This window comes from Periplaneta americana, chromosome 12 (assembly GCF_040183065.1).
Source record: "Periplaneta americana isolate PAMFEO1 chromosome 12, P.americana_PAMFEO1_priV1, whole genome shotgun sequence".
In the NCBI taxonomy this organism is placed as follows: domain Eukaryota; kingdom Metazoa; phylum Arthropoda; class Insecta; order Blattodea; family Blattidae; genus Periplaneta; species Periplaneta americana.
This window is the reverse complement of record NC_091128.1, coordinates 60,806-200,346: the sequence shown is the minus strand read 5'-3', so window position 1 is coordinate 200,346 and position 139,541 is coordinate 60,806. Positions and strand designations below refer to the sequence as shown.

At 35.7% G+C, this 139,541-nt stretch overlaps 4 protein-coding genes across 15 annotated transcripts; 2 read left to right on the top strand and 2 right to left on the bottom strand.

The window, feature by feature from the left end:
* Positions 1–25,226: 25,226 nt before the first annotated feature.
* LOC138710100 (clathrin light chain-like) lies at positions 25,227–55,484 on the top strand. Of its 11 annotated transcripts, none has more exons than XM_069840727.1 (8): positions 25,227–25,361; positions 25,452–25,589; positions 28,643–28,759; positions 45,745–45,786; positions 45,890–45,925; positions 50,201–50,302; positions 53,667–53,778; positions 55,169–55,484. In XM_069840727.1, exons 2-8 carry the CDS (start codon positions 25,454–25,456, stop codon positions 55,347–55,349), a joined length of 726 nt encoding a protein of 241 aa, XP_069696828.1. In that variant the 5' UTR covers positions 25,227–25,361; positions 25,452–25,453; the 3' UTR covers positions 55,350–55,484. The 11 variants fall into 11 exon arrangements, with proteins under 11 accessions (XP_069696828.1, XP_069696827.1, XP_069696826.1 ...); XM_069840726.1 differs by having other exon boundaries at positions 45,742–45,786; XM_069840725.1 differs by having other exon boundaries at positions 28,610–28,759.
* On the bottom strand, positions 55,405–63,755 carry LOC138710099 (protein AMN1 homolog). Its single transcript, XM_069840722.1, has 5 exons — positions 63,553–63,755; positions 59,284–59,561; positions 57,059–57,273; positions 56,419–56,584; positions 55,405–55,588 (listed from the first exon to the last, which is right to left on the bottom strand). Exons 1-5 carry the CDS (start codon positions 63,591–63,593, stop codon positions 55,515–55,517), a joined length of 774 nt encoding a protein of 257 aa, XP_069696823.1. The 5' UTR covers positions 63,594–63,755; the 3' UTR covers positions 55,405–55,514.
* Positions 63,756–64,737: 982 nt separating this feature from the next.
* On the top strand, positions 64,738–75,513 carry LOC138710098 (mitochondrial import inner membrane translocase subunit Tim8-like). Its single transcript, XM_069840721.1, has 2 exons — positions 64,738–65,005; positions 75,220–75,513. The coding sequence occupies exons 1-2, from the start codon at positions 64,901–64,903 to the stop codon at positions 75,385–75,387; spliced, it is 273 nt and encodes a 90-aa protein (XP_069696822.1). The 5' UTR covers positions 64,738–64,900; the 3' UTR covers positions 75,388–75,513.
* A 5,460-nt stretch (positions 75,514–80,973) lies between these two features.
* Positions 80,974–127,647, bottom strand: LOC138710097 (LIRP-like). 2 transcript variants are annotated; one of them, XM_069840719.1, is made up of 3 exons: positions 127,447–127,647; positions 89,907–90,099; positions 80,974–84,977 (listed from the first exon to the last, which is right to left on the bottom strand). In XM_069840719.1, the coding sequence occupies exons 1-3, from the start codon at positions 127,621–127,623 to the stop codon at positions 84,775–84,777; spliced, it is 573 nt and encodes a 190-aa protein (XP_069696820.1). In that variant the 5' UTR covers positions 127,624–127,647; the 3' UTR covers positions 80,974–84,774. The 2 variants fall into 2 exon arrangements, with proteins under 2 accessions (XP_069696820.1, XP_069696821.1); XM_069840720.1 differs by having other exon boundaries at positions 127,456–127,647.
* Between the last annotated feature and the right edge of the window lie 11,894 nt (positions 127,648–139,541).

The following is a 139,541-nucleotide window of genomic DNA, read 5'->3' as shown; positions in this document are numbered from 1 at the left end:
CTATATATTCTATATGTTATAATTTAATTTACCTTTGGGCTGAGACATAGGTGGGAGGATAATATAAAAATGGATTTGAGGGAGGTGGGATGTGATGGTAGAGACTGGATTAATCTTTCGGGACCGATGTCATGCTTATGTGAGAGCAGCAATGAACCTCTGGGTGGGTTCCTTAAAAGCCATTTGTAAGTTGTAAGTATAACATTTAATTCAAAATATTGTCATTTTTATTCTCTCTCTCTCTGTCTCCTTCATTTCTTTTCACTCTTTCTGTTTTCTCTCTTTGTTTCTATTTGTAATTCTTGTATTTTGTTTATAACATAACACATGTTGTTGTTTTCTAATGCCAGGCATTTGACAATAAAGTCATTTGACCTCTTGCACTCCAATATTTTTCAAAGATATTATCATGACCAGCCACTGAAGCACAGATTTTGAGGTGTTCCGAATCCATTTCCTGGTTTGAGTTGCACAATGGGCAGTTAGGGGACTGATATATTCCAATTCTATGCAGATGTTTGGCCAAACAATCATGGCCTGTTGCCAATCTAAATGCAGCTACAGACGATTTTCGTGGTAAATCGGGAATTAACTGTGGATTATGATGCAGAGAGTTCCATTTTTTCTCTTGAGATTGTGTTATCAAATTTTGTTTGTTGAAGTCTAAGTATATAGATTTAATAAATCTCTTCACAGAGTAATACGTAGATTTAGTAACAGGTCTGTAAGTAGCAGTGCTGCCCTTCTTTGCTAATGCATCCACATTCTCGTTTCCCAGGATTCCACAATGGGATGGTATCCATTGGAATTATGTGACTACTGTAATTGGAGCTTCTATTCTGTTGTAGTCACATCTGTCCTTGCGTATTCTGCTGAAATTATGGTTGTATAGGCATGGATATTGTTCTACTAGTTGAACGAAGGCAGTGTTCAGCCATCTCAAGCGACTGGTTGCGGCCAGATAGCAAGGAGACTGACATGTCGAGTCTCGCACGACTTGTCGCCAGCAGGTGGCGTCGTGATCTCATATTTGTCGCACTAGTGGGAGAACTTCATTTAAAACCATGTGCAGCGACTTAAAAGCGACATAGCGTAGTGGTATCGTTGTAGTAGCGTAGCACTGGTGGGAGACCGGCCTAAAACTCTAGACCACTGTACCATCCCAAACAATACCCACGGCCATATGGAGCTACTAGCATTATGGATGTAAATTCATGTAATGAAGATGGAGAGCTCGCTGATATTTGATCCAGGCTTCTGGTGTGGAAAACTGGCACTCTAGTCATTCAGCTGCCTGCATGTGGGTATGATGTTCAGTAGTTGTTGAATATTTGCTACATTACTGTCTGCGTGTTTGATTTCTGTTTCAAAAACGTTCAAATACTGTGACATTCTAAATTCTTCCCTTTAAGGGCATTATATCTTCCATTTTTGTAAACTGGAACGTATCAATATTAAATTCATATTTCAATTCAGAACTGCTGTAAGATGTGTTTGTTGTATGACTTCAGTAAATGCTAAAGTAAATGAAATAGAACGACTACTGTAGAGACGAGAGCCACGCTCTCGATGTGAATCTCGAAGCATGACACGCTTGAAGAGCCGTGAGCTTTTACGTAGGTGGGCGAGCTGTGAGCTGCTGGAGGTGGTAGCAGTGTCTCATTGTCTATTCATGCTTCCTATTGATAGCAACTGTTCTGTGAATTTTTCTTGTGCAATGAAGTTGTTGGCAGCAGTGTATTGTGTGCATGATGGACCGTTGGTGTCTCAAGAAGCTGCAGGTTATCTCTTGGCATTTTCATAACGTGAAATGAAATCGGTGCACGGAGGACTATGCACAAACAAAGCATAGATTCTTTACTGAAAATGAATGTGATGTTAGATTGTAAAGACTACATATTGTGGAAGTAACACGTGATCAGGTCTTGACACAGGGAAAGTAGGGCCAAATAAGAAGCACATTATTATTAAATTTGACATAATTTGGAATTGTTTGTATCTCTGGCACCTGAATGTTGATTTCTGGGCGGCAAGCTCGACTTTCCCCTGTCGTGACACGAGACGGTCCTTCATCAGTGTGTGAGGTGTTTTGTACTATGACTCCGAGGAGAGCACTCATTCGTAATGATTTTTTTATATAAATATTTCTATATAAATGTGTATATTGGTGCCTTGTACAAATGAAGTTAAAATTTCTAAGGCAAAGATGAGTTTTTGTAAGATATATTATAATGAATATTTTTATATGTTCGTCAAAGAGTTAAAACAAATGTTCTGGAAACAAGGAAAATATATGTTGAAAGAAAGATAAAAAACAGCAGGTATTTAAATGTTGACACAAATTTAGAGAATAGTTTAGTATATCTATGTGAAGATGTGTTTTATATCGTCACGTAACATGTTGTAGGATATATAGAATCACATTAGCTGAGTCCTGTACATCTGTTGGGTTCTGGATCTGAAAATACTGTGAAATTCACTTACCGCTTTTTTCTACAAAACATCAGTTATAATGATGATATCAGAATGTGACACACATGTGCAGTATTTATGATAACCTCAAAAAGAACTTTCTAATGTCGAATGTACTTCATTTCAACTTCTCTGTTCATTTTTTTGTCATGCAAAAAGTACCTATTGTGTCATAATGATTTAATCGTTGTCTTGGAGTATAATTTACGACTTTGTCTCCTGTCTGTACTTTACAGCAACTTAGTGTGCATTGGAGTAGTTTACTGTCCTTCAAACACAAAATTATAGTATTCACTTGTATTTCTTTGTGAGAAATTTAGCTTTATGATCTGAAAAAAATAAAGACTGCTGTGATTGTAATCGCCATTTATATAAAATGTATTCAATTTAAATTTGGTTAATTTCATTAGATAATTAAGTTTTGACTGATTGGAGAGTTGGTTGGCATTTAGACGAATTTTAAATTTACTTTAGGTTGATTTCTGTTGAGTACATTTGTGTTAGTTTATTATATTCAAAATCAATTTTATACAGGTAGTGCCCAGAACAGTCTGCTAAAATATATCTTGAATGTCTTTTACAAATCCTTTTTCTCAGTATTAAGTTCGTAATTGCGTCATCATTTGACTGATTTTGGGCAGTGACTGTAGTTAAAATCACTTCGAATAAAATATTGAATAATAAATTTTAAACTAAAACATGTAGGACTTTAGAAAACATAAGTGAATCGTGAATTCTGGGAAGATCATAATTTCAAAATTATTTTTTAAGAAGCAAGAAAACGTTCCCTCCCCTACAAGTAACATAAATTGCAGGAAACAAAGTGTTTTCTATGAGAGATGGCTTTGATATCATCTACTAATGAACATTACAAGAGAACATTTTATGTTTCGAGTATTGCATTAATTGAGGTGTTCCCTGGAATAGCAACTTAAGATATGTTACGTCATTTTTTTCATTTCTACCATATATTGAATCCTTAATAACACTTCTCCCTCCTGGCAAAATATTATTAATACTATTTTCCTCCACCAAATACAGCACTCTCTGGAAACATTTGAATATCATTCTGCACAATGCTGTTATATGAGAAGATTATCTTTTTCTTTTCTCCTCTAATGGCGAGTATTTCACTTTTCGTCATTCACTCAGATCTAAAATGTTTCATGATATGTATCTCAATTTCAAAATTTGTAGTTAAGTTCTTGTTCCAGAGAGCACCTCAGTTCTGGTTGCTCATCTTCTACAACTGTTGGTTTTCTTGGCTCGGTGCTACCGCACTGTCTTCCATGGATATGTTGTTTTTCTCGAGGTACTTTAGTTTCTCTCTTTCACTCCACCTTTCCCTCACTTCATCTATCACCTTCAGTACTTACAAAAGGCGGAGATGTGGAAATACTGATGCTGATATAAAGACTTGGGGCTTATCAGGTAGATACTCGTCTGGGCAGGATGGCTCACTTGTTAACATCGGATTCACGCAGGCCACCTATCGGACTAGGACAGTCTTTGCATATACAGGGCATCGATCTGTTCTGGTTCCAGCCCTCAAAATGTCAACACAGTCTCCATTTATAGAAAGACATTACATAGGTGCTGTATTACGGTATTGACCCAAATCTAGTACGATGTTTTCAGCTTAGTGAAAAATCTACTCATATTATAACTGCACCTAACTCTAGAGGAAGTCTATTTTGTAGGATGCGCAGACTGTACCAGCTGATTCATGAGGCCCAAATATAGTAGCTAATGCAAACAGTTAAAATATTAATATTATAGATTATAATAAATGTTATTTCTTTTAATTATCAGGTCAGAAATATGTCATTTGATAAACTACATAGTTTTAAGAAGCTGCCTTCTTAGCTCATTTGGCAGAGCACTGGCAAATGATGGCTGCGGACCAGGGTTCAAATCCCAGTGATGGCAGAGTCGTGTGTTGTGGATAAAGCCAAGGTCCCTGAGGGTTTTTCTCGGAGTTCTCCTGTCTGCATTCATAATTCTACCGACACTCTTCATTATCTACCAAAGCAGTGCAGCTGGTGCACAGTTGTTTTATGGCTTTCATGGGGATTATGTCTTTATTTAAAAAACAGGACATATGACCCTGTTTTAATTAGTTTTTAACATATTGTGAAAATGTTTTGTGGCTTTCATGGGGATTATGTCTTTATTTAAAAAACAGGACATATGACCCTGTTTTAATTAGTTTTTAATATATCGTGAAAATGCTTTATGGCTTTCATGGGGATTATGTCTTTATTAAAAAACAGGACATATGACCCTGTTTTAATTAGTTTTTAACATATCGTGAAAATGTTTTGTGGCTTTCATGGGGAATATGTCTTTATTTAAAAAACAGGACATATGACCCTGTTTTAATTAGTTTTTAATATATCGTGAAAATGTTTTGTGGCTTTCATGGGGATTATGTCTTTATTAAAAATAGGACATATGACTCTGTTTTAATTAGTTTTTAATATATCGTGAAAATGCTTTATGGCTTTCATGGGGATTATGTCTTTATTAAAAAACAGGACATATGACCCTGTTTTAATTAGTTTTTAACATATCGTGAAAATGTTTTGTGGCTTTCATGGGGATTATGTCTTTATTTTAAAAACAGGACATATGACCCTGTTTAAATTAGTTTTTAATATATCGTGAAAATGCTTTATGGCTTTCATGGGGATTATGTCTTTATTAAAAAAAACAGGACATATGACCCTGTTTTAACTAGTTTCTAATATGTCGTGAAAATGCTTTATGGCTTTCATGGGGATTATGTCTTTATTAAAAAACAGGACATATGACCCTGTTTTAATTAGTTTTTAATATATCGTGAAAATGCTTTATGGCTTTCATGGGGATTATGTCTTTATTTAAAAAACAGGACATATGACCCTGTTTTAACTAGTTTCTAATATATCGTGAAAATGCTTAATGGCTTTCATGGGGATTATGTCTTTATTAAAAAACAGGACATATGACCCTGTTTTAATTAGTTTTTAATATATCGTGAAAATGCTTTGTGGCTTTCATGGGGATTATATCTTCATTACAAACGGTAAATATGAACCTGTTTTAATAAAATTAGTTTTTAATATATCGTGAAAATGCTTTGTGGCTTTCATGGGGATTATGTCTTTATTACAAACGGTAAATATGAACCTGTTTTAATAAAATTAGTTTTTAATATATCGTGAAAATGTTTTATGGCTTTCATGGGGATTATGTCTTTATTTAAAAAACAGGACATATGACCCTGTTTTGATTAGTTTTTACTATATCGTAAAATGCTTTGTGGCCTTTATGGGGATTATGTCTTTATTAAAAATGGTAAATATGACCCTGTTTTAATTAGTTTTTAAATTATCTTGTTATTAATGTATAGTGTCTACCCTTATCACGAAATCAACAGATCAAGGTATTAAATCGTCTGCTTTATGGGAGAAAATGCGACGAAATTAGGACAAAATGTCGTGTTTTTGCAAATTAGAGTACAGTATATTAGTATTATTATTATTATTAATATATTTAAGAAATAAATGACTGAATACATAATTAACGTATCATAAAAGAAGAGTACCGGTGAACCTTAGATATGAAATAAATAAAAGTGGGTAGTCATTAGGATTCGAACCATTACCAGTAGCCTACTACCTTGAAACCTTTTAACTTCAAGTCTAGCATCTTCGATATGAGCTATCACAACATCTGTGGCAGGTATCTCATTGAGTGAACAATACCTTGAAAGAAGATTGGAGCAACGCATTACTCTGAGAGGTTAGATCCATTTTCCCACAGAAATGTTCACATGTAAACCCAAGTATAAGACAGTGGCAAGATTTTCTGTCTTAACCTGTACGTAGTAAGATGTAGGATACTTTCCATTTTCAAAACAGGTATAGTTCATTCAAGGATCATTGGACAAGTTCCATCACATTTCAAAATCGTTTTGCTTTGTTCTCATGATCACGTAAGTCAGGAACTGAAGTGTCAGTTTTAGTTTAAGATTCTTTCATACATATAAGAAACGAGTGTACAATTTCCATACGCAAATTGCTCAGTAAAAAATCAGCCTTTTGTAAGAATGACTCTAGTTGTGGACTTTCCTAAATGCCAGTTGTTGCAGGAAGATGAGTGGACACAGAGAGACGTCTTTGAATGTGTCATTGCAGGCCTATGAATTCGCTCCCTGCTTACCATGACTTTCAGGTCTGTATTGTCTTCCAAATTCTCTTTGCACAGTTCATAGAGCTCCATTTCTCATAATTGTAGCGCATGTAAGTAGGTATTCAATCTGTTTGATGTAGCAGCTCCAGATCCGAGTAGATGTACTCTGACTCAGCTCTTGTTGAAGAAGCAGCATTTCATGTCTTACCTATGGCAATCTTCGAGATTTAAATAAAATAAAAGTACACTGACATGAGAGTTCGGTGATATAGTGAGATGCTTCATGTTCTGGTGTGAATGCAAGTTTATTTTTCCTTTCTCCCCTTGTACTCAGGCAATCTCTTTTTTTTTTAATACAGTATTGTATAAATATTGGTTCGATGCTTTTCTTTGTGAACCGTTTATCAACTTTTTTTTTATACTGAAGCTATGTATATGTGTGATTTTACAGGACATTGTTGGTCTCTGTTGTATCCGTTGTAGAATAGGCATTGTGTGAACTCAGTGTCGTGTGGCAGTGAGATTGTGTGTGGTGTCAAGGGAGTAGCAGTACGAGGTATTATAATAAATTTGCATCAGCTTATAATTTGCTTTCGAAATACAATCTGTGATTTATTAACTGAGCTTGAATTTACTATGTTCTGCAGTTTTTCCCACGTCACATTACCAGGCTGGAAGACCACGTGAATGTTTTACATGAATTTTATACATACATCTCTTTTAGTGCGTGAAAATGCTTTGTGGTTTGTTTACGCATAAAGACATCATGATAGTAATTATTTCGAGTTCTGCAGTCAATAACATTAGAATATTCTTATATTGGCTATGTAATAGAATAAAATACTGCCTTTTGATACGTTCATAAACACACTCAAATAACGAACTGTATGTATAATCGTTTAATTCAGTGGCGTATGCTGAACCTGGAGTTTGGGTGTTCTGTTAAAAATATATAGTTGGTCTATCTCGCACAATTACTATAGGCCTAAGTGAAATATCGGGTCAACATTAACTGCCATTTTAATATATAATTTAGTATTATTTATAAATAATAACTATGGGGCGGATGTTGATGACCTAAAAATCTACTTAAAATGATCATTAAAATGCCCTTAAACTAAAGGAAAAATTGCATAAAATTAAAAGAAAATGACGTTTAAATATTATTCAAAGTACTCGCACCACAACTTCTTAAAAATTAATCACCTTGTTTCAATGACTGCCCTGCAAATGCCGGAGAAAGGAGGCAGCTACAAATAACGTTATTCAAAATTGCATTATTTACGATCAAACAATAACCATGGCCAGCCAAATAACCTGTTTGAAGTTCCACAACCCGCTAACTATTCCACATTTTCATATTGTGAAATAGAAAAAGTCTAGTGTATTCGCTTTTTGTTTTATATTGTTGCACTAAATTCGGAAGTGGCGGGGTAGGTCTATCCTTATTCACTATATATAATTTCTCTCCTAGTGGGCGAGAAGAGAATGGCTTTTGCAAAAGATATTTTACAGTGTACATTTGCAAGTGCTATTATCATTAAATAAGTAATTTAAATTGTTCACCTGCGCTGGCACACAGCTATGAACCCTAGTAAAACCTAAACACAGTAAATTCACGTAACCACACACGTCAAACACAATATTTTGTAACGCTACAGTTGACAAGTTGTGCTGCCTGTATACAGGACGACCTGCGAGCTTGAGAGAAGCGAGTATCCCCACCATGCCACCGTGCGCGCGCAGAGAATTGTAGCAGTAACTCTTAGCAGGGGATGTTCTTTTGTACGGACAGGACAACCAGACCAGAACTCATCCCCCTTCGTCAGGCAGAGCGTAGCCTACGTTATGAAACGAAAGCCGTTCTGGGGATGGTGTGCACATTCAACCAGCAGGCATTTAAAATATTTAAATGGTAATGAATTAAAATTAGTCTTGAACTATATACGTCAACTTCCAATGGGATTACCACGCATTTAAATTGTGATAAATTAAAATTATTGTTGCATTATATAAAACAACTTAAAATAAAAAATGAGATTACCGAATTTACAGGGTGTCCAGCGCACACCTTGAACTCCCGCAATATACGCCCCTGGTTTAATTAGCAGGAATAATAAAGCTAATTCATACATTATTCCATCCAGTTTAAGCATTGGAAACGTTTTCTTCAGTGACACATTGTCTTCAATGACTTGTGAGTGTATTTAACAATAGAAGGGATAACTGAAGGCCGCAAGTCCTTGTTGAGGAATTAACCTATCTCATGATTCGTGCTTCACTTTTTAAAGCTCGTCTGAATTTCTTGAAATCTTTCAATGCTTTGACTCCAGCATGTGTAAAAAAAATTAATTAATTGCAGATTTAGTCCTACAGGGGTTGATGAAGATCCTTTTTGTTCAAAACTTTGCATTAACCTTTACAGCATTGTATCCAGGATCCATATAAGATGGAGCATGAGTTGTTGAATAAATCTCTTGCTCTTCTTTAATACATTTTCAGAAATTCTCTTTCTTTTTAATTTCTCGTTCATTTCCACGTCATCATGAATTCCTTGATGGTATCTTAAATCTCTCTTACAAAATTTCCTTTCTATATTACATAGCATCTGTTCAGCTTACCACGTAATTATTTAAATTTTCAAGAACATGACAAAGAAAATGTTCCCCATCAGACAATTTTGAAGGTGGTACATAAATAAACAAATAATTTATATAATTTCAGATTATACCAAATTGCGCGCAGTGTAAATGAAATTTCTGTCCTTATTGTCACCTGTTAGGCATTTCTGATATGTTTCAAGCCTTCTTTTTCTTGGCTGGTAGACCAAAGACAGCAGTGCAAATTAAATAAGGCAGGCGAAGGTATGGAATTAGAGCTTCATGCTGTCATGACCTCGATGCTGTAGCAACCTTTTATCCCTTGAAAGACTTTGATGCCAGGATCATTCTGGAAGTTCAGGCAGTGACAAAGATCCTGCCACCACCCAGGACTGAACCTGAGATCTTCCAGTTGCTTTTCAAATTGTTATAAGGGAAGGTAGTATTTATTTCTTTAACCTGGTAGAGATAAGGCCATCAGGCCTTGTCTTTCCCTCTACCAGAAGTAGTATGTGTGCAAAATTCTGCAATCTTTACTGCTAAAAATATGACTCCATTCTTTGAAATGCATGTTCCATTCAGAACAGCTTCATTGGCATCATTATTAAAAGAGCAAAAAGCTTTCTTCTTAATTAATTGCACCAAGAAAATATACAACACTGTAAGTGTATGACATTATACTTACAAATATGTTATTTAACATAAGAGCTTATATACCAAGTACACATTTTAAAAAATTCTTTGTGATTCTATTAAATGCAATATACAAAGTATGTCTGTCATTTCCCATAAATGAAAACTAAAAGTGATCAAGAATTTTCATATTAAGATCCACAGTTCATATCCCTCTGACACTGAATGAACCAGAGGACCAAACAGACGAACCTAAATGCTAATGAAACAACATTAATCACTTTGTCATAGCATTTTTCCTGACCACAATCACTGTCTTGCAAGTTTCTCATATATTTGAAACAAAAGAAAATATTCTCATCATTTGACTCATTTTTGCTGAATTACTTTTTGTATGGAAGACATTTGTTATGGAAAATTTCATACCATACCATGGGTCATAAATTTGAAAAATATTAAGGCAGCAAGTTAGGTGAAGCATTTGAACAATAAAGTCAGTTAAAAAGTGTGTGTAATTATAATGTACACGCTGGTCCTCCTGAAGCCCGTGTATAGCCAGTTCAAACTCCAGGAGTCTGTGCAACCCCTTGGCATTTAGGAGTTTCTGATTTATCCCAATGATGAACACTATACAGGATGTCTTGAAAAACAAAAGTACAGTAATGGGTGCGGTGTGTCCATCATTATTTTTCATTTACTTTTTCAATACAGGTGCAGCAATAGCTGAACAGCTAAAGCATCTGTTTGCCACACTGGTAACCTGGGTTCGAATCCCAGCAGGTCCAGGTGAAATTTGTGGTGTTTGTTGGTAGGTTTTTATGGAGTACTCCCGTTTCCCCTACTGACATGACAGCTAAAATAATTAACAAGGAGAGGACGCGCTCTGTATATCACCGAATGGAATAAGATTGTGTGAGATGAAAGTACAAGACGCACTGTTTAAAGTCATACCTGGTATGGGTGGCCAATGACCCCTCGTTTTGGAAATATTGGCTATTGTTTGTGACGTACTTCCATTAGGTGCCTAATAGGGAAGCATTATACTGTGTAACAGCGTAGCCCATATGGTTGGATGCTGAGTTGTTATCCAGACAACCTGAGTTCGAATCTTAACTGGTCCTATATTTTTTTTCTTTTAATAATAATTAATATTGTGATCACAGTTATCTATTTACATACCTATACCATATTTCTCAATGTATTGAATGCTTCATCATGTTTTAAACAAATTATAATTAACTAACATTGTATTGTAAAGGATAAACAATGAAATATTGCTCACATAGGAAGGTATGTTGTGTCATGGTGTCTGCTCTATTTCTGTAGCAGCTGTTCCATTTCATTTTGTACCCGATTCATTATGATGTCATATAAACACACAAAACATACATATTTCCTGCACCATGCACAGCAAATGAAAGAAGGTTGTCCACAGTCACACACATTTTTCCGCACTTCTACTGCGAAACAGATATCCTTCACATTCACAAACACTTCTCGTTCGTTTATTAATTTTGATGCATACCACGCATATTTCAACATGGCTTTGAATATAGGAGCTGACAACTGAAAGTGAATTATAATAATAATAATAATAACATCAAGCTTTAAAAAATGAGAAGGCATTAGGATTCGAACTCAGGTTGCCTGGATGACAACTCAGCATCCAACCATATGAGCTACGCCCTTACACAGTTCAATGCTTCCCTATTAGGAAGTACGTCACAAACAATAGCCAATATTTCCAAAACGAGGGGTCATTGGCCACCCATACCAGGTATGACTTTAAACAGTGTGTCTTGTACGTTCATGTCACAAAATCTGATTTAATTCGGTGATATACAGAGCGTGTCCTCTCCTTGTAAGAGTTTTGGCATGTTACCCATTAGAAGGGGAAGCTTTGGTAAATGACATGTCAAGTAACTGCCATTAGTAAAATAAAATAAAAATTGAGCACAATAATGCACAGGCTATTCACTCATTACAATTCATGAATGAAGTACAGTAATAGGGTACCTTAGTCAAACACATCTATAACAATAGTTCACTAAGAAATCGACAATAATAAAGATGCATTGCGTGTGGCAACACAGAAATACTGTATGAATTCTTGGTGTACACGTGATTATATCATGCTGAAATAGCACTCGAACCTTAATGATACTACCAATGTTATAGAATAAAAAGTAGCCATATAATCCCTAACTCTTATCATTGGGAATAAAATGCTTCCTGTGCCCACGACTATATGGACACCTCTCTCTTCTTGCAGGTCATTAGCAGAAATTTTGTAGGTATGTAAAGTTTTTTGTGTATATTTTGTTTCTGTTTGAGTAAATTATTGCTTTGGATATGTACCTTAAGGTATAAAACAAAAAGTGTTTCAGTTGCCACGAGTACATACAAAAAAATATTTACTATTCCACTTTCATGGAGATTCTTTTGATAATAACCAGTGTTTCTTGAAATGGAAGTTCTATTATGAATCCTTGTTTTTTTTTTTATAAATGTTTCAGTTTTTGTATATCTGCTTACTTTCTATGAAGGTCCAACTTATAAACCAAATATATGTGTTGGCTTACTTCGTATTTTAAAATAAAATTTAATTGACTCAATTTTACTTGTATCTTATGACAAGTAAGAAACGAAGCTGTGTTGGAAAGGGTGGATGAAGAAAGAATGATGCTGAAACTGATCAGAAAGAGGAAAAGGAATTGGCTGGATCACTGGTTGAGAAGAAACTGCCTTCTGAAGGATGCACTGGAAGGAATGGTGAACGGGAGAAGAGTTCAGGGCAAAAGAAGATATCAGATGATAGACGACATTAAGATAGATGGATCATATGAAGAGACAAAGAGGAAGGCAGAAAATAGGAGAGACTGGAGAAAGCTGGGTTTGCAGTGAAAGACCTGCCCTTGGGCAAAACATTATGAATGAATGAATTATGACAAGTGAGACAAATAAAAAATAATCGTCTGCATTTTAGATAGCAACAGTGAAAGTAATTATACACTGTTTTCAGTCACACATTTCTGCTAATTGCAAGTTCGTCTTTCTGAGTTCGGGCCTTCGAAAATTATATTAAGACATGGCCGCCTTTCGGACTTCCAGGCAGTATCATTAGAATGAATGCTGCTAAAGAGAATTGACCGGAACTTAATTTTAAATTATTTTATACTAAGGACTTCTGAATATTGTTATGCTGTGGAATTGTGTCATGGGAACTACTGGCAGCTTTTCACTTGTTACAGTGGGGTTACGCAGTTTTCACTGTCATTGTCTTGCCATGAGATGTAAATATGTTTAAAGGTTGTTATTAAGAGAACAACTGAGAAATAATTTGTTTCTGTTGTGTCTAAACCAAGTAAGAGGACGTGTGCTTACTGTTCATATATCCTTACACTTGAATGTTCGATTTTCTTACTTCTTTCCTACCTTTCCAAACTCTGTCAGAGAATTTATAATATATTGAAGTTAAAACTTAATTAGACTGTCTGCGTAGTCTGGTGATCAACATGCTGGCAATCCCAGGCTTGGCTCTCGGGGAATTTTCCTTGAAGAAGAAAAGTTCCCTGGTTGTCTAGAGTCTGGAAATTTGTATGAATGTGAGTGTGCCTGGTTATTAATTAACCAGTCTTCAAGATATAAAATACAATACCGTATATCAGGACTATCGCTGTACACTTTTTGAACATCATATTATTGACATGTAACGCCATCAGTTAGCACTAAGAGATGCTAGAAAGTTAACAATGAAGTAAAAAAAAGTTGATTTTGTCGTTTGTTTTGTTTACTGTAGAAACTGTGATGGCACTGGCACACAGGCACTGCATTTGTTTGTCTCTAGCATAGTACAGATGAATAATTTTACGAATTGAAGTCTTTCCTTCAGATTACTTGATTTCAAAAGCAACAGAATTCATAATTAATTCGACAATGATCTGCATCAATTCAGGATGAAATTATGTTATATATGGGCAATAGCTGCCCTCCTTTGCTTTTGTGTGTGTGTTTTTTTTTTTCACTGTTATTTGCATATCACATTTCCAGCATCCCTGATGCCAAAACGAGGTTCAGGACATGCTCTTTGTTAGTGTTTGTACAACATTTTCTTCGAAACTATTGCCAATTTATCTGGAAGTGACGCACATGACATATAATCATTTTTAGTAAAAAAATAATGTCTTTATTTGAAATCAAAAACACAAAATACCGTAGTGAATTGAAAGTCGATTCTAATGACTTTTTTTTTTAATCTTGTTTCTTGCAAAAGCTAAAGACATACAGTACATGAGATGAGCTAGATCTCTGTATTTCGGAGAAATTAATTATTATATGCAATGTTATTTCCACTTATTTGTGAACGCATTTGTTATGTGTGAGTGAATCAAAACAAAATCTAATACAGTGAGTGTAAAAAGTATTTGAACATTTGACAGTTTCTGCAAAAAGTTATATAACTGACTTATCTTAAATTTAATGATAAGAAATACATAATTCAAATATAGCTTTAACTATTTATACGATTGAAAACCAATACCTGAAGCATTGCGAATATCAGGGGTGAACATGAGAGAAAAATATACTAAACTCACACTCTTGGCTTTCTGAGCTCTTTATGGCTTGGCAGCAACTTAGGGGGTAAGGGTAAATAATTTCACACTCATAAAGCCTTTTCTGCTACTTCTTGAGCAATGGCATGACTCACTGTAATTTTTATTGCACCTTGTAAGGTCCATATTTTTGTATTCCCTGCAATGTGCTTAGGATCAGCATTGTCTTGTGAGGATTTTCTGCTCTAACGTTTTAAAATCCCTTTTCAGAACGAAAAGTTACTGTGTTCAGATATGTTGGAATTGAAAACATTAACTAAGCTTCTCTCAGCACGTAACACGAAACTAATATCAAATTATCCTTGTACTAATTGAATAGCATTACAGCTTGTTCTGTCAAACTGAACATGGTAACAGATTTCAGTTATATTATTTTGTAGTTGGAAAGGAATAATTGATCAAACAAAATTGTTTTGTTTTTTTAGTAACTGGTACCTGTTATTCTCAAAATGTGTACAATGAAGAGCATAAAAATTATCTGTGTAGAAACAATCCCTGAAGTACATTACTTAAATTTTATAATTGTTTATGATGTTAAAATACTTGACGTCATTGATTTAAAAAGTGTTCATTTTCTCTAAACAGTACAGTACAGATAGCATTCATAATGTTTAAGAAAAAAGTTTCCCCTTACAAGGAGTTTTCTAGTTCTTCTTAAATCTGAGAGTGAAAGAAAGGAAAAGTCATATGAGTTAATTTACAACAATGGAACTGCTTGCTTCTGTGCAAGTTGCCGTAAGACACAGCCTACTGGATCTATCTTTGCAGACAATAATAATTGATATAGGCTAATTTTACACAATTATTATTACTGTTTATGTTCATCAATATGGTGGTGCACTATAGCAACAAAATCTCCAATGATTCCCTCAATAAAGGAGTTTAAATTACTATTAGTAATGCCAAATTCATTGAAAAAATGTTTGACCTCTCTAGATGATTCGCCAGAAGATCACAAATAGTGAAATTTCTGACTGTATCTCTGTATGTTTCTTTCAAAAGGGAATAAGTACAGCTTTCATAAATCGCTTTCTCTTCACAGTCAACATTTTTAGCTTGATCTTGATCATTTATTATATTGTACAAATTACTTTGTACTTCAGAATGATTTATGGTGGAGTGGAAAAGAAGGCCTGATGGCCTTAACTTCATCCTAATAAATAATTCTAATTGGTCTCATAATTATTAATTCAACTACTCCATAAATGTGTTCTGTATGTATTCAAAGTACTATACGACTTACTTTCAGTTGTGATTTCTATATATAAATTTATTTCCTAAAAGAACCAACATAATTAAGAAAATGATGAGACATAAATTACCAGATCTTTCTATAAATAGAGGGACTAATGTACATGTATATCTTTTTATTAACAAGTGATCATAGGCATTCATTTGTCTCTTAGTTGCTAAAATGGCTCACGTAATATGAAATACAGCACCAACTCGTGCATTGAATAATATTATGCCCACTTCAATCTCGTAGATATAGCATCACTCTGTAGCAGTCTACGTGTGCTAGCAGTGTGATCACACTTTCTGCTTCTATTCACCATGATTGTAGCACAATCTAGTATATACAGAGTCCACACCTGTGGAGTAACGGTCAGCGCGTCTGGCTGTGAAACCAGGTGGCCCGGGTTCGAATCCCGGTCGGGGCAAGTTACCTGGTTGAGGTTTTTTCCGGGGTTTTCCCTCAACCCATTACGAGCAAATGCTGGGTAACTTTCGGTGCTGGACCCCGGACTCATTTCACCGGCATTATCACCTTCATATCATTCAGACGCTAAATAACCTAGATGTTGATACAGCGTCGTAAAATAACCCAATAAAATAAAAAAAAAAGTATATACAGTCACGAAGCTCAATACGTAGTAAATATGCAAACATAGGTAGTTGCTCACCACTAGGATCGCTAATATCGCCTCATTACAGGCAATGCAAAATAGTACCATCACAGTCTATTGTTTCTAGCACCCTCAAAACTCAAGCTTCGTGACTGTATATAGTAGACTGTGATTGTAGTGTGTGGCTGGAGTGACCATTGTCTGTTATTTCCTCCAAACTGCACAGCAGACATTGAATATTTACCAGTACGCATTATTATTATCATTATTATTATCATCATTATTATTATTATTATCATTATTATTATTATTATTATTATTATTATTATTATTATTATTACAGACGTGGACAAATTATTAGCAAAACTGACGATTTTTATGGTATAATTTTACAAAATTTGGCTTTTCGATTTTGACCGCAGTTGACATTTTTATTATTATAGCACTCAGAATTATGTAAAAATGTCAACTGCAGTCAAAATCGAAAAGTCAAATGTTGTAAAATTATACTATAAAAATCGTCAGTTTTGCTAATAATTTGTCCACGTCTGTACTACTACTGCTATTATTATTATTATTATTATTATTATTATTATTATTATTATTATTATTAGACATACAAATATTTACATATGAAAGTTAATTAAAAATAGACATAAAATGCGAATTTTAAATTTTTGTTTTGAAAATAAGTTTGCATCTTTCAGGTTGTATTAGGCAGTCTGTCTGAAATATCTTACAATTAATTGTCTTACTTTTTCTAGTACAGAACGAAATTACGATAGGCAAGAAAAATAAACTATCCAAAAGTTAATAACAAATAACTTGACTTAATTCATGTTGTTCCCGCTGCAACATGGGAAATCTGTTACCCCAACTTCATCAGCTGCATTTCTTTTCACGTCTTACAGCCTCTCATTCAGACTCCTTGTAGATTCTAGTCCAATTCTGTCTTCTGTATAGATCCTTCTCGTTTTCTCATTGTGTGACCAGTCTATTTCCATTTCCTCTTTCAATCTCAACCACAACTGGCATCTGGTTTATAATTTTCCAGAGATCTTCGTTTGATATAACTCACTACTTACAACGCGTCATAAGCATGGTTTATGAAAGTTTGCAATGAATTACTGTTAATTTTTGTAATTCTCCAGGCTTCGCATGCATAATGAAGAAGTGATTTGACATTGGTATTAAAAATGTTTGTTCTTTCATAATACCATATTGTATACAATTGCTTTTTAATTCTGTACTTCACATCATCTTCAGACCCACTACTTCTAGTAGCTACACTTCCGAAGTAACAGATGAAGGGTTCTACTTGTTCTATGTCTTCTTCTGCTAAAACCAATTTTTCATTTATTCTTGCATTTACTGTCATTTCTTTTGTTTTCTTTGCATTTGTATTGAGCCCTGCAATCTTTGCTCCTTCCTGGCTTCCCCCGAACTTTCCTTTCATATCACTTAATTTATTGTTGATGACGAGAGACAAATATCGTCAGCAAATTTTAAATCTTACAGCCTGTCCCTTATTTTCTACTATAATTCTCTCTTAATGAAATATATATTTTATAAAATAACATGTTACGAGTGTTATAAATGACACTGAATTGGCTAATATGGTAGTCACATTTCTATTGTTTTTGAAGAAGTCTAGTCCTGATATGACAGTTGCCAGGCAAATCCAAGGCGCACTACAAAGCTGCTTGAACCAATATCTGACAGAGGGTCTTCATAAATTACTTTTTATGAATATAACTATAAATTGCAAATAAATTGTTCCTAATGAGTCATATAAAACAAGTGTCAAATTTCATTTTTGGGCACACATATATATATATATATATATATATATATATATATATATACATACGTACACACATATATACACACACACACACACATATACATGCTTCAAATGCTCAATCCAATCCATTTTATACATTGAATGTTTGTAATGGGAGTTCAGTTTCGTCATATCATTTGAAATCTGACCAATAAAATTGCATCCTGCTGTTCTTCACGTAAATTTCATCTCAGGAGGTTTCATTCTGGATATGTGACAGTCCACCTTTCACTATCTTTCACACAGGAAGAGCTAGTGTGTTGTATAACTTTGTTCTAGTATCCTTTCGCACTCTACACTATGTTGGGTTTGAAGATATCCATTTTTTGAAAACTTTGGAATTTTACTGTCAATATCTTTTTTTTTTTTTCATTTTCATGCAAAACTAAACTTCCTACATAACTGAATTAATTTACATACTCGATAATTTTGTTGTTAATTAGGCCTAATATTTTGCTTTACTGTTGGTTTTTACTTTGAAACCCCAACACATTAGATTTCTGTGTTGCAATTTTATTGTTAAACCATATGTTTTTGTTTTATTTAGTTTGTCACGTTCAGAAATGTTCTTTGTTATCAGAAACTTATTCTAAGTCTAAAAGATATTGGTTCTTCTTTGAATGACATTCCTTTCTCTTTAATGAGAACTTTCTTGAATTTCTTTAACAGGGTCCTAAATATGTTTTGATTTAATACAGTGATAAAATAGATATAAAATTAATTAATTTGTTGTTGTTGTTTTCTAATGCCAGTCATTTGACCTCTTGCACGCCAATATTTTTCAAAGATATTGTCATGGTTAGCCACTGACGCACAGATTTTGAGATGTTCTAAATCCATTTCTTGATTTGAGTTGCACAGTGGACAGTTAGGAGACTGATATTTTCCAATTCTATGCAGATGCTTGGCCAAACATTTTATTTAATTAGTAAGTTGAATAAAGAATTCTGTCAGTTTTATGAAATGAACTTAGAAGTGTTAAGGAAAATATTGCTGTGTGAATCGTAGGAATTCTCATGGCAAGACGTATTATTAGCATTAACGCTAGTGAAACAAGTAATACAAAATTACTCATATTAAATTGTCACTAACAAATTCTATAAAGTGATTCTAAGAGTGACATGATAAGAGTACCACATACAGTTATCTTATCTCAAATGGAACATTAAGTTATTTAGTATTAGTCCCTTTTTTCATCTCACCTGTTGACTTCCAGTATCAGTGCCTCTGCTGTTTCTTGTTCAATACAGTCCAGAGAAGGAATACAAGGGATGGGACGTGGAATAGTCTCATCTGCCATTGTTTCTTTTGCAACATATTACAGTGGAACCCCACTGTAACAGTATTATCATCATTATTATTATTATTATTTATTATAGTTCTGTGGGTTTGGTGTCTGGTATGATTACACCAGTGATATAAATTGGATCAAATTCATCTTCCTTCAAGCTTAGTATTATAACTGGAGATGCAGATATAACATAGTCTAAAATCGTGAGCAAAAAATTACCTGCAAAGCTTCATTTAAAAACATGGAGCATTTGGATTCATCTTTGTAAACTAGTGCAATCAATAAAAATGTCTGTCTTGTTAAATGTGTGATGTGTAAAATAGAATAAATTAAATATAAGTATTTACTGAGTAATTATATTTACAACACAAAAAAATCCATAGCATCATGTAATTATGTCAGCTGTGACAATCCCACAAAAATAACAAAAACCAAAAACAAATATAAAAGAATTTGTAGCTTTTTTTAAAAAGTTCCATCATTTCCGTGTTTCAAAAAAAAATAAATAAATACAACAACTTTGAGAACAGCTATCTGTGACATGTATATTATATTTCATGCAAGAACTCCAAAGTTATGGAAAGTAAATGAATTTAATTATCATGAGATGAAACTGGTATAACCTTCATTTTGTGAAATTTGTATCAAATAAAAAAATATATATCAAAATGTATATACTTTTATTTCCGCATTGTAAATTGTAAATTTTGAGCATCAAATATACCACCTCTCCCTTTTTTTCCCCTTCCCATTCCTTTCCTCTTTTTCGTCCGAGTCTTGTATTAAGGGTGCAGGCTACTTAGTTCACTTACAAGAAGTTAATAGTTCTCCATCACTCAATGGAACAGTTTCCCAAATATGTGTTGCTCACCGAATTTGGTAGATTGCGAAACATGTTTTAAATATTTCACAATAAAGAAGCATAGAAAAATGGAAAAAATTGAAGGTGCATAATATATAGGTGTCACCTTCTGAAGCAGGAGGGGCAACTTGTGTCACCTAGGACTGCTTCTTCTTCGAGAAGTTCCCAGAATTGTCTGTGATCGTATTTAAGTAGGGCCAGCTAGTGACTGATACTGCAGATCCAGAACATTTTCAAGGGAAGGGTCAAAAAAATAATTAAAACAATAACTTTCATACCCAGATCATATTAGGCTATAAGAAAACAACTTTATGTAGGTTAAAGTAACACTCTAGCTAAAAATTAATTAAAGTTATAAATCTAAATTACTTCCCTCTGCTTATAAAGATTTCAAATTGAATTGCAAATGGAGGGGGTCTAGATCCTATTGCCGGCCCTTTAAGATAGCAAATATGCTCTACCATCAACCACTCATCATCACACTACCATAGTTAGAATATCCACCCTTTCACCACTATATTCTAAAGGTCGAGGGAGCTTATTTTATAGCCATCATATAGCCAACTGTCTAGTCTCTTAAATTAAGATAACTCATCCTACCAATGGTGTTCTGTGATTTTCCTAAGGTGCTGGGACAAATGTTGAAATAAGTCCTAAAAGATACAGGTCACAGTCCTACATGATTCCCCCCATCATATATTTTAATATTTTCCAAATTTATGCATTCACAAATTCAATTCGCTAGGGGGGTGCGAAAGGGTTCGCAAGCACCCCATAAAAAATCGGAGCACCCCTTTCCGCACCCCAAAGGGCAATTTATTAACAAAATACTAGGCATAAATTATTTTGAAGAAGAAAAACAAACAAACAATTTCTTGGATGTGAGAAAACAACTACGTCCCACAGTGTATCGTAATGGATGTGATGAGCAATAATAATAATAATAATAATATTAATATTAATATTAATAAACAGATGTATAGTATGTGCGCAAGTGCATGAAATAACATTTTGGATTTTTTTATGTACCACATTTTTACAGCTCGCACCCCATCCGCACCCCCCTTGCTCTGATCCTGGTGACGTCACTGCACAAATTGGTGCTTGGCTTTTGCTTTTCTTCAGGGACTTCAGGATGAGTTAAATCGACCTTCACTCACTGACAAGGGAACTATCCTAAGTCATGGTGCTTGAATTTAATGAAAATGCATATTTAAGCTACTTTTCGTTCGTTAATAAACGTGGTGATAGTCATTCGTTTCGCTTTTTTCCTCGTTTACGAAATATATTGACTTGAAAATCGTTGCTACTTATGCCACTTCTTGCACACACTCGGATCCTCATAGTTCCGTGACACCACATCACAGCTCTCGCAGTAATACTCGAGTCAATTTTTTTTTCTCTTAACTCACATTAATAAAATAACAGTGCAATCCATGGCTTCTTTCACTCATCCGTACATCATCCAAATCCATAGCTATGCAGCTGGAAGTCTAGGAACATAATCGTGCATATTCTTTCAATAACCGAAAGGGGAATTTGGACTTAAGAGATAGAAAAAGATGAGCCATTTAATATCATGTAATCAGTTCCGGTACTTACTTACTTACTTACAAATGGTTTTTAAGGAACCTGTAGGTTCATTGCCACCCTCACATAATAGTAGTGTAGTATTTATTAGCTGTCATAGCAAAAGCTAATGACATTGTCAAATTACACGTGTGAAATTATCGTGCAAAAACGAAAATTATTCTATTACAACATTAAACATAAAACAAAATGATCACAAATACTCCTTAGAGTTTACAATTGAGAGTCAAGATTATCAAAAATAGGCTAATATGTAGATGAAAATTGTAACATACTGATCACAAATATTATTTGATTTGCTCCGTTTATATACAATAAAACAAGAATTAACTTAACAATTTATGAGAATTTCCTAATATATTACAAAATAATAATACAATTCAGAGAAAGAAACCTAAAAAATATCTACAGCTTGATTTTCTGATTCAAAATATTCTTGTACAGAATAGAATGGGTTTCTAAGAAGCCACGTTTTCACTTTGACTTTGAATATGTCAAGTGGCACTTCCTGTGCTTCCTGTGGTAACATGTTAAACCATAAGCCCGCCATCGGTCCCTATCCTGAGCAAGATTAATCCAGTCTCTATCATCATATCCCACCTCCCTCAAATCCATTTTAATATTATCCTCCCATCTACGTCTCGGCCTCCCCAAAGGTCTTTTTCCCTCCAGCCTCCCAACTAACACTCTATATGCATTTCTGGATTCGCCCATACGTGCCACATGCCCTGCCCATCTCAAATGCCTGTTCCTATTTATGTCAGGTGAAGAAAAGAGATTTTTTTTTTTCTCCCAAATGTTAAGAAAGACACACTATTACTTCTGGATTCCTGGAATGGTCAATAGATGACACTACATGTACTGATGAAGTAAACAATACTTTTCATAGCACGACAATTAAAAAACAAATTATTCCTCCAAGAACTACAAGATTTGTGCAACCCCTGGATGTGTATTTTTTAGGCAATATAAAATTGTAATTCGAAGGCTAGAAGAGTGTAGCCAATTTCAGACACAAAATTATCTGTGATAACATTCCAAACACATTGCGAAGTGGGGCTTCATAATGACATTCCATCTGTTGTGTATCAACAGTTTCATTCACCTGTCCTCAAAGACATGCTAATATACGCGTGGCAGAAGTGTGGATATGTGACGGGGAAACATGTGAGGATGTTTGATAATGTTCTTACAACAATGTTGCTTGTTGGAAACAGTGTGTGTGTGACAAACCAGCCTGACTTATATAAAATGTTTGTACTGTTCAATGGTCTTTGTCCACACTATCATATTTAAGATGAGACAAAGTTAAAAAATGTGAGAGCTGTGATATGGTGTCGCAGAACTACGAGGATTCAAGTGTGAGCAAGAAGCAGTTTAAGTAGCATCGAGTTTCAAGTCATATTTCATAAACGAGGAAAAACCAAAACAAATGACTATCACCACATTTCTTAACGAACGAAAATTAGCTTAAATATGCATTTTCATTAAATTCAAGCACCATGATTTGGACTTGTCAGTGTGAGGACTTGCTTTCTTTGACCAGTGTGGATTGCAATACCTCTCTCTACATCTTAAGCTATGGTTCCGATATGTCGATGATCGCCGTAGCAGAACCATAGCTTTAGGGTACGTACAGTCTTAGAAAAAAGTTTTGTCGCATAGATACTTTGTAAGTCCCAGAAAGGAGGCATTGCGCATTTTCAGATATATAACGAAACAAAACTAATTTTATTACCTGAACTAGTCATTCTCTTGTGAACCAGGTTGCTCGTTCTCTGATCATGCGCACTGCCTCTTTTCTGGGATATAGGAATATCTATGGGACAAAATGTTTTTCTAAAACTGTACAGTAAGGTCTGAAAGTCTTGTCACTCTCCGCCCTTGTTTGTGTGTTGATGTGCATCCATTTTGAATATGCCATAGCAGATGTGTGACAATGGTTTATACTTCATGTTCCAGCTTGTTTAGTGATCCAGAACATCAGTATGGGCACCTGAATGTCTCCCTAACAGTTTGCTTCAAATCTTCAATTAAATTGTCTTGTATCGATGTTTCGAGACATACCGGTACTGCTTAATTATTCCCCACAGGGATACAGTATGATCTAGGTGCCCATACTCATGTTCTGGATCACTAAACAAGCTGGAACGTAAAGTATCAACCATTGTCACACATCTGCTATGAAATGTTCAAAACTGAAGCACATTAATACACAAACAAGGGGTGGGGGAAGGTGACAAGACTTTCGGATCTTCCTGTACACTGACCCAACTTCACTAATCGATAGTGTTCGATAATTTGTTCATGTAAGTGTCGCTTCTTTTTTTTTTTCATTGGGGAATTTAATTGAAGCGAATTTTATTATGGCAGGCAGAGTAATTATCTCATGCCCCCATGTTATATTGCTATCTATGCACTTCATTAGAACCAGATACCCAGCTTCGAAGCCGTTAGCCCTGTGAACTTACAATATATTTATTTTCCCCTATTATCATATTATAGTATTATCTAAGAAATTAGTCCACATCCACATCTGTGGAGTAACGGTCAGCGCGTCTGGCCGCGAAACCAGGTGGTCCGGGTTCGAATCCCGGTCGGGGCAAGTTACCTGGTTGAGGTTTTTTCCAAGGTTTTCCCTTAACCCAATACGAGCAAATGCTGAGTAACTTTCGATGCTGGACCCCGGATTCATTTCACCGGCCTTATCACCTTCATATCATTCAGACGCTAAATAACCTAGATGTTGATACAGGGTCGTAAAATAACCCAAGAAAATAAAATAAATCTAAGATATTAGCATTTTCTTTATGATAGTAGAAGAGAAAAGAGTGGGGGAAGGAAAGTGGTCCGTGGCCCATTTCTTTTAGGGCTCATCCCGACATTTGTCTTATTACTCAAGGGAAACAAAACAACATAAAAACTTTGAACAGGATGAGTTGTCATGCTAAGCCAATTGCCTTCAGTGGAAGGCGAAAGTAAATAGATGGCGAAGATAACAAACAGTGTCGCCAATAGTACATAAATATACCCGCATTATAAAATTTAAAATTTCTTCCCCCACTAGGAAAAAGCACTAGATTCAGCGGGAAACCACTGATACTGTCAATTATGAGAATAATTTATACTTAATCTACATCAATATTTTTCCAAATATTATTTTATCCGTCTAAAATCATAGGTCAAATATCTTTGAACATTGGTGCACACCACAATGCTCCTCTCGTGACGTCATACACAAGGGAAGACGCGTTCTGAGCACGCCTCATCACTGGTTGGTCCGTTCGTGGTCTGTCCATAGTTATTTGTAATCCTGGCATGACCAATGTTATTTCCGATTCCGTTGCTTTTACAGTGTCATAAGCACGGTGAGCGCTAAGCGGTATTCAACTTCCGTCAGTTTGTCAATCGAGGCACTTGGATCGTCTAAGAAAGTAAGTTGTCAAATATGTGAAGTAGTTTGACACAATTATGATCATTGTGTTATTTGAAGTATTACAGACATAGATATTATCGTCTTTCAGGAATGGATGGGTTTGGTGATAATTTTGAGCAGCCAGAAGTTGACCCAGCAGCAGAATTTTTAGCTCGTGAGCAGGATCAACTTGCTGGCTTGGAGGATGAATTGAACCCGGTTGCTACTGCACCTCCACCAACTGAAGGTAGTTTTAATTATAATACGGCAAATTCCTAGTTTAGTTTGGATAATTATTATAGGCTACATGTTACGAAAGAATATTTCCGGTATATCATATTTTCGTAACATTGAGATACGTATGGCATTATCTCTATTCGCAAAAATATGCTGAAATTAATCCTAATTTGAGGTTCATGTACACCAATGATTAAGGTGATTAGCAAGGGCCCGTCGGACTTTTACAAGATATGTGGCAAGGTTAATGGGTTATTTGAGGGAATGTCAAAGTCAGGGGCGTATTTTGCGGACTATCGGGGCTACCGGCGGTAGCCCAAGGAAATTACAAAAGAAAATGTTTATAATATAACATAATGTAATAATTTTGTATTATTAGTTTTACCACAGTAATTAAAATTAAAGTAATTGTTTGATATATTTTGTGTAATAATAGGGTCAGCGGTAGCCCAAACCCTTTAACCAGTATACGCCACTGGTCAAAGTGACATGAGGCAGAGGATCTTAAACCATTAGTCATCTTTTCACATGTTCCTCGTCCTCACGTCATTAGACATCCCCCTCAATTAACCCACTGACCTTGTCACATACTTTGTAAAAGACCGGCAGTCCATTGCTAATTACCAAGATTAATCAACAGAAAGGTGTGGGTACAACATGAGCCTTGAACTTGAAAACAAAAATGTTAACTTAAAAATGGTACTTCGTTGATAAATCGTACTGACTGATAATAACACTGGCGCACATTATAAAATTAGCCTACCGTGAATTATTTGCAGTTTGTCAATTGTTCAACACAGGCCTACGGTAGATTTGAGAACTTTCTTTACAAAGAATGTCTTTATAATTGGTTTGAAGTCATTGTTCTTCAGGATGTCGGACATGCCAACTCTGCTACAAATCGTAATTTTTCTCCTTCTACCCAATTAGCAGGAGATTTGAATGTTGAGGTGGGTGATTGGAAAATTAGCGTTAAATTCTGGACTGTGCATAAATTAGCTTGGAGCCCCCGGGCAACCAAGAATGCAGTAATGTTGAGAAAACCAGAATTTATTCTCCTAAATTTTCGTTGTATGTATTCAAAATTTTACTTTGGGAATACTTTGTTGGATAAGATTTAAGATTTTCATGATGGCAGTGTGTATAAAAATAAATTTTTGTCAATATTCCGGAATCGCTGTACTTAAGGTTTTATTCCCAGGTCCTATTGCTAGAAACCAAAAAGGTTCGCCTACTCTTTTGGGTCTATTGAATCTTTCAAGTCCTGTGTGACATTTACTATGAGGTTGGAACCTGTAATATTGCAGAAATTAAATTTACATACATAATTGTAAACTCAGGTATTTCATCATGTTGAACTTTAATGTGCTTATTATTTTCAGGAATTCACTAGTTACCCTAATCTGTTTTTGTTAATAATTATCCTTCTTGTTTTCAAAATGACTAAAATAGATACAGTAAAACCCCAATAAGCTGCTGTTCAAGGGACCGCGTGTAAACCAAGTAATAACTGGTATCTCGTATTAGGCGGGTATACTAATTTTGACTTACATACAGTATCTATAAGCATTTTTCTTCATTGAGATACATGATTCATGAAAGGTAATACAGTATTACTCCATTACTTATGTAATTACTGTACTATTATGTCAAAGACATTTACAATATGTACTGTACTTACCGGTAATTCTTTTGAAAAAAGTAATTTATAGTTTTTTGCCGTGTGCGTGTTCTGCCAGTCCTCATGTTCACCACACTTCACTCTCCTGCACTTAATCCTTCTGACGTCGCAGCTGCAGTGATTGAGTCGCGATTTTTTTATTATCGTCATTAATGTCGATGATGGGATTCCTAATGAATCAGACAGTTGTTTCTGATTAAGAGTACTCTTTTCATAGTACTTTCGCAAGATTTCCAAAGCATGTTTTGTTTAACACTCATTGTAATGACACTCACAGACACTTCAATACACTAAGGACAACAAACTGACCGGCAAAAACTTCCAGAATTTTATTACGGCCGACTGAGGAACGCTGTTTGAGAGAGAGGGTTAGGAAAAGGGTGGGGTATTGCAATTGTATGTAAACTTTAAACGTGCAGGTAAAGAGTTGAATAAGAGAGCGTAACAAGAGAGTGGGGTATTGTACAGCATGAAGGATCAAATGTGCAGTAAAGGGTCGAATACTTTTCAGGTTAATGGCACCAGTGAGTTCAATGGCCAAAATGTTTCATTGCTGTTACAGTACATTGCTGAAAATTACATCGAAAATATTCCACAAAAATAGCGTATTATGCGGGACTGGACTGCAACAAACGGGTATTTTTTATAAAGGCATTATGTATGAAAAATGTGCAGGGACCGGACAAAAAAAAGCGTATTACACGGGGATAACGTAATAAGCGGGCGCGTCTTATCGAGGTTTTACTGTAGTTGAAGCAGGACTGTTACATGGACTAAAGAAACAAAAAAACAAGAACTCTGTTATATCAGTAAAAAACGTAAAATCATACATGTGTGCGGAAGGGAATGTTGGTGTATGCTGCTGATATTTCGTACATTATGTGTGTATGTACCCAGTGCTTTTTTCTGGAGGAAAAGGTGGTAAAACTCTATGTAGAATAGCCTATATTATAGCAGAGGGTAGATGATTACTGTTCAGACATGGGAATTTTGTTGTTTTTAACTCCTTTTCATTCAATTTTAAGACTTTTCAAGGCCTAAGCGGAATTAAAAGAAAAATTTTGTTAAAAATATTAACATGCTTCTTAGTTCCATGATGAAAAATACAGCAAAAAAAGTGCTGGACCAGAAAAAAAAAGCACTGTGTATACCTATATTCAGTTGTTTTGATCTGATTATGTATTGCGTGTTTTCTACTGATTAATATTTTAAATAATTGCTGTCCATCAGATGGTCTTGTCACTGTCTTCATTGTAGCTTTCACTTTTTTATGTCGGAGTGAGAATGGTTGTTGTCTAGTTGTATGTGATGGCATGTTGTACTTACTTGCTCGTTGTGTGTGATGCAAGATGGCAAAGCAGTGATTTCTGCTCTGCCTGTAGATGGCTCATTCATTCCACAAGGATCGGCCCTTCCGCAAGTAGATCATACTGGCAGCTTTGAGATGATTGATAACTTTGGCCAGCAAGATGGGTTCGAATCTGTGGGAATAGGTTCTGGTAAGTGCAACTACCGTCTTCTTTCTTTGTTCTACTTTTCTGGAAATGTGAATTAATAGCACTTGTATTGAAAGTAATTTTATTGTTATTGATACTGTGTTTTAAGGTAGTAAACAGTCTGTGTGCACAAAGTATTAAGTTTTCACTCTTGCTCTCTTCATGTTTTTTGTGTCATCAACCAACACGAAGCGATGTAACATGAGATATCTTGATGTTTATCCCAACAGATCTAATTTTTAATATTATTTCCAATATTGGCTGTGGAAAGTGGTAAGATATGTCAGTGAAAATGTAAAATATTTATTTTGGGATTCAATGTCCCTTCCTCTAAAAAAATACCAAAATGAAATTTGGGTAAGGAATGACAACAGAGAATGAGAAATGCGAAAGGATTGGAAGTTTTTCATTCTTGGGATTATAAACTAAGTTTCGATATTCTGGGAGAATTGAGGGTAATTGCCTAGTACCCGGTACTCATTACATAGGTCGTTTTTTTGTTTACACAGTGGTTCCTTTCTGAAAAGAAAAACTATAAAAATATATTCTTTTGTCGGAAGTGAACTACAACCTAAACTAACCTAACTTAAGAACACATTATTATAGATGACGATAAAAATATTTTGTTTTGTCGGAAATGAACTACAACCTAAACTAACCTAACCTTACTTAAGAACACATTATTATAGATGACGATAAAAATATTTTCTTTTGTCGGAAATGAACTACAACCTAAACTAACCTAACCTAAGAACACATTATTATAGATGACGATAAAAATATTTTCTTTTGTCGGAAATGAACTACAACCTAACCTAACCTAACCTAAGAACACATTATTATAGATGACGATAAAAATATTTTCTTTTGTCGGAAATGAACTACAACCTAAACTAACCTAACCTTACCTGAGAACACATTGTTATAGATGACGATAAAAATATTTTCTTTTGTCGGAAATGAACTACAACCTAAACTAACCTAACCTAAGAACACATTATTATAGATGACGATAAAAATATTTTCTTTTGTCGGAAATGAACTACAACCTAACCTAACCTAACCTAAGAACACATTATTATAGATGACGATAAAAATATTTTCTTTTGTCGGAAATGAACTACAACCTAAACTAACCTAACCTTACCTGAGAACACATTGTTATAGATGACGATAAAAATATTTTCTTTTGTCGGAAATGAACTACAACCTAAACTAACCTAACCTTACCTGAGAACACATTGTTATAGATGACGATAAAAATATTTTCTTTTGTCGGAAATGAACTACAACCTAAACTAACCTAACCTTACCTGAGAACACATTATTATAGATGACGATAAAAATATTTTCTTTTGTCGGAAATGAACTACAACCTAAACTAACCTAACCTAACCTAAGAACACATTATTGTAGATAACGATAAAAATATTTTCTTTTGTCGGAAATGAACTACAATCTAAACTAACCTAACCTAACCTAAGCTAAGAACACATTCAAAAATATATTACAAACTGACTAGAATCACATCTAGTAACAAACTATTAAAATTCTTTTCAGAAAGGAGCCACTGTGTAAACATAAAAAGGACCTATGTAACGAGTACCGGGTACTAGGAAACTACCGAATTGAGAAAGCAATCAGTTGTACTCGTAGAATTTATTTAAAAATACAAAGATGTAGGGAGCTGGAGAATGATGTTTTACCACACACACTAATAGTAAAGCACAAGCTGAGAATAATGACGATAGGAAGTTCTAAACCTGAGTATCACTGACCTGAATTGCTGCACTTTTCCCCATAGGCAAGTGAGAGAATAGTATTGCAGAAGTGTGGTTGTTTCTTCCCATTCGAGCCATTGTATTAGTCACTGCTAGATGGTTGACTCTTGTATAAAATTTGGAAGATAATAAAAAGCTTAAGTAATGAAATAAATTGTTTCCTGTATCTAACCAGCAGTTTAGAAAAATATTTTTATTTTTCAGTGAATGTTCTTGATGATGACTTAGTATGTGACCAATATGTTCGCCAGTTTTTGTTTAAAATATATTAACCTGAAACAATTCACCAAATGAAATGCACCCATAACAGAAATAAATTATTAAATGTATTAGCCACAAACCATGTTCCACAACAACTTATAGCAAACATATATAATATCTATAAAACAAATCTACTGTAATTGCAGTAAGGTGTGACAAATTATCACATTGGACAGAAATTCATACAGGAGTAAGGCAAGGCTGCGGCCTTTCATCGTTGCTATTTATTATATATATATATGAATCAAATAATTAGAGACTGGAAACAATTGCCTCATGGATATATACAACTCAACAGACATTTACAACTAGATTCATTACTTTTTGCAGACGATTTAGTTCTGGTGGCATCCTCAGAAGATGAATTACGATGTTCAATTTTTAATTTTAACAAAATTGGAATTAAATATGATATGAAAATCAATAAAGAAAACTAAAATTATGGCCTTCTGCGGAAAATACCCTGTGCCTAGCAAAATATGTTTAGATTCAAAAATATTAGAAAGGATAAATTCTTTTACATATCTTGGATACACATTATCTTTTTTTGATGAAGTAGACATTTCACAGAAAATTTCTAAATACACCAAAACAATTGGAATAATTAACAACATTATGAAACCTTCCCTAGTACAAAGGCATACTCGAATTCGCCTTTACTAGACCTTGGCGAGGCATGGACATTGGGGAAGAAAGACGAAAGCAGAATAACGGCCAATGAAATGAAATTTATGAGATATACAGCGGGATATACGAAATGGGATCACAAATGCAATGAAGATGTAATGGAAGAATTGCAACTAGAACCTGTAATTAATCATGTAAAACATTATCAGAACAACTGGATAAATCATCTGCATCGCATGCATAGAGATAGAATCCCAAAAGTCATGCTCCACTATCGTCCAAACGGGAAGAGATCTCTCGGTCGTCCAAAGAAGCGCTGGATTTAAAATTCAACTGTGAGATCGTAACAGGCCATTTGGCATAATACTTGAAGGGAAGAAGAAGAAGAAATGCACCCATTTCATTTATCCCCATTGAAGATGGATAATGTAAAGCAGCAGTTGTCAGCACAGAGCACGTTCGGGCTAGCGTCTCTTACCCGCGGATAAGAGACTGCACTATGGTGCACCGTAGCTGCTGGCTCTATCCCTTTCTGCCTGCTGCACAGTGGTGCATTTGATGTTGCTCCGGATACCCTTTACCCATTTCAGCGAGTGCTGACGACCACTGGTGTAAAGGATGTGGACTCTTATCTCAGTAACACGTCTAAATTAGGAATTTCAACCCAATTAGTGCCTTGTAATGTAAATATAAATTACAACAGCTGCAGTAGTAGTGAGAACTTCTCCTCTCAATTCAATCCATTGAAGTATCAGAACTCACTGTCTCTTTGTGAAACATTGCACAGGCTACATACAAAAATTCTTGGTTTTCACTTCTTGTCACTAGTTTTTAAGGCATGAATTTATTGATATTGTGCTAGACACCACCAAGTACGATCAATTATAGCCACTGCCCTTAAAGATGCTGATTACAACACCTTTGAAGAAGTACATGGTCTCTCCATCACTGGCAGTACACAGTACATAGATATAATAGCTTTCAAGGAATCTACAAGATCTGGATTCATAATTGATCCCACTGTGCGTTTCGAAACGAATGAGGAACAGCCAGCAGAAGTGGATAAGGAAAAAAGAATATCTACAATCCTACCATTCCATATTACCTCCAAAAGTACCAGCTAAAAGAGCTTGAAGTAATCGGACTTCTGGTTGGAGGAAGAGGTACCGCTACTCTCTTCATGAAAGATGTGTTTAAGAGGCTTGGAATACCTACATCTATTATTCCGGTTGTAACCTTAGCTGCATTGAAAGGATCAATTGCTGTCCTGAAGCATCACCTATATTCGAAATGAAACCAAGTTCATTAGCATTCTTTACTTTTTTGTAACACTTGCCTCTCTAAAACTAGGTATATTTCCACTAATCACAAAATGTATTTGCAGCTATGTACTTGTAGGAGTTTCATTGTCAAAACAAAATTAATGGTTCACTGAACTTGTAAACATTTATATGGTTAAGTACCCTTTGTCCCTTGTGGCAGCTCACGAATACTGAGAAGATTTCTAAATTTCTCTATTACATTTTCTCAGACTGTTTCTCCAGGAAAGTATTGTACAGTTTGTTCAGCAGGAACACGTGCATCAGACATGCACATTGTTTTACTGAATAGTAGAATAGCAAGCACACAGTTATACTTTTATTTTGGAATGGGTGCTAACCTGGTTATTGTTATCAGGAGTTGTTCAAAGTGATGTCTGTCTGCATTGATAGACTTCGGACATTTTTTTATTAATTTTTTATTCACACCCTAAAAATCCCCCCCCCCCCAAAAATATGTTATAGAGGAATAACCCCCACACTAGAGAGAATATAAGAAGAGAAATAGTAAGCATTACAGAAATAGAACTTTTGCATTGAATAACAATTGAACAGTGAATTTGCAAAACGACGTAAGTCCCTAGAAGTAGTTTCGAGAAAATTAAAGAAAACTGCTTTTAGCCTCCCTGAATCATATATTGTTACAATATAATTTTTTGTATGTAAGAGAAATAGTTTTATTATAAAAATTCATACTTTCTTATTCTTCAGGTCGTAAAAAGTTTAATTATCATCAGGACTTAAGTTATTCTGCAAATTAACTTCAATCCTGCATCATAATTATTAGGTTACTGACACATAAACATGTTTAACTAAATGTATTTATACCAAAATCATAAAATAACCTTATTGCAGTTATTGAACAACATTATTTTGAACAATTTGTCAATCACAAGAACACAGACAACTCTTAGGAGTGTTATAACGGGACCACAGCTTAGTTTCATCTTCCAATTCTTTGTTGTCTCCCATGCTATAATGTTTTCGTAAAATATATGCACATCTTCTTCATCACGAATGTACTTAAGCATTTTACGAATATCTTGAATTTTGGTTTCATTGATCGGGAATAAACCACTGTGTTGGAAAGTGTGGAGAAAGAATGATGCTGGAAATGATCAAGAAGTAGAAAGGGAATTGGTTGTGTCACTGGCTGAATAGAACTGCCTACTGAAGGATGCACTGGAAGGAATGGTAAACGTGAGAAGTTCGGAAAGAATTACCAATGATAACAGACAAAAAACAGTTTGTCAACTGAGTGTATGATTAAACTTACATATTACATCAGTTTCTTCAGAACTTGATAGGAAAAACAACTTAAGTCCAGGACTAAAGTCGTTTTACCCCTTAACCAAATATTCTGCTGCTAATAAAAACTATACAAAAGTCGTGGATTAAAGTCATTCTGCTACTAAACGATGCCCCTTGCACACAGTAACATAATTCATGCTCTCAACTCAAAACTCCCAAAATGTGGACTTAAGTCGTTTTGCAAATTCACCATTCAATTTCATCAAAATATGAATGTGTGGATGCAGACAGATACCACTTTGTATTACAGAGATAATTGTGTGCATGCTGTTCCTAATCAAAGTTGTAGGTGGGAGGTTGCTGATAAGGACAGTCAGGCTGGTAGCCCAGCTGAGTGCTACACATTCTCATTGACATTGCTTGTTTTCAATTAAACATTCGATAAGCCCTCCCTGTTGTGCAGTTCGAATCTTTTGCTGTGTCCATCTCCAGATAATTACGGATATTTTACTCCCTTCCATTTCTCTTTTTGAATAGGCCTACATAGTAGAACATATTTAATAACATACATTAAGGGGAAAGGATGGTATTTTTTTAAACTTTTGTCCTATTTGGTGTAAAATATTAATTTTTTTTATGCAGAGAGTTCATAGCTGTGGAAACTCAACCAAATAAAAATATTTTGAAAAAAATTATTTGGGGGCCCAAATTTGAAAAAAAATATACCCAATGCAGGATTGTACTAAAACTGATATATCTAACCGTTTTTAAAGATAGATTCAAATAGTTTTTTGCAATGTATTTGGAAAAGCATGTTCTACAAACTGTCTGTAACAGAATTTTGATATTAGTCTCTAAGTTTGTAAAATAAACAATTAAAATTTAATAACAATTTCCTTATTTCCTTTCTTGCAAACAAACGGACGTATTTTTAAAATGAAATCAATTAACAAAATTCTAAAGAATGTGCGTTCTAAATTTCATGCATATATCTTTAATAGTTCAGACACTATGTCCATTTTTGTCTGGCAATGTAGCAAAAAAAAAAAATGAAGTTACTGGAATCTGATAAAAGCGGACGTGTGATTTAAAAATCCATAGTGCAGGAAGTTTAAAAATGACGTCTCAACATCCGATAAGGGCACAAATACCCACAAAATATTACGCAATGCATTCCACACATATCAAAGGGTATTTTAAAGAAAAAAAAATTTTTTGAAAATTTAATTTACCGGAAACAACAATAAAAGTGGGCGAGTGATTTAAAAATCCATAATGCAGGAAGTTTAAAAATGGCGACTCAACATCCGTAAGGGCACAAATACCCACAAAATGTTATGGTATGCATTCCACACATATCACAGAGTATTTCAAAGATTTTTTTTTTTTTTAATTTACTCATTTTTCACCAAAAAATACCATCCTCTCCCCTTAAGATATTCTTTAGATGTCATGAAGGTGGATAGGGGGTTTGGAGGTAGAAGTCCATCCTTTGGTGACCTCAGCATTAGGATGATGTGGTATGATCAGTATCATGCTCTGACTGCAGTTTGATCCCTGGGAAAGATCCGGTGCTCAACTTGACAGGAGGCTGAGTGGACCCTAGGAAGTTTGGCAATGAGAAAAATCCAGCCACCATCTGGGATTGAATCAGAGATCTTTTAGTCCATAGGCAGTTGCTCTGTGACCACCTAGCAGCAAACCTGACTTTTCTTAATTTACTCATCATGTTCTTGTTCAGTTATTATATAGAACGTGTTTTGAAAATTCGGTGTCAAGTTGGAGCCTGTAGTTACAGGGTGCTCATTGAATAAGAGTGTTTGTGTTCTACTATAGGAATACAGCAATAATATACTGTAGATTTTGTATCAAAAAATTATGTTCAGTCAAAAACCTATTGTCTTCATAATTAAATGCTTTGAACAGATGCACATTAAACTGAAAACTTATTTTTAAGTGCATTAAGGTACATATAATTGGCAGGGAAAGAAAGTGCAAATACTATCGAAGATGAACATTTCATATATTCTTATTGTTTTAAGGACTGCTCTTAATAACTGTATTATCCATTCACTGTTTGAAACTACAACCTCCAGGCGTCATGAAGGATGGAGATAACACTACAAATAGTTATCTTGATTTTAACTTTAAAAAAAAAAAGGCATTTTCATTATTGAAAGCTAAATAAATCATTTTCTTCTTGTGTATTCTTAAATATATGTAGATGGTGACGCAGTATAGAGCAGTAAATGACACTGTCTGCAATCTTGGTCCTCTTTAGTCCAAATCCGAAGAGTGCAGAGAGAGAGTATCACAGCTGCCACCATTAAACCATTTATTTTGGTGTCTTGAGGACTGTACTTATTTTTTAGTATGGTGTTGTAGCCATATAATGGTACATTTCTCGAATCTAGCAGTAGGCTCGATTATATATTTCACATAGTTTGCTGGGATGACAATAATATGGATTCTTCTCAAGCTGTCATCAGTTGACAAACAGTGAAGTAGTTGCATCGAAGTTTGTCAGCAATCAAAGAGCAAATCCTGTGATGGCAGGAGATGTGCAGTATTTCTCTGAAAGGACAGGAATCTAGGACGCCTGTCCTCAGTCCTGGCTGGTAGATATGAGCTGTCATTTAAGAACTTCTGATTCACTGTAAATTAGACCTTCATGATGTCTCATCCAGTTATTCTCATTTAAGATCACTGCAAAGTCCTTCCTACATAGGAGTTAACCCAAGCCATGAATTACAAACATTTCTACGACAAAAGCATGATGACTTTCTAAGGACTGAAGGAAATATGGAAAATGTGTGGCATAAATTTAAGTGTATAATTTTCGAGGCATTAGTAAAATGTGTACCTTCTAAAATAATTAAGAAAAATCCGGACCCAGAATATTACACTAATTATATTCGCTACTTAAAGAAAAAGACAAGGCGCGCATTTAGCAAACGTAAATGGAGCCATGAGCATTGGGAAAAATATGTTGAATTAATTAAGAAACTTGAGTGTGAAAAAAGGTTAGCTCAGGAAAATTTTCTAAAAACTATTTTAAAAGAAGATGAAAGTAACAATTGGAGACAGTTTTATAATTATGTACGCAGGAGAAAAGGGAAAAATGAAGGAGTAGTGCTTTTACGAAATCAGAACGGAGAAAGTATAACTGATGACAAAGAAAAGGCCGACTTATTAAATTCCTATTTCATTTCGGTTTTCAATAATAATAATAATAATAATAATAATAATAATCCCGCTGATAGGAGTGGTTGTGTCACAGACCGTGAATGTGAACCAAATTCGACTTTCAAAATAACTTCCAAAGGGGTTAGAGAGAGAATAACGAAATTAAAAAATCGGAAGTCTCGAGGACCAGATAGTATTGCTACAGAGATTCTTAAATTAGGTTCCGAGGCCATAATTCCATACTTAATGCGTATATTTCATGTTTCCATAAACAATGCAGCTATTCCATGTGACTGGAAATCAGCTATAGTGGTACCCATACATAAAGGTGGAAATAAATTAGATGTCGGAAACTACAGACCGATTAGCCTTACATCTGTCGTATGTAAAGTCATGGAGCATTTGATATCGGATTATATTCGTCATGTTCTAAATGCGAAAGACTGGTTTTACAACCGCCAGCATGGTTTTAGGGAAGACTTCTCATGTGATAGTCAAATTACGTCGCTGGTTCAGGATCTAGCTGAAGAGGTAGATAGAGGCGGAAGAATCGATGCAGTTGTGATTGACTTTTCGAAAGCATTTGATTTGGTGCCACATGACATATTAATAGATAAGTTAAGTAGGCTAGGAATAGATAAAAGAGTGGTGCTATGGATCCAAGAATTCTTAAAAGGTAGAACCCAGAGAGTTAGAGTAGGTCATGAAATATCGCAAATTGGAAATATAAGTTCAGGGGTGCCACAGGGCAGCGTTCTGGGTCCATTACTCTTTATAATATACGTAAATGACCTATGCCAGGATATTACATCAAATGTGAGGCTATTTGCAGACGACTGCATTATCTATAGAAAGATTAGAAATAATTCAGATGTAGATGCTATTCAAACAGACTTGAATAACATTTACAACTGGGCGTTAAAGCATAGGATGAAAATAAATGGTTCTAAAAGTAAATCTATAACATTTTGTAAAACCCGAGAGGAAACTAGTCTTAATTACGAATTCAGTGGTGTTGTAATTCCGCAAGAACAATGTTGTAGATACCTAGGAGTGTATTTAAACTCCAAACTTTCTTGGGGAGAGCATGTTGATAATGTTACGGGCAAAGCATGGAGGGCACTTCACTTTATTATGAGAATCTTGAGAAAGGCTAGCCCCAAATCGAGGGAAATAGCATATCTAACATTAGTGCGACCGTTAATGGAATACGGAACTACATGTTGGGATCCCTATAGAATATATCAGATAAATTCCTTAGAAAGAATCCAGTATAGGGCAGCTAAATTTGTTAAAGGTAAAAGAGAAGATGGGAACGATACGATAAAAGAACTTAAATGGGAAACTTTGGAAAACAGACGTAGGAAAACTAGAATAACATCATTGTATAGAGCACATCTAGGTCAGAAAGCATGGGTAGACATAACGGCTCGGTTAGAAAAGCCAACGTACTATGGTAGGAACGATCATGATTTTAAAATCAAATGTAGGAAACAGAAAACGGATGTAGGTAAATTCTCATTTTTAAATAGAACTATAAATGATTGGAATGACCTACCTGCAGCGGTCTTTGAGGGCTGTCCTTCCTTAAGGAGATTCAAGAATAATTTAAAGAGTTGTGTATAAAGTGAAAATTAAAATTAAGGTGACATTCAACATTTAATTTTTTAAGGTGGCATGTATTTATCTAGCCTGACGAGTTTACTTCCTTGGTTTGAATTGTAAATTATTTAAAAATAGCGTGTAAGAGGGCCTTAGACTAGAAATGTTTAGTTTAAATGTAGTTCTGTTTATAAGTATGCATAAGAATGCAATTATTTGACTTATTTGAACTGTTGCATCAGTGAAGCGAGGTGAGTCAGTGAAGTTATGGTTTTACAGTGCAGTGAACAGTTCCGATCAGTGATAATTTATAGTGTAAATGAAATGTGTTCTATAGTGTCAGTGAAATGTGTTACAGAGTGTCAGTGAAATGTGTGCTAAAGTGTCAGTGAAATGCGTCATAGTGCCACTACAGGGAATGAGATGAGAGTAAAGTGAAAGACTATTAAAACTTACGTAGGACCTATACATAATTATGTAGGTTGTGTTGTAAAATTAGGTGTTTTATTTTATGTTTTATTATTATTGTGTTAAATTGTATTGTGTATTCTTATTGTATTGGGTATAAAATTGTATATGTGTTGTAAATTTTATTATGTATTGTAAATTTTATTGTGTATTGCTTATCATTTTAACTGTGTATTGTTAATATTGTATATACCACTGCCACCGGGTGCTTGCCCACTTGCAGTGTAAATAAATACATACATACATACATACATCCGCTTCGTTCTTTCTTAATATTGTTCATCAAGAATTGTATAGTCCAGTTCTAGGATCTTTGATTTCTTCATTGGCATCTGTTAATTGTAGAGCTTTGACCCATGCAGCTAAATTTCTAGAACCCAAGCTATAAGGATTGACTGACTGCAGGTACAGTGAAACCTCTCATTTACGGACATCAAAGGGACATAACTATCTGTCCGCATCTGGGAGGTGTCCTTTATTGGGAGGGAGGCTCCCCAATCTAACAGTAAATACATAATATGCATTATGTATCCCTTCACGCTTTAAATGAAATGTATTACTGTAGTTTAATTCTAAACACAGTATACTGTACTACAGTAAATTCTTTGCAACTTTGAACTACAGTAGATAAGACCGAAGAAGGAAAATACAGTACTGTGCCATGCAGTTTTATTCTAGGTCTACAGCTATGCAGTACTGTAATTTACAGTTTTCGACTTAACCTTTACGTTCAGGTGCCATGTCTTTCGAAACAGGACAACTGATTGAAGTGAAGAGAATAATCCTACTAACCCTATCATGTGTCGAATACAATTTCACGATCGCGGAAACCTTGGACCCATCAGACAGGTTAAATTTTATGACTTTGTTTATCCACCCACTTCCAGCTAACAAGGGGTAGCCGGCTGGGCTAGTAGTAGCCTACGAGACCCTTATTGCCTTCTTTCATGTTAAGGAATTTCTGTACAGTTCTCAAAACTAAATTTTTCATTTTTGTAACACATCAGGTCTTAAAATCCAAGTTCTGTCCGCAGACAGGAGGTAAAGCAAGCTTTTGGACTGTGAAACAGCTGTCCGTGTCTGTGTCCGTAAACGAAAGTTAAATTTATCATTATTTGTATATTATTTCAGTTGGGACATAAAAATCTGTCCGTATATGAGAAGTGTCCATAAGAAGAGGTTTCACTGTATTTGTGTTGCAAATAGGCTTCCCATCTGGCTTTGAAAAGTCCAGGTTCCTATTGTCTGGAGTGTCGATAGGTAACTGTTATTTTCTTTTAAGACATTTTTAATAATTTTGTCACTATGAATTAGAAATGCATTGGGAATTTTGGATAGGTCAGCTATTTGAATGGTATTCAATGATGCACAGATGAAAGAATTCAGAACTAATAAATTTTGTTCCTACTTAAGTAAAAGGAAGATACTAATCTTAACTTTTTGTACAGGTTCTGAATTTTGCTGTCTACATAAAAATTTAACGTGTTTTAAACTTTTAAGCGATATACCAAGATATTTGAATGAATGCCCTCCCTTCATTGTCTCAATCATGCAATCCTCATCAAGGTTTTTTTTTTTTTTTCTGAATTTGTCTTCCTTGATACAAAGTCGCACATATTTACTCAGATTGAATTCCAAGCTTACCAGTCCTACTGTATTTGTCGTTGTATCCATCAAAATAGCCCTTTACAATTAGAGTATATGTTATACAACGAAGGTACAGCCATGCAAATTCCCTTTATCCCCTTTGAAGATCTTTCCGAAGTGAAATTACAGGCTTTTGAAAGATCACTAAACTACTCATTATTATTATTATTATTATTATTATTATTATTATTATTATTATTATTATTATTATTATTTCATTACCAGCCTCATGGCCTGGTGGTCAGAGCTAGCTACTACAGTTCATGAAATTCTTGGTTCGATTCTCGGTTAGAGCAGAGGAATTTTTCCTCAAAGGGAATTGCTACTGTCTTCGTCCTTTTCTGGTGCCACATAATCTTACTCAGTCATCGTACCACATCAGAGTAATGTAATTCCACCTTGCAGGTGCCCCAACCTTAGAAGTGAGTTACATGTAAGCCACTACCAGGAGAGAAGACCAGAAATGTCTAAAGACAACCTAGTGGCATTAGTAAAAAAAGTATCCCCCCCCCCCCCCGTGAAGGAAAAATGTTTCAATTTTTGGATGCGTCTTATGCACTGGCAGAGTATTTCTTGAAACTGCTGAATTGCTGTATGTGTAAGTTGTAGAGCTGCTTCTTTAGCCTTGCCTGTGCAGAGTCCCATGGAGTGTTCAGTAATATCTGTGAAGTGTTTCTTCAGTCAAATCATCTAATATAAGACTTGTTGCTAGATTGTCTCTTGGACTGTTTCAGTTTTACCCTCAGGTGTTTGTTTGAGTGGCATTGCCAAATTGTATATTTATAATTCTCACAGTTCAGAAGGCATTCTTCTTCCTGACTGAAGAGTTCTCGTCAAATGGCTACCGAAGGCCTTCCTTGTGTCTAGGAATACTACAGTGACATCCTTATTTGCCTAGATTTTAATATGGACCCAAATATGTTGTTGTTTGTTGTTTTCTAATGTCAGGCGTTTGACAATAAAGTCATTTGACCTCTTGCACTCCAATATTTTTCAAAGATATTATCATGGTCAGCCACTGAAGCACAGATTTTGAGGTGTTCAGAATCCATTTCTTGGTTTGATTGCACAATGGGCAGTTAGGAAACTGATATATTCCAATTCTATGTGGGTGTTTGGCCAAACAATCATGGCCTGTTGCCAATCTAAATGCAGCTACAGACGATTTTCGTGGTAAATCGGGAATTAACTGTGGATTATAATGCAGAGAGTTCCATTTTTTCCCTTGAGATTGTGTTATCAAACTTTGTTTGTTGAAGTCTAAGTATGTAAATTTAATAAATCTTTTCACAGAGTAATATCACAGTCTAGTATATACAGTCACGAAGCTCAATACGTAGTAAATATGCATACATTAGGTAGTTGCTCACCACTAGGATCGCTAATATCGCCTCATTACAGGCAATGCAAAATAATACCGGCACAGTCTATTGTTCCTAGCACCCTCAAAACTCAAGCTTCGTGACTGTATATAGTAGACTGTGGTAATATGTAGATTTTAATATGGACCCAAATATTAACATATTTATTAATGTGTCTGACATGTTAATGAAACTTGCTGGTATTTGTTGGTCCACGTACACATGAAGATGGGAATCCAATACACGTTCAGTGACCCTTGTGTACATGCATATATTTAATTTGATACAGTTGGTAGCAAGTGGAAATTCACATGTCAGTAGCAAATGGTGTCACTGTATTTATGTTACAAAAATACACTTATGGGATTGAAAGCAACTGATTTTCACGTACGTTATTACTTTTCATGCCTTGGAAGTTTATAATCTCCCTGCCCATGGTCCACAGAACTGTCAGTCAGATATTCAGATTTAAGAATTTTTAGACTAGCCCACATATTGGATTCAAGGTATCGAACTTCTAGTATTAGGTCTTTAAATAGTGTTACATGCATACAGACCATATTTGTTGTTTAGTCAGCTGTCTGAAGACAGGGTGGAACCTCATATGGCATTACTATGAGACAACTAAGCCAGTTCCTTTCCCCCTCCATTGTATACATCGCTGACTACTGCTAGGAGCTGACGAGAAGAAGAGCTGAAGGAATGTGTGACGTAATACTAGAGTCATAACATTTCTATCGCATGCATCTTAGTACTACGTATCCTGAAAATACTAGTCGCGTTTCTAATTTAACATTTTAATGCGAAAGAATTTTTTTTTTAACCGTTAACAATACATTAAGTTATGAGTTATTCTCAAAGCATTTAAGTACTTACATTTAATTTTCTTACGTTACTTTATTCAAGAATTCGACAATTTAAGAATAATTTAATCTAAAAAAATTGTGTGCATTAATGTAATAATAGTATATAATCAATAAATTTATATTGTACGAGTTTCATACCTTATTGTTTGTACAACAGAATTATAAAAGAATATTAATAAAATGAAATAAAATAAATATTAATGAATTAATGTCGACTTTATAATAGATGCAAACAATGAATACATAATCTGTGAAAACAAAAGAGCGAAGTGTTATTAAACTAATATTATATTGTAACGATTTTCAGCAACAATAAATGCTAGGGTACTTATAATTCTGGTATACAAAAAAAAAAAATAAGTATTTAATTTAACTCAAGTGATAAGATGAAAGTTGAGCTCCTTATTCGCTGTCCGATAGTGGACGGGCAAGCTCGGTGTCGTCACTTTCTTCATCTGATTGTGAGTCACTCAAATCACTAGTATCACTTTCGGCGATGTTGCTCCCTGAATCGCCGTATTGTCCTCAGATACACACAACGCCAATCAATAATATGTGGACGTTCAACTAATATTTTCCTCGCATTGTAACATTTTTTCCATTTATAACCCATATTTTTCAAAACCCTTCTCAAAGAATGTACCCCTCCCCCCATGGAAACTTTATTTTTTCTTTCAATGCAGAGAACAGTTTTGGACATGTGGGCACCTGTTTTCTCACTGAATAAAATTCACTAATATCTGGAATTACCCTCTTATCAAAATCGTCCAAATGAACATTTCTTTCCTCTTGGCGATTTCTGTGTTTCCCTGGAGTAGAAAGGGAAGTCTCACCAGCATCAGCAGCTTCTCTACGAATTCCTGTTATTGAACTGACTGAAATACCAGTGTAATGAGATATTCGTAAATTTGCTTGTTTCACTGTGGCTAAGTTTCCCATGCCGTGCTTCCTCATCACAACCAACTATAACCCTTAAAAAAATATCTCGGGCCTCACTGTGTATTGTTTTTCCTTTTTTCCTCTGTGGTTCCATTATAAAATACTGTATATCTATGCAAAATTACCTATATGCCTACTAATATTACCATTAACTTAGTTATTTTGACGAATAAAACACGATGTTTATAAACACTGTAATGAAAATGAAACAATATTAGTAATTGCAACGCATGGATTCATAACACGACTGTGCAAGAGCTAGAGCGCAAGTTTTGTGAATGATTAGTACAGTTCAATGCTTAATACCACGTGCAGCGGGGATTAACAGCGATAACCGCGTCCCTCTCCTCATGCCCCGCTCTTCTTCTCGTCAGCTCCTAGCAGTAGCTATATGTTACACTAGTCAGACTTCAGATGCATACAAACAATAAGTTATTTCTCTGACACACACCCCCAAACTAAATTCAGCTTGTTTTGCTATTAGATCTATGCAAAAGATAGTAAATATCAGTACCTTAAAAACAATATACTTTGCATACTTCCACTCGGTAATGAGTTTTGGAATAATATTCTGGGGAAATTCCACAGATAGTAACAATATATTTCTATTACAAAAAAGAGTAATTAGAATAATAGTAGGTGCCAAATCTAGGGAATCGTGTAGGACTATTTTAAAAAAACTACAAATAATGCTCATGGCTTGTCAGTATATCTTTTCATTAATAATCTTCCTCGTATGTAATCGTGAAAACTTTGTAACTAATTCAACAGTTCATAGCATAAATACACGTCAAAAAAATGACTTTCATACTCCATCGGCAAGTCTATCGTGCTATCAAAAAGGAGTGCGTTATATGGCAGTAAACATTTTTAATAGCCTCCCTATCGATATAAAAAATTAAACTCAAAACATAAAATTATTTAGGGCCAAATTAAAGAAGTACCTAATTTCTCACGCCTTCTATTCTGTAGGTGAATTTATGACATTCAATAACACTTCATGAAATTGATACTAAAACTAGTAGACTATATTGTAAATCTCGTCTGTATATATTTCATCTAGACTGTGACTATAAATTAAGATTTTATAATAGTATTAAGTTTTTTGACTTGTTTCATATTCTAGCTGTAAGCATGTATGAATACCATGGAATGTTAATAAATACAGTACAATTGTCAGGTGCGATAATAGATGTACATATCGGCCAGAACTTCAGAGATAAAATCATATTTTTAGGAAGGTATTACACATATACCTATATGGAAGAACACCTTCTGAAATTGATCTTTTCAAAAACAAACCCAAAATGAGATCACTGAACTCTTCAGAAGACACAAAACTTTGACTTGTGCATCCAGATATGTTCTGCTCTTAAAGATGTGTATCATTGTGGCTTGTAATGGATTGATGTGAATTATCGTTCTTAAGATTTGCCAGTTGTCTTAATAATAATGAAGTTCAGCTGTTGTAACTTTACTCCTTTTTTTGTATGTTGAAAGTTACCAAAGCATATTTTAATGAGTTCTGCTTAAAATGTGCATGTTGTCAGGTGTTGGTAACAGTAAGCAAGCTTCTTTTGCAATTAAATAAAAACGAAGCCTATGTTAAATGTAAGTTTTTGAAGTCTCGCATGCAATGTTACATATTTGTTTGCTTATTGTTGCATTTTTATCCAGAAGGAGGCACCCCTGAAGATAGGGGAGTGACAGAATCTGAAAGTGGTAAGTCTTTATGCTTGCAGTTGTTATGTGTAATTGTTTTGTGTTGTGAGAAACATTTCATACTTTACTATAAAACTCAAATGACATCAAATTGTTTGTGCAGCTGTATCTGAGGAGGATACAACAGAAGCCCAGCCAAGTAAGTCAAGTGCTGTTGCTTGTATTTAATTCATTGTTATTTTGTACAGTGTGTTTCCGAACTCCACTGACAAACTTTAAGTGGATTTTCAGAAGATCAATTAACTGTAATACGCTTTGCAGATGATGTTAGGATTGGTAAAGACAAAAATTCCGCTTTGACACTCCTTAATCACGCAATTCAACAATTCCATGAAATCGGACTAGATATTAATATCAACAAAGTGTGAAGGCATATCTATGAAAAAGGGTCAACTGTCAGAAGAAAACTTTCACATATTGACTAAACTAAGATCAAATTTAGAACTGCTTATTTCTTCACCACATTTACAAGTGAAGTGGTCCTCCAGACACTCTGGGGGTTGTGTGTGAATGAAGTAGCCACCAAAACGTTAAAAAATGGTGTTCATTTAAATCGGCTACAACTTGTCATTTAACCACAAACCATGATAATATCTTTGAAAAATATTGGAGTGCAAGAGGTCAAATGACTTTATCAAATGCCTGGCATTAGAAAACAACAAGTGAAACAAAAATATAACATCACTAAAACCTCAGTCTGTCTAAGTCTAGTTTCAGACTGACATTTCTAGCAGATGCAGACATTATGATAAGGTATGTGCTGAGATAAATATAGCAACTGCGTAACAATCAAGGGATTAGGTTTATTTTGTTCAGCATGGGAAATATACTTATAACATATAAATGCATGTAAAATATTACTTTAATCCAATAATTTCTTTCTACATGCTAAAAGACAATTATCTCAAGAAATTACATCTAGTCTAACAAAAAAATTAATATTAAATTATGAGCCAGAAACAACATAAAGAGAAGGGCATTCTCTTATACCATATACCCTGGCCAATAAGTGGATCTGGAATCACAAGGGTCTTTTGTAATGAGTGGAGGGAAGTGATCCAGATGACTGCGAACATATCAGCTGTTCGGTAACCTGTGTCGATGTTGCTGTAGGGCCTGTCCACATGGTGAATTCACAGCATCATACAGTAATATCTATAATAGCAACTGCCTTAAGGAACAAAGGTTATTCTGTTTACGAAGAATTGCATAGAATGGTATATCCAGTGAGGGCAGTAATGGAAGAATCTACATAATTGAAGATAGATTACATCATAGATTCTATGGTGAGATTCGAATCACGTGAACATTAACCAGAAGAAGTACACGAGGAAAAAGGACTATATGTGAACAGACAATTATGTTTTATAAGGACAAAATATGATCTAGAATCCATCGTCATTACAGTTTTTAGTTGACTTCTGTAAATCTTTTGGCCTGTATAAAAATATTTTAAGGGCCGAATTCATAGTCGACACTTATCGTAAGGAAGCACTTAAGCAGTTGCTTATAATCATTTCCAATTCATAAATCCCACTGAAGTGAACACTTATTCAAATAAGGCAGCTTATTAGCTTACTCAAGAGTTTCCTCATATGCATTGTAATCAGCTGATTCAGTATACAGTGGATGATGATTATGATTTTATTGAATTTATTGAGTTCTGTAATCAGAATGAAAATGTGTTTCGGAAAAACAGAAGATATATCAGAGATATGGAAAGCCCTTTAGAGATGTATAATGATCAACAATTTAAGAGGAGATACCGTTTCTACAAGAACACTTTTGGATATTCTGGTGTCTCTCATTTCAATTCACAATACAACAGTGAGGCTTACCGATTTCGCCACTGCTGAAAGTACTGGTTGCTTTGAGATTTTATGCTACAGCAGCATTTCAGGTAGATTTGAGTGGCATTTTTTTCCGAAAAGTATTCACGTCCCAACAAAGTGTTATTTGCATTTTTGTTTGTATTCTACCCAAGGAATAAGCTGTTAAAATTTGCATAATTATATCATTTCCACTTTGTTTAGCATAAAAATAACTGAAAAATAAATTAAAATGATTTACTTACACGAATATTTCTGGAGTTTGCATTAAACTCAACTGTAATTTTGTTCCATGTCAATTTCTTCTTTTGGAGAGAACAATTATCATTTTTTTTTTTATTTTCGACGATATCTTCTTATTTCATAACTAGTTCTCTTAGCTCACTTCTTTCTTTTCTGTAAAATTCTTTCTGGACATCTTGTATAATTTTTAGCTCTATAATATTTACTTCTGTATTTGTGTATGACAATAATGCTGATTTAACAATTTGAAGGTGCTGGAAAACAATTTTATTGAATGTAGGAAAGCGCTCATGTTTGGCCATGTTGCCATATTTCTTTCGATGTCAAGGAAATGCTCAGGGCATATGAATGAGTAGCGTCTCTGCAATACGATCTGAAATAAGTGCTAAGGAAATGCTCATTACTTAAGTGTTTCCTCATTTTATAAGTGACGACTATGAATTCGACCCTAAGAGATGTCACAATTGCAACTTTCAAAAGATCTGTAGCTATTTTCAGGCATTGTACATATCAGCCGTGACTTTAATTCACTTCTTCTTGATGTTTGTTCATATATTATGTGTTTCAATTTGTTATCTTTCACTTTATCAGCATAAATATGTTTTATTGAGTCTTTTCTGGATCATATCGTTGGCTTAAACCTGCTAACTACCAAAAAGGAAATTTTACAAGGGAAGCAAAATACTACGCTTAAATTAATTCTGAAACTTTAGTACCAATCCAAAGTACAGGTGGTATTTCTACATGAACTTTGGATTTCGTCCTAAGTTTCAGAATTAATTTAAGCTCACAAGCAAACATTCTGATGGGGGCACCATGTTAATAATGTCAAAAGAAGTGCTTATATAAATTTTGGCCAGTCAACCGCAATTACGAGGCCGTCCAGAAAGTGATTTTCTCTGGGGCCGTTTATAGAAAAAAATACAGTTACATAGAAAGATTTATTGAAACAGATGCAGGAATTGTTGCGCTATTTGTCAACATACTCCCCACTGGAACTGAGACATTTGTCATATCATGGGATCGACAGAGAGGCGCAGACGGCTGTCAAATGCTGGTTCTGATCCCAGGCGGCTGACTTCTACGACACAAGGATAGAAAAATTGATCCCATGATGACGTAGCTGGGGAGGAAGAGATAAGCTTGCAAAAGGAAAGGCAAAGTGTCCTATGCTACTGCCTACAAAATATCCTGTGGTAGGGAGATAAAGAGAAGGCCTGATGGCCTTAACTTCGCCAGAATAAATAAATAGATATTATTATAAAGAAAGAAAAATATGAGGACATTACGAAGTTTGTACTTCCTGTGTACCAAGCGTTTTATAATGATCTTAAATCAAATGTTATTGCTGAAAACAGTGATGTAAATGTTGAAGATATAGATTATATTATTATGTTATTACTGCAAAAATATGTATTACAGTATAGTATGAAATTTCATTTTGATTTTAGTGTCATTTAATTTTATTCTAGCGTCATTTAATTATATTTATTTAATATCTTTAATTGATTGAAACACAGTAATTATAATATGCAGAGTAGTATACATTTGCAGGAATAAAGTTTGTGATATATATTAAAATAATCCTAAATATGCAAATCAAGCTTTCAGGTATAACTCCGTGTAAAGTTGATTTCAATAATTTCGAGGGAAAAATTGTTCTGGGGCCGTTCGTTAACAGAAAACCACAATTTAAGTCACACAGAGTTAGTGTGCACTCAATGTTGGTTGCTAGATGGTTGTCAGCCCACATTGAGGTCTGTGGACATAGAGGGAAAAATTGGATCTGTTTCTAGTAGAGTTCCCGGGTAGCTCAGTTGGTAGAGCGTTGGTACGTTTAACCAAAGGTCCCGGGTTCGATACCCGCCCTGGAACAATTTTTCCTCGAAATTATTCAATCCTAAATATATTTTAGGCAATATTAAATTTAATAAACTCTATTTGTGTCCAAACATACCCAGTTGGATGGGTTATATTTCACTGAGCCCCTCAGTTGTGAAACTCATTCACTCCTGGTTACAGTTATTATTAAAATAAAAGAAATTGGACAATTTACTGTACCAAATTTGATTGAAAATGTTCGTTATGTACGAGAAAATAAGATTCATACAGTAGAATTAAAGTAACGGACTCCAAATATGTTATTATCTAAAGCAGTCTAAATTTTACTGTATTTGTAATTTATCGGATATTATATACATATGCTGTAGAAATGTATCTCATTAAATCAATACAGTTTCTTTGAACTTGCCTTTCTGGGATAACTAACTTTTCTGAGATCCAGCACATTAGATTTAAGTCTTCCTTTCATGTCTGGTTACGTATGTTGTACTTCGTTGTAGAGTTGTTTGCATCATCTGCTCCAACAAGGCCTGTCACTAGAGAGGAACCCGAAAAGATTAAGAAATGGCGAGAGGAACAGAAGAAGCGACTAGAAGAGAAAGGTAAGGAACACACAGATTCATACCCCCATTCATTTATGTTAAGCTTAACTATGTACGTATATAAATACAAAATATTTTTGCCACATCTCTTTGTTTATGATACTTATGATCGAATCCCCTTCTTCAAAATTTTTCCTTCACATTACTCAATAACTTTCTCTAAATTATCGTCATTAATTTTCTTCGGTGATCTCTTATTTTTGTGGTCACTGGCTTTGCCATCCTATCTCTCCAGTCAATCTTGTTTTTTTTTTAATTAGGTTATTTTACGACGCTGTATCAACATCTAGGTTATTTAGCATCTGAATGATATGAAGGTGATAATGCCGGTGAAATGAGTCCGGAGTCCAGCACCGAAAGTTACCCAGCATTTGCTCGTATTGGGTTGAGGGAAAACCCCGGAAAAAACCTCAACCAAGTAACTTGCCCCGACTGGGATTCGAACCCGGGCCACCTGGTTTCGCGGCCAGACGCACTCACCGTCAATCTTGTTTGCTGGCTGGCCAACTCCCTGTGCTCTTACATGTGCTTCCAATGTAAATGAAAATGTAATATTGTAAACATCATAGTAAGTAATTCATATTAACTAGTGATGGGCGAAGTTGTTCTTTTCCCGGAACAGTTCCGACTGTTCCGGTTCCGAAAAAATACTATGTTCCAAATAACAGTTCCGAAATAACAGTCACCAGTGGTGATGAGTCGGAGTCGTTGAGTCGTTCAAACGAACGGTACAGTACCCTCCCTCTTCACCATGCAGCTCACACTGGAGCACTCATAGGCATGACATAGTACACATTCTTATCTATAGATGGCACTGCAATGCACATTCGAATCGATTTTGGAAAATTGCTGTGCATGCGGACAGAACTCAAAAGCTTAATGTTAGTAATTACACAGCTGTTGACTACAAGGACAGAATACAACACTTTGTTTTCGTACATAAAGTTATAAAGACATGGTAGCCAAGTAAAAAAAAATAACATAACATTTAAAACATATGGTATGTAATTTCTGTTCTATTACATAATAAAAAAAAACAAATCATTAATTTTTAATTTTACTTTTCTTAATGCACAGTTATAATAATAATAATAATAATAATAATAATAATAATAATAATAATAATAACAATAATAATAATAATAATAATAATAAATATTACAATTTCATAAATAAAAAAGATATATATTGGCAGTACTGAAACCTGGAAACCCCGCAGTGGGTTAGTAAAATGTTGGAATCGCATCTTTACCAAAGTGTAATTTAAACTTCGCATTAAACCTCGCTCTCCAAATCAGTACTTATATGGGTAGTTTCCAACAAATAATGCTACAACATTTTTGTCGTTCTTTGATAACAGAGAAGATAGCACAAAAACTTGTGCTTGTCAGACTTAACCTCAACAAACGACATACAGACATTGTAACTAAACCACTCATTACCATTTACGACTTTAACCTTTGTATAGAATCAGCTGATCAATTAATTAATAATAGTATGCGTACTTTATGACTTTGTAGAATGTTTATAAAACAGAATTAGTCAACTAATGGTGAAATAAACCATAAAGCGGGAATCAATATTACAGATTATTGAATACTTACTATAACATTACAGATGATTGGCCAGTCTTACAAATGTTGATATTAAAGTTCGCGCCACCGCAAGGATTTCAATGTCCATGCGCCCCCCTCCAACCACGTGAGAGTTTCAAGTACAGTGTAACTGCAGCTGTCGTTGGTTCATCGGAACAAGCTCCGACGTTCCGACTGTTATCTCGGAGTCGGAACATACCTTGTGCAACGCGGTACTGCGAGCCCGCAACAGCTGGGCAAGTGAGCAGCTCGGAGTCGGAACACTGTTGTTTCGGAACAGGAGGTTCCGACCTACTGTTCATTTTTGCAACAGTTCCGAGGGAGTCGGAACATACCTTGTGCCACGCGGTACTGCGAGGCCGCAACAGTTGGCAAGTGAGCAGCTCGGAGTCGGAACACTGTTATTTCGGAACAGGAGGTTCCGACCTACTGTTCATTTTTGCAACAGTTCCGAGACCGGAACAGTTCCAAAATAACTGTTGTGTTATTTTTTACCCATCTCTAATATTAACATTTGCAGTAGTACATCAAAATTGTGAATAGCTCTGCACATGTTTGCTGGAATATACATTCATATTATCAATAAACTACAAGGTCATAGGACTGACGGCTTCAGAGCTGGTTACCTGGGTCTAATGATTCCAAATTAACATGGAGGCAAGGAGATAATACTTAACTGACCATCACACTTCATCTCCTAGTTCCTTCGTATTCTGTATTAGAGTACTTATGTTTACATTTATTTGTGGTTTATTTCTCACTTGAAAGGTTGGTACCTGTGACCCTCATAAATTATTGTAATTGAGGACCATTTTTGCAAAACTTGCAAAATTGAGATTTTGATGGATTCGTTAACATAAGGCAGGCCTCTACGTGATGTTCAAAGCGTCTTAGTAAAATTGGGTTATTTCTCTTCATTGTAGTCTGTCAAAGTGTGATCGTTTTTTCAAAACTTGCTTATATAGTGTTTTGTCTCTCCTATAAAATTTAGTTTTTTCAGTTAGCAAGTTTTGCAAAAACGGTCCTCAATTGAACTGGTATGTCTCCATGTTTCTTTTTATAAACGTGTCTTATTCATAACCTCCTGAGTGCTAAGACATTTGTTGTTTTATTTTCAAAGTTCAATATAATTCTGCACTTCAAAAAAAAAAAAAAAGTCACTGACATGAGGAACAATGCTGCAAGTTAGTTAGGGTACAAATGCAGGTATATTATACTATACTTCGGGGGTCTGCATATACTTCTTATAGTAACTTTTCACGCCCTTTTCTTTGTTTCCCTTCTTTAAAATTTAATATCTATGTTTACATATGTATAATAATTTTTTGAGGATATATTGAGTCCGTAAGGGCTACCCTCAATGGGGGGCAGTTTAGTATTATTATTATAGTATACTTCGGGTCTCTGCACATACTTTTTATAATATAGGACTCAGAGGATAATTCTTCCTCCCTGATGGAAGGAGACTGGTGTGAGGTTCCTTTCATTCTCTTGCCTACACCATCTGCTTTGTTTTCAGAGATGTTTAATGCTGAAATTGTAACATCCATGGAATTACATAATGTTTTATTCCAAATTTTTTGCTCTTCTAATGTCATAAAATTAGCTACCATGGTAGTCTAGTGGCTTAGCTTATCTCGTCGCGGGTGTAGCGTAGACCAGCCTCCTGTTGCACGACTGTTATCAGTAAGTTGGTCTATACAACTGGCTTCGTATGGCTGAATGAGGAACAATCGAGTCATGAACTATCTGGTCTTCATCGGTTTCAGATGCAAATGAGGAGAAAAGGAAAGATGAGCTGCGTGAAGGAGCCAAGAAGGAGCTGGACGAATGGTACCGTCATCATGAAGAACAGATTGCCAAAACAAAAACTGCGAACAGGTATGACTTGTTATATTTTCACACCTTAAAATTTGTTGTAAAATTTGGAAAATGAACTATTGAATTTTGTTTCCTTCTTTCTTGCGACCGCAGAGAAGCTGCAAAGTGAGTATGATTGACAGCATTGCATTATGGGTTTTAGGTTTTTTAATTGTAAATGAACAATAAGGTGGTATAGATATTTTTTTTCTCTCCAAGTTTATGGATAAATAAATTTCAACAAGAAGCATGGAAAAAATAGTACCTTTTTAAAATTCTGTTATAATTTGTAACTTGTGTACAGTATATTGCTTTACTAATCAGTAGACTTGGAATTTCTATGTATTTACATATTCTGTTCCTTGCCATTTAGATGCTAGGAAAATATAACTGTCCACAAAACACTATATTAGGGTTATTACAACCGACTTCCATTTTACATATTTGTAGGTGTTTTAGATATTGTTTGTGATGTTACATAAAATTACATTATTTTAGCATTTTCGTATTCACATGTATATAAATTCCCTATGTTAAAATTCGGAACTTCAGCTCGGGCTATTGTAGCTTGCCACAATAGGTGGATTAAGATGAGTGACAGCTATTCTAAAGATCATTGCAAGTAAAGAAACCTCTAAAATGGGTTTTAGGAAAGGTTCCAGTAAGTTGCTGAACAAATGTAACTTTTCGTTCTGCAAAGAAATTTTACAAAGTTACATTTGTTCGAATCAAATTTCTGCACACCTAAAGGAGAAAACTAAAATTGTTTCAATAATTTATTTTCATGATACAGTGTTCTCTTAAATTGACTGTGAATATTGAGAAGTAAATGAATAGCTTTCCCAAAACACGCTCTGAAATGTTTAATATAAAACAATTTTTATCTTGAAGAGGGAGCAAAAACGCAAATTTTTATTGGACTTTTTTTTTTTTTTTATATTCCTGAGTTTATATGCATAGAAGCTAATGAAGGTTTATAGTTCATATCTTGCTTCATTAGGGTAAATTATTTTTCATCAACTACACAATAATTTGAACTTCATGGAAGTTGTGGTGGGAAACTTCTTTATCATATAATACCAACTCAGATGCTCTTACAAAGCAAGCCAGTCTTGTGCAGGAATACAAAGATATTGAAGCAATATTATGGATTTGTTTAGTCAACTGTTCGAAGACAGGTCTGAACCTCACAAGTGATAACAACAAGACACTACTTGTGAGGCAACTAGCCCATGTTATATCTGAACCTATGCAGCACACTAATATGATCTGTAGTCCAATAGGAATACCTACAGCGAAATAGGCCATTCCCATTGGTAACTATGAGTAGGTATGCAGTCCTTGTTAACATCACCTCATTTGTATGGGACATTTATATTTTCATGAATTTCCTTATGTTTTCTTATGTCAGAAATGCTGAGAAACAGTTCGTGGCAGAGGCTGATGAAATCGAACCCGGAACTGAATGGGAACGGATTGCAAAGCTGTGCGACTTCAACCCCAAGTCCAGCAAGACTAGCAAGGACGTGTCCAGGATGCGGTCCATCATCCTGCAGCTGAAGCAGACGCCACCTGCAGCCAAGCGTGCTTGAATGTGCATTCCTAGTATGTTAATGCGGATTTATATTAAGTAAATGCTTTGTGAGATTGTTATATTACTGTATGTAGAGCCTTTATTTACAAAAGTATTATGTAATACAAAGAAGTGGATAAATAATTGAATCGTACACCACCAACAATTTTGTTTTCCAATTTGTTCAGTAGATGCTCCAAGACAGATGTTTCACTTTCGACTTGGCCAATAGAGTTTCCAATGCAATTCTGCTTGCATCTGTGAACATACATTGGATATAAAACAACTGGGGGGGGGGGGAAAAAAAAGAAACATGATGTAACACTAATACTGTCAACTGTCTGCAGACTGAACCCCTGACCTTTTACTGTCAGGGCAGCGAATTCCATCTTAGAGATCCTCTCACTTCAGCTTCATCACAATAGAATAATCTCCTTGCCAAACTTAGTCAGAGTAGAGAGTGCAGCTAATGTTCAGGACTTTAATGGCTCTAGCATTTCTTGCACTGCTCTGTTCCCTCAGAGGTATATTGCAGTAATGTGATGATGTAATTGTAACATGTGAAGTTCAGCCCATAGAACAAATCTTAGAAGGAAAGGCAGCATCTGAAGAAGGGGAGGAGGAAGGAAGGAATGGTGAATCATCAACAATGCAACGATATACCTCACGAGATTTGATGTGGTATACAGAGAGTTCCTATGCAGTGTTCTGTTGGCTTAATGGCGGTAGTGAGGAGTGCCTGTCTGTATGCCAATAGGTTTTGTTAGGTCGAGTGGGACCGGTCTGCATAGGAACTCTGTACAGGTTTATCAGGAAGCAAAAATACAACATAGCTTAATGGACATGTGGATGAAGTAAATTAGATTGTAAGTATTATTTACCAAGCTTGAGTAAATATAATCCCTCCCTCCTCTTTTTACTTAGTTAGTAAATCAGTATTTTACTAAGTTAAAATGTTTATATTTCTATATCGTGTTAATATACTGAATGTGTGTAACATCAAAACCTATGTAATGTTATATTTCCTTGGTGATTCATTCATTTTAAGTAGACGTAAAATCCAGGTTTCTTGTATTTGAAACAGTTACCTGAGACAGGACATCCATCAAAGATGAGGATCTTCAAGTTGTTGCAGTGGAGAACAATGGCCTCTATCGCGAAGTCTGTCACATGCAAGCAGTTCTCGAGATGCAGCTCTTCCAGGGACTTCCCACAGTCTCCCTGCACTAGGGCCAGGATACCCTCGTCACTTGCCTGTTGATGTTTGAAAAGAAAGTGGAATTACCATTCCCAACACATCCATCTTAATCAGCTGTGTATGTAAAATTTCTTTTCTGTCACGTGTTATCCACTCTGATAACATGGTAAACTGCAGTGACAGCCTACATTGCATTGGGAGGCCTATTCATCACATCCCTCATGAAGCCAAATGCCTGCAATTGGTTGACAAAAGCATCCAAGACAAATGTACAGTACTGAACATAAAATGTCATTCTCTACTTAATGTGCAGTTGGTAGCCATGATGGAATGAGAATTGCAGAGGTACTGAAATGTTTGAAAAAGCCCAATGTGCACACCAACCACAAAATCTCAGAGAACTATCAAGAATAGAACTGTTCTCTTTGAATCGATGCTGTGGTCTTAGCAATGGCTGGGGTTTTATCTTTAGACTATTTCTGGTTTCACCAACATTTAAACCATTTATCATCAAAGAGGTTTCTGTTTACCTGAGAGTGCGATATATTTAGCGAACAAAGGTTCTTGAGATTGCTTAGCATCTTGAGGGATTCGTCAGTAAGTGCCACACACCCACCGACATCGAGCTCCGTGAGGGCAGGGCAGCTGCTGGCGATGGAAGCCGTTACTTGGTCTGTCACAGCTGTGCAGCGACGCAGGTACAGGTTTGATAGGTAGGGAATTGCGGGGAAGAGATCCAGGAGGGCTGCAAATGAACAGAAACAGAAACAAGCACTGGTTTAACAATATTCTTTTAAGCCATAGAGCCTAGTCAACATTAATTTTAATTCTGCTCACGGATTCTCTATACCTATCACTACCTGAGAAAGTTGCAAGTAAATTTACACACGAAGATAACAATACTTCCACAGCAATGGAATTCCGAACAGTATCAGCATGTGCACACACAGTGTGTTTAAAAACGGAGGAAAAAACTTCAGGAACAGATTCCTAATAAGTTGAAAGAAAAAGTACAAAATACAAGTACGGAAATGCATAATTTTTTAATTGACAGGTTGTCCAGCAAGATCTCAAGAGCTAATCAATAGGCTATTTGTTGTAATTACATCTGACACTAATGCACAAATGTGTTAAAATATATAACTAACAAGGAGAGGACACGCTCTGTATATCACCGAATGGAATAAGATTGTGTGACATGAAAGTACAAGACGTACTGTTTAAAGTCATACTTGGTATGGGTGGCCAATGACTCCTCGTTTTGAAAATATTGGCTATTGTTTGTGACGACATACTTCCGTTAGGTGCTTAATAGGGAAGCATTAGACTATGTAAAAGCGTAGCCCATATGGTTGGATGCTGAGTTGTTATTCAGACAACCTAAGTTCGAATCTTAACTGGTCCTATATATTTTTTTCTTTTAATAATGATAAATATTGTGATCACAGTTATCTATTTACATATATCATATTTCTCAATGTATTGAATGCTTCATCATGTTTCAAACAAATTATAATTAACATTGTATTGTAAATGATAAACAAAGAAATATTGCTCATGTAGGCAGGTAAGATGTGTCACTGGTGTCTGCTCTATTTCTGTAGCAGCTATTCCACTTCATTTTGTACCCGATTCATTATGATAAATGTTATAAAAACACACAAAACATACCTATTTCCTGCACCATGCACAGCAAATGAAAGAAGGTTGTCCACAGTCACACACATTTTTCCGCACTTCTGCTGCGAAACAGACATCCTTCACATTCACAAACACTTCTCGTTCGTTTATTAATTTTGATGCATACCACGCATATTTCAACATGGCTTTGAATATAGGAGCTGACAACTGAAAGTGAATAAAAAAAAGAAATAATAATAATAGGCCTATCAAGCTTCAAAAAATGAGAAGGCATTAGGATTCGAACTCAGGTTGCCTGGATGACAACTCAGCATCCAACCATATGAGCTACACCGTTACACACTCTAATGTTTTTCTATTAGACACCTAACGGAAGTATGTCACAAACAATAGCCAATATTTCCAAAACGAGGGGTCATTGGCCACTCATACCAGGTATGACTTTAAACAGTACGTCTTGTACTTTCATGTCACAAAATCTTATTTAATTCGGTGATATACAGAGCGTGTCCTCTCCTTGAAAGTGTATAGGTCATGATGTTAAACTCAATTTAACTCCACCTACAGCCAGGATGAACTCTACAACACATTCTCTTTGACTGTTCGGTTAAGCTACCAGATATAAATATAAGATGGCTACTATGTGTAAAAGAATGGCAACGGACACTGTGCTATGGCTCTACTCTTGATGCATGTAGTAAGAAGTAAGTAACTCCCACAAATAAGCACATTGGAGTTTTTCAGTTGTTCACTGACTTTATGTTATTAAGTGTTGAGGCGGTGTCTCAAATGACGAACTAGCAGCCATGCATTTCATTTATGGCAATGTTTTAGAAGGCTGTCATTTGTACTGAGAATGATACACAAGACACAGAAACATTTAAGCAGTATAAGAGGTGAACGTTACTCATGTGACCAGCATGCTGTGCACGAGCAACAGCAGTGCCACCAGTGTAGCCAGTCAGCAGAACTGCACTCGGGCCTGGGTTCCATTCCTGTTTGGGTTTTTTCGAAGAAGAAAAATTACGACTTCTCGCCTGCGTTAAAATTCAACTATGCTTAGTCATCTTCAAGGGATACTAGCCTACCTACTCCGCAGCACGAATTGTATTACCTGCAGAAGTAATGTCTCTTGTTTGGTTTCGTCCTGGGTTCAGATCCAGCTTCTCTAAATATCTGCACTTATGTATTAAACGTATTGAGTCGTCACTGACATTGCACTCGCTCAGATCCAGTATCTTCACGTTCTTATGCAGTAAACACTCCAGAACATCGCTGCTCACACTGCCTCGCTTGCAGGCAACTGCAAGAAGTCTGCTTTTGAGGTTTGGAGGAAGCATTTCTAGTGTGTCAATATTATGCTCCAAGCACTGCACAGCTTCATCTACACACCTATGAAATGAAGCAGTCAGTCGTAACAAGGATTAGTGAATATTGAGTAAAACTTCGATGGTAATTCTGCATGATGCATCAATCAGGCTGCTATCTTCTCACAATAAAGGTTCCGGGCACCATTAGCATCTGTTGTTGCTTGGTTGATGCATTGTATAGAATTACCATATCGACTTCAGAGAGGCCTAAATAATTATGACTATCAGCAAACTGCTAAAGGCCCCCCCCCCTCCTTTGACCAATAATACAACCTAAAGCGCTTTAATCTGCAGTCATGATTATATATCAGAAGTCGAAGATTATTTTGGCATATCACAAATAGGAGATTACTTGTTGTATTATGGGGAAGGAAACAATAATCACCAATTAGGAACAGGATTCTTTGTACATAAAAGAATAAAATCAGCAGTAAAAAAGGTCGAATTTATCAGTGACAGGTTATCATATTTAGTACTTAAGGGTAGATGGTGCGACATCATAGTTATAAATGCTCACGCCCCTACAGAAGAGAAAGACGACTATATAAAGGATAGCTTCTATGACGAATTGGAACATACTTTTGATCAGTTCCCTAGGTATCACATGAAAATTTTATTGGGGGATTTCAACGCTAAAGTAGGACGGGAGGATATTTTTAGACCAACTATTGGAAAAGAGAGCCTACACGCAATTAGTAGTGACAATGGAGTTAGATTAGTCAACTTTGCCACATCGAAAAATTTAATTGTCAAAAGTACAACATTCCCCCATAAGGATATACATAAATATACTTGGACTTCTCCAGATGGATTGACACACAACCAAATAGATCACATCTTGATAGATAAACGGAGACATACTAGTATAGTAGATATTCGAACTTTCAGGGGTGCAGACTGTAATTCTGACCATTATTTGGTGATTGGAGAATTAAGAGAAAGATTATCAGTAGCCAAGCGAGTAGAGCAACAAGTTAATATTACTAAATTCAATATTTTGAAATTAAAGGACGAGGAAGCTAAGCAAAATTATCAGGTCGAAATTTCGAATAGGTTTGCCACTTTAGAAAGTTCCGACGAAGTTGAGAAAGAATTAGATGTTAATAGCGTGTGGGAAAATATCAGAGATAGTATCAAAATTGCAGCTGAGCAGAGCATAGGTTATTATGAAACTAAGAAAAAGAAACCGTGGTTTGATGAAGATTGTTGCATGGCAGTAGAAAGAAGGAAACAGGCAAAATTGAAATTCTTACAGGATCCAGTTGAGGAGAAGAGAGATAATTATTTCAATGAAAGACGGGAAGCAAGTCGTACACTTAGGAATAAAAAGAGAGGTTACTTGAAGGAAAAACTGAATGAGGTAGAAACAAATAGTAAGAATAAAAACATTCGAGATTTATATAAGGGTATAAAGGAATTTAAGAACGGATATCAGTCAAGGGTAAACGTGATCAAGGATGAGAATGGTGACTTGCTTGCAGACTCTCCATCAATCCTAAACAGATGGAAAAACTATTTTGCGCAACTACTAAATGTTCATAGGCCAAATAGAAATGATCGGGACGATATTGAAATACAAACTGCTGAGCCATTTATACCCGAACCCACGCTTTCAGAAGTCGAAATTGCGATAGAAAATCTGAAAAAGTACAAGTCTCCAGGTATCGATCAAATTCCAGCAGAATTAATACAAGAGGGTGGAAGTGCATTATATAGCGAAATTTATAAACTTGTACTTGCTATTTGGGAAAAGGAAATTGTACCAGAACAATGGAAGGAGTCCATAATTGTACCTATTTTTAAAAAGGGGGACAAAACCAACTGTGGTAACTTTCGAGGAATATCACTTTTGTTGACGTCGTACAAAATTTTGTCCAATATTCTTCTGAGGAGATTAACTCCGTACGTAGATGAAATTATTGGGGATCATCAGTGCGGTTTTCGGCGTAATAGATCGACTATTGATCAGATTTTTTGTATTCGGCAGATAATGGAGAAAAAATGGGAGTATAAGGGTACAGTACATCAGTTATTCATAGATTTCAAAAAGGCATATGACTCGGTTAAGAGGGAAGTATTATATGATATTCTTATTGAATTTGGTATTCCCAAGAAACTAGTTCGATTAATTAAAATGTGTCTCAGTGAAACATACAGCAGAGTCCGTATAGGTCAGTTTCTATCTGATGCTTTTCCAATTCACTGCGGGCTAAAGCAGGGAGATGCACTATCACCTTTACTTTTTAACTTCGCTTTAGAATATGCCATTAGGAAAGTTCAGGATAACAGGCAGGGTTTGGAATTGAACGGGCTACATCAGCTTCTTGTCTATGCAGATGACGTGAATATGTTAGGAGAAAATACACAAACGGTTAGGGAAAACACGGAAATTTTACTTGAAGCAAGTAAAGCGATCGGTTTGGAAGTAAATCCCGAAAAGACAAAGTATATGATTATGTCTCGTGACGGGAATATTGTACGAAATGGAAATATAAATATTGGAGATTTATCCTTCGAAGAGGTGGAAAAATTCAAATATCTTGGAGCAACAGTAACAAATATAAATGACACTCGGGAGGAAATTAAACGCAGAATAAATATGGGAAATGCGTGTTATTATTCGGTTGAGAAGCTCTTATCATCCAGTCTGCTGTCCAAAAATCTGAAAGTTAGAATTTATAAAACAGTTATATTACCGGTTCTTCTATATGGCTGTGAAACTTGGACTCTCACTCTGAGAGAGGAACATAGGTTAAGGGTGTTTGAGAATAAGGTGCTTAGGAAAATATTTGGGGCTAAGCGGGATGAAGTTACAGGAGAATGGAGAAAGTTACACAACACAGAACTGCACGCATTGTATTCTTCACCTGACATAATTAGGAACTTGAAATCCAGACGTTTGAGATGGGCAGGGCATGTAGCACGTATGGGCGAATCCAGAAATGCATATAGAGTGTTAGTTGGGAGACCGGAGGGAAAAAGACCTTTAGGGAGGCCGAGACGTAGATGGGAGGATAATATTAAAATGGATTTGAGGGAGGTGGGGTATGATGATAGAGACTGGCTTAATCTTGCACAGGATAGGGACCAATGGCGGGCTTATGTGAGGGCGGCAATGAACCTTCGGGTTCCTTAAAAGCCATTTGTAAGTAAGTAAGTAAGTCGAAGATTATTTGAAATTGTAAATGAAATTTCATTGGATTATTGCCTGTGAAAATGATTCGTCAGATATATAAGAAACGAAGGTATTTGGGGGCAGGTTGGGTGAATTTACACCTTTCGTTGTGTTTACCTTATGTCTCTTAGATGCTACAATTTTGAGGTTATTTTCAATTATTTAAGTTTTTTCTGTCGTGTGCTGTGCGCAGCAGGACCGAAGATTCGACGAAATTTCGACTAAATGTTGAAACAAAATTACAATGATAAATTTCAGAACACGAATTCCTTCCTTTTCCTCTTACTCCAAAATTCCAACCTTGTGCACACAAAATAAATGAGTGACACTGAAAAGTGCCTTTTAGTAAGCATGATGATGCGCAATCCACGAACGTAGGCAAAACTGCCCTTTTTAGTATTTTAAGATAATTGTTGTCATTCATTCATTTATTTTCTTCCATAGAAAACATGAGCAATGAAGCTTTAAGATGTGGAACAAGTCAAAATTTTACAATTACAATTTTCTACAATTTTACAATTTTGTGCAATTTTTTACAATATTTTGGCAAGATGTAGTGAGATGAGGTGAGGTCCGAGGATTCGCCAAAAGATTACCCGGCATTTGCATTTGTCAGTGAGGTTGATCATACAGTATATGTATACATGGTACCTAATTCTTGATTCATTAAACAAGCTGTAATTTTAACGTGTTCAAAGGTTAGGGCCTGGGTAATATCTGTATCTCTCACTCAAACCATGCAGCTATTCCCTTAATAAATGAAAGTACATTATAACTGGTAAAAGTTTTGAATGAACGAAAAACATAATAGGCCTACAGATCATGTTCTGAAACTTACAAGGACAGCAAACTTCGCACTCTACCCAAGTTCGACATCATTCTTAAAATGTGAAAAGACACACTTGTTCTTCTTCAAATTTGGTTCAACCTCTAGCGTAGAATCCCTATATGTATTTATTATTTGTAAAAGCCGAGACATTTGGAGTCGGAAAACTTTGCCTGAACCAGTAACCTGAACATAAAGTTTTTTTTATTTATTTTCTTTTTTGACATTATAGACGGTGCAGTGTCGCCAACCGGATTTTTAAAAATCCGCTAAGATACATAGTGCAGAAACCGCTAAATTACTATATTGTCAATGTAAACTAGATTTACTTTACTGCTGTTGCTGTTTAAAAAAAAAAAAAACCCTGCTAAATCCCTATATCAGCAATACAAATTTCATAAATTTTACCCAATACTATTTTAGATAACGCTAATAAAATTATTAAAAGCACCCTTAAAGAAATGTTGCACCTACCAACTGACACACCCGATTCTAGGGCATGTTTTTTCAAACATCTCAATGGATGGCAGAAGTATACATATTCCTGCCTGGGACTCGCGTTACGGAATTCGCGCTGGTTCGAGTCCACATGGGGGAAGAAATTTTCTTATGAAATTTCGGCCAGTGTATGGGACCGATGCCCACTCAGGATCGTGATGCACTTGAGGAGCTACGATAGGTAGCGAAATCCGGTTACGCAAACCAGCTATAACGGCTGGGGGGGGGGGGGACTCGTGCTAACCACACGATACCTCCATTCTGGTTGGATGATCGTCCACCTCTGCTTCGGCATGTGACCGTGAGGCCAGCAGCCGGCTGGTCGGTCTTGGCCCCTCGTGGGCTGTAGCGCGACGGATTATTATTATTTACAAGGTAAAGATTGTGTACCAAGTTATGACAAAGTGTTTAAAAAAGAAATCAACTGTACTATCAGAACCATCTATGGTACTGTTCGTACCAAGTGGCAACACTGAGTCATTTGCGTTTCCAACAGTGTCGCCAATTGGTAGAAAAAAATTTATCTCTATCACCTCCAGAATTTTTCCCAAAATTAGGATTTGTTTTAAAAATTCAGCTGATGTCCATCAGTGAATTTGTAAAATACACATAATTCAATGCACATTGTGCAGTGGGCACAATTCACTTCTATTATTATTAAAAATTCTCTATACTTATTTTACAAAAAGGATTGAATAATATTGGCTACTCTGTCTACTAGTCTTCGAAAAATCGAAAATTGCCGTAATTGCTTGTGGGTCTAGTTATATTTGTACTAAATTTGGAAATAAGTTGTGTTGTATGACTATAGTGTGTATGCTTTGCCCCATTTTAAATTTAAAGTGTTAGGAATAAGATAAAAATGTCATATTCTAGTGATGACAGTTCCTCGGGAGCTAAAGATGGTGATCATGAATTGCAGGATTTTTTAATGCTCGAAAAACAGAAAGCACAACTTAATGCACAGGTATGTACAAAGATATAGGTAGAAAAGTAAATCTATAGAAGAACTATAATGGAATGGAATTTAGGAAGGGAGGCACTATGGCCCAGGGCTGCGACCTGTATAATCTCTTGCGCTAATCCTCAATCTAGGCGCATTCCCAAACCCACACTCCACTAGGGTTCACTTCGTACCAAGGTTTCGAGCAAGCAACCCCTCGTCCCTAGGCTAGCCCCTTTCGTGAGTTGCCAACCGGCGATCGGGGAATGCTATGGAATGACGAAATTATGTAGATATGGGAAAAATGGGAGAACCCGGAGAAAAACCCCAACTGGGATCCGCGATCTTGTCCACCACAAGTGTCCACACCTGTGGAGTAGTGGTCAGCGCGTGTGGCCGCGAAACCAGGTGGTCCGGGTTCGAATCCTGTTCGGGGCAAGTTACCTGGTTGAGGTTTTTCCAGGGTTTTCCCTCAACCCAATACGAGCAAATGCTGGGTAACTTTCGGTGCTGGACCCTGGACTCATTTCACCGGCATTATCACCATTTCATTCAGACGCTAAATAACCTGAGATGTTGATACAGCGTCGTAAAATAACCCAATAAAGTGAAAAAATGAAATCCACCACAAGTGCACTATGGATTTTGAAAAATCCCAGCCCTGACCGGGACTCGAACCAGGGACGTGTGCGTGACAGACCGGAGATCTAACCGCTCAGCCATCACAGGGGCCACAGAAGAACCAGAACAAAGGAGAGAGAATTTCTTCGATGTCTCCCCGCACCACACACGGGATTGACATCTAATTTGTGTTTCGTTTGAGGTGAAATGATGAGACAGCTAAGTGATACGATGCCGAGTTATGTGACAAGGTTAGTGGGTTAGTTGAGGGGATATGTGTGACATGAGGCCGATGAATCTGAAAAGTTTTTAATGATTGAAGTACCGGTACGTTTTCTCTCCCTGTGTAGTGTGGGGAAATATCGTAGTTTCACCATTTGTTTTAAGTTTTGTACTACGAATAATATAGAGCACTTAGCACGTGATTTCACTTTCTTGCATTCAATGGTTTGGTTATTTAAAAACAGCGAGTTTGCAGGCCTAGCTAATTGGGAACCACTGGTAAAGATTTGGCGAAGCAACCGCACAGTTAGTTCGGAAGTGACAATCCGTCATTACACCACTTGGCTTTTCTATACAGGTACTGAAACTTCCAACTTGAATTTTTCTAAGTTCTCCGGTGCGGGGATCTGTGACAGATTAGGTTAGATTAGCTTAGACTAGTTTAGGTTTTTGGTATGCCGTTCATATACGAATCTGTGACAGGTTAGGTTACGTTAGTTTAGGCTCTTTGTATGCCTTGCATGTACTGAGTGAAGTGAAATATGCGTTTCTCGTTGTATTTTGAAGTATTATAGCTGCATCTTTATTTCACGTGTTCAATAAACACTTTTAGGTTAACTTATATACACCGATCAATTCTTTCCAATTTTTACCCTTTTTTTTAATATGTTTTCAAGTCAACTGACGTTCTATACGAATTCTTCACATTCCAAACTACCTTCCCTAAGAAAATTAGACCATTTTTCCAGTTTTTTTTTTTTTGCCAAAAACCTCCAGTGTCGCGTGCTATAGAAAACCCCACTACTTTGTTACAGACCAGGATAAAGCTTCAATATATATGCGCCACTAGAAAACATTCCTAAAATATCTTTAAAATCGCTAAGATTTATAGTGCGAAGTAGTGGAAATTGGATGTAGTCACTAGAAAAGCTGTATGTCCACCCAAACTGTCCCAAATACTTACTCTAATTATACACGAAATTCATTGTATGTGAATGAAGAATACCGCCATATTTCCTTAATGTGACGTAATGTGAGGAAGGGAATGATGGGATTTTCAGTGTCACCAGTGTGCACTGTGGAGAGTGGCATGCGGGGATGTGATATGAACCCAACCTCTCCCATAATACTGATCTATATTTTATTTGAAATGTTGCCGCCCCTGCTCTGCTGCGTTGGGAGTCGTGTGAATGAAGCGAGAAGCATGCCTTGACCTCCAACATGGCGAATCGTTCGAACTACTACTCATAATTTTTACATTTTGCTTCTGAATTGCTTTTTGTGCAATATTAATGTACAGTAGTTGGTAAAGCCTAGGTCAAGATTTCGATTCTTCAAAGTCTGGATCAACTCAGTTCCTACAATGCATCGCACATCAATCTGGGATTCAAAATTAAGTTTGTGTTGGATATTTTATTCAGAAGGCCAATTAAAACGCATTTTTCATTGTTTTCTTTTCTTGAATCTTCTTTTGCTGCCTTAACATGTATTACTGATGTTTCATAGATCGTCCATACAGCTGGAACAGACCTGAAGCTAGATGCAATCCATTCAACTTTCAATAGATCTTCCTCCAGAAAATTTGCAGAAATCTGTAATTCCCTGCTGTTTTTGGGGAAAGCATGGTTTGAAACATATTACAACTTATCAATAAAAGCTTTAAACATATTAGCTCATGAAATTGACTTCACTGCATTGGAAACTGAAAGTTCGAGTCTGTGATTAGCACATTTCCAAATAATAATTGACGAGCATTTCTCCTTACCATCAATGCTGCACCATTACACATTAAACTTATAATTTGTTAAAAATAAGAATCAAAGCAGTCAATTATGGAATCAAACACACTCATTCAACTCGACCAGATCTAAAACTAAATTAATTGGAGCATCTTTATCTTTTCACCGAATGCAATTAGACTGGATTTCTTACTTAAAGCAGGAGATTCATCAGTGGTGGCTCATGCAAGAAATCAGTTCAGAGCTGCACTGTTTTTTAAATAACCAACGCAAGAGGTAAAAAGGAAGAAAACAAGTATAGCTACAGAAAATTGGCTATTATAATATGATGTTAACTCATTGTAGAAAAATGAAATGCATGCATACATTGCTACTTTCTGCTACAGAATTTATCATTCACTCAAGTTGAATCTTCTGAGTTGGAAGCCATACTCTTTTAAATCGATAGCATCGCTAGTACACTAAGCCAATGCTCGTATTATGAAGAAAGGTCTTTATTCTCTTAAGTGATTAAAAGTCTTCTTTCCTCCATCTGTAGGTTTTTATGTTAAGTTTAGACCTTGAGTATGCCTGCTCAACTGTTTTATTTCTACTTTTTCTAGCAGAACAAGGCCTTCACAGTGTTTGCAACAAGCAGAAAAGTTGAAACAAGTGCATAAACTTGACACTTCTTATCTCGCAACTCAATCTCTTATAGAAGAGCTACAAAGTTCTTAGCTGTTGTAGTGGCAAGTTACAGACATGAAGTCATGGTTTCTTTGTGCATCATCATTTCATCATCAGATGCATCATCATCTTGTGATTAATAATAATAATAATAATAATAATAATTCCTAATGGTTTCGATTGTTCTGCTGTGTCATTTACACACAGTATAATTGTTCAAAATTTGGCAAACATAGAAAAATGTTGTGAATTATTACATTAAATTGCTGCCCATACACATAAGTGCTGTTCTTCTACCAACACACTGTTAGATTTCAAACTGAACTCTCCCAATTGAATAACAAGCACATCCTTCAGGTCAATTGAAGGAATCTCCTGTTCTTTAAATCTGCTTTTTTGCTCGACCATACTATAATACGCTCGTTACATGTGACGTAACTGTATCTTAATAACATATGTTAAAGTACTGCTATTCATTATGTTATGTTCTTGTAACTATTGATTTACAACTAAGCCTATGCTTAATATCATATGCGCAACATCTTGCAAGCTTTCTGTTGTGTGATGTTTCTAAAGTACGTACATGAATTAAGAAATGGGTATAGAATTAGTTTCAGACTTTTTATTGATGCTCTAATTCAGTTCCAAATTTAAGTTGATGTTGGCCATGTTCAATGGCTTCCCTTTGGGAGGTTACTGTTTTCTCTGTTATGATTGTTTCATAGTTTCATTAGTAGGGAGCGGATTTTTGTGTGCTAAAAAATTTAAATATATTTATTTTTTGTGCTAAAAAGTACGAAAATATTTGCTAAAAATAAAAAATAAATTTTTTAAATATGACAAAAATACCTTACTTAGCTTTAAAAAAAAGTGTTATTAGGTAGCTAGTCACCAACCACAGTTGAGTGCTTGTAATTGGCCGAGAACTGCAGTGAACAACAAAGGTCATCTCCAAATTCTCCCATCACAAATGCATGCTGATTATCTCTGAACGACTTACACTGTGAAAACGATCTTTCCACATCACAGGACGTCAGATGTGCATATTTAAAGAGAGGAATGTCACAAACACATACCCGTCAATTTCATCTACAGGCACACCCTCCAATACTTGAGCAACTTTACACATTTTTTATATCCACTGTTTTTCCCAAACACATTCTGGAATTTGTCCCTTAGTACTTGTACTTCTGAACCTGGTAGCGAGTCTAGTTTAATTTTCACGGCACGCAACTCCTTGTTTCAGACAACAGGTTTTTGGATGTTTCGAGTTTTTTTATGGTGTCACTCAAAAAGCTTAGTTTTGCTAATACGAAAGCCAAATCATTTTTTAAACAACTATCTTTCAGTATATCTTGAAGGATATCGATTGACGAAGCCCTATAACAGGGAATCACAACAAGATGTATTGCCTTACTTGATAGACATGAGAGAGAGGCGAGAGATTTATTTAAATTAAATAACGTTCATACCCAAGCTCTTATCTGTTGTGTTTCATAAACAAAGCATGAAATGAAATCATCTTCAGCAAGAATAAACATTGCTAATTATGTGTTGCAAGATCTCTCCTCCTTGTCCATGTTAATTTATTCTCTAATAATAACACTGATATGCTGCCTAGCAGTTCTCAGAACTTGAGGCGATACTATTACAAAAATGGATCACGAATACACCACACAGCGCTTAGAAACACGAAGAAATCAAGAATTCTTAAAAAAGATAACTTACGTCTGAGTGATATAATTGATTTAGTTTTAAAATATTTAAAAGGTCTTGTAAAAAAATTATTTAAGTAAAAAAACTCCAAGATTTATATGTTTATAATAAATTTCCTGAAAATATGTGTTTACATATTTTTTTGGTGAAAATATGTGTTTTTATGTGAAATAAAATTCGGGTTTTAAACTTTAAACTTCATGTTCGGAATTTTTAACTTAGTTAGTTGTGTTTTATCACACGCAAAAAGAATATTTAATTACATAGGAATCCGCTCCTTGTTCATTAGTTAAGCTACTTCTTCAGTGGAGCTTATTTGGGTGTAACTTGCTAGACATGACACTCCTATGTGTCCACTTGGTTTCAGGGAGTCTTTCAATTATTGTAAAATGCTTTATTGTCGCAACTTCAGGTTTACGCCTATGGAATTAGTTTATTTTACTTTATGCGTGGTTTCAAGTGAAGTAGTTATTACTTCTTCTGTAACAGTTCTCGGTGCTTGATTTTGTATCTTCTCTAATATTCCTCAGTTGTAAGGAGATATGATGAGAACTTCTTCACTGCACTACATTAAAGGTTTCACGTAGGCTACATATTGTAGTTGATAGAGTTTTTATTGAACAGCTCCATTTTGTTTTAGAGAGCCTCTTGAGAATGTTAATACTTACTTACGTACTGGCTTTTTAAGGAACCCAGAGGTTCATTGCCGCCCTCACATAAGCCCGCCATTGGTCCCTATCCTGAGCAAGATTAATCCATTCTCTATCGTCATATCCCACCTCCCTCAAATCCATTTTAATATTGTCTTCCCATCTACGTCTCAGCCTCCCTAAAGGTTTTTTTCCCTCCTGCCTCCCAACTAACACTATATGCATTTCTGGATTCGCCCATACGTGCTACATGCCCTGCCCATCTCAAACGTCTGGATTTAATGTTCCTAATTATGTCAGGTGAAGAATATAATGTGTGCAGCTCTGCGTTGTGTAACTTTCTCCATTCTCCTGTAACTTCATCCCTTTTAGCCCCAAATATTTTCCTAAGCACCTTATTCTCAAACACCCTTAACCTATGTTCCTCTCTCAAAGTGAGAGTCCAATTTTCACAACCATAAAGAACAACCGGTAATATAACTGTTTTATAAATTCTAAGTTTCAGATTTTTTGACAGCAGACTGGACGATAAAATCTTCTCAACCGAATAATAACAGGCATTTCCCATATTTATTCTGTGTTTAATTTCCTCCCGAGTATAATTTATATTTGTTATTGTTGCTCCAAGATATTTGAACTTGTCCACCTCTTCAAAAGATAAATTTCCAATTTTTACATTTCCATTTCGTACAATATTCTCGTCACGAGACATAATCATATACTTTGTCTTTTCGGGATTTAATTCCAAACCTATCTCTTTACTTGCTTCCAGTAAAGAGAATATTAATATGATTAGTTACTTTTGTGCACTCCATTCCTGTATGTTTATTACATTGACAGTTTATTTTTGAAAATCACATCTAAATATTTTGAATCGTCTGTCTTCTTCAACCAAGTACTGTTATAGTCAGGAGTGTAGTCGTAAATAATATAGTGCGAAAAGTTTTGTTGTTGTTATTTATTAGTAATGACACTGCCGTTTACTAGGCCTACTAATCTATACTTATAAAATACAAAGTTGAGTAAAAAACAAGTAAGAGAATTGTACCATATGTGTGTACTTAATGTTCAACCAGATTGATTCAACATCATTTGGTTTCTGGCATTCCAGTACAAAGTCTCCATACAAGATTTAAAATTTAAAAGTTTTTTACAAACATTTAAATTTTCCCAATTCATAATAGTATTTTCCTCATTACAAACGACGCACTGAGGTGATGGTAAAATACCCAGTTTATATAAATACTCCGCCAGACAGTCGTGTCCTGTGGCAATCCTTATGGCAGCTACAGTCTCTTTACAGGGGTGATCAGGAAGTATCTCCGACTTGTCAACAAGTCCAGCCCATTTCTTGCCATCACTCTTTATTTGAAGATCTGAGAGAAACTCATTCTTAAATGAGTGGTTAACTAATCATTTCAAGTTATGATACGAAAGTTGGAAGGTCGTTCATAACAATATTTCAGTCCCCGTGTAAGATAATTGTTACAGTATTTTAAAAAAGTAAAAATAAAGAAGCAGAGCTCTCCCAGGTTGCAGAAGAAAGTACCGGGGTGGCATCCTTGCCTGCCCTGACACAACTACACCCTGGATTATAGTAAAGATTCATGTCCCTTTTCCATCCTTCATCAAAGAGTTGGAAGTTAGCTTTTTTTTTGTCTGTTTTATAGTTATTAGCTAAATAGATAAGAAAAGGGACATGGATCTTTACTATAATGGTAATTGGTTGAAGAAGACTGTATAGGTACATCTGTAGTCAGATTAGTGTAATATGTAGCTACTGTTCTCCAACCAGGAGATAAACTGTGAAAGGAATGTGCTTACTATTGCGTCATCTATTGGAGCAAAGTAGATAGATAATATTATCGTTATAACGCCAGTTTAAAAACCATGCGCTCTCCTGCATTTGTTATTTCCTGTATGGAGAGATTAAAAGACCAGGAGATTAACAGTGATCTAATTTTGTAACTAGGGTAGTATCAATATGTGTGCATCAATGTTATTGTTTGTGCTGTGAGAGCTAGCCAATAGAGTTACGAGTACCCACGTGTGTGACCTTATGACATCTTATGACATCAACATTCATTCACAGCATCACCCCGCTTCGTCTCATCCGGCAGAGACTTTCTCGTGGTTGGAGCACAATAGCTGACGATGTATGCAATGGAGGTGGGAAGGAACCCTCATCTCTTGGCTTAGTTGCTTCATAAGTGATGCCTTGTTGTATCACTTGTGAGGTTCAGACCTGCCTTTGGACAGTTGACTAACAACAAAATATTATCTATATTCCAGTTGTGCAGTTTAGTGTTTTTTTTTTTGCGTAGGATCTTTGAGTCTGCTATACAGTAGAACCTCGATTATCCTCCACCCTATTAACCAATTGGTGGATTATCCATCTGTCTTTCTCTCGCTTTTTTTTTTTTTTTTTTTTTTTTTTTTTTTTTTTTTTTTTGCAGAAATGTATGAAGTACTGTACATTGTATTAGCACTTTATTTTTTCTTGAGAGTGTGTCTTTTCCCTTACACAGTATGGTCTACTGTTCGAATTGTCGTACTGTGTAACTTCTGTATAAAAGTCTTCAAAAAGAAATGTTATTGTGCTAAGTATCGGGAAAAAAAGTGTAAATAATTGAGTGGTTTGGGGAAAGAGAAACTGCAACAGAATAGCCTACGAGACTGGAGTGTATAAAGTATGTAAATCTACAACACGAGACCTCTACTATTCCTATCTTCCCACAGACTGCCATTACAAGGAATTTCCTTGCCCCTTAAAAACCCGTCTTTGACAACGAGACTTAAATTAGTGAACTTGTGATCCACTACCCAGCGTGTTAAATACAAGACCATGGAGAAAATTACCAAAGTATTCACAAAATTTACGAAGATTTTTTTTATGGTACGGATTATCTGATTTTTTTCGATTAACCATTCAGTTCAACTCCTTCATTGCCATGGATAATAGAGACTCTACTGCATTTTGTTTCGGTTCAGCAAGGTCATCTGCAAAGAGAGCTGTTTTCAGTTTTGGTGTTTCTAAAGATTTATGTAAATAAATAGGCGAAATTAATAATATAGATTAGGCGTCTCAAGGCCAACGCATAAAAGTTGTTATAGAGAGCAAGTGTAGATAGCGTAGTCAGCTGAAGAGATAAGCGCAATACCCGAAGATAGCCGATTGCTGATTCCTTTCACAAACATGAGCGAACTAAATTGTAACTGTTGCGGGAGAAATGCCACAAAGGTGCACTTTTGAGTTGTACTGTCACAGTAGACGGTTGTTTTCGAAAGGAATAACATTTCTTAAGTAGTTTGCAGTAATAATAATAATAATAATAATAATAATAATAATAATAATAATAATAATAATAATAACAAATTTATTTTCTAATTATATATTAATGAGTAAAAAGAAGACATCTGAAGCATGAAGAACCATACATTTATGTAATTATTTAAGCACAAGGAACTGGGTACCCTACTCTATTATCTCCTGGCCAGTTGCCTAATAAGTGGTGCCTTATTGGTATCACTTGCGAGGTTCAGACCTGTCTTCGGACAGTTGACTAAACAACAATACTTAATTTTTAGTAAATGGTTTCTGGTATCTTTTTTTTTTTAAGTTTATACTATATTTAAAAGGTAAAAAGGTATCCCCGTAACATGCCATGAAGGCACTTGGGGGGGGGGGGCATGGAGGTAGACCCCCATGCTTTCCATGACCTCGGCACTAGAATGAGGTGGTGTGGTTGGCACCACGCTCTGACCGCCTTTTACCCCCCGGGAAAGACCCGGTACTCAATTTTATAGGAGGCTGAGTGAACCTTGGGGCCGTTCTGAAAGTTTGGTAACGAGAAAAAATCCTGTCACCACCTGGGAGTTTAATAAAATAAAATTCAATTAACAATAATAATAAAATTATAATTAAACTTGTTGGTTATTAAGGTACGTATTCTTATTATACTTCAATATTAATATATTCATTACAATAATAGTTAAATAACATGTTTCGTAATGTTTTCAGTAACTAAAAACAGCAAAAACATGTTAAGAATTCACAAACAATTATTTTAAATTATAACTATTTAAATCTTAAATCTGGTCTCAACTTCTTTTCTCAAGTCCAGCAGTTCTTCACTATATTTGTTACACTGGTCTGGATTCAAATTAGGTAAAAAAATTTAAATTAATAAAGTGGTAACTGAAAGCTTTTATTTCTTCACACATATGCGGTAATAACGACATTCTTTCCTTAGAGATGGAGCCAACACTGTAGCGGTTGCAGATGTCTAATCAAACGTCACAGTCAATGACGTCATCCGGAGATACACGAACTGTTCCCGCATCTTGTTCCGCTCTTACATTAAAAAAGTGAGAGGAGGAAGTGCTCCAAGAAGGCCCTATTTAGACGTCTGATATAGATGATGAATAATGTAGTGCTTAATGTGGGACCTTTTGGAAGGCATTGCACAGAATCATTGAGTTAGACCCATCGTAGCATGTTGCACTCGATTCCAGTTTGTGGTCAATGGGAGATGGACACATGTGGCTACCATCTAACACTAAAAAATTACACTGATTGTAAATGTAGAATTAAATAGCTGCCTTTTCTTGTTCCTTGTTTCAGATTCACGAATTCAATGATATATGCTGGGAGAAATGTATGGACAAGCCTGGCAGCAAGCTGGACAGCCGCACCGAGACGTGCCTGAACAACTGCGTTGATCGCTTCATTGACGTGTCGTTGCTCATCACGAACAGATTCGCCCAGCTGCTTCAGAAGAGCGCCATGTAATTACTTGTTTGTTGTTTTGTATACCTACTGAAAAATCGTAAAGAAAATATATGTTTTGTATCTCATACACCGAATTTAATTTAACCTGTACTTTTGAAAATGATATAAAGTCTATTTACAGCTGAAGTGCTTCTCAGTATGTGTCTTCTTTGTAACAGTAGTCACATAGTTGTTATAAACATCATCAGTGCAGCAGAGGAATGTTAATCTCGACACCCTGTTTATTTTATTTTGCTCACTTATGCAGTACAGCAGAACCACGATTATCTGTCAACTTATTAACCAATCAACGGGTTATCCGACTGTCTTTCTCTCTCTCTTTTCTTTGTTTCTTCGCTGCAGAATAGTAATATGCGTTACAAGAGCGGTATGTTGAAGTTTTCATGTTCGAGGAAAAGTTTGAAAAAGCGAAACGTAGTTGAGCTTTTTTAATTTCCGAGAATTGAAAGAAAACATACCGCTCGTATATCGTACATTATTTTGTGCGAAGATCGTTTATTACATACCTGAAAGAGGAATTTCTAATTAGTTGCAATCGAATACAGAAATGTGAAGGGCCAGCAGGACCAAGTATATTGAGAAATATACCATACCATACCATACCTTACCAATTAGTTGCAATGAAATCTCCATCTTGGTTTCTGTTCAGTGACGGCAAATTTGCAAAACAAAAATATCTATCTTCAACATTGTTGCTTTAAAATGTTTTCTGTGTTTACTATGCTCCAGCAGGCCGTGATATACATCTGTCTTTTTTTTCCCCCAGTCTATGATGAGTCTGGAATCTTGTTGATTTTTTCACGGCTTTCTTAATGTTACTTGCATCGCGAATACAGTGGAGTTGTAGAGTTTACTTAATTTTTGCAAATATTTAAAAACAATAATTAACAGTGCAATTTATGTGAAATTGCAGTGGTAAGTTTCCAATTTATAATCATTACTATATTGAACGCCCCTAAAAATAATATGTTAAAAGCCTAAAGCAGTAAAATGAATATGTCACTTAAGCGGTAAGAAGAGGGAAATTGTTATGTGTGTTAGGTTGGGAATACTGAATATGGAATTTTAGACTTTCTGCGGATTGGTTTTGTGCGGAAACCAAGCAAATACGCACAATCTCGCACAAAAAAATATGTAGTACTATACCTTATACAGTACCTATTTTTTCAATAGTGTGTCATTACAAGCCTTTACCCCTACGTAGTACTACTGTCAGCAATAGGAAGTTTCTTGAAGCTGTTTTTCTCAACTTGTACAATAGTCACTACTTTCAAAGAAATGGTCCCAAGAACTTCTGCAGCATGCAGTTCTTGTCCTGTTATTCGAATGCCTGTACTTCATAACTTATATACAAAATATCTTTCATACATGTCAAAAGTGTTCTGCTAAGTATCAAAATAAAAATGCAAATAATTGAGAGGTTTGGGAAAAGAGAAACTGCGGCTCATCTCTTATCAAAATATGATTTAATTAAAAACAAATATAAAGTGTATGAAGTATATAAATCTACAACAGGAGGTCTGTACTACTCCTATCTTTCCGCAAACAATCATCACGGATTAGGCGGTGCCAACAGGATCCATCACTGGGAACATGTTCTACGCAATGCTGGTGACTACATTGAAGGCTTGTAAAACTTAGAACCATGTAAGTATGCTATGAATCGAGAAAAAAATCAACCTATGTTGTTGTTTTCTAATGCCAGGCATTTGGCAATAAAGTCATTTGACCTCGTGCACTCCAATATTTTTCAAAGATATTATCATGGTCAGCCACTGAAGCACAGATTTTGAGGTGTTCTGAATCCATTTCTTGGTTTGAGTTGCACAATGGGCAGTTAGGGGACTGATATATTCCCATTCTATGCAGGTGTTTGGCCAAACAATCATGGCCTGTTGCCAATCTAAATGCTGCTACAGACGATTTTCGTGGTAAATCGGGAATTGACTGTGGATTATGATGCAGAGAGTTCCATTTGATTTTTTTTTTTTTCCCTTGAGAAATCAACCTGTGTATTAACATCTTTCCTTGTTTTTCCCGATTTATTATCTGATTTCAAAACTTCTTACTGATGATGATGATGATGATGATGATGATGATGATGATGATGATGATAATAATTTCCAAGAAATATAAAAACTATGAACAAGAACACCTTTTAATGTCCTTTGGATTTTTCATAATTATGGAAGTATTTACTGTATGAGCTTTATTCCAACTCTTAAAAATCATGTTAATGAAAGCAAAGTCAAGATGTCCTTCAATCCCCTGTGATTTGACGCAAAAGTTCTGCAATAAAGACAAAAGGCTGAGTCCAGAGAAACACTGTATTCCAGCCTCTATACCAATGCTTTTGAAAGACTCTTTTCTTTTATTATTGTTGTACATGAGAAACAAATTTTAGATTCATGAAGTTCTTTCTTAAGTCTGATATCCTTTCTCTTCTTGTTCTCTGAAAGCTTAAAATAAGCATAGATTGTATCATTACCAAAAAGATGGGTTGACTGTTAATACATAGGTTGATTTTTTCCTCGCAATACATAGTATACTTACATGGTTCTAAGTTTTACAAGCCTTCAATGTAGTCACCACCATTGCGTAGAACGTGTTCCCAGCGATGCAGAAGCTGTTGGCACTGCCTAATCTGTTGATGGTGCGAATAGAGCGGTAGGTTGTCTGTAAAACGTCCTCAAATATTCAGAAGCGGATCCCATGAAGTGGCTCCTTCATCTTGGAGATTAGATCGAAGTCGCAGGGACTTAAATCTGGAGAATATGGAGGGTGATAGAGCACTTCCCAGCCCCAGCGATTAAACAATTCAGACAGAACTCCTGCTGAATGTGCCCTAGCATTGTCATGCAGAACAATGCTGGTTATCCATAAAGTGTCGCCATTTTCTTCTCAGAGCTGCTCGCAGATTGTTTTGCAAAAACGAACAGCAGTACTCCGCATTAACGTTCTGCCTTGGGGAACGGTATGCTTTAAGATCACACCATCCCAATCATAGGCAAGAATCAGCATAGCCTTCACATTGGTGGGGGTCTGCTGAATTGTTGTTTTTCGTGATGACTTCACTCGTCCGAATGGGGTTTCAGCTGAGGTTCATAAGATCTGGCTCAGGTCTCATCAATTGTAATGATACGCTGTAAGAAGACCCCTCCTTTGCGCTCATAGAGCTGCAAGAGAGTACGAGAAGCGTCATATTGCTGCCATTTCTGCATGTCCGTTAAATCATGCAGAACCTATTTCGAGGCAGTTTTCCGCATTTTCAGGCGGTCCCTCAGGATGTGAAGCACAGTCGAAGGTGCCAATCCTGTATCTGTTCGGATCCGTCTCCACTAACATGGACACAGTCTGTACATGTTCGTCCTTACTGGTGGGTGACCAGTTCGAGACATATCCAACACACCTTCGCGTCCTTGTCTGAAGGCTTGCTACCGTTCGGTAAGGTAACACAGCCGCACCGCAGCCCTTGATGACACTGTCGTGCTGTCTGACCTCTAGCACATTGAATTTCTAACCATCTTCTCTGTTCCTCCTTCGAAAACATTGTGACTGTATTCTGTGACCGCTTGCTCACAACTGCTCGTCTTATTGTTGTCACTGTGAACGGACATGGAGGGGGAGTGAGAGTTCATTAACTGTGAGGGAGGGGAGGCATGTAAGCAACCTGTGGTATAAACAATATTGCCTGGTTCCTTTGCACGGCATAGTTGCCACTACTAAAAAATCAACCCATGTATATGCATTTAAACATGCAGAATAAAAATATATATGTATTTGAAAGGAAAAATCTTCGAAATATGCAAAATAACTAACATAAAACATAAAACTACGATTGGCAAAGATCCACTTTTACTTTTCCAATACGCCAAATCAATAAGAACATGCAATTGCATGAAGCTGCGCATTCTGTGTGATCACCACACCATGAACGAAGCTCTTACTTCTGCATTGAAGACCGCACTCAACTACAAGCAAAGGATCGCACCGTGTTCAAACAAGGAATTTCCCTTCTTCCAGTTCTACTGCGTACACTAACATGTTAATTACTGGAGGTTTCACAAGGATGGTATTCGGCAAGCAAAATCTAATCCTCGTAAGATGCAAGGGCTATTGTTTTGCCTTTGCGCACAACCTGTGGAAGAATTTTTTTTCTGTGCAAAGTGTTGGTTTTGGCTAATGTTTTATGAACAATTACAGAATTTTTACTGCATTTATTTTAGAACAGAGCTTTTTATTACTAAAATAAAACGTGTATTATTCATTCATTCATTTAATGTTCTGCCCAAGGGCAGGTCTTTCACTGCAAACCCAGCTTTCTTCACTCTTTCCTATTTTCTGCCTTCCTCTTTGATTCCTCATATGATCCATACATTATATCTTAATGTCTTCTATCATCTGATATATTCTTCTACCTTGAACTCTTTTCCCATTCACCATTCCTTCCAGTGCATCCTTCAGTAGACAGTTTCTTCTCAACCAGTGACCCAAACAATTCCTTTTTCTCTTCCTGATCACTTTCAGCATCGTTTTTTCTTCACCCACTCTTTCCAATACAGCTTCATTTCTTATTCTGTCTGTTCATTTCACATGTTCCAGTCTTCTCCATATCCAGATTTCAAATGCTTCTATTCGCTTCTCTTCACCTCGTTGTAATGTCCATGTTTCTGCCCCATACAATGCTACACTCCACACAAAGCACTAGTCTCTTCCTTAGTTCTTTAGGTCCGCAGAAAATGCTCCTTCTTCTATTAAAAGCTTACTTTGCTATTGCTATTCTCCTTTTGACTTCCTGGCAGCAGCTCATGTCACTGGTTACAGTACACCTCAAGTATTTGAAGCTGTCCACTTGCTCTACTGCCTCATTTAGAATTCGCAAGTTTATCTTCTGTATTCTTCTTCCACTGACTATGCTCTTCATCTTATGTGTATTACGCAGTTTGGTGTATTAACGAGTCAAGTTAATAAAGTAACTTGCTATAGTCACATTGTGCAGTATTGTTTGTCATTAAAAAGTTGAGTAATATGCAAGTAAGATCATTATTATTTAAAAAATTAAAAATGAAGAAGCAGGGCTCTCCAGGTTGCAGAAAAATATACCAGGGCGGCATCCTGACATGACTACATCCCTGAACGCAGGACCGACTTATCTACATTGAATCTACTTATCTTTCTCATTCTAGATCGACCGTAGAAGATTTGAAAGATAGGCATAGTGAGATGTTTTACAGACTTGGTGATGTTGAGTCAGAAGCTGAATGTGTGAGCTGAGAAAAACCTTAAGAGACTTAGAAATAGTGGAAATGTTACAGAGACCATTAAACCTACATTTTTTCCTGCCACAAGAATGCTTTAATAATCTCAATAGAGCAGTTTTGTTGTACGAGTACTTTACAAAGGTCATTTAGTACTTACGATGATGAATGGTGACTGGAAACCTCTTGGTCTTGGAAAATAAGGAAGAGTTGGATGGATGTTGCAGAGAGATTTTCTGAGAACCCAAGACTTCTTGTGTTACAATGTTTTGTAATATATGCGATTTTTTTACTGAACACCTAAGCCTAAAATTGGAACTTAGCCAAGTTGGGTTTCATTTTATTGAGTAACTAAATAGATCAGTTTAATGTCGAAATAACATTTCTTTGTTTTAGGACAAAACACTCAATAAATACAAAAAACAAACTGAAAACATGGTATTTTCTAGAACCTGCCAGTGATATTAAAATAATGCTGTGTAACACAGTTCATACTATTCAGATCCCACCGGCCGTCACCAACAGTAATGCACTTGCATCTAACTTACAGGTACTCCACAAACTGTTTTATCTTACTTTCCATTTTCTGGGATGTGGCCTTAGACCGAGAATATTTTCACTCACTGTTTCACTTATACGCTATTAATTGGATACAGACCGATCATATGCAGCAACGAATCATGACCCTCGTACTACATTATTGCTCAGCAACTATTATTTGATGTTCCCTATCAATCATGTCTGCAGTGAAAACAAGCATTAGATTAAAAAAACAAACAAAATGGTGTCTGAAAGATTTTGGCAGGCAACAAAGGAGGAAATTAATGCGAGAAGCTAAACCTTAGAATACCGAAATGAATAGAAAGTATGTACAGTGTTATATGTAGTATTTGGTTCTTTATTACCATCTCCAATGCCACTTTTAATTTATATTTGGTAATCATTTATTGTAAATATTTCAAATATCTTATTTTATGGGTTTTATTAGTTCCATTACAGTAGAACCCCGATTTTCCGTCACTCTATTAACCGATTGGTGGATTATCCGATTGTATTTCTCTCTCGCTTTTTCTTTTTCTGCAGAAGAAATACGAAGTACTGTGCATTATATTAGTACAAGTTTTTTCTACAGAGTGTTTTTTTTTTTAAGTGTTTTTTTTTTTTACAAACAATATGATTTACTCTTCGAGTGGCCGTACTGTCTAACTTCTATGCAAAATGTCTTCCACAGATATCAAAAGAAAACGTGTTGTGCTACGAAAAAAAAAGTACAAGTAGGCCTAATTGAATGGTTTGGAAAAAGAGAAACTGTGGTTCATCTCGCATCAGAATATGACATAGAATTATAACTGGCGGGATTTAATGAAAAACAAATATAAATTGTATACAGTACTGGTATATAAATCTACAACATGAGACCTGTACTATTCCTATCTTTCCAGGCATCATAAGGAGTTTCCTTGGCCATTAAAAACCTGTTGTTGAAAACCAGACTTCTGATTCACTATCTAGCATATTAAAAAAAGATCACGGAGCAAATTACGAAACTGTATTATGCACTCATTTTATGAAAACCTTTTATGAAACGGATTATCCGATTTTTTCGATTAACCGTTCACTCTACCCCTTTCATTAGCATAGATAATAGAGGTTCTACTGTATTTCGTTTTATTCGTGAAATAGTCCAACAGATACAACTCCTAATTTTGAACTTGTGGCATTACATTTGAAGATCAAGCGGGAGAAACTCTTCATGTTCACTTTCGGTGCAAATTGAGATGATGGTGCTATCTGGTGGCATAGCATGAACACTCACGTGCCTAAAGCATTCTGAGTCATTTGAAAGTTGGTTCGGGATTATCTCAAACCACAGACTTGGGACACGAAGTGTTCTTACCGCTTATCAATGCCAAGAGAAAACTTAAGTAGAAAAGGAGGTTCAAAAGATGAAGGTGAAGGAAATCCAGCTCAACTGAAAACAAAGTGAGATAGAGTCACTGGAATCTGATTTGTGTGTTTTCCAATTTTATGTCAGAGAGCAGCAAAAAGATATCTATCCATGCGAAGTATAAACTTCGAGTGAGAAAATGGCCACTGATAGTTTTGCTTGGAGACTTGTTTATTCAGAGCTGCTATTCATGTAGTTAGTTTGAAGGAAGCTGTGCTAGGATTTCTGTCTGTTTCAACCACTGAGGGCTGTCACGTAGGATTCTGAAGTATCTGGAATAGTCTTCTGTCTCATGTCATTCTGTTTAAGATATTAGCTTGTTAGGTTTCATCATTCAGTGGAAGCACTGTCATCATCAAGCATGTTCTACACACTACAGAGGAGATTCAGATTATGAAATTGCTTCCAGAGAATGACCGGTTGTTATATAATTCCTCTACACAGAAAGTAGCACATTTAAATTTAGGCCTATGAACAGGGCTGGGCAGTATTTGAAATACATGTATTTCAAATACGTATTTGAAATGCATTTGTATTTTGTAATTTGTAAGGATTTTCGAAAGTATTTTGTATTTAAATACATAAAATTGATGTATTTTGTATTTCAAATACTCAAAATACTTCTTTCTTCTTCTTGTTCATCAAGTTTTGGATTTGGATTTGAAGAATAAATTTTTGTCTTATTTGCCTACCCATTTCAGATGTGCTAGCCATACAGTTAGTTTTCTTGTCACAACTGATATCCTTAATGCCATAGAGAAATCTCCAACAGCATCAAGGATCCATCACCCAACACTTGCTAAATGTTCAGCATTATGGAATGCGTCTAGGAGACCCAAATCCTCAGAAATTATATCAGATGTCTTGAAATATTCATTAAAGTTTCCTTGCCCAACTCGATGGAATTCTCTTTATGACTCTATCTCTCAAATATTGCAATTCAAACATGATATAAACAGTGTATGTGAAAAACTGGGATTGCCAACCTTCAAAGATGTTGAGTTTCAGTACCTTGAAGAATAATGTGCAGTTCTGGAACCCATTGCTGTAATCCTTGATTTAATGCAAATGAGAAGATGTGCTATTACGGCCAACTTTTGTCCGCATTAATTTCCCTTAAAAACGGATTACATATTCTGTTACCTAGTAATCTACGCCATCTATTCCAAGTGATGTTTGATCTGAGCCCAGAAGAAAATTGAGCTATTTTGACAGCTTGCTCCACCCATCATTGAAGATGAGATGGCTACCTGACATTTCCTCACTAAGTGATAAGAAGAGGACACAGAATATGTGTGTGAAATCATCTGAGCAGTTCTCTGCTACACTTTTGGTCAGTTCAGATGATGAAGACGAAAACAATTTTTATGTTTTCAACTCAAGTACAACAGACTTTGAAAAGCAAAAAAGAAAAGAACTTGTCTACTGCGGAGTATGAGCTCATACAATTCTTCAATGACAAAGGGACAACCCTGTGCACTCTAGAGAATTACCCAACAGTGAAACAAGCTTTTATAAATATAATACAAGTTTGTGTTCCTCTGCGCCTGTAGAAAGACTGTTCTGTTTTGCAGGATTTCTTCATTCACAAGCAAAGGGATCCTTATCTTATGAACATTTGAGGAACTGGTTGTTTTCAAAGGGAGCAGTAATTATTCATATGTAGCATAATTTCATTGCTGACTGGGAAAAGGAAGAAGTTCAGTTACAGTGTTTTGTATAAAACTTCGAGGTAAAAATACTTTGAATGTTAATATAATATTTTAGATTTTCAGTAATATTCTTTTTTCTTTAGACCTATATATTTTATCGAGTATTTGAAATACAAATGTATTTTGGTTAATTTTTTAAAAGTACTTTGTATTTGTATTTCAAATACAATTATTTGAAGTATTTTGTATTTGTATTTGAAATACTTGGATGTCAGTATTTTGCCCAGCCCTGCCTTTGAACATGATAAGGAAATATTCTAAAGTGAAAATATTTGTTACAGTTGTGGTACGGGTAATAACGTGTAATATGACTTGTTAACAAATATCAACATTTCTCATTTTAGCTATGAGTTATGCCACTCTCTTAACTGAACCACATAGTTTAATTAAAATAGTGACAGTTGAAGATGCTGAACAGTTTGTTGAGTGATTAGCTGTCCTGGTTGTGAACCGATACTTTCTTGTAATACTATCGTCTTCCACAGTAGCTCGCCATTTCTTGGACTGTGCAGCTCTTGCGGCAGCATTCATCGTAAACTCCACGCGTGCGTCTCCTGAAGGAGTCAGGAATAAGTGATGCGCTTGTTCTTGAGCGGAATGGAAACTGTAGTTGCGGTTCTTGAACTGGTTGTGATTGAATCCAGAAGCCAGAGTCATTCATATCATCCACATCTGTAAAAGACGAGTGCGATAACAAAAAATTGACACTGCTACATACAATCTAGCGAAGTAAATGCTGCAAGTATTACATCATTGTTAATGAGTAGCATAGAAAGTAAAGCTCTGCATCTGTACTAATATATGGCATTGTGTTATATACAGTAGAGGCTCATGAACATTCTTATTGGGGGGAGAGGGGAGGGATGACACTTTTATGACCAGCAGCATGTGTTTTAATTTATTTTATGCTCGACCATGCCGAAATGTAGTAAATTATACACCTGGTAGCAATCCTTTAATGCATGTCATTAAAGTACACCTATTCATTAAAGTTCAGGTTTTCGATTATTCTCGGATATGCAATCGAAAGACAATGAGGGAAATGTCACGGAGGTTGGAAATCCAATACTGTCGAAGGAGGCTGGAAATCCAATACTGTCGCAGAAGGGTATGTTCTGTTACTATAATAATTAGCGTTAATTGTAAATAATATTCAAATAAATTCAATTTGTCATCTCGTTTTTCAATTCTAAATCAATTTCCAGGTTATATCAAAATTAGTTCATATTATTCTTTACATTACATCAAGGTCAGTGACATTATTGTTCCTCGGAAAAAATCAATAACGCATCTGCGCACATCTCACAATATACGAGCTATGCACAAGGTCACTTCCGATCTTCAGTCAGATACAAATAAAATGAATACTTTTGAATAATTTCAAGTTAGAAATATGGTCGAGCATAAAAAGTCGTATGAAACTTGCCTATAATGATAATTAAGACGTTCGTATGAAAATTATGAAACTCACTTGCGCTCGTTTCATAAACAAACATACTCGCGTCTTAATTACTATCATTGTAGGCTCGTTGCATAATGTACTATTTCATGTTGTGTATCTCTAACTACTCTATATTTTTAATTCTGTTATTTAGCGATGCTGTGTCAACTGTATGGATAGATTGGCGATAGCAAGATGGCATTTATCGAGATGAGTCTGAGAATTCGTTATAAGATTACTTGACATTTGTCTTACAGTTGGAAAACCTTGAAAAAATTTCAGCTCAAGCAGTCTGCTGCTGCCTGAACTGTGACTAGTAGTACAAGTCTAGCTTCATCCTGCTTCCTTCTTTTATAGAATAGGTCAGTGGTGTGCAGTCAACCGTTTCTATACACCGTTATTTTACTATACCTACTATATTCATTGTTACGTAAATCTAGTTTGAATTTCCCACATGCGAATCCACATGTGCTGTCAGATGAGGGCTCGCCGGACCCAGCAATACTGAATTTGCTGAGTCACGCATGCGCTCTCTTTATTTCGGCTGTGCTTTATGGTCGTATTTAATGTAAGAATCCCTGCAAGTTGGCGTCAGTGTTTGGAGCCATAGAGGTACAAAAAATGTACGTGTAAATAAAAATGTGGATTCAGGTCAGGATAGCCAATAGTACCTATAGTGTAGCAGCAAAGTTTTAAAAATATGGTACTATACTATTATTGAACATATTTTACTCGTGTCAAATTGAAAGTTTCCCGTTAGCTGGAATGTAATTTGTTAAAAAATAGTAGGCCGACAAAATTGTATATTTAATATGTTTTATAATGCTGTAATTATTTCTGGACTGACTTTTATTGCATTCAGTTTGTTAACCTGGTAAGCGTGGCCAACTACAATGTGAATTTGTAGAATTTACACGCGTCGCGAATTAGTTAATGCAGATCGCATTGTGATTTAAGTATTCATCTATTTGTTATATTAATTTTATTAAGATCATTTGTAAATTAACTTATTACTTATTGTTGTAATAACATTTATTATCGCGGGCAGTTAGCCCATAATGTGTGTTCATGAAAAAAGAGTGTCGGAGTGCATGAGACGCTACATGGGGAACCATTTTCAACTAGGGGTTTTCAAGAAAAGAAGAGCATTATACAGGAAGGTAGGCCAACCCCTGAGTTGTCAGATTTGGTATATAAATTTAAAAATTGGGTGAAACGAGCGTTGAGGGACTTCCGCCGATTTTAGCAAGACTTCTGACTTCTGTTGCATTCAAATAATTATAAAATACGATAATTTGGTCCAGGGAGCATCCATATTTGGTGCAAAGATAATTCGTTTGGCGTGTTTCTTAATTGAAATTAACCTAAATGGGTCGGTGTCCATTCCAATGTCCAGACATTTTACTCTATTTTGTTGAAATTGTTATTTGGCCGAGATAGAAACATCAGCTGGACAAAATCAGGTTATGTTAACCTAGGGAGCTTCCAGTGGCGGTTCGTGATCATTTTTGTTGATGAGGCCAGATATTTCACAAATTTTGCGATATGCGTTAAATAATGCACTAAGATTTTTTATTCCATTTTAGTTAATTGTTTCTACTTAAAATAATACAACTGAAACTACCACCTACATAATAACGCAAATTCAACATTAAAATCACCAATTTGCAGAATTATTTATAAAGAAGATGTGCTCGTCTGTCCTTTCTGGCAAACTTTTCTCATGACCCTGTTCTGAAGTTCGGGATTTGATGGAGATGCTCCTTAAGAATAGAACAGAAAGCCAGCGAATTCAGCCTATCTTGACCGAAGGTGTTTCTGAGAAATGATTTTATCCTGTTTAATGTGCTAAAACTCCGTTCTGACTCAACTGTTGAAACAGGTGTTGTTAATGCGACTCGAAGGGCTTTTCCCACTTCAGAGAATGAATCTTCAAAGGAGTAATCCATTAAAAAATCAGAACAAATCATACACAGAGGAAATATCTTTAAATGTATCATTTCGATAGATCACTGATAGTTCTTTAATATATTTTTCTTTCGAAATTAAAGGACTATAATTTTTTACGAAAATATTGGCCCGGTCAGTGGGGAACTTATCTCTGTATGAAGCAAATTTCTTTGGATCAAGTATATTAAAGCTGCCACATATATGTGACTGCAGGAAAACGTCAATTGAATTGGTTGATAATGATATTGCATATTTCTTTGGCATCTGCCGACAGGTTTACTTGCCTACTGAGTTTCAGCCTTTTTCTTGGAGGAAACGAACGTTCTTCATCATCGACATTTATTTCATATGTTAGTGTTCTCTCTTATTTCCAATACAGCTGACTCAAAATGTTGTAATGCGTCAGATATTCTCAATCTACTAGCAGTTTGCATCTATATTATATTGTATAATATATCAACATGTTTCATCAAGTCATAAAAGAAATTTAGAAAAACAAAAATTCATTATTTAATATTTTTTTAGGCCAAAAGCTTCTCTCACTGCTACATCATCCCATTCATTTGAGTCATCACCCTCTTCAATCCTTTCGAAGCATTTCAATAGCTCCGCTTTATTTCCCTTAACGGAGGATACAACTCGGGACTGAAAGTTCCACCGTATTGCTGAAATAGCTGGTATGCGCTTACAGCACACAGATCGCAGTAGGTCACTGCGTTAGGTGAAAGTGTCGTTCATATTCAGCGACGGCACGCAAGGTACTTCCATCGCACAAACCATAAACATACACAATATCGGCGTATTCTGCAGTCGAAAATTTATAAGGCATCTTGAAAAACACAACTTATCACTTCCGATAACTGTACCTGTATAACTACTGTACTGTAGGTAGCTGACTGAACTGCTGTGAACCGATAAGTGATAGCGTATTTGTTGTGACATTTGTAATGCCCCACCACCCGGTTTGTTTCTCTTCTCTTATCTACATCGCTCACAATGCAGATTCCAATGTTACGTCATTCATCGGTGATCTTGTCTCACGTCAGCAGCATATGGTAATGACTGATTCACATTGGGGCGAGACGTTTTACCAAAAAAATGCATCTAGCTCCGCCATCGTTCGAAAACGGACCTATGTTCATATGAACTTTTTCACTCAAAATGGCCTAAGATATCGTATCCTAAATTTTTTACCTTTCCTCGTGAATTACCATGTACAGGGTGTCCGGGAAAGACCTGACGAAAAATAAGTATATATCTGAAACTGTTACAGTTATTACCTCAACGTTTTCACAGTTAGAAAGAGAAACTCAATAAGTTTTGTTACCCGCAGCATGTTACACGCGTGCGCATACCATTTCGCTAGGAAAAACGAGAAAAAGTTTGTTCTGCGCAGCGTATATAGTCAGCCTTGCTCTCAGAGCTGGGAATGCAAGTTGTGCGTGTACCAAGTGAACAGCCGAACAATGTTTACCACAGTAGAGAAAGCAGAATACGTTTTATGGCTGGCTGAATTGAAGCCAGTCAAGCGTGTACAACGTCGTTTCCAAACGGATAAGAGCTCACAGTAACAGGTAACATATACCTGGATATGCTGCGAAATTACGCTGACCCACAACTACCACCAGAAACCGTGTTTCAACAGGACGGAGCCCCCCACACTATGCTAACCCTGTGCGCGCTTTCCTCGATGACACGTTTCCTGACCGTTGAATTGGAAGAGGCGGACCTACACCATGGCCATCATGGTCGCCGGACATAACCCCACTGGATTTCTTTCTGTGGGGTTTGTAAAGGACGTGAGTTACGTGGCCGAATCTACGAAGCAATAAGACTAGTCACACCGGAGATGCTTTCGTATGTGTGGCAGGAGATTGAGTATCGCCTGGACATAGCCCTGGTCAAAAATGGTGCTCATATAGAGGTACATTAAAACTTATTGTGTTTCTCTTTGTAAGTGTGAAAACTTCACGATGATAAATGAAATAGTTTCAGAGATATAGTTATTTATTTTTCGTCAGGTCTTTCCCGAACATCCTGTATAACACTTAAATGTTAATGATATAGCATGGTAATACTCGGCGTTATCTCATTGGTCATTAATTCCTTCGTTTTCGTCATCAACAGCGCCATGTCTACGAAAATAACAGAGCGTTCTGGTTCGTGAAAACTTAATTTCCAGCCCAGTTTGTGAAGTATGAATAATTTACCTTGTGAGGACTTTTTGAACATGGGGTAGTAGTTCCCATTGCAGACCAGCTGCAGCATGTTGGCTAAGTTCCTGCCGCAGTACTTGTTGGTGTTCCTCTTATCTGCGAACTGGAACAGATCTGACTGAGCTTGTGCGAGCGTGCAAAGACACAGCGCTGCCACGGCCACCAGTCGTAGACATAGTCTCCACATCTGCAACAGAACCTTCTGAATTGGCCAGGAGTCTGGGCTACAATTTGATATTTTATATAAAAAAAGTTGGAATACTTCAATACACAAACATCACAGTATTATATTATAAGCACTTACTTACTGGCTTTTAAGGAACCCGGAGGTTCATTGCCATCCTTACATAAGCCCGCCATTGGTCCCTATCCTGAGCAAGATTAATCCAGGCTCTACCATCACATCCCACCTCCCTCAAATCTATTTTAATATTATCTTCCCATCTACGTCTCGGCCTCCCCAAAGGTCTTTTCCCCTCCGGTCTCCCAACTAACACTCTATATGCATTTCTGGATTCGCCCATACGTGCTACATGCCCTGCCCATCTCAAACGTCTGGATTTAATGTTCCTAATTATGTCAGGCGAAGAATACAATGCGTGCTGCTCTGCGTTATGTAACTTTCTCCATTCTCCTGTAACTTCATCCCTCTTAGCCCCAAATATTTTCCTAAGAACCTTATTCTCATACACCCTTAATCTCTGTTCCTCTCTCAAAGTGAGAGTCCAAGTTTCACAGCCATACAGAACAACCGGTAATATAACTGTTTTACAAATTCTAACTTTCAGATTTTTTGACAGCAGACTAGATGACAAAAGCTTTTCAACCGAATAATAACAGGCATTTCCCATATTTATTCTGCTTATATTATAAGCACATGTAATATAATTAAGGGTCTTTACCCAAATGACGAAAAAAAAAAAAAAAAAAAAAAAAAAAAAAACATACCCATTATCTGTGTACACTGCCGTTCAAAGATATCTGACCTCTAATTTTCTAATCGTGCAAGCGAATTTTCTTTTGATGTCAGAATCAAATATAACAAATTGACACACTTTGAAATAGTTCCGCTAGTTCTCAGTATATAGTAGAGATGAGAACGGCTCGAGCTTTGCTTGGCCTTTCTCCACTTATATTAGGATTTTTTTCACATTCAGCAATTTATTGATAAAGTACCAAAACAAATATGTTTTCTGCCTTTTCATATTTAGTGTAAATTCAAATAATAATGCACAAGTATTGTTCATGTCCAGCTGTCAAAACAATTGGGCACGGAGACATTAATGTATATGTTAGGAAGTCAGAGGTTGTGGAAAAGTGCATGTTATTCACTTAAAAAAGATTTTGGTGTTATGTGTTTCTTGTAGAAATTTGCATTGTATTGGCCAAGACGCTTGATGAATGGATTTTCACTTGAATTTGCACTGTTATAAAACTTCTTAAAATATTAGGAAACCGGCAATACAGAATCAGTTCTTCATTTCCCCACCATGTGGAGCTTACAGGAGCCGAAGGACCGGGTTTGACTCGCAGGCTTGCAGTTCTGCCTGCATTGCATGGCTCTCAGTTGCTGTTCATGTAAACGTGTGTCGTGTGTATTGTAGTTTATATAACATGACATCGTTGTCTGTAAGGGATGTTATGCATAATCTACGAATAAACTAATTCAAAGTGGGAAAAAATTTGAAAGGGGTAATTAAGTAATGCTGTAGGCTATGGGACAATTTTTTAATTGTTGTAGATGAAGAAGCAAGCATTGTGGGATATGTTCAGTGTAAAACGGGGATTGCCTTCTCCAACCACTTCTCAAAAGACATAACTGTCAGGAAAGGGCGGGATTACAGGATGAAATGTCCGGCCGAGTATTGCCAAGGGAAGTAATGCTTCATCGGAGGTTACTAATGCTCTTTCTCAGATGTGTGCTTTGGGTCTTAGACCATTAGCATAGTTAGCGGGCATACTTTCCAACATGTGGCTGAAATTCTTATTGATATTGGAGCACAATATGAACGTATGGCTGCTGAGAAAAATCTTATCAAACAGAGCAAGTGTGTTGGCGTGCCGAAATTATACCCCAGTTTCAAGAAGGTTTGAAATTTCACTCAGCTGCTGCAACAACATATTTGGATAGATATCATGTTTACCGTTAGGTAGCCACAAATTTGGATGGATCGTTGCACAAAGATAATATCCTCGCCTGGTGGAAACGGCACTTCTAAACCTAGCACTTGTGGCTAAGAAAACTTTGTGCTTTCCAGCCACAAGTGCACCCAGCGAACGCATTTTCAGTATAGCAGGATTTGTACTCGGTGAGAGACATTGCAAATTGCGTCCTGATGATGTAAATGATTTGGTTTTCCTTCACAACCTTTCTATTTCTTAGGAATTGACCATGTGGCTCCTGTATTGCAGCCGTGGCGAGAACGTGACTCGCGAGACATTGTGGCTCGCAGTGATAGCTGTGCATTTCGCTTGCTTCTAACCTCCGCCAACCCTCACCCTCTCACTCACTGGAGTCAAACTCCGTTCCATTTGTATTTGTCTCTGACCTGCGAGTGGCATATGTCTCTCTCGAAACCATGTACGAAAGTTCCAAGTAGGATGGGAGGACGCATTTTTGTGCTGTCAATATGATGAGAATATTAAATGTATGATTTGTTCACAAGTATTACGAGGAAAACGGTTGTATAGCATAAAACGGCATTATACTACATGTTACTGATGAAACATGAAAAGGTTAAGTGTTACTGTTATCATCATCATCATCATCATCATCATCATCATCATCATCTCTGTACGTCGAACCTTTTTCAGCAGATGTACGAATAATGCGGTTAGCTCTTCAATTTGAACTCACTGATTTACTATGTGATGTCAAATGAAAGCTAGATGTAAGGACTTGACAAATGTTGAACTTTCAAATCTTTGCCAAAAAGTAAATACCCGAAGCTTCGTTCTTTCGCTTGCTCTGTTGAAGCCATGTTCGCTACAACTTACGTTTGTGAAAAATTATTTTCAACAATTAAAATAGCAAAAACCAAATTTAGATCACGACTGACAGACAAATACCTTCGTGATCAACTACGACTGGCAGTAAGTGACATAATTCCTGATTTTGAAACTTTGTCGCAGAGACATTCTGAAGACAGTTAATTTTAGGTTGTGATATTGTTCATTTCTTTCTTCGTTACACGTACTAAACATTAGTTTGTAGCCTTGTACTGTATAAAATTATATTTAAGTGCTTGACGTAAGGAAAATGAAAATCCGTTAATGAGTCAGACAGTTGCTTCACTTCCCCTTCGGGTGTCCGCGTCCCTCCATAGGTGCTATGCACGTTGCAGGTTACACAGTGGCTCGGCGCACGATTACATTTTCGCCACCGCTGCTGTATTGGCACGGTTATGTTATTCATTGTTACAGAAATGCAAATGAAATATTCTTTTGCAATAATTTGATTATAGTTCAGATTGTAGCAAGCTTTTATTTAGGTTTAGTAAGAGAGTGAAAATTTTGTTATATTAGTTAGGGTTTTCGTTGCGTTTGGGAACATGACAAATATTTATTGAACGATCATTTTTTGAGTTGAAAACTTTTCCACATATATGTTCAGTTAAGAGTTTCTTCCAGAACAATGGAACTTTCAATGCGTTATTTCTGTGAAAAGTAATTTATTTTCCTTCAGATGTTTGTCATACTAGAAGGATTTGACTACTGTACATAAGTTTTTATTTCGTGACTTTCGTTAAAAGCTTACCTCATGTGCTCGGAAGATGCCCACAGGGAGAGCTACTGCACATGGGACGTCACAGTATCGTTCGAGCAACTATAACCAAGGCCCTCAAATTACAAAATATTAAAGTTTATGAAGAGATCCATTGTGTAGCTGAAGGTGGAGCATTCGTCGAATAGACATGTTGCAATAAATCTGGAAAAATGAAGTCGGGATCATTGATCCTACGATAAGGTTTGAAGACTCCATCTCCCAGCGTTCTGATGTGGAGAGATATACAGTACACGCCAACAATTCCCTTCTTTAACACAGTTATAACATCAATAACATCTGTGTTACAGGATTATTGCTGGGCTTCAGGGGAACTGTGTCGAGGTTATTTGTTAAATGGCGTGAAAAATATAAAACTAGTTCAGGAAGAAATTGTAATAACAATAATAACATTCTCTGTTGCAATTGTTAGAAACCATTTAAATGGCACACACAGCATATAAGACATTGTTGATTTACATTATCGATTTGCATTGTTGATTTACACGACCGATTTACATTGTTGATTTACAGAACATACCTAATTATTTAGAAACTATATTTTATGGAGAATACTGTTTCATTCCTAAAACAAATATTCTGTGTTGGCAAACACATGTACAGGGACATTATTTTATTTTTACTTCAATTTTATTGTACCTGAGTTTTTGAATGTACTTCACTCCCACCCCCTCTACTACTAAATTTCCAACCGTTCTCCACACAGAATCGAGGCTGCGTATGCAGTACTGAGTTAGTGAGTATAGTACTTTCCAGAAATATGTTCGCGTTTTCCAGTGACGAAAGAGCTTTCAATATTGAATCATATTTTCGCGCAGGTACTGTCGTCCGTTTTTCCTACGTCGCATCCCGGTTTCCCCCACCCGCTTCTGTTCGCCCCTCTGTAAAGTCTAGTAGCTGGACTGTCTTAGCTCTTTTCTGAGAACATTAATTTCTGTTAGGAATTGGACGTCTACGTAATATTATACAACTGTTTAAAATAACTTAAATAAAAGGGTCTCGTTAAGTAATTAACTGTCACGTGATTCCCCCCCCCCTTTCTACGACCCTGCGACAAAACCACTTGAACGGACAGTAGATAGCATTTCTGAGTAATTTGATCTTTTCGGATCGAGCAGAAGTGAAGATTAAATTTACAATACGTAAGGTACTCTTTTATAGAGTAGGTATAGAATTATTTCAACATGAGTTAATCGTACGAAGGACGAAACTGGTAATTGGAATTAGATACAATAGTCTATAGTGCGATAATATGCATAAAAGAACTGAAGCCTGTATCGAAATGAACGGCCACCATTTTCAAAAATGTGTTTAAATATCCATATTATGATTATTTTTCAATTTAACTTCATTCTCTATATTGTACGCTAATGTGCTGTAGACAGTATAATATACACTGCATAATTAATAAGTCCGAATGGATAGCTCAATTCGTGAGTTAAAACACTAAGTGTTAATACAGTACTGTATTTTGATTAAACAAAAACCTAATGAAAATTATCAAACACAAAATTGCGATATTTCCTAGTTTACATAAATGAACTACTTTTCTTCCCTCCTATACCTAGTAAAGTGATTTGTATTTCACTCCAGTATCATCGAACTCCAGTCTTGGAATGGGGAGCAAGCGGTGTTTCCGGTTCTAGACCTTTAATCCAAAGATATAGCCTAGACAGGTTAATATTAGAAATGTTAGTAAAAATAAAATGATGTCCCTGTATTTGTGTCAGACTTATATAGATTTAAAAAAGGAAATAAATGTGCCAAGTACGAGATAAGCGTACATGAAGTAGGCTACATATTATTTTGATTTTGAAAGTAATTTTTTTTTATATATGCGTAAATAAAAGTAAATATTCTCCGTACAATTTAAGGTTGTCATTTCTGTTGCTTTGTTTCACTCCCAGGCTAGGTTAGTCACTCTCGAGGATAACGCCTGTCGCAAAGCAATCTGCTAAACATGACGCCGGAGAGAGGTAGGAGCCTTGTTTGCTCATGTCTGCCTACTCAGTGGGCGGCTGTTTTATTGCGACGGGTGTAAAAGTACTTGGGAACATTTTTATGTAGATTAAAATATAAATGATTATCATAATTGACAATATCAGCGATTTCCCGCTAAATCTAGTGTTTTTTACAATCAATAGAGGGGGTAAAATTTTGAATTTTATAATGTACTGTTGGTGACTGACTTATTTTCGCCATCTGTTCATAGAAGTGATAACTAAAGAAACCACACTTACACGAAGAAATTATTGATTAGTACGAATCAGATATCTTTGAACTGAACGCCAGTGTACAGTGCCGGAAAGAAATAATGGGCTGTCTTTTGAAGACAGTCCTCCTGTATGTACGGGCTATTCCATATGAAATCGATCAGTAAAAAACCTCGCATTTTTTTATACTCTAATTTTTTCCCTATTTATACAAAGTGCTGAGGAGCGTGCATTTTAAAAAATATACTATCGAAAGTCAAACGGTTTTCGTATTATTGAGCGACAAATTTAGCGTATTTTATAAAAACAAGCCTCTTTCAGCGCTCAGAACTCTGGAACCATTTACTGCAGAACATTGAACGAGAGCTCATTTTGAAGCTGACATTTGGTAGATTATGTTAAGACGTAATCCTTATTTTTATTGCATACAGAGAGACAGATAATCTGATTTTACTTGCTTTTAGGCTTTTTGCTAATTTGTAAAAATGTAAAAAAATATTGAGAAAAAACCTTGCATTATTAAGAGGGATTCGGCATTGTTTGCTTAGTGGTACGGCAATAAGTTTCGAGGGTATTAAATAAATTATTTTCACACGCCTAGACTTGAACGGCGCAGTACCGCATGCACTGGCCGAGAGCTGAAGATAAGCGATCGTTGGGCGTCATTTTACTCCTGTGTTTATGAAAACCCGTGATAAAGCTAGCCCAGCCATGACTGCTAGACGACACATCACGTGTTTATGTCTCCTGGCCTTGCTTGCCTCGGCTAGCTCCCGCCTCACAGTCAGCTGGTTAGTTCACGCGCGGTACTATTTATTTTCTTTATTTGATATTTTCAATACTTTCTTATCAACGTGCCATCAGTAAAAAATATGTGTTTATTTGTACTTTCAATGCGGAATCTAATTATTTTTAAAATATTATTTTTTTCCTCGGCAAAGGCGTCTTAATGAGGAAAAATCTAAATTTCTCCATTTCCATAAAAAGTAAGAAAATCTGTTTACATGTCAATATAAACTTTAATTTCCCAGCATCAAAATAAGCCATTATTTTGATCATTGGGTGAAATGGTTTCGGAGCTACAACAGTTTAAAGATGCTAATTTTGTGAAAATACGATAAATTTAAATATTATTAATTTAAACACTATGAAGTTCTGATGCCTCAAACTTTGCACAAAGCATTGTATCACAGTTCTCTACGTACAAGAAAAGTTTCATTGTATTTAGAAATTTTAAGGTCAATTTTTTCTATATTTCGGTCGATTTGAGATGGAATAGCTCGTATGCAACAAGTTTCGCAGAACTGTCCACAAGTAGCATGTATATACAGGCGCTCTTGTTTACTGTACATGCGCAATGCGTTATATCTGGAACTTCATAAAATCAGGCGGCCCATTTTTTTCTGGAGCTGCACGAATTTTCAACGGGAGCAATTGGACTGATTTTATCCACACTCAAATCTACAAGTCACTCCATTCAGGAATACCGATAGGCACATGAAATATATATATATATATATATATATACAGGGACATCATTTTATTTTTACTAACATTTCTGATATTAACCTGGCTATACCTTTGAATCAACGGTTGCTATCCCCTTCCACGACTGGAGTTCGATGGCGTAATATACAAACAAATCACTTTACTAGGAGGAGGGAAGAAAAGTAGTTCATCCATTTACGTAAACTATGAAATATCACGCTTTTGAGTTTGATAATTTTCATTAGGTTTTTGTTTAATCAGAATACAGTACAATATTAACAATGAGTGTTTTTACTCACGAAGTGAGCTGTCCATACGGACGTATTCATTATGCAGTGTATATTATACTGTCTATAGCACATTAGCGTACACTATAGAGAATGAAGTTAAATTGAAAAATAATCATAATATGGATATTTAAACACATTTTTCAAAATGGTGGCCGTTCATTTCGATACAGGCTTCAGTTCCAATGTATGTAATTCCAATTACCAGTTTCGTCCTTCGTACTAGTAACTCATGTTGAAATAATTCTGTACCTACTCTGTAAAAGAGTACCTTACGTACTGTAAATTCAATCTTCTCTTCTGCTCGATCCAAAAAGATAAAATTACTCAGACATGCTATCTACTGTCCGTCCAAGTGGTTATGTCGCAGGATCGTAGAAAGGAGGGAAATCACGTGACGGTTAATTACTTAACGAGGCCCTTTTATTTAAGTTATTTTAAACAGTTGTATGGGTATAATATTACGTAGATGTCCAATTCCTAACAGAAATTAATGTTCTCAGAAAAGAGCTAAGACAGCCCAGCCACTAGCCTTTACAGAGAGGCGAATAGAAGCTGGTGGGGAAAACCGGAATGCGACGTAGGCAAATGGACGAAAATGATGCAATATTGAAAGCTCTTTCGTCATTGGAAAACGCGAACATATTTTTGGAACGTACTGTGACGGTAAGGCTACTATGACTGTATATGCGGTCTTGGATCTGTGTGGAGGACGGTTGAACTTCATTAGTAGAAGAGGTGGAACTGTAGTACATTCAAAAACTCAGGTACAATAAAAATTGAAGTAAAAATAAAATGATGTCCCTGTATATATATTCTGAAATAAAAACATGAAATTATTTGAAGGTCTTACAATTAAAATAAACTACACAAAACGGTGACTTATTTTTGTGTAGTGATGAAAATTTTCCGAAAATTTCCCCCTTATTAAACAATTTTTAGCGCCATAGTTTGAAATTGAAGCATGCTTAAAATCTCGATCTCTAACCAAGCTCAATAATTCCTGCCCTGCGCCCTCGCTGCTCTTCTATCAAGATTACAAAATATTCATTTTTGGAAGAGATGCTCAAGGGACTTCTTAATCAGCCTACAACCTCGAAGAGTCAAAGGATTTTTTTAATTCTTGGGTAGTCAGTTGACTGTAATTCTTTCATTAATTGAAGTACGGCAGTTTGTAAGCAATCAGCAACCACTGTTTGCAATTTGTGCAGCTTTGAGAATTTGATGATGAAATTATCATCCTATTGTGTCCTTAAGAATGTTCATACAGCTCTTTGTTCTGAGAAGTCGCTTGTGTGCTCTTGAGGAATGAATTGTTGCCAACTTGAAGATTCTTGACTTAGCCGTGAGAGACCATGCCACGAAAGTGAATTGAACGGTTCAGAGCTATAGTGGGCCAAGCGCCATTGACTAAAACCGTAGAAAACAGTGGTTAAAATGAAGTTGTTACCATAATTCAATCGAAACATATAGGCCTAGCAAGTAATATAAAGTATAGGCTACACATTCTAACTAAATGATATGTCAATCTTCATTAAGCTGTGGTATTCACTTAACTTTAACCCTTGCTTTCTCCGTATGTAATAAATGGCCCTCGGCCCACTATGCCTCTGAACCCTTCAATTATCAATATCTTCTTAGGTCGAAGTCCTTGTGGTACTAAATCCGCGGGATTACCATTAGTAGGTACATGTTGCCATTTGCTAACGGGTGCATTTTCCTGAATTTCTGCAATCCGATTAGCAACGAATGTCTTCCATCTATGCCAGTACTACAGTGGAGTCTGCCCAGACAGTGGCGTACGCACAATTTTGTCAAAGGAGCGGTTATTATTAAAACTGTTTACAATTTACATTATCGGTATTTTAAATTTTGTGTATTATTATTATTATTATACTGCGGTATATTTATTAAGATTATACTATGTTCTAATAGAACACATTCATGAATATCCTTATAAAATCTTTGAAACATTTGTTTCACAGCCATCCAATTTTTAACAAATTTTAACTTCTGTAAATGCTTGTGTCATTTATATGTACATCTTAGTCAACGTTATTTGTATTTGATAGGTAAGACACTTTACTTTATATAACAGGAAAATTCATGGAAACAATTAAGTATATTGAAATAAATTTAATTAAAAACAATAATTCAATATGGAACTAACCAAGGATGAAGAATGAAACTGGCATGATGAATATATTGAGGACTATGCCTTAGGGTGTGTCGATGTAGAGTTTGTTACTCTGACAGTGAAAAATTAGATAAGGGAAAACGATTATGTATAAAAAAAAATACTCAAATCTAAATGTAATTTTCTTTAAGTTCGAGGGAGGGGGGTTTCAAACCCGGTAACCTCCCTCTTGCGTACGCTTCTGGGTCCAGAGTCGTATTTTAATTGGATTCAAATGTCCCAGAGCCCTTAGGACTCTTCTTAGAATATCCCAATATAATGCTTTTTAATTTGTCATTATTTATCTGTACTAATAATAAATCTGTAGCCGAAAATTTTCTGGTAACTTTCGATTTTCCAAAAATAGTTGGTCCTAACATATATAATTAACCATCCTGTAACCGAAAATCGCTTTTTTTTTTAAATTTTTGTTTGTATGTCTGTCTTGATGTTTGTTACCTTTTCACGCGATAATAACTGAACGGATTTCGATGAAAATTGGAATATAAATTAAGTTCGTTGTAACTTAGATTTTAGGCTATATGGCATTTAAAATACATTACTTAAAAGAGGGGTTGTGAGGGGGCCTGAATTAAATAAATCGAAATATCTCGCTTATTATTGATTTTCATGAAGAATGTTACATAACAAAAGGTTCTTTAAAAATCATTTCCGATAAGTTTTATCCTTTGAAAAATTTTGATAGGACTAATATTTAATGAGATAAATGAGTTTTAAAATTAAAATAACGGCCATCTAAGGCCGTGTAATGAAATAAAAAACAAATGACTTCGTCTATAAGGGGCCTTGGACAACAACAATCGAAAGCTATGAAAGATAGCCTACAGAGAATGTTTCCGTGTTTGTATGAAGTAATATTGGAAGCTAAATTAACCGATTTGTATAATTAATTATTATTTCACCATTGGAAAGTGTAGTTTCTCTAGATGGACATAATGCTATAATGTTATTACAGTATCTTCTGAGTGAATTGAGGACAGGTAAGATTAAAATAGCTTCTTATGCACAGAAAACTTGATAGGCTATTCTGTACATTCGTTTCCTGTATTTCCTAAAATAATTTTTATGACCAAATGAGTGGTCTCTGGATAAAAATGATAGCATTTTAATTGTTTAAATACAATGTAAATTAAGTAACATAATAAACGATTTATCCTTCTATCAAACACGAATGTTCCCTGGATCAAATGTCCTATTTTAATTATGTAATTACTTTATATTTATTTCTAACGGGTGCAGCGGAGCGCACGGGTACGGCTAGTTGTGTAATAAAATTAAGAAGAAAATCTTTATAAACTATTTTCATCGAAGCTTTTTTTGGTACAATTGTTGTATAACAATGCAAATAGTTTCATATTTTATGATTAAAATACTCATATATTTAATGCGTTCAGGCCTATATTTCGGATGTCTTAGCAAGTATTACATATGAAGAAAATTCGTCCAGTAGTTCATGATACTGTAAACAGACAGACGGACGGATAGCTCACAAAACGCTATTTTTTCTGGTGTTGCATGTATAAATCTTTGTACAATCTTCGAATTCAATTTTTTAGCATCATAACTTGCGCCATACTTGGAATAATGGAGCGTGAATGCATATAATTAATGAACACAGGGCAAAGAATATGATTATGCCAAATATCATTCGCGTTGAGAAAGCCCTCCCTTGTCGGATTTGGTATGCGAGGTGTAGGTGAGCCCAGCAGACAGCGCGGCTGAATTGCCTCCCCAATTGATCGCAATTTACCAATCAGCAGCGCTAAGTATCTCGACCTTGAGCTGGCGAACTGTGTCCAAGCCCTGGTGAAGGCGTCCACAGTTCGCTTCCCGGGGCTGCTGGTGGAGATTTATTTATCCACCACGACATCAACAAGAAACGAAGCTGTGTTGGAAAGAAAGAATGATGCTGAAACTGTGTTTAGCAAAGTCCGCCATCAAAATACAATGCGTATCCCAGAAAACTGTCACAAGCACTTTCTTAGCAGATTGCGTCAATTTGAATTTTTTCTTTACTGGGGAAGCAGCATGTTTCCGGTCCATAGAGGCCTGCTTTGTTTAGTGGTACGCCAGGACTCATCACAGCGACAATTGCTTCCAGAAAGTTATGCCCTTCTGCAGCGTAACGCCTAAGTGGTCCAAGCATGTCATCATTCGCTGTCAGGTTCTTAGGCACCCAGCGGCACGCTTGCCTGGCGTTAAAAGATCTACTTTTACGAACTGCTGTCTGAAATAGTACATTCTTAAGATCGGGAGCTCCACCGCTGTAGAGAAACGGTTAGCATGCCTGACCCTGAAACGAGTGGGCCCGGGTTCAAATTCTGGTTGGGACAAGTTACCTGGTTGAGGTTTTTCCGGAGTTTTTCCTCAAGACATCTGCCTTAAAAATGTACAGTTGTTTTTCGGCAGCGTAGGAGAAGTTCTTTTTTTTTTTTTTTTTGCGTAAGTCTGGAAAGACAGCATTTCCGACAAGAAAACTGGCACTGGAAGTAAGTTTCCGCACGATTTCTAATAATAGGCTATACTTCTATAGAAGAATATAAAACTTTAATAATAATAATAATAATAATAATAATAATAATAATAATAATAATAATAATAATAATATACCAGGCTTTGAAACGGGGACATCTCGATCTTGTAGTCGAATTTTTTACCACTAACATATACCACCGCTTCCTTTTAATATGATGAAGTTTCACTATTACAGTGATGTAGTACGGTCAGCGCTTCTGGCCGCGAAACCAGGTGGCCCGGGTTCGAATCCCGGTCGGGGAAAGTTACCTGGTTGAGGTTTTTTCCGGGATTTTCCCCTCAACCCATACGAGAAAATGCTGGGTAACTTTCGGTGCTGGACCCCGGACTCATTTCACCGGCATTATCACCTTCATTTCATTCAGACACTAAATATTCTACATGTTGATACATCGTCGTAAAATAACCCAATGAAATACAAATAAAAATAATGTAGAATAAGGCAGTTAAGTCTCAGGAATTGTTGTGATTGCTGGAAAAAGTGCAAAACCTCGCTAAGTCCTGCGAACCAAAATTGTCAGGAATATAATAAACTGTTCTGTATTAAATTTGCTTGACATATGAACAAAAATATGGCCCATAAAATTATCCCAGAATCGTGTCACATAATTTTATGAAACATGCTTTTGTTCATACACCAAGCAAATTTAATAGAGAAGAGTTTCATTGCATTCCTAAAAATTGTGGTTGTCAGGAGTTACGAGGTTTTGCACTTTTGCCAGCGCCCTACTAGTACGGACGAACTGTTGACCACACACGTGTTAAAAGTGATGTTAACTCGTTCGTAGGTTTGGTGCGCCCGGCCTTGTAGAACACGAGCAGTTCCCTCTCTACCCACAGGATTGCCAAGTCCGTGAGCGACATAGCTTCAAAGCGTCAAGTGCAAAAATTATTACTGCATTTATTTTTGCGTGATCGTTATCCCCAAAAAAATGTTTTCTGTAATGAATTTTAGCTTAAAAAGGAATACATCAACAAAGCAGGCATGAGTCCGAAGCAGTTCCGGATGGCGGCGGACGGAATTGCATTGCTGGCGTGCGCTGGTGCAGGATTGTTGCTCGCTTTGGGTTTGATAATACGGACTTTTAATTCATTTGATAGTTTTTGGAAATGCTATGCTTAGCTTTAATTACCTATAATTTTGGAGAGTGAGCAAAAGTTCCATAGATACAATGACTAGTATCCTTTTATTTTTATTTTTATTTGTCTAAACGTTTTCTATGAATTTTGTTAGCATGAATTTTATTTTATTATTTTGAAAGGGAAATACCTTTCTAACGCCCAATACTTAAAGCGTATCTCTCTGCCTATGCACAGCATTTTCATCTTAATTAGCCTACGGAATAGAAATTTCATTTTTGTTTTGTACCGATAAGCTGCTATAATTTAATGTGTAACACTTTTATTAAGCCGCCAATGCTTATCTACTACAATAGTCGTTTACATGAGTAAGGTTTTTACATGAACGTTTTCGATAGGTACTATTTTTTTGTATCATCTTCAATGTTTCACACACAACGTTTTTCTTATTCAAAAATGAAGTTAATAATGTTGTTAACTATAAATATTGGGAATTCCAGTCTTCGTTTTGGACTATTTAATAATAATTATAATTTAAAATGTGAATGTGATTGTTAATGGATTATTAACAGTAATCCACATAGATCATTGGATGAATATATTTTATTACGAAAAGGAAGTTCACAGAACACACACACCAATGGCTAGGTTTTCAATCATTTATAAACTTAATTTATAATTATAATGCATCTGAAGATGATACAAAAAATAGTATGGAAAACGTTAATGTAAAAACCTTACATGTAAACGACTATTGTAGTAGATAAGCATTGGCGGCTTAATAAAAGGTTACACATTAAACTACGGAATAGAGTTCACACTCAGTGTAAGTTGGAAGATTATCTGAAGTAATGCAACATACTTCTACAGGGGCATCATTTTTATTTTTACTAACATCTTTAATATTAATCTGGCTATACCTTTGAATTAACGGTTGAAAACCGGAAACGCTGTTCGCTACCCCCTTCCACGACTGGACTGGAGTTCGATGATACTGGCGTAATATACAAACAAATCACTTTACTAGGTATAGGAGGGAAGAAAAATAGTTCATCCATTTACATAAACTAGGAAATATCGCAATTTTGAGTTTGATAATTTTCATTAGGTTTTTGTTTAATCAAAAGACGTAAAATCTGAACAGAATATTTCATTACGTCTATAGCAATAATTTTCAAAATATTTAAAGGAATTCCAAAAGACTTAAAACATTCAAATGAGAATTTTGGAATTGTTCCCCTTGCTCCGAACAATAGGCCAAGTACTTCAGTCTGTCCTTGTATATGATAATAATATCTAAAGTATTGAATTGTAGGGTCATAGATGGTCTTCTTTTCTTCATGTACTGCTACAGGTTGTTCAACTGCAGTTTCAAAGCTTACGGTGGGATTGATAATAATTGCTCTGTCATTTCTTCTATCAGTGGCAATGATGTCAACTCGCCGAGAACGTCCATCTTTTGCAAGGCAGTGGACTTCTTGGTGAACCTCGTAGAAGGAAGGAAGACTTTTAGCAATAAGTTCTCGTATTGAATGGTGTCTAGTATTCCGGATGAGAGTTCCATGTTGGCAGAATCCCAGGATGTGGGGTAAGGTTTCTATCTCAGTGCAGTGTCTGCACTGGGAGCCATCCTGGCATGGCACGCACGTTTGACACTTGTCCTATCATTTTAATTGCCTCTTTCCACTCGGATACAGAGAGACCATCCCTTGTTTTTATCCAACGGTTAGCTGGCGTCTATTCCTCAAATAATGCCACACCTCTGCATTTCAGCTTGAGTGTGCACCATTTTTTGTATTCCTCATCTCTTAATATATTTATCAGCGTTGTACTAGTTATTTCTTCAGTCATTGCAAGCAATTGTTCTCTTTTTATGCCCAATTTATGTGGGGAGCGCTGTCAATGACAGGAAAGAGAACTCAATCGTACTGTGTACCACAGTATTGCGAAATAGTCACTGAAAAATTTGGCAGTAGTCGAATGGTTTACTTTGCTTCTGAGAATTGCTGAATATGCCATTTTTTGTTTAAGAATATTATGTCCAGAATATGCAATTTTTAGGAAAATATTGCGTGCAATGTAAATAAATCTTAAAATATGCAATCATAATAGCTCCTGTTATTCTTACGCTGATGATACGGTGGTGATTTTCAGCGGTTTAACTTGGGAGGACACTTATAAACATGCCAATGTAGGTATAAATTTGATCAAAAACTGGCTTGATGCAAATTTGCTATCTCTAAATATAACTAAAACTACTTTGGTGCCATTTTCTTTAACAGTCTCTGGATTGAACAAATTGAAACCACTTTCTCATTTAAAATTAATAATCCTCAACTCATTTTGTAAACTCTCTACAACCTGTAAATGCCCTTGCCTGAAAGCATCTGTAGATGTGAAATACCTGGGAATTATTGTTGATCAGCACTTGAAATGGGATAGACAAAACACCTTTTTATGTAACAGGATCCGTAAAACAATTTACAAATTTGTAAACCTTCGCCATTACTTGCCTACTCATGTATTACGTTTGGTTTATTTGGCTATAGTTGAATCTGTTATCCAATATGGCATAACTGGATGGGGAGGCATTACAAAAACTGCTCTTTTTCCTCTAATTATGTTGCAAAAACGTATAATCGAAATTTGTTTGAAAAGGCGACGGGATTATCCAACAAATTTGATCCATTCCTAATTGAATGTTTTTAGAATTTACCAAATTTATAAATACTCTTTAATGAAATTCTATCATAAAAATAGAATGAAATTTGTATCTCAGCCACATGATCATAATACAAGACGAAATGAAATTCTTAAATTAGTTGAATCTAAATGTTTCACATCTGCTGCTTTACTACACAGTACAAATTATGGTCCACGTCTATATAATTCGATAATAAAATTTCATCCAGAATTGACTACTTTAAGCAATGAAATTTTGAGATCCAGAATTAAAAAATTTATATTACAGACTTCCGTGTATTATATTATGTACCATGTATTGTAATAGTAATATACGTTACAAGAGCGGTATGTTGACGTTTTTTTAATTTCCGAGAACATGAAAACAAACATACCGCTCGTGTATAGTACATTATTTTGTGCGAAGATCGTTTATTACATACCTGAAAGACGAATTTCTAATTAGTTGCAATGAAATCTCCATGTTGGTTTCTGTTTAATGACGGCGACTTCGGAAAACCTAAATATCTATCTTCAACATTGTTGCTATAAAATGTTTTCTGTGTTTATTATACTCCAGCAGGCCGTGACATACGTCTGTCTTTTTTTTCCCCCAGTCTATAAATGCGAACTTAAAACAAACGGTAAGGTTATGTAATGATTTATTTTTCATTTTAATATTTTAACAATATTATTTATATAACATATTGCAGTAATAACATCGGCATCTGGAATCTTGTTGATTTTTTCACGGCTTCCTTAATGTTACTTGTATCAGGAATGCAATAAGTTTCGTGGAGTTGTAGACTTTACTTAATTTTTGCAAATATTTAAAAACAATAATTAACAGTGCAATTTAGGTGAAAATGCAGTGGTAAGTTTCCAATTTATAATTATTACTATGTTAAACGTCTCTAAAAATAATATGTTAAAAGCCTAAAGCAGTAAAATGAATGTCGCGCTTAAGCGGTAAGAAGAGGGAAATTGTTATGTGTGTTACGTTGGGAATACTGAATGTGATATTTCACACTTACCGCGTATTGGTTCTGTGCGGAAAACAAGCAAATACGCACGATCTCGCACAAAACAAGTTTATTTCTATCCTAAGTGTATTTTTCTATTTTATCTTGGTTACTATATCAACATGACCTGCACTAATTATACTACTAATAATAATTTAATATTAATCCATCAATCTCAACATCGTCTCTTTTTTCACTCAGTTATTACTAGTATTATTATTTACTAATTTTATTATCATCTTTATGTGAGCTTTTTTCTGAAGTATTTTGTCTACAAAGTATGTATATCTACGTAACGGAACTGTCCCCGAACACGAGCCTTGCTCTTTCGGGGTATTTTAGTGTAACGTTTTTATGTATGTGTTATTATTAAATGAAATCTAAAATCTAAAAACATATGCACTAACGAATTTAATGTGTTTCAATAATAATAATAATAATAATAATAATAATAATAATAATAATAATGGCTTATCTAACCTGGCTGAGTTAAGGCCGTAGGGCCTTCTATTGTCATGATCAGGGAACGGATTTATATGGACTAAAAATATATGAAATATGTAAATATATATGTAGTTATTTTTACCAAAATATGGAATTAAATATGGATTTTTACCAAAATATGGAATTAAATATGGACTTAAAATTATAAAAAAATGACTATGTACGTTAAATATTGGTACATTTTAATCAAACTAAACAAAAAATATAATGGACGTACCTTATCTTCCAATGTAGTTTCAACAAAACACAATTTTTATTGTCTGTTACCATAACAATAGGTTACAAACATTTCTTTCAAGTGCTGAAAAGTGAATCTTCTTCTATTGTCTCTGAGGATAGATTTATACTGACTAAAAGAGCGTTCGACGTCACAAGAAGTAACTGGTACATAATTCAATTTCACAATGTCTGCTGGGGATAAGTCCAAGTTAATCTTCACTGTTGATTCACCACTCATCACAGCAACAACCTTTTGTAGTTCTTCATATCCAGGGTTTTTTGAAAGTACAGTGTCCACCTTAGCTCTTACTGCATCTGCAACTTTACCTCTACCACGATTCAGTTGTTCCACAGTACTATTTATAATTTCAAAACTTTCAGATAGTGAAAGGTGCCTATTTTGGAGACTTTTGAGCGTTTTTATGATGCATGAAAATGTATGCTGAATGTGAGCTAAGTCATTCTTCACACTTATGTCACAGGTAACTGTTTTCGCAGTATCAATTGAGACTGCATCTTCAGAGTCCAATGCAAGGAGAACATTGTTAATAGAGTCTATATGTTCGGCATAATATTCAACTGCTTCTAGCCATGTACCCCATCTAGTTAAAATTGGCTTTGGTGGCAATGGAATTTCAGGGTACATTTCTTTCAACACGTTAACTCTACTGGGAGCTTTGAGAAATACTTTTTTCACTGATGAAATCAACAAATCTACTTTAGGGAAATTGTCTCTGACCACTTCTGCCACACGATGAAATGCATGCGCCACACAAGTAAAATGAGTCAATTTAGGATATACAACAGATAATGCTTGTCCAGCTTTGACCATATAAGGGGCAGCATCGCTAATAAAGAATAACACATTATCGTACATAATACCCTTTGGCCACAGGATACCCATAGCTTCGTTGAACAGTTTAACTATAGTTTTGTTATTGCACTTTTCTAGAACATCACAATGTAAAAGAATTCGTTCAGAATATTGTTCACTTAACAAACCGATAACTACATTACCAACAAGTCTACCTTCTTTGTCGGGAGTCTCATCAATGGAAACCCAAATTGAACTATCTTTAATTTCATCTCTTATCTTCTGTATTGTCTCATCGTAGATGGATGGAGCATACGTCTTCCTAAGTGTTGACTCATCCGGGATTGTATGTTGAGTATATTTTTCAAGGAATTCCCTGAAGACCTTATTCTTTAGTTTGTAGAGAGGAATATCAGCAGAGATGAGAGAACGGCACAGGTCGATGTTAAACTCAGATCTTACATTCGATGTTGTTGGTTGTGTTAAAAACAATTGTCTCTGCTTGGAATTTAGTTGTTTGTTGGCCTGATGTTTACTAGTTGTAATGTGTTGTTGCACCAGGAACTTTTGTGTAGATGATACTGCACACTGACACAAATTACAAAATAATATTTTATTGTCAGTTGATAAACCATCTTCTTTAAATTCTGAAATGTAACTTGTTAGTTTTGATTTTAAATTGACTGAATGACGTACTTTTGGCATATTTACCGTCTTTATAGTATGATTTACAAAACTGAACCTATGTGTACTCTGACTGGCATTTAACTGTTGAGCTGCACAACTGAAGTCTGTTAAAAATTTTAAATTAAATTAATACAGTTTTGTAACTTACTTTCCCATTGTTGATAGGACTGCTAATTTTCAAATAACTCTGATGTTAAAGGGATTACTGAACATGTGTTTAAATCTCTATTGTTGAAATGTATTTTTAAAAGTTAATGGAATTTTGTTTTGTTTTATTGTTAAACCTAATATAATATGGACTGTTTTATATGAAATATGGAAAATATATGGAAATTAACGAAAATATGTACTAAACTCTAAAATATGGAAAAATATGGAAAATAAAAGTAGGATTTTTCAACCCTACACATTGTGAAACATAAAGATAATGCAAAATATAAATTATATTAGCTTTATAAGTAAATATGTATTTACATATAAATCCTTTCCCTGGTCATGATAAATCGAAGAACATCATGTTTGCATAATTATTATGTAAGATTAGTTCGCATGCAATATACATTTTGCATATAAATCCGGGTTTTTAAATGGAATAATGCGTCGTGGTGGATAGCAGACTCTCGCACAGTATTTTCAGAGCATTGAAGTTGTTGGAGGCCTTCTGCAGACGGAATGGCGGTACTGCTGCACTCCAAGTATTTCCGTTTTGTGTGCCATTATCCTGCCCCCCTCCCCCCGCGCCCTCGCCCACACTCGACCGCGTGTGCTGAAAAAAATCTCGCAACTCGTTACGACGCGTGCAAGGAATGAGCGACCGACTGACTGCACATCTCCAGCTTGCTGCATGCTGTAGTCTGTGAAATGCAATTGAGGAGCAAGAACATAGCACTCGAACGCGGGTTCGATCCCCGGCGTTGACTGGAATAGATATTTATAGTGCCCGAGGTCGCAAGATATGGGGTTTTCTTCCGTTCCCTTCAACACTTCCGTCATATCGCTGAATTTTATGAAAGGTAGGGATGAGACGATATTAGCTCCCAATCATGGTAGAAGAGCTCGACCTTGATCACGAGCGCATAGCGCATCCACTACGTAGCGTCGCAACGTACTGTCCGTTACTCAGAAGACGAGGGGCAAGAATGTGACCTTCTTGACTATCGCTGCTGATTATTATAAACATCGCTCAGATAAGCATCCCAGTAGCCAGGTTATTACTGTGCAGGAAACATGAGTAACAATGCGTATGGAAATTAAAGCTGAGTTGAACAGAAGAGACCTAATGTTTCCGCTTACTGCAGTACAAATATTGACGTGTTGTCGTACGTTATCTGTTCACATCCCTTGCCCCTCAGTCCGCTCTCGTCTTCTCCTGAGTCACCGACAGTAGACACAAGGATGTACAGTATATGCACATGCAGCGAATAAAGGCACCAATTATTACAGTAAAGGTTGGTTCACAATAAACCGGGAACGAAAACCAGAATGAAAACGAGAAGCAGAGGACATGAATATGAAAATGTTTGATTCGCAATAAACCGAGAACGTAGACGACTATGCATATCGATATGCATGTCAATAACGATATGTAAAGTCGATATTACGCATTCTGATGTTATTTGTGTATAATTGACCAATGACATTCTCTCATGAGTACAATGCAGCCAACATAAACACAGGTTAACCAACTTCGAAATTTCAACTGAAACATTTCATTAGGTACGGTACTATAAATATGCCCATGCATCTTTATTATCACAACCTATTTTAAGTCTACCATAACGTAAAATAATTAGAGAAGAAACATTTGTAATAGAACAAAAATGAACACAACAGTAGTTATTGAATTGAAGCATGAATATGTAGTGTGTAATACAACAAATACAGTAATAAAATATGATTCGCTTCCGATCGGTGTTCAAAGATGCAGCTATTGAAAGCCACGTATTCTCCTTAATTTTCTCATCTTTATACGAGGCCGCCGCTTATCGTAAACATGAGGATTTTCCTCAACACTCAATATTAGAATCTCATCAAATAAAACTTGCTCCATGATGCACAGCACAGAACAAAATAATGCATAGGTTATGTCACGGTCTTCTTGCTACAAAATATACGACGACAAAATAGCTTTTAGATGGCAATAGAATGAATCTAGTGGGCAGTGATCGGAAACGTGAATGCCAAAGTTGAAACTTGGCCAACTCTCCGTTCCCGATCCCGGGCTCCGGCAAGCTTTTCGTTAATTGTGAATGCTCACATTTAAATGTATACATTTTAACAATTTTACCGTTTTCGTTTTCGTTCCGATTCTCGTTTCCGGTTTATTGTGAACCAGCCTTAACTTGCGTTACTAAATTTCTGGCTATGTAATAGGGCTAATTATTCATTTGTTTAATATACATGTACATATATAAACAAATCGCAAAGAGAAGGGGTTTTTTAGGAACAAAAAGAGAAATAGGAAAAGTTAATAAATTGTATGTAAATACTTCACTTCATTGGTTAGGAGAAACTAATAGGGTCTGCCTGCTCGACGTGTGTGATCTCTAAGTACTTTTGAGTATTTGTTGAAAAAATAATAATGACAATATTGATTGAAATACAGTATATTGATTGTGTGATTGTGAAAATGTAGTCCTTACTCTCCAGTCGTGATTATGTAATGAGTTTTCTTAGAGTGATTTGTGAGATGCACGTAACACGAAAAAACAAATTGATTGAATTAAGATATTGAGAGCCATCGTAATTTTTGGGGTCAATCATTTAAGGGGATATGTATGATTTTTAAAACTTCCACAATTTTCGGCCAAAATTTGTGTAAAGATATGTTGTTGTTATGTATTGTGGTGAAATTGTCTTTTTACCTTTCTTATCAACAAGAACAAGGCATTACAATCACAGCTTAAAGTTCTTCTAACATTTTAAAAGTAAAACCTTATAACCGAAACACGTGTGGATTCAATAGAACCAGCTGAAACTGGTTCAAAATCAACATCAACTCAGAAGCCACTAGCTGGAGTCTTGAAGTGGTTTAAGTCAATTAATATAGTGTACTGGCTTATTAAGTTACAAGCTTTGTCAGACAAGATGCAGGGGGCCGTGAATATCACAAATGGCCATTATATAAAATTCCTTTCGGCCGGACATTCAGAAATCACACGTAATCGATTATAGTTCAGAAACCAGAATCCATGAGATAATAATAATAATAATAATAATAATAATAATAATAATAATAATAATAATAATAATGCAAAATCGATTTATCTACGAAGTAAATTTTAAATTTATAAAGATGCATTATGAATAATTAGGCTAATTGAACGGAATGGATTCAAAATGTGAAGTTATCATAACGAAACTTTTCACATCATTTTTAAAGCATTAGGTACTGAATATCGAGATTAGAGGATGGGACACTTCGAAGTCAAGTTGAATTAAAAGAACGTAGGTCTGTCACATTGTTATTAAGTCCACAATCCATGCCCATACTCATCTTCGAGTGGAGAGATCAATAGTATCAATAGTGTTTATTTATTTCCGAGACCTGCAGTTTCATTTCCTTGTGGAATAATTAATGCTGAGATAATGACATCAGTGGCACATAACCTATACGTAACATTTTCACAAGAGAAATTTAGAACTTCAAAGTTAAACCATCTTTGAGTCTATATAGAGTACTCAAATTTGTAACACATATTCTTGAAGAATGTAAGATTATTTGTAGAAATCTTAACTGCTTAGAGCCAATACTGGCTAATGTATTACATTTCAAACTCCAATTGAGAAAATTTTAAGAAATTGATTCACCTTGTTCTTCCCGTGTGATCTTCATAATACACATACTACGTGTGTTTCACGTTTTGGGGGGAATGCTCTGAGTATATAATAGCATTTCTATATGCCATCCTTGTCCATTCTCCTAATGGCTTACAGTACTGTACATTGTATTGATGGGATCTACTGTTCCTTTCCCTACACGGCTAAATTCATGCTAATATTTCAAATTATTTCAGATCTTTTTAAGGAAACATATTTTTCTCAAGCATTCCCGACAATAATATATATATATATATATATATATATATATATATATATATATATATATATTTACAATTTGGGGTTATTGACGTATTTTTCACAAACTGACGTACCTATTTTTGAATTACTACCATCTTCGTGTTCCTCGTGACAAGCTTACAACCTCTCTATAACCAGGCAACATACATTTGAAAATGCGCAGAAACATCTCTTACCGGTCATACTGGAGTGGGGATTAAGTCATGTAAAACAGTGACGTCATGCGCGACTCGACAACGGTAGAGCAACATTGGCGTATCTCATTCAATACGAACTGTCGTAAACAAAAGAAAACATCTAAAGCAGCGGTGATCAAAACTGATTACACACGAGAGACAGTCTATAGCTCATTCACAATGAAAATTAAACATAACCGTAACATAAACACAGAAGTTTGCGGCCAGGCTACCAAGTGGGATCATTCACAATGATTCACATAAGCATTGACATAAACATTACCGTAAGACGTTAACATGGAAGTTTGCAAACTCCAAACTTTCATGCTCATGTTTACGTGATTTGCAAACAGAACACAATCGTGGAGCGCTGAACTATACGACAGAATATGACGAAGTGGCGTCGTTGTTATGTTTCCATGGTTACCAAGTATGTTTGCTGTTATGTTTATGTTCCCATCGTGAAAGATGGTATGACTTCTTGATTTTACTGTAACGTTAAGTTAACGCTTACGTCATGTTTAATTTTCATTGTGAATGAGCTTTAAGGCTCATAACGTAAGCGTTAACTTAAGAATGTAAACGTTACGGTAAAATCAAGAAGTCATACCATCATTCACGATGGGAACATAAACATAACAGCAAACATACTTGGTAACCATGGAAACATAACAACGACGCCACTTCGTCATATTCTGTCGTATACTTCAGCGCTCCACGATTGTGTACTGTTTGCAACTCTGGTAAGCATAAGCATGAAAGTTTGGAGTTTGCACGTACTATTCAATCAGTTTCTCTATAATAATAATAATAATAATAATAATAATAATAATTTATTTATTTAGAATATTAACGTACAAAACAACAGCACAAGGCCAATTACAGTTTAGCACAAGATACAGAACAAAACAAAACAACAAATGATGATGAGAATGAATGATAGAAAATGGCAGTGAGATGAAATACAGTCAATATAATAGTCAACATTAATAATAATAATATTAATAATAATAATAATAATAATAAAGAGATTAAGGGTGTTTGAGAATAAGGTTCTTAGGAAAATATTTGGGGCTAAGAGGGATGAAGTTACAGGAGAATGGAGAAAGTTACACAACGCAGAGCTGCACGCATTGTATTCTTCACCTGACATAATTAGGAACATTAAATCCAGACGTTTGAGATGGGCAGAGCATGTAGCATGTATGGGCGAATCCAGGAATGCATATAGAGTGTTAGTTGGGAGGCCAGAGGGAAAAAGACCTTTAGGGAGGCCGAGACGTAGATGGGAGGATAATATTAAAATGGATTTGAGGGAGGTGGGATATGATGGTAGAGACTGGATTAATCTTGCTCAGGATAGGGACCGATGGCGGGCTTATGTGAGGGCGGCAATGAACCTCCGGGTTCCTTAAAAGCCAGTAAGTAATAATAATAATATTATTAATACTATTATTATTATTATTACTACTACTACTACTACTACTGCTACTGCTACTGTCAGTATTGTTATTACAATTATTATTATTATTATTATTATTATTATTATTATTATTATTGTCATTATCATAATAATTATTATTAAATAAATAACTAGTAAATGACTGATAATAGTCATCAAAAGCTTAAAAAAGAAATTAAAATGGACGTATAGCGTAGTAATTATTTTATCCTTCAAGAGAAGATGTAGGCCTATATATTCAGGCAGGTATATAAGAATTATGGTAACACTTGCTGATAAATAATAATAATAATAATAATAATAATAATAATAATAATAATAATAATAATTTATTTATTTATTTATTTCGAATATTAATGTGCAAAACAACAGCACAAAGCCAATGACAGAATAATAATAATAATAATAATAATAATAATAATAATAAAAATAATAAATAATAATAATAATATCTGTTATGCCTGTATAATGCCCTGTAATGTCGCTTCTATATACTAGTACTAATTGAACCGTTGAGCAAAGCAACATATTAAGTTACATTTTCTCCGACAGAACAGCGAATAAATTCCTCTTCCCATTCTGTACGAAATCTTCTGTTCCTGCTAAAGACAGAGGTTTTTAGAGCGACATGGTACCGACACTGCTTACCTTTAGTGCGTGAACGACAGAGAGCAATGCACAGAAAACTCCCCTTACCAGTATGAATGTCTTTGATTAGACGATTTAATCACTATACCCAGTTTGGTCACCGCTGATCTGAAGAATTTCCAACAAGGTGTTCAGGATATAACCCCTGCTTTCCCTACGTACTGGCACCATTTCAGTCTCAACATCAACAGATCTCAAGTCCCTCGCTGTATTGCATGCAGAGGATTAAAATAAGCCTCGTCATCATTTTGAGAGATGATGCTGAATCATCAGATGGAAATGATGTCAGAGAACTTGAGAACACATGAGGAGGGAGATACAAAAAATATTCTGCACTCCTTTACATTTCAGGTCGTGCTACTAATCTCCACATTTATTCACCAGACACCGATATTTTTGTCCTTCAACTCAGGTGGTCACATTTTTCCCCACCAGATAGTACGTTTGCCATAGGAGTTAGAGCTAATACGAGTTGTAGAGTTCAATCGTGTATTTTCAAGTTTAGGGTTTTACAAATGTAAGTGTAATGTTAGATCTTCAGAAGGAGATATTGCTCGATTCTTTAAAGTTATCCTTCTGGAAAGCATTCAATATTGAAGAAGGAGAAGCCCTTTAGGGTTTGGGAAGATTTGGCTGTTCAGATAATTTAAATGTGAAGATCAACAACGGATAGAGTGATTCATTTGTCAAGTCTGCTCCCCAAGAACAAGGATTTCGGACATTGGTCAACTGTGCTGGTGGGCGATTACAAAAATTAACTGCAAAATGAAACCTGCCACTACAAAATCCTCTCTTGCATCTTAAGGACTGTTTAACAGGTGATGGAGTGGCGACACGCTGATCAACAATACCCACATCTTCAGTGCCGTCAAAATTTGATTGAGAGTTGTCAGAATGAACATTCTCCTACTGAGTACGCCTGCATGTGCATCGGAATCGATATCACGGCTGGCACGTTGCAGGACGCTGCGGTGGCGATGACAGCAATGACTATGATAAACTGTTGCACTCGGAAGATGACTTTTAAAACCTTATAACAGGTATTGTGGTAATAAATAACTATTATTTTTTTAGATATAAATCAAGCTATTATTTCATGGTTATTAAACTAGTCATACACATTCAGCGATATCGTAGAAACGGTGGAAAATATAAAAAATGCATACGAATCTTTTTATTCTCTGTCTTATTAGGAATAAAAAAGTTCATTACGGCAATTGTCGCAGAAGCGACCAGAAACAAATTATGGAGCAAAAGGAAATAAGTGTCTGTAATGTCGTTTATCTTGAAATGATGACGTCACACAGACCCTCTGTCACAGATTCAGACAAAACACCTGGTAGTACGTGATTTTGTGACTCATAAGCTGTAATATTCAGTAGTCATAGTATTCTTTCATTTAAAATCCCACTAAATAGCATAAGCCCCTACACTATAAGTAAGTAAATAAATAACTAAATAAATAAATAAACAAATAAATGAATAAGTGAATAAATAAATAAATGAATAAATAAATAAATAAGTAAATACATAAATAAAAAAATAAAAATAAGTGAGTGAGTAAAAAATAAAAAAAAAAAAATAAATAAATAAATAAATAAATAAATAAATAAATAAATAAGTAAATAAATAAATAAATAAAAAATAAGCGAGTGAGTAAAAAATGAATAAACAAATAAATAAGTAAATAAATAAATAAATGAATAAATAAGTAAATAAATAAATAAGTGATTGAGTAAAAAATAAATAAGTAAATAAATAAATATATATATATATATATATATGAATGAATGAATAAATAAATAAATAAGTGATTGAGTAAAAAATAAATAAGTAAATAAATAAATATATATATAAATGAATTAATAAATAAATAAATAAATAAATAAATAAATAAATAAATAAATAAATAAGTGATTGAGTAAAAAAATAAATAAGTAAATAAATAAATATATATATAAATAAATGAATGAATAAATAAATAAATAAATAAATAAATAAATAAATAAATAAATAAATAAATAAATAAATAAATAAATAAGTGATTGAGTAAAAAATAAATAAGTAAATAAATAAATATATATATAAATAAATGAATGAATGAATATATAAATAAATAAGTGATTGAGTAAAGAAATAAATAAGTAAATAAATAAATAAATAAGTGATTGAGTAAAAAAATAAATAAGTAAATAAATAAATATATATATATATATAAATGAATGAATAAATAAATAAATAAATAAGTGATTGAGTAAAAAATAAATAAGTAAATAAATAAATATATATATAAATAAATGAATGAATATATAAATAAATAAGTGATTGAGTAAAGAAATAAATAAGTAAATAAATAAATAAATATATATATAAATGAATGAATGAATATATAAATAAATAAATACATAAATGAATAAATAAATAAATAAGTGAGTGAGTAAGTAAAAAAATAAATAAGTAAATAAATACATACATAAACAAGTAACCGAGCGAGCGAAGGAATGAAATTGGGACCATATAAAATGCCAGTGGTTCAAATACTGAATAACCCCGATTGCAACATCAAAATTAAATTTTGTGATTAGTTTCTGCAGTCTGTACATGACAGGATTGTGAGCCCAGAACTAATATTTTTTTCCTGACGAAGCGTGTCTATATTTTGTCGTAGAACTACGAGGTGGATGAAGGGCGCGTAAGGAAGTGGTCAGAGTGCTTGGTACGTAGAACCAAGGACCCGGCTTCGATCCCCGGCGCCGGAGCGAATTTTTCTCCTCAAATATTAATTGTCAACATTCCAGAGATCATTCTGTAGGACAAATTAATAAATTCATAATATTCTTTTTATTTTTGCAAATATTTCGCAACATTATAAACAACTGCCCTAGCATTGCTTTTCAATACACAGCACTTATTATTCATTCTTCACCTTAATTGAGATTTAATGACAAATAAGGAAATATTAAGTATATAAAAATAGATACAGCAATACGTTTTCAGAACTTGGGTTTCAAAAGGAGGTAAAAGGAAATTTTAAACAAATGGAAGGAAATTAGTTACTACAAACAATTATTTAAGATTAAAGACAATTCAAAACACTAGATACGAAGATGGATAAGGAATAGATTAATATGAAATGAAAAACTCAACTTAAACCTGTAATTTATGCATACTCAGAATCACAAAATACACGAAGCGGCTCTGAACCCCACCACTACGTTCTGCGCAGTGCATATAAGTGGTCTGTGGCGCAGGTTCTTTTCTATCTTGTACACCATAGCGCACAAGTGATTGGCACGTTACGAAGGAAACCCTGCATATCGTCGTTGTTCCTGCAATAACTCCTATGTGACATGTTTATCGATTTTCAAATTTTTGTTCTATTAAATAACTTAAATACTGATACAGAAAATACTAACATCTCCTATATGTAATTTTCTTTCTTTCTTTCTTTCTTTCTTTCTTTCTTTCTTTCTTTCTTTCTTTCTCTCTCTCTTTCTTTCTTTCTTTCTTTCTTTCTTTCTTTCTTTCTTTCTTTCTTTCTTTCTTTCGAAAATGTAAGAATTCGCAATTCCCTATGCACGGCTGCCATAGGATGAATAAATGTGTTTTTTCCTCCTTACTTACTTACAAATAGCTTTTAAGGAACCCGAAGGTTCATTGCCGCCCTCACATAAGCCCGCCAGCGGTCCCTATCCTGTGCAAGATTAATCCAGTCTCTATCATCATACCCCACCTCCCTCAAATCCATTTTAATATTATCCTCCCATCTACGTCTCGGCCTCCCTAAAGGTCTTTTTCCCTCCGGTCTCCCAACTAACACTCTATATGCATTTCTGGATTCGCCCATACGTGCTACATGCCCTGCCCATCTCAAACGTCTGGATTTAATGTTCCTAATTATGTCAGGTGAAGAATACAATGCGTGCAGTTCTGTGTTGTGTAACTTTCTTCATTCCCCTGTAACTTCATCCCTCTTAGCCCCAAATATTTTCCTAAGCACCTTATTCTCAAACACCCTGAACCTATGTTCCTCTCTCAGAGCGAGAGTCCAAGTTTCACAACCATACAGAAGAACCGGTAATATAACTGTTTTATAAATTCTAACTTTCAGATTTTTGGACAGCAGACTGGATGATAAGACTAAAAAATTGTCTATTTTGCACATAGGAGTTATTGCAGGAACAACGACGATATATCTTTGTCACGTATCTACGAACCATCTTAATATTATGATCTAGGTGCTCATCGTTTTCTTTGTACTGTTACATCCACATTTGCTTCAACCATGCATGTGTGATTTCTTTGGCGTAAGGCTGAATTTCGTATTGCGGAACTTTGTATCCAGTTTTGGTACGACACAGTTTCACGGTATGGTAGGCTTACTACAACACACGGAAACGTAACAGTGAAAAAAATTCTGAAATTTCGGACATACTTTAATTTAACAGAACTCTTTTCTTTGTTCGGCCTTAATAATTTAATGGAAGTGCATTCTTTGTAGGAGTGATTTTTTTTTGTACTGACGGATGCCCAGATATGCACGTGGGATTTCTCCGAGAATCGGTTCTGTGTCTTGTCATTTACAAAAGAGTTATACAACTTCTGACCCGTTTAGCGTTTACTCTGTCAAGTTAATTAATTCTATTGCATACAATAACATATATTGAGATGAATGGCCTGTGGACTGCAGGCTGCTTTCCAAAGTCTGATGTAACGTAGCCATGGCAACAGCTGCACGTGTCGTATTGTATCCCGTGGATATCTCGATGCGAGGCAATGTTCTTATTTCGTGAAGCAGACACTCTTTCCACCGCTTTCAAAATATGGTGTGGTAAGGGAAACAATACTAAGTTTTAATTATTATGTAAAATTATTTTTTCTTGTATACTTGATATGGTGGGTATATTTTCGTATCATAACAACTTAAGTTAAATAAACTAAATTTTATCAGCAGGGAAAATGCATTCACAAAATTTTGGTTATGAATATTTGATAGTTTCTGACAGAAAAGATGCTCTTTTGTCGTCAATTTTTTTCATTATGTTTTTCATATTCATTTTTAAAACCGATTCTTCCAATAAAAGTAAAAAAAAATCCATGCTTAATATTATACTCTTTTAGCATCATGATTAAATTTTTCATGAAGATTCATGGAGAGTTTACTTTAAGTTAACACAATCAGACTAGCTATGGTACGCACTACCCAGAGCTCTTGAACATTTACGTTCGGAAAAGTTCTGCAGTAGTATTTATATTATTCACAAAGAATATAAAAATTGTAGTATTCACAGCAATAATATTGTAGCAGATGCAGAATAATCCACTTAACAAGTTTCATCTTTCAACTGTCTTACACATCACTTCAGCTTTATTAATTTCATAAAAACTTGATATTAATATTTTATGTAATTTATAAAAAAAAGAAGGAAACAAGCCTGTAGGGGGTTCGATTCCCGCTTGGGCTGACTTGGGTTTTTTCCGAAGTTTTCCCCAACCATAAGGCAAATGTTATGTAATCTATGGCGAATCCTCGGCCTCATGTCACCAAATATCATCTGGATATCACCAATTCCATCGACGCTAAATAACCTCGTAGTCGTTAAATAACTAAGTAAAAAAACAAGCCTGTAGGTCATCCCATGTCAGTTGTCATTGTGATATCCTCTCGACTGTGGAGGTCAGGTATCCTTCATATGAAATAAATTACTTATTCAGGACATATTATTTCAGTTATGGTGACACTGTAAAACTACATGGACGTAAGAAGAGGGCGAAAGTCTCGAAAATCACGACGTTTCGACGAATCCTCTAGCAGCGGCCAGTGCTGCGATAGGCCTTTGTAATACACACGAGTTGATGCACAAGGAGTTGGTTTCGAAAGGGAGCTTTGCGTTGGGAACGAGACTGCAATTTCAGTCAGATTCTTGGATATACAGAGTGGTTCAAAGGTCTGGAACCATATAAATATCTTCCATATGCTTCATTTTCGATTACTATAGGTGTTACCAGTATTTGTCCCCTACTTTTTCTAGTGTTCTTAAATGATCTTGCCCCCCTAATAAAAGATGTAGGTCATCCCATATTATTTGCAATGACACAAGTATAGTAATTACAGCCAATAACTCCAACACATTTCAATCTTCAACAGAGGAAATTCTCTTCAAAATATGTGACTGGTTCTCAGTCAATAAATTAGTATTAAATTGTAACAAAACTAACATCATTCAATTTAAATCCTGTCCAAATTCAACCTCGCAAATTTCTAGCGCAATAATTAACAATAGATTCCTATTAGAAACAACAACAACAACCAAATTTCTTGGCTTAAAAATCGATAATGTGTTAAATTGGAAAAATCATATTAAAGAAATTATCCCCAAACTAAATTCAGCATGTTTTGCTATTAGATCTATGCAAAAGATAGTAAATATCAATACCTTAAAAACAATATACTTTGCATACTTCCACTCGGTAATGAATTTTGGAATAATATTCTGGGAAAATTCCACAGATAGTAACAGTATATTTCTATTACAAAAAAGAGTAATTAGAATAATAGTAGGTGCCAAATCTAGGGAATCGTGTAGGACTATTTTCAAAAAACACAAATATGTGTTTATTTGTACTTTCAATGCGGAATCGAACCATATTTTTTAAAAATATTTTTTCGTGGGCAAAGGTGTCTTAATTAAGAAAAATATAAATTTCTCTATTTCCATAAAAAGTAAGGAAAACTGTTTACATGTCAATATAAACTTTAACTTCTCAGCATCAAAATAAACCATGATTTTGATCATTGGGTGAAAGGGTTTCGGAGCCACAACAGTTTAAAAGTTGCTAATTTTATGAAGATACGATAAATTAAAATATTTTTAAATTAAACACTATGAAGTTTCGGTGCCTCAAACTTTGCACAAAGCATTGTATCATAGTTGTCTACGACAGAAAAAGTTTCATTGTATTTAAAAATTGCAAGGTCAATTTTCTCTATATTTCGGTCGATTTGAGATGGAATAGCCCGTATGGAAGATATTTATATGGTTCTAGACTTTTAATTCACCCTGTAGATGAAACAAAAGACATGAATGTAGCTGGTGTAGATTAGATAAGATGCAAGCAAGAACAGAAGTTAGAAACGCAAGGAAGGACTTAGCGTAAAGATGCAAGCAGAAGTTAGAAACGAAGATATAGGCCTAGTGTGTGTGTTTCAATGTGGTACCTACGTCTTTGTGCACGATGGAGGCAGAAGAGGATTAATTCATGATTGATACTTTATACACACAACTCCCATTCCCAGGAAGTAGGGTGAGATGATTGGGAAAAGCTACTGTGCCTTTTCAGTAGAAATTATCCACAACGGTCACACGAATACCAACAGAACGCCTCCGACTGGCTTCCCTCAGATACCGAAGGCACAGAGAACATATCCTGTTGGTGAGGGACTTCTTGTGTCACTGGTGCGCCAATTTACTTCACTTTAGCACGAAGCCGTAATTTTTATAACGTATAAATGAAGTGGTAGAGTAAGAAAAATAAAACAACTCCATTTCAAGCGAAATCGACACAGAGGATGCGAGGGGCTAAGACTCCCGACTTCACAGACAATAATAATAATAATAATAATAATAATAATAATAATAATGTTTTATTTTCGCTGGCAGAGTTAAGGCCATAAGGCCTTCTCTTCCAGTCAACCAGCCTTAATCAATACAATATATAAATTTAAATTACAAATATTTGCTCTCCACTTAAAAGGTTCTCCAGCAATATTCTTCACTACACATTTATTTAAATTTAGATAAATCTATAAGGTAAAGTAGTAACTTAATTTATGAGCTAATTTAATTCAATGAATTATAATTAATTTAATATTTGAAATAGCTAGTAAAATAATGAAAATTTAATATAACCTTACTAGGACTATGTTACAGGGAGAATACATATATTTCTATTTATATAATGAGAATATTAATGTAATTGTCATTAGAGGTTTTGTAAATCTATTTAGAGAAATTAATGATAATAATAATAAGAATGGACAGATGTTAGTTTCATTATAAGTAACACATATTAATCAGCAATTCATCTGTTAAGTAAGAATTTATGTAATTTTGACCTAAATGAAGTTATTGTCCAACAACCCCTTACATCACTCGGAAGCGAGTTCCAATCGGCATTAATGACAGTAGGAATGTTAGTCCTACGTTCCCGCCACCTTTACCCCCCGAGTACCACGACCCGCTCACTCCCCAATTCTTCGTAACATAACTTTGTTGTCATCTCAGTTCCCACCTTCTGTGACAGGTCGGCTATATCGCGAGGAAAGAGCGTTAAGAGGCAAACCTCTGAGAGTGGAAAAACACCTTTTGTTAAACGATAATACAAACCACAGCAATCCCAACTTGGAGATTTGCCGCTGAAACCAAAACTTGAGACTACAAAATAAGGTGGCTCGTGTTATACTGTACATAGTGGTGACTACTCTGTTAGTCATGACTTGGACCTTCCATATGTAATGCATGCAGTCCAAACATTGGCTACAGCAACCTACATTAGTGAGCGATTGAGTGAAAATTAACTCACACGTGACAGTGTCCTTCCACCACAGCCTGAGGAGACCGTACGATCTACTATAACACAGTGCTGCATGCTGAGGACTTTCCAATAAACATTCAGTTTTTCAACAGTAATTTCACTAGAGGTCTTGATTTATCTAGAGAAAATCAAAACTCGAGTGGGATTTAATTGACTATTACACGATTAGAAGAAAGTATATAAAGATTAGAAGTAACGAAGTACTCCAATACAATAAAATATTAATTGACTGACGAAAATACAACTGTCTTCAAATGTATTATTGTACCATCTCAACATTATGCTAGATGGCAATAGTGTGTTATTAGTTGTTATCTTGTTATCAGTTGTGCCAACTATGGAATCTTCATTGAACTCTGTGGACGGTTACTAGTCAAGAAGGCTTTGTAGATTCAATTTAATTTTTATTAAAACATTTGCATTCCACTTCAATTATCCGGATCCCAGTAATCAACGTCACTTGACAGATGATTTTCAATAAATCTTAGTATTAAACAATCTCTGATACGTGACTATCCTAGATCATATATACTAATATATACTTATTATATATACTTATATATGATCTAGGGTGACTATCCATAATATCATATAGCAGAAGCTATAACAAACATAATCTAAATAATAGAAACAAGTGTTAGAAAAGTTTTAATTAGGGATGATGAAATAAACAAGAAACGTTTTAATTAACGATGATGAAATAAAAAATAAACATGAATAATTTTAAAAGAAACAATTATTGAAAGTATAATTTTCAAATTTGAATGTTTTAGTGGTTGGTGGTTCAGTTGATGTTATATTGGAGGTGTGCGTAAAAGAAGTGAACTCGTTGATGTACATGGTGTATCCCTAAACTTATTAAGGATTTCCGAATGGTGCTCTTCATATATGCACAGTGATCTTTATTAATACTTGTTCTTGAATGCCAATCCGAGTCATATTTGAAAGTGCTGTGCATCGACTGGAGTGGTTTGTAATTTTCTGTTTTTTGACGTCCAGACCAGTGCAGTTTGAAATGTTGGCAAACAAAGAAACAAATGCTAGGTAGTGATAAAAATAAACAAATGTTAGGGACGCGATAAAATTAAACAAATGCTAGGGACGCGATAAAATTGTGCAATAAGCAGCCTGATTGGTTGAAAGACGTCCTCTCGTACCGTTTTATTGGTCAAAAGTAGTGTGACGTAGTAAAAGTGTAAAGGCCCATTCACAACGAAAATTAAACATAATCGTAACATAAACACAGAAGTTTGCGCCCAGGCTACCAAATGGGATCATTCACAATGATTCACATAAGCATTGACATAAACATTACCGCAGTGGCGGTGCGTAAATAAGAGCACAAGAGCACGTGAACACCTTGTTTCCATTAATGCACGACTAGTTTTATTATTTGATATCGTATTGACGTAGTGGGGATGTATAATATCAGAATCGAGTATTTTAAACTTCCCGCATCTTGCATAAACTTCTTATGTAAACTTGGCAACATCCGTTCACGTACAAGCCGTGCTCTTTTCGAGTTGGTTACAGGAATTTCACGCATGCGCGGGAGAAAATTGTCTTTAGCTGGCCGCTTATGACTCGTCAAGAGCACAAAGCGTTAAGTGAACATGATGAGTACCTATCCTACAGATGTCAGGTCCATCGATGCCTGTCGTTCACGTGCTATATCTCGAGGAGGAAATTTAATAGCCTGTAGATGTCATCATCTGACTGTAGGAACGTTTACTTACATGAATGTGTGTACAGTGCTGCTACGAGAGTGTAGTTTGTGAATTACTATACTTCAGTGTCGGCATAATAGCATAGTTTGGCTTTCAAACACGTGCTGGCTGACTGTGGCGGTGGTATGAATTTAAGTATCTGTATGGCAGTGTATAATATTTAAGAATAATATTTACTGGCATGTATTTATAGTAATCTATGCGAGTGGGATTACAATACTGGTATAGGCTATAGCGTATCAGTGTGTTGTGAATCAAAATATATTACTGAACGCGTTTGTAAATAACGAGACCATGGTATGTATTCATTTTTAACAAACGTAAACAGTGAACTCTGTTCAAGTAATTTTGAACAGTAAAGAACTGGGTAAACTGTCTTACCAAGAAAAATTGGAAATAAAAAGACTGAGTTTCATTATTATTATTATTATTATTATTATTATTATTATTATTATTATTGTTATTATTGTTATTATTATTATTATTATTATTATTCTTATTATTATATGTTGTTTTGAATTTATATACGGTTTTTTTTCGATAGTGAAACATTGGAATCATGACATTTCATATTAGACTAAACGTACGATTTCAAATTCTCTTCGATTTTGGAACCACAAAATTGTGAACACACATAATATTTTATCACGAGCCGCCACTGCATTACCGTAAGACGTTAACATGAAAGTTTGCAAACTCCAAACTTTCGTGCTTAAGCTTACGTGATTTGCAAACAGAACACAATCGTGGAGCGCTGAAGTATACGACAGAATATGAGGAAATGGCGTCGTTGTTATGTTTCCATGGTTACCAAGTATGTTTGCGGTTATGTTTATGTTCCCATCTTGATTTTACAGTAACGTTTACATTTTTAAGTTAACGCTTACGTTATGTTTATTTTCATTGTGAATGAGCCTTAATAGTCAACATAATTTAGTTTCATCTGCAATTTTTCAAGTGTTTGTACCTCCTTTCTTCTGGTTTTATGGATGTCAGGGAGCCTTAAGAAGAGCCATGGTGACACTATTCAAATTGTACATAGACGAAAGGTCATGAGACCATCACCTTGGTAACAAGTCATACAGTGAAAAAGAAGTAAACCTCAGAGCCTTGGTACGACCGAAAGGAAGATCAGTAGAATAGAATGAAATGTTTAATGTTGAGAACGCCAATTGGGGAATGGTGAGTCCGCTGAGAATACAGACAGCAGACGTGCTACCTCACGCATCGCGAGAATACAGACAAGCGGAAAACGAAAGAAATGAACGAAGTTGAATGCGCTGCAGCTTGGAGGGATGCAATGTAATAGTAATAATAATTGTTAAAGAACTCACTTCGCTCACCTTGTCTGGTCGCTGCGGTCCCCAGCGCGCGCCCCGCGTCTGGAGCTGCCCTACTCCAGCGACGGACTGAACGAACACCACGGAGCCGACGGCACACGCTAACCGCCAGTCCCTCCCCCCGCCGCCGCCGACTTTAAGTGCTTCGCTGCAGGCGACAAGTAGTAACATATTCACGTCACCTTGTTGATCCGCAGAGCGCAGGGTTGGCAAATACGGAACTGTCACTGGTTCGACCACCAGCAGTGCCAAGAACTATTTTCTTCGCCGTTAATTTTATTCCCTGCACGTGTTCAACTGCACATTTCACGAGCATCAACGTAAAGGCTTGTTCACAATAAACCGGAAACGAGAATCGGAACGAAAACGAAAACGGTAAAATTGTTAAAATGTATAACTTACATTTAAATGTGAGCATTCACAATTAACGAAAAGCTTGCCGGAGCCAGGGATCGGGAACGGAGAGTTGGCCAAGTTTCAACTTTGGCGTTCACGTTTCCGATCACAGCCCACTAGATTCATTCTATTGCCATCTAAAAGCTATTTTGTCGTCGTATAGTTTGTACCAAGAAGACCGTGACATAACCTATGCATTATTTTGTTCTGTGCTGTGCATCATGGAGCAAGTTTTATTTGATGAGATTCTAATATTGAAATCCTCACGTTTACGATAAGCGGTGCGCCTCGTATAAAGATGAGAAAATGAAGGAGAATACGTGGCTTTCAATAGCTGCGTCTTTGAACACCGATCGGAAGCGAATCATATTTTATTACTGTATTGGTTGTATTACACACTACATATTCATGCTTCAATTCAATAACTACTGTTGTGTTCATTTTTGTTCTATTACAAATGTTTTTTCTCTAATTATTTTACGTTATGGTAGACTTAAAATAGGTTGTGATAATAAAGATGCATGGGCATATTTATAGTACCGTACCTAATGAAATGTTTCAGTTGAAATTTCGAAGTTGTTTAACCTGTGTTTATGTTGGCTGCCTTGTACTCATGAGAGAACGCCATTGGTCAATTATACACAAATAACATCAGAATGCGTAATATCGACTTTACATATGGTTATTGACATACATATCGATATGCATAGTCGTCTACGTTCTTGGTTTATTGTGAATCAAAACTTTTCATATTCACGTCCTCTACTTCTCGTTTTCATTCTGGTTCTCATTTCCGGTTTATTGTGAACCAGCCTTAACATTCCGAATATGTTACAGAATAGGTTACCCCTTTTTCATCAAATCAGCAGAGATAGATTATACACTGTGTTTGATAAAGATTTGTGGGGTTAAACAACCGTATTGTGAGTAAACTATTCAACTTACGTTAATGAAACCAGAACTAACAAGGAATTCAAACAGTGTTTTATATCTACAAATGTTCAATATTTGTACCATGGTTGACATGTCACACATTCACACTACAGAACAATTCTTGTCACATTCGCATCAACAAGGACTATTTGATAGTGTCAACCGCTGCGATGATACGCTGCCTTAGGTCTCTGATATTACGCGGCATCTGTGAGACGAATACCTTATCTGTACAAACAGAAATCACACAATGTCAGGTCCGGTGATCGTGGGGGCCACACTGTTTTTGACATGTCCAGATCTCCAGCCACATTTTCTGTTGATTTCTGTGGAAATAGTGGGGTTAAAACCTTTTTGAGCTCACATGTTTGGGAAGGGTGAAGGAATGAAGGGAAGACCGACCAACAACAATCTGGCCACATTCCTAACATTCTTTTGTCATTTGCCTTGTACTCATGAGAGAACGCCATTGGTCAATTATACACAAATAACATCAGAATGCGTAATATCGACTTTACATATCGTTATTGACATACATATCTTGGTTTATTGTGAATCAAAACTTTTCATATTCACGTCCTCTGCTTCTCGTTTTCATTCTGGTTCTCGTTGTTTTGACAACTTACTGCTTGCGAATCCAGTTACCTTTGAACTTCATTTAGCCATAGAATATGTTTAAGGAAAGGAAATCCAAAACAAACAACCAAACGCATCGTTGCCATTATTAACAGAAAACGTGTGAATAAAATTGGAAAAACTGTTTACACGATTTATGTAATATGACTAAAAATATGTTTTTATACTGTTTTTGGTAAAACTATGACTTAATGCTAAAATAGATAAGATATGCATTTATATGACCAATAAAATTGTGTCATCGTGTTCAGAAAAGTTAAAAATGCGTTTAATTTAATTAGTTTATGAAAGAGACTAGCATAAAAAATATGACGCCATAGAAATCCGAGCCTTACTTATCAGTGCATTCTCTGAAAGAAGGTGATCCACCTTTACGAGTAAATTATTTAAGTTGGTTTTTAGACTCCGTGGAAGGTGTCGTAATTTAGCCACAACTTCTGTTTTCCTCAGAAGAGTCGTGGTTTCATCTAAACAGCCACACGAACTTGGGGGAGTGAACGTTAGCATACTTACGCAATATTCCGCATGCATCAGACAAGATGGTCGGCATTTACAGCAACTGTCACAAGGTAAGCGTGTTGTGATTTAATTACGCTGGTACGGCACTAATTCTGGCGGTCGCAACCGCAGTTCTTGCCGAGGATCCGCACGCCGGTACGACGGTAAACCAAACCGATAACAACTCTGAACACGTATATATGGGTTAATGAGCAAATTACTCTTTATGAAGGAACCATATCGCCGGCAGAACAAATTAAGCGTATGTATGTATTTATTCACACTGCAGTGGGTATATACCCGGTGGCAGTGGTAACTAATTACACTCAATAATGACAATAATAAACTTATTAATTAAAAATACAATTAATAATAATACTAATAATTAATACTAACAATAATTAATAATAATAATAGTAATAACAACAACAACAACAACAACAGGGAATATACTAAATTAAATGAAACGATCACTTAAAATAACATTTGAAATAAATCTAATAGCTCAGATATCCTCCAAACGGTTTTATTTAATTCATCATACGAGTACAATCTGATCCTGGTTAAATAAATAAACTACGCAATGAACTAAAAGCAAATAGTTTACACATCGGAGAAAGTGAGATCACTCACAAGGAACTGAATTATGAGCTCTAGGATTAAGTGTAAGGTTTTGATATCTAAAAATGAGAGTTTCATAATTCACATGATAATTTGGATAAGTGAACCTACACGCTCTTCTCTGTCAAGCCACTTAACGTTGCAAAGAAGACTTTAATGTAATCGCATTGATTTCCAAGCATTAATAAACTATTATAGTGGACAAATACAATAGAATGGAGTTAAGCCAGTAATAAAGTTTTATATAAAGTCTGAAAATAAAGCAGTTCACTGTTTTCAATAATAATAATAATGTACATCAACGAAGCTGGCTTCAGTTCCAGAAATCGAAGTGGGTAGGGATAGCCAACAAAGCAACTAAGTAGATGTATCAGGGTTGTCATGTATTTGCGTAGCCATGCTGTCGCAGTATCAGGGTTGCCATGTATTTGCGTAGCCATGCTGTCGCAGTATCAGGGTTGCCATGTATTTGCGTAGCCATGCTGTCGCAGTATCAGGGTTGCCATGTATTTGCGTAGCCATGCTGTCGCAGTATCAGGGTTGCCATGTATTTGCGTAGCCATGCTGTCGCAGTATCAGGGTTGCCATGTATTTGCGTAGCCATGCTGTCGCAGTATCAGGGTTGCCATGTATTTGCGTAGCCATGCTGTCGCAGTATCAGGGAATCTCGTTACTCGTCAATATCAGATGCGTCAAATTCCTCACAATAATTCGTTCACTGCTTGTGTATTTGTGACCTGGTGGAGTGCAAGAGAAGGCCTTATAGCCTTAACTCAGCCAGTATAAATAAAATAATTAGTAAATGAGTGAACACTGATAACATTCAAATTTCGAAGGATGATCATGAACTCTGACATCATACTTATGTAATCATACGTTGCTTTCATAAAAATGAAATGTAGCGCGCTCGTTCATCTCAAGAGAATACACCCCAGCCTCTCTGGCAAGTGACTGGGAGGAACCGGTATTCTTCATGTTGCTAAAATGTGATATGTTGTGGTATCGTACAAGATAAAAATTTAGTTTGGCATAATGCAAACAGAATTTACTTCAATGTTTTTCCTTTAGGCCTCTAATAGGCGTATATCAGGCTTTTAGGGGATTTGTCCACACTTCCTCAAAAGTCAAGTAAATTTAAAGACAAGTATTTTCAAGTAAGGATGTGTACCATTTTTAGAGTTACCGTCTGTCTGTAATATGGTTTCACTTTAATGTCATCTTCGTCACCATCTTGTTCTGACTGTACGCGTGTTTGTCTGCTGATTCGGAGGTGCGCTCGGGAGTGGGTTTCATTCTGATTATCTGGTTGGATTTTCTCTGCGGTTTTCCCAACTGTAAAGCGAATGTTATGTAAGGACATGTTGAATCAAATACCATCTCGCTATCACCAATTCCATCAACGCTAAATAATGTAATGCTTGATTCAGTCGTTATATAACAGAGTATATTGTTATCTTAAAGCTGTTATTTGACTACGCCTACCACTTCAAAATATCAAATTCAGAAGAAAAGGAGTAATTGGCTGTTAAGACCTCAGTAACTGGTCGATGAAGACTTTCTGCAGTATAAAGGTCTCTGTTACTGAAGTGTTGTTTTAAAACCCCAGATGATGCAAGAATGATGAGAATGATGAGGAATGGGTGTTCATTTTACCCAGAGCTGTAAGTAAAGGCCCATTCACAATGAAAATTAAACATAACCGTAACATAAACACAGAAGTTTGCGCCCAGGCTACCAAATGGGATCATTCACAATGATTCACATAAACACTGACATTAACATTATCTTAAGACGTTAACATGAAAGTTTGCAAACTCCAAACTTTCATACTTATGCTTACGTGATTTGCAAACAGAACACAGTCGTGGAGCGCTGAAGTATACGACAGAATATGAGGAAATGACGTCGTTGTTATGTTTCCATGGTTACCAAGTATGTTTGCTGTTATGTTTATGTTCCCATCGTGAATGATGGTATGACTTCTTGATTTTACCGTAACGTTTACATTCTTAAGTTAACGCTTACGTTATGTTTAATTTTCATTGTGAATGAGCCTTAAGAATGCCACTGCGGACCCGAGTCCTAAGACAGCGTCATGCCACAACATCGATTGCGCCTGATTTCTCACACATCTCACCCAGCGCGCGGCTTGAATTCGACAGTTTCCGGTTATCTTCACCGCGTGACGTATCCCTGTGACACTAACTTAAAATTCAACGCCTTCCACCCAATTTGTTCTAGCGAGCTTATAATTTAATGCGAACTTTCACAGCTCATTCTGTCATCGAGGAAAATAGCGACTGCGGGCTTCATGAAAAGGAATAACAGCATTATTTAATTCCTCCTCTCCATACAATAGGAAGCTTTCTCAGTTATGACTGAATACAAATACCCGCATGGCAGTTGATCACGGCGATTGCAATCTCAGAGACATTTCTTTAAAAAAAATCGCTGTTGTTGTTGAAATATTGTAACGTGAATGGCTCAGGTCTGATCAGTATTTTCTCCGTGGCCGTCGCAGGGGAAGCGCTCCAATTGGACGAAATTAGATTTTCTCTATTACACTACGGAACCAATCTGCAAGAAACGTCCAGTCTCTCAGTTGTTTGTATCAAATCCCCTGCTCCACCCTTCAGATATCATCCCCTCTCCCTCTCATCAGTGTGGGGTCGACAAAGGGGAGAATGATGCATTGTGACCGGTTCTCCCCAAATCCTCCACGATGTCCGGTCAAGATCCTCCCCTAATCATACACTAATCGATCACGTATTCCTTGTTTTGTGTTGGTAACACTGATCATATCCCATTGATGCTACTGGTCAGAGGAGTAAGTGTTTTTAGCAGGCTGAAGTCAGCAGTAAAGAGACTCTGAGATAGGCCCGTAACACACTTGAAGAGTTTTCGCTAGCGAGAGATATGTTGCGAGAAAATTCAAAGATTGATAACATGGATTCAAATGGACGTCCACACACTGGAAGAGATTCTCGTTCTAGGCGAAAACGTCGAGCGAGTTTCTCGCTGGAATCGGTAGCTCAGCGAATTTTCTTGACACATTTATCAAAGATATTTGACATTTATACTCTTTATAACGATTGAATGTAGAAAAAGATATCACAGAAGGCGATGAATTGTATTGTTTTTATTGAAAATGAGGAAAGATGGCTGATAATTGCAGTCAGAAAATTATCGAACTTGTACGATGTCACCCGTAGGCCTATTTATATGATACACGTGATGAAAACCATAAAAACATGAAACTTAAAGAAGAAATCTGGAGACAAATATCAGATTATCTGAAAATAAATAGAGTTATATTTTATTTTCAGAGATTTCATAGTATTTATTAAACATTTGAAATAATGTATCTATCTATATGTCTTAACAGTTTACATAATTTTAATCACAACATACAAAGAATCCTCTATCATATCATGAATAGCCTAAACGCGTCATCATTCAAATCCAAACCAATGTCCAAAACTCGCCCTTATTTTCATAAGATACAATGTGCTTTTCAGATATTTCTGGCTTTAATTTTAGGCCTACTTCTTCTTTTCATTAACAAAATATGTTCATGTAACTCCATTTCCTCATCATCTGAATACTCAGATTCAACATAGCGTTCGTACGTAATTTGTAAAGTACGACAATATACTTACAGGTTATATATTTAAGTACGACAATATACGTAAATACATAACCTATAATATTTCCCCCAACGAGTGATTACTATAATCAGAAAAATGCTTTCTGCATGAAGGCAGTGCATAGATGATCATAGCGAGGTGTGATCTGTGATAGCGAGAACTCGCCAAGTGTGTGGAGGAAGGCTCTTCGCCTCTTTCTCGCAACACATTTCTCGCTAGCGAAAACTCTTCAAGTGTATAACGGGCCTTACCCTGATGAAGGTCAATAACTTTCCATAGAAAATAGGAAAAACGACCTTAAAGAATATGCGCTGCGGGTTGTTTGAGCCAGGGGTTACCTCGTACGAGTTACAATTGTACATCTATGGTCTAAACCAGTGATGTCAAAGCAAGCGAATTTTTCTGACCTTGACGTCGTGCGCGGGCATCAAGCGCTAAGTATGGAAAGAGGAAGGGTTGTGTATATGAATAAGCAGCCTGTTGGATTAAGAAAACAATGGTGCACAAACTTCAAACGGAACGTGAAATTTTATGTCGTTATTTTTATATAGCTTCTTTCTGTTTGCTATTATCTATATTGTCTGTAAAACAAAAGTACTAATACCAATTTCTTAATATTGCACTTGTGTTTTAAATCTTAATAACATAATAAAGAGTTAAGAAGAAATATTCACATAAATTCCATAGTAGTACAACTATACTGTACTAAATGGATGAAACACATCATTCATAAATAAAGTGATATCCCAAAAAAAGAGATTGAGTATGACATGATAAGCTGGAATTGATATTGATGGTACCTTTAGCCTTATAAAAGTAATCAATAAACCAATCAGATAGTACATTATGCAACGAGCCTATAATGAAGGTAATTAAGAAGTGAGTATCGATATTTATGAAACGAGCGCAAGCGAGTTTCATAATTTTCATACGAGCTTCTTAATTACCATTATAGGCGAGTTTCATACGACTTTTTATGCTCGACCATATTTCTAACTTGATATTATTAATTTTATTGTATCTGACCTGGAGCAATGTCCCGTATGTTGTGAGATGTGCGCAGACGCGAAAGTATTGATTTTTTCCGAGGAACAGATGTCCACATTGACCTTGCTAGGCCATAAGAACCTACAGAGATAACATTGAAATAAAATTAGACATTGAAAAACGAGATGACAAATTGTGTTTATTTGAATATTATTTACAATTAACGCTAATTATTATAGTAACAGAACATAACCTTCTGCGACAGTATTGGATTTCCAGCCTCCGTGACTTTTCGCTAATTCTCTTTCGATTGCATATCCGAGAATAATCGATACTTGCGGTTTTATAACGGTAGAAAGCTGATCTGTCATTGGCTGAACAGTTGTAACCTGAGTCGTCATTGGCTGAAAGACCTGACCTTTAATGAGTAGGTGTACTTTAATGACATGCATTAAAGGTCTGCTACCAGGTGTATAATTACTACATTTCGGCATGGTCGAGCATAAACAATATTACAGTACAAAGCAAAGTTACTTAGGTACTGTATCTGTTTTAAGTGTAACTAATATTACATAACAAAATTCTTATTGCATTATGCTTTTAAGGTGATATTTGTGAGCAACTTCCTATCATCAGAATATTAAATTATTTTCTCGAAATCTGCTGAAGCTTTAGAACTGACATTTTTACAACACATGGGCACGTATCTTTTGCTTATGATGTAACAGTAGTTGCTTTGTTAATTCATTTCCTTACAAACTAGCTCATGTGAATATTTTCAAAATTTTCGATACACTATCTTCAGTAATACGTATTTACGGTTTATTAGATTTATGAAAACATTCTGTAAGGCTACTAAATAAATAGGCCTATAAAAATTTCACTTTTCTATAAAAAAAAGCTGAGAAAATATTTTTTTAAATAAAAAAATCAAACTTGTGAAAAATGAGCATTAAAATTAAAACCTATATTCTTATAATGCACTTATACTTCTCAGACAAATCTAAAAATTACCATGGATACAGTTTTAATAAGTTCTCTTTCCTTTATCTATTGAATCAGTGCTGGCCATTCCTGAATATAGCTCGACAAAGCGGCATATACCACCTCTTTCGTCTGTCTCTTTCCTTTCCGCTGTAAAGCGCTCAGGCTCTCCTGGGCTCTAAAGCGCGCGCTTACGGCTATGAGCATCAGATGACATGATTGGTCTAAACCATTCGTTGGAGAAAAATTGTCATCTGATTGAGATTGAACAAGTAGCCGTAGGCTTGTTGAGCTTAGTCTCAATGGGGTTCGACGTTGTTCTCACTGGGATAGCGTAGTCATTCGCAAGAGATAATTTGTCTTCCTACAACTTACTCTTCCTTTAATGGAAACAATGAAGCATGTCATATAGTACGTGACAGTCAGTTGTTAAGGTTCGTCTGAACGACACTCGAAGTGTTTTGGTCTACTTGTAATTGAAATAATATTTTATGTCTCCCAAACGACGGAGGACATTAAATTTAAAGTGGGCGAGAATGCAATATAATGAAAAAAGTGGAAGGGAAGAAACCGAAGTGCTGGGCGATTATCTCGCTTTGCCCTCCACATATCTCGTTGAGTCTGGAGGGAATCACGTCGAGGAGAAGAGGCTTGCATTACTCTTTGGCAGGGGTCTATGGACTGATGGTTGTATCGGCCACTGGTTCAACTCTGGGGTATCCCGTCTCAGTGAAACCATTTCGACACGGCCATCTTAATCTACAGGCCCTGGCAGCTATTGTGACACATGCTATGTGGCGGCCATGGCAGGTTACATTTGATTCAAACGCAAATAATTTAAATCTTGACTAGTATCGAATATATACAGGGTGGTCCCGAAGCATTGAATCAGTTGGGAAATTACAATATGTTTTCAATGTGAATTTCCATCAGTGTCAAAATATAAATGTAGGCATGTGTCCAATGCAGGACACCATGTCCGGCGAAACGACTTTGCAGTCTGTAGTAATTCGCCAACGCAGAGGATTTCTGTCCGTGAACGTGACACTGTCCACTTCGGACTTCATGCGGCTAAATCCATCTGGTTCAAGTCAGGTGATCGTGGAGTCCACTCCACTGATCCCCTGCGATTAATCTAGTGCTGTGGGAAGTTGAGATCCAGCCAATGACGCACCTGCACTCCTGCTCTTCCAGTCAAGTTAAACGACACAATAATCCCTTTTGCTTCCTGTGTTAAAAACCTTGGAGTTTACTTTGATACGCATTTTAACTGGAATAACCAAGTAACCCATATTACCAAAAAAGTGCTTTCCAGACATTCCTTAAACAGCCTTCGAAAATTCCTCCCGCTATCACTCAAGAAAATACTAGTGGAAACACTAGTAATGCCCCACTTCGATTATTGTGATTTTCTACTGACTGACCTCAATGTCAGCCAGTCGCAAAGATTACAACGTGTTCATAATTCTTGTGTTCGCTTCGTCTGCGATGTCCGTCGCGCTGACCACATTACCCCATCCTTCCAAACTCTAAACTGGCTACGACTTAACGAACGTAGAAATTTTCATTCTCTTGTTCTCCTTTTCCAAGTCCTTCACACCTCTACTCCTACCTACCTTGCCTCCCGTTTCAGTTACCTGTCATCATATCATAATCTCTTCACACGCACGCAAAATAGCCGCATACTAGCCATACCAACACATAAGACATCATCGTATTCATCATCATACACAATCTCGCTCTCGCGCTTGTGGAATACCCTACCCAGTGACATCAGAGACTGTCGGAATTTAGTAGCGTTCAAAAGCAAACTTATTAAGCATTTTCTTACTGCATAGAGTAGGTTTACTTTTTACTTAATTAATAAAAATAAATTTTTCTCTCCTCTTAACTTTTACAATAAACTGTCTAGCTATTATTAATCAGTTAATCTTTTAGTACTTTGATTTTTATTGTATTTGTAAATTTAATATTAATTTAATTGTAATTATAATTGTAATTGTATTCTTAATATTGTAGTTGTAATCCCTTGGTAGAGGGGAAGAGAAGGCCTGATGGCCTTATCTCTACCAGATTAAATAAATAAAATAAATAATGGGGAGATGCTCCGTCCTGCATAAACCAATGATGTCCTAATCAGACATTAACGAATCGCCAGATTTGTTGTGACGGCTAGAATCCCGGCTGACTGCAACACACCAAACTATGACGTCATTCGGTCCTCGTTGCTTGAACAAATGAGAACTGCAGGTTACCCAGGAAACGAAATGAATTTATTTTAGTTGAATTAGGAGTGAACTCAGTACACGCTTTTGTAGAAGAATAGAGACAAATTTAGAAATGGATTAAGAGAATGCCTGACTCCAGATGGCCAAACCAAGTGCTTAACTAGATGTACAGGAACATCATTTTATTTTTACTTCAGTTTTTATTGTACCTGAGTTTTTGAATGTACTTCACTCCCACCCCTTTTACTAATGAAGTTCAACCGTCCTGCACACAGATCCAAGACCGCATGTACAGTCATAGTAGCCTTACGGTCATAGTAAACAGTAGTTACGTTCCAAAAATATGTTCGCGTTTTCCAGTGACGAAAGAGCTTTCAATAATGAATCATTTTCGCACAGATACTGTCGTCCATTTGCCTACGTCGCATCCCGGTTTCCTCCACCTGCTTTTATTCTCCAGCTAGTGGCTGGGCTGTCTTAGCTCTTTTCTGAGAACGTTAATTTCTGTTAGGAATTGGACGTCTACGTAATATTAGACAATTGTTTAAAATAGCTTAAATAAAAGGGGCTCGTTAAGTAATTGTCACGTGATTTCCTCCCTTTCTACGACCCTACGACATAACCACTTGGACGGACAGCAGATAGTATGTCTGAGTAATTTTATCTTTTCGGATCGGGCAGAAGTGAAGATTGAATTTACAGTACGTCAGGTACTCTTTTATAGAGTAGGTACAGAATTATTTCAACATGAGTCACTATTACGAAGGACGAAACTGGTAATTGGGATTAGGTACAATAGTCTATATTGCAATAATATGCACATAAGAACTGAAGCCTGTATCGAAATGAACGGCCACTATGTTAAAAATGTGTTTAAATTATGATTATTTTTCAATTTAAGTTCATTCTCTATATTGTACGCTAATGTGCTGTAGACAGTATAATATACACTGCATAATGAATACGTCCGCATGGACAGCTCAGTTCGTGAATACTCCTCGTTAATACTGTATTTTGATTAAACAAAAATCTAATGAAAATTATCAAACTCAAAAGCGCGATATTTCCTAGTTTACGTAAATGGATGAACTACGTTTCTTCCCTCCTATACGTAGTAAATTGATTTGTTTGTTTTCTACGCCAGTATCATCGAACTCCA

Bases quoted from the DNA above. Each gene is read 5' to 3' on its own strand.
- LOC138710100 (XM_069840723.1), top strand. From the start codon at position 25,454: ATGGATGGGTTTGGTGATAATTTTGAGCAGCCAGAAGTTGACCCAGCA. The intron at 25,590-28,609 runs GTAGTTTTAATT...GTGTGATGCAAG, and splicing joins TGCACCTCCACCAACTGAAG to ATGGCAAAGCAGTGATTTCT. The intron at 45,926-50,200 runs GTAAGTCAAGTG...ACTTCGTTGTAG, and splicing joins TACAACAGAAGCCCAGCCAA to AGTTGTTTGCATCATCTGCT.
- LOC138710099 (XM_069840722.1), bottom strand. From the start codon at position 63,593: ATGATGTCGAACTTGGGTAGAGTGCGAAGTTTGCTGTCCTT. The intron at 59,562-63,552 runs GTAAGTTTCAGA...TTCATTTCATAG, and splicing joins GTGCGAAGTTTGCTGTCCTT to GTGTGTAGATGAAGCTGTGC. The intron at 56,585-57,058 runs GTAAACAGAAAC...AAACATCAACAG, and splicing joins TAAATATATCGCACTCTCAG to GCAAGTGACGAGGGTATCCT.
- LOC138710098 (XM_069840721.1), top strand. From the start codon at position 64,901: ATGTCATATTCTAGTGATGACAGTTCCTCGGGAGCTAAAGATGGTGAT. The intron at 65,006-75,219 runs GTATGTACAAAG...TCCTTGTTTCAG, and splicing joins AAGCACAACTTAATGCACAG to ATTCACGAATTCAATGATAT.
- LOC138710097 (XM_069840719.1), bottom strand. From the start codon at position 127,623: ATGTTACTACTTGTCGCCTGCAGCGAAGCACTTAAAGTCGGCGGCGGC. The intron at 90,100-127,446 runs GTGAGTTCTTTA...GTTCTGTTGCAG, and splicing joins GACCAGACAAGGTGAGCGAA to ATGTGGAGACTATGTCTACG. The intron at 84,978-89,906 runs GTAAATTATTCA...CGTCTTTTACAG, and splicing joins GTTCAAAAAGTCCTCACAAG to ATGTGGATGATATGAATGAC.